The sequence below is a fragment of the Poecile atricapillus genome, chromosome 4, assembly GCF_030490865.1.
Source record: "Poecile atricapillus isolate bPoeAtr1 chromosome 4, bPoeAtr1.hap1, whole genome shotgun sequence".
Classification (NCBI taxonomy): Eukaryota; Metazoa; Chordata; class Aves; order Passeriformes; family Paridae; genus Poecile; species Poecile atricapillus.
In genome coordinates this window covers 58,024,055-58,168,233 of record NC_081252.1, presented here as the reverse complement: position 1 = coordinate 58,168,233, position 144,179 = coordinate 58,024,055, and the positions used below count along the sequence as shown (strand labels likewise).

General features: G+C 39.8%; 3 protein-coding genes and 2 long non-coding RNA genes across 10 annotated transcripts in view; 3 read left to right on the top strand and 2 right to left on the bottom strand.

The window, feature by feature from the left end:
* The window catches only part of SLC34A2 (solute carrier family 34 member 2), a 17,614-nt gene extending 6,296 nt beyond the window's left edge, over positions 1–11,318 (top strand). Inside the window, exons 5-14 of the mRNA XM_058838049.1 lie at positions 450–578; positions 1,482–1,625; positions 2,238–2,349; positions 3,197–3,392; positions 4,135–4,230; positions 6,603–6,723; positions 7,430–7,597; positions 8,954–9,070; positions 9,159–9,283; positions 10,332–11,318. Of these exons, the coding sequence (XP_058694032.1) occupies positions 450–578; positions 1,482–1,625; positions 2,238–2,349; positions 3,197–3,392; positions 4,135–4,230; positions 6,603–6,723; positions 7,430–7,597; positions 8,954–9,070; positions 9,159–9,283; positions 10,332–10,907 (1,784 nt within the window). The 3' untranslated portion in view covers positions 10,908–11,318. The remainder of the gene's footprint in view (positions 1–449; positions 579–1,481; positions 1,626–2,237; positions 2,350–3,196; positions 3,393–4,134; positions 4,231–6,602; positions 6,724–7,429; positions 7,598–8,953; positions 9,071–9,158; positions 9,284–10,331) is intronic.
* An 18,002-nt stretch (positions 11,319–29,320) lies between these two features.
* Positions 29,321–63,641, bottom strand: SEL1L3 (SEL1L family member 3). Of its 2 annotated transcripts, none has more exons than XM_058837787.1 (24): positions 63,459–63,641; positions 58,723–59,290; positions 56,877–57,003; positions 53,963–54,084; positions 52,505–52,620; positions 51,687–51,742; positions 50,530–50,662; positions 49,807–49,939; positions 48,953–49,099; positions 48,303–48,514; positions 46,602–46,781; positions 45,359–45,478; positions 44,573–44,713; positions 43,338–43,400; positions 41,688–41,864; positions 39,998–40,125; positions 39,276–39,359; positions 36,961–37,051; positions 36,765–36,849; positions 34,972–35,081; positions 33,585–33,712; positions 32,032–32,134; positions 31,865–31,937; positions 29,321–30,627 (listed from the first exon to the last, which is right to left on the bottom strand). In XM_058837787.1, the coding sequence occupies exons 1-24, from the start codon at positions 63,513–63,515 to the stop codon at positions 30,458–30,460; spliced, it is 3,324 nt and encodes a 1,107-aa protein (XP_058693770.1). In that variant the 5' UTR covers positions 63,516–63,641; the 3' UTR covers positions 29,321–30,457. The 2 variants fall into 2 exon arrangements, with proteins under 2 accessions (XP_058693770.1, XP_058693771.1); XM_058837788.1 differs by having other exon boundaries at positions 29,321–30,567.
* On the top strand, positions 63,615–69,684 carry SMIM20 (small integral membrane protein 20). Of its 4 annotated transcripts, none has more exons than XM_058837791.1 (3): positions 63,615–64,199; positions 67,901–67,957; positions 69,242–69,684. In XM_058837791.1, exons 1-3 carry the CDS (start codon positions 64,091–64,093, stop codon positions 69,277–69,279), a joined length of 204 nt encoding a protein of 67 aa, XP_058693774.1. In that variant the 5' UTR covers positions 63,615–64,090; the 3' UTR covers positions 69,280–69,684. The 4 variants fall into 4 exon arrangements, with proteins under 4 accessions (XP_058693774.1, XP_058693772.1, XP_058693773.1 ...); XM_058837789.1 differs by having other exon boundaries at positions 63,648–64,286; XM_058837790.1 differs by having other exon boundaries at positions 63,648–64,286; positions 69,200–69,684.
* Positions 69,685–72,561: 2,877 nt separating this feature from the next.
* Positions 72,562–132,778, top strand: LOC131579336 (uncharacterized). Of its 2 annotated transcripts, XR_009277674.1 has the most exons (7): positions 72,562–72,883; positions 73,759–73,999; positions 75,654–75,787; positions 76,220–78,571; positions 113,640–113,749; positions 130,294–130,380; positions 130,920–132,778. It is a non-coding gene; the product is annotated as an uncharacterized LOC131579336 (long non-coding RNA). The 2 variants fall into 2 exon arrangements; XR_009277673.1 differs by lacking the exons at positions 130,294–130,380; positions 130,920–132,778 and adding an exon at positions 113,884–114,956.
* Positions 126,628–142,258, bottom strand: LOC131579337 (uncharacterized). Its single transcript, XR_009277675.1, has 3 exons — positions 142,150–142,258; positions 129,324–129,485; positions 126,628–126,847 (listed from the first exon to the last, which is right to left on the bottom strand). It is a non-coding gene; the product is annotated as an uncharacterized LOC131579337 (long non-coding RNA).
* Between the last annotated feature and the right edge of the window lie 1,921 nt (positions 142,259–144,179).

The following is a 144,179-nucleotide window of genomic DNA, read 5'->3' as shown; positions in this document are numbered from 1 at the left end:
TACCCACATTGCTTTCCCATCACTTGTCTCATGTTCTTCAAGAGTTAATGGGTGTATTATATTCAGTCAGTTAAGAAAAATTCTGAAATCATGCTTCTTACCCTCATTAAAACACAAGGAAATATACGTAAAACAGTCCAGCACTGATATTGTTTTATATCCACGCTCCTGTTGGTCTTTTTTTACTCAATAGAATGACTATAAAACCAAGGGTCAATGTCAGATTTCATAAGGCTTTTGTCACATACCAAAAAGGGTTTTTGTGGTTAAAGTAGGTAAACAAAATACCTGCTTCTGCAGTTAAAATATGATTAAGAACATTCTTTTAGGTTTAATCACACACTGGAGCCATGTCACTGTCTTTGTCTTCACTGTCTCTGCCTGTGCACTAGAGTATCCCAGAGAAAAATTCAAACAATTCTTTTATATATAATGTATTTGTTTTTCAGAACTGGATAGAAAAGGAAAAATCATTCGTGTACTCTATGGGATAGGGAAGTTCATTATGCTACTTGGATTACTCTACATGTTCGTGTGTTCTCTGGATGTCCTGAGCTCTGCTTTTCAACTGGTAGGAGGTATGAAAATATCTAAAGTATCAAGAATAAACTATGAATAAGGCAGTAAATTTTGTCTAAGATGCTTAATTACAGCTACCAGTCTTCAAGAACATTCTTCATATGTGATGAGATGTGGGTTGAGAAGGAAGTAGCCCTGACTGAACACTGACCTTCATTTGTTTGAAAGGGTCCTCTGTCTCCAACTCCAAAGAGCTGTTGACATAAGGGTTCTTGGCCCCAGTTTCCCAGTAGCGTCCGGTTACTTTAGTGACAGTTTACAACAATATATCTGTGCATAAATCTGTTCCATGTAAAAGACATTTCAACAAGGTGAAATAGGAAAATTATGCTTTTGACCAAAGCATCTAGCATTGAAATGTCCCCCAAATCCTTCAAAGACGAAAACTATTGAAACGTATTTTTTACATTTACTTCAAAGTGTTGAATTCAGGTGATGGACTCAGGAGTAGTTGTCAGAGAAATATGTGCACTTCTGTGGACGTATTTTGCAAACACCGACAGGTACAGGAACAGAATTAATCAGTATTATTAAAAGCATTTTCCTTAATTCAGTATCCAAAAATACCAAGTAAAAGCATTGAAATCAAGGTATGTGTGGTTTTTTGTCCTACAGTCTTTCTGCTCATGGCTGTGACATTATGTGCTTCTCTGCAGAGTTCAGCAGGGCTCATAGTCACTGAAAAGAGAGAATATAAAGTATTCTCTAAAAACTGAGAAACTGAGAGTCCAGAACATGAATCTGGATCTCTGGGCTACATTGTACTTTTTTGGGATAACAAACATGGTTATATATGTATCAATTAAATGGCTGAATGATCTTTAATTAAACACTCTGATAATTTCTGTGAATTTTACCTTGTACTTCCATCACTCTGAGAATATGTTTGGTTTTTTTTATAGGTAAAGCAGCAGGGGACATATTTAAAGATGATTCAGTGCTCTCAAATCCTGTTGCGGGACTGGTGATTGGAGTTCTGGTGACTGTTATGGTACAGAGTTCCAGTACTTCCTCATCCATTATAGTCAGCATGGTGTCCTCCACGTGTAAGTCTGCCTACATTACCTTCCTAGAGATCACTCATAAACCTTGTCTCAGGTGCAAACGTTCCCACTTGTGTTCAAGTTGTAGAAGCTTTGGGTAAAGGAATAGAGACTGTAGGAAAAGATTTTCACAGCTATAAATGAAATTTTTAAAAGGAATAATAATGGTATTAATATTAGTAGTAATAACAATAGTAGTAGTACTACTATTAATAGTACTACTATTAATATTATTAATAGTAAAACCAGAACTGCAATGAAAATCATTGTAAGCTTTGGCACTGAATGACTTAATTTTGGAATTATCTGCATACTTTTCTCATGCTAGGCAGTTAAATATTTCATTTTTTCTATGGTATCATTTCAAAAATCTGTCCCTCTAAGATGTGGTGAAAATGGATACCCATGGGCCATAGTGTCTGTGGGGATCATGGAACCATGGAAGTGCCATGTTCCCAGGGGGCTTGGTAAAAGAAAATCTGTTTGGATTGGAGCAGCTAATCCCACTGACATCTGGGGAAGTCAAGGTTTCACTGATAGTAACAGAAGTTTTCATTGAAGCATAGAGCTGATGATCTGATTTTTTCATTCAGTGTTTCCTTTTCTGCTTTCCAGTGCTGACTGTTAGAGCAGCAATTCCTATCATCATGGGAGCAAACATTGGCACCTCAGTTACAAACACAATTGTGGCACTTATGCAAGCTGGGGACAGGAATGAATTTAGAAGGTATTGTGCTTAACTGTTCAAGAAGTTAATATTACCTGAATTTGGTCTGGTTTCCTTAAAAGAGATTTCAATGTTGAAAGCTTCTTAAATCTACAGAAAGCAAGAGCTGGTAACAGTAGAGAAATTAAGTGTTCTGGCTGTCAAATATGTACAAATGTATACAAATATATACAGTGACAACTTTTAGACTGACACTTGACATTGCCACTGAGAGAGCTCGTGGAGCTCATGAAGCACTTAGAGGCTTTCTGAAGATGGGCAGTAAACTTGGGAGGGATAGGAGCCTTTGGTACCTTGTCATTTATGGCCCACTGGGCATACTGAAATAGTCTTAGCCACAGCCTCTGAGGGAAGAGCTGTGGCTCCTTAGGCTTTGGAGGAGATGTAAGGGGCATCATCAGGTTGCAGAAACATGTGGGAGAGGTACAAAGCACTCTTGCCCCAGGAGACAGGGAGAACAGGTCCCGGAGGCAATGACTGGTTGAGGATTAAAAATGTACCAAAAATGAGTGAGAGGCAAAATGAATACAGGCTGTGCAGCCACTTCTTTCTTCAAACGAGCTCTCTTGGCAACCTCATGTTAAGGATCACTTTTGTCTTTTCAAGTTTTTCTTGCTGTTTTCTCGTTTTTCTTGTTTTACTCACCTGTCTGGATCTTAAATTGGTCATCAGTGTGGAGACAACACAGCACTCCATAACAAAGTAGCTGTCTCTTTTGACCCCAGAAATTAAATTATTCCCATCTTGAAATGGCCTTCATCTCTACTTTTATGATTTCATATCTAATTGATGTTGAACATGTTCTGTTTAATTAAAATCAGCTCTGATTTTTAATTTCTTCTTGCAGGGCCTTTGCTGGGGCAACAATCCATGATTTCTTTAACTGGCTAGCTGTGTTTGCGCTGTTGCCCGTTGAAGTTATTACTGGTTATCTCTACCATCTCACCAATGTTATAGTTGAGTCCTTTCATCTTGAAAGTGGTGAGGATGCCCCAGAGCTACTAAAAGTTATCACAGACCCCTTTACAAAGCTCATCATTGAGGTAAGCTCTTTCTCACTTCAAGGAAGCTGCTTACTTGGTTCAGTCACAACTAATCAAGATGCTCTGAGTATGAGAAGGTTTCCTGCTCCTTTCTCTGTGTCCTTGGGGTAAAGTTCATTAGCAGATGAATTCTTCTCTTTATTCACATTTCATAAAGCCCCATCTCTATTTTCCAGTTCCTATTTCCCCCACATTTCACCACAGCAATGGCAGATCTAGCTAGGAGGACTGGGAAGGCAGGTGAGGACAAATACAGCCATGTGGGATGGATGGGAAGGCAGCCTGTTGCCTGGACATTGGCAGACAGCACTAGCTGAGACAACCTGCCACAGCCAGAGGATCAGCATAGGACCTGATGATGACACTGAAATTATGGGATGTCATGTGCATACAATCATGTGCATCTAGAGGCTGGGGGATGCACACAGCTTCTGAAGTGACAGTAAATGCAGTCAGGCAGGTGTGTCAGAGCAGCTGATTAAACAGAAAGGGTGAGATGAGGTAGTGGATGATGTGGGGAGAATGAGACAAAGCGTTTGTGCATGTAGAGTTGTACCTTTTTTCTAGGAGTAGCTGCCCTCCTACCTGTTGGGTGGGAGTTCCAGCATTAGAGTCATGCAGATTTTATATGGTTGAGCTTCTAAAGGGGGTTATTTGAGTAGAGCTGAATAGAAGTGTTGATACAAGCTGGAATAATTTAAGTTTTTTAATTTTTAAAATTTTTTTTATTCTTCTTTTTAAGCTTGATAAATCAGTAATAAATGCAATTGCAACTAATGATGAATCAGCAAAAAACAAAAGCCTGGTAAAGATCTGGTGTGTCACTGAAACCAATGTGGTGAGTATCATGTTAAATTAATTGTCAGGTACCTCAGGAAATATGCTACTGGTCTGTAGCTGATGCTCCTTATCACAAGATTGTGAAATTAGAATTTTTAAATGAAGGTGGGGTTTTTATCAGCAGAAAAAGAATGCAAAAAATTTAATGTAGTTTTTGCTCCACTTAAACCAAGCATGGTCACCAGTGGTGACCTTGACCTGGCTGCTTCCAGTACGGTGCAGGCCCTTGCCTATCAGAACTTGGACTGGCACCAAGTCTTTTACTCCTTTCAAACCAAAATGCCTTTAAACTCTGATACTCCTACCAACTCCCTGAAAGTGGAAAAAATTGGCAACAGGCCAGAGAAAAGAACATTTCAACCGCTATTTATCTACTGATCTAATCTGCTTTAGTTTTACGTGCGTTGGGGTGATCTGGTGGCAGCTGGCTATTTCCAGCTTTCTTGGAAAACTGCCCTTGGAGAAAGCCTCTGCAGAGTTGTGTCCTGTTCCTCTTCACCCAAGCAGCCCTGCAGCTTGGAGGAATCTCTTGCCCAGATCAACACCAATGACTATTTTGGTAAACTATGGAACTGAGTGTTTGGTTTGCATTGTTCAGCTAACCAGTAATTACTGCATTAAATATCCTTTGATTCTCTAATTAGAGTATTCTACTTGTTGGCATGTATAGAAAAGTAATTCCTGAAGTCCTGAGGCAGAAGATACTTAAGGAACACACTGTGGAGGTTGAAATTAAGTGCTCAGCTCCTATTGAATGACAGTTTGGATGACCAGTGAAATGCTACCTGTGGAGATAGTGCTGGAGCAGTGTTCTCACTGAAACCCTGCTCAGGTTACGCCTCAGGGTCTCTGGGGGTTTCACCCCGGGAGCCGCTGCCAGAGCCTGGTCAGAGCCCCAGCCTGGTGCCCTCAGAGACCCTGCAGGTACAGCCTGACCCTCAGCTGGAGAGGTCCGAGCCCCTATGTCCTACACAAGACAAAAAACTACACAGAAAGTGCAGGCTGAGGGAAATGTGTATTTCTAGACACACACTTTATTCTGCGTTTGTCTGTATTTTGGCTGTATACCTACTGCTCAAGATTATAGACAAATTACAAAAACATGTGAAACCCCCAGAATTCTTACCTGATCTTGGTGGTGGAAAAGGAAAATCATTTAAATTACTTGCATTCCTACTGGGTTAAATGAATTTCTAGTAAAAATTATAAAACAGACTTATGGCAAAGATATATACATGCAGACCATATATGTTTAAAGCAAAACAAATATTTTGACCTAGTGTAGCTGCTTTGAAACTCAGATGTTTGAAAAAATTTCAGGAGGGTGAGAAACAAGATTGTGTTGTGTTTGTAAAGGTTTACAGGATGAGGGGCCTGGAGCCCAGGTGCTCCCTGGAGATGTGGGGGCACTAGATCCACTCCCAGTTTTGCCCACCTGCATCATCTGCAGGGAGGTACAAATGCAGGTGTCAGTAGGAAGTACCCAGCAAAAAACCATGATTTTTCTTCCCCCATTTCTGCAAAAGAAAATCAGTCAAGCACTTTGGAAAGATACCTCATGTTCAGGAGCACGGTTCAGAGTCCATTTGGCTGTTAGCTGCTCTCGTGTGGAAGTACAGCTCAGTCAGCAAACACTTCCTTAATCTGCGTAATGACTTATGGACCTGGTGTCAGAATGCAGTGTATCCGGTCTAGGAGGGCTTGTAAGGAAGGTTTTATTGTGGTAGACATAGAGATTCAGTAATTTAGTAATGCTAATCACAGTGCTTGTAATAAGCTCTTAGATAGCATTTGAACTTTGAAAATTCAAGTAGTGGCAGCACTTCTTTTTCTACAGACATGGAAACCGAGGCACAGAAAATCAGCTCAAGCACTTTGTGCTCATCCAGCAAGAGAGGCTGCACTAGTGTTATAGCATTCTGACTCACAGTCCTGTAGTACTTGGCAGACCACAAACTGCATGGAGATGTCAGTAAAGGAGTCTCTCTTTGACCAAGGAAGCTGTGACACTGGCTGGAAAAGGAAGGCCACTGTCCCACAACTGCAGCTAAACATGAAACTCACTCCACAAAAACTGTCATCAGTAGTTAAGTTCCTTAGCTATTAGTGCCTTGGTGCTGTGTTTATTACAATGTAGAAGATTTTGGGGATATTTTAATCTTTAAATGTTGTACTGATTGGCTTGGGTAACAGCATAATCTCTTATTTTAAGAATGCAAAATGCTACCATGTCATTAATGTGGTGCCAACATACAATTCTGACTTTTTAGCTGATGAATCTTGGTTGCAGTAAAATTTGAAAATTCTACATGAGCTCTTAATAAAGGATTGTAGATGACTGAACTATCTGCTTTGTCTGGCAATCTTTAGACAGAGCAGAATGTCACAATTCTATCTCCCGACAACTGCACATCTCCTGACTTCTGCTGGACTGAGGATAACGTGACATGGACCCTCCAGAATGTAACAGAAACAGAGTATATCACTAAATGTAAGTAGTAAAACTACTTCTCTGCAATATCCTTATGTAGCTTTCTAATGGTGCTAACAGCCTGCTTCAAAGGTGTACCCAGAAGCCCTCTCCTGCATATGGACACGTGGCACTGCAGGCGCTGCCTGAGGAGCTGTGCTCTGTTATAGCTGCACAGCTGCAGTTACCAGCACCATCGTGGTATCTGGCTGCAGATGGATCTCTTTCCATGCTGCCTGATACCAGTAATTGAGGTCTTCAGTATCATGTCACCCTCGATGTTCAGATGGCTTGGAGCTACGGTTACTTTGCTGTAATGGTTGCTAGGATATCTCCATCCCCATGCATGCCTTGCAGGACTTTCAACTGCCTTTCGCAGGCATGCAGACACCTGTGGGAAAAGCTGACTCACCATGCAGCTTGGAGCACCCCAAATTTTCTCCTGCCTTTGTACTCCTCTCCCTTGCACATGGTCACCTAGTTCCTGGCTGCCCCATAGTGCCTGCTGTGTATTTTATAAGCATTTCTATAGAAGCACCTCTCCTGCCTCACTCAGACATGGCTTTTGTGGAGGACAAAAGATGGCATTTTCCCTCTTTGCATCAACCCCTCAAATTTTGTGTGCTTTGGTCCAATTTTCTTAGGGCAGTGAATGAAAACCAGAGCTGGGCTTAGGATCACAGGCAAAAATGTGGGTAGGCTAATTAATTTTCCTTTTCTTTTTCAGGCAAACACATCTTTGTAAACTCAGACCTGCCTGATCTTGCCATCGGGCTCATCCTTCTGGCTTTGTCCCTGCTTGTTCTGTGCTCCTGTTTGATAATGATCGTGAAGCTATTAAACTCTGTGCTTAAAGGACAAGTGGCGAGTGTTATCAAGAAGACAATCAACACTGGTAACTATCTGCTTTTCCTGAGGATTGTTTCTAGGAATGACAAGGACACTGAGTGTGTTTATTGATGTCTCCTGTTCTGGAAGACACTATAGAATATTTTAAAGAAAATACTATTGGATGAAAATCATGCACACTGCCCAACATTTTTTCTCCCAAGCGTTTTTTTTTTTCCTTTCATTTAAAAATCTATTAGTGAACAGTTTGATTGAGAAATGCAGCAGATTAACAGCATTAGAGACCAAAGTCCAGGCTCTGTTTCTAGATGTATAATCATTAGCTGTTAGAAATGTAGTGTTCCTATCCTCAAAAGAGAGCACTGAAGTGCTGAGATTGTGATTGCCTATATATTCCTTCTAAAGTAAATTGAAAGAGTTTGTAGCAATGACCTTATCCTGTTCTGCTGCCTAAGCCTCTCTTCAGCAGGATAAGGCAGCCTTGAATGGTGGTGTTTTTCTGTCTTTCCCTTTGCTGTCCAGGCATTTTTTTCAGCCTGGATCCATTGAGTGCAAATGTTAGGTTTTTTTTTTCACCAGGCTGCTTTTGCATCATACTGTCTTTAATGGAGAGATTAGAAGCTGAATCAGAGAAAAGCAGTCCTGGCACAGATCTCAGGCTGTGGTTGAAGGGAGAGTTCACAGAAATACAGAAGGCAACAAAGTCCCCAAGCTGTCTTCTCCTGGGCAAAGAACATTGCCAGAATTAGAAGCAAGGTGTAGAAAGTAAACAGCTGACCACTACTGATTATTTAATTTGAGATCTGCTCTGTGTTCCTCTGTGTCTTTCCAACTGATTAAGTCCTCACTTCTCAGTTCTCCCCATTAATCTGCAGACTACAGGGGAGCATTTGTGCCCCATTTCTCTAGTCACTGTAATTAGCTGTTCTCTGCAAGAGTTAACAAGTGAATTTTTAGGAGATAATCTGCTTGGAACTAGTTAGAACAAAGAACTTGGTTCTGACAGGATGGTCTTCAGAGCTTTCTGAAGATCTGATCAATGCAGCGGGTGCCTGGTTGCAGAAACCAAGGCTCTCAAAACACCCACAAGGTTTTGTGTTGACCTCTGAGGAAACATTTCTGGTACCTAACTGTATCACAACATGCATGCTGCCCTGGGCCAGGACAGGTGTCTAGCTAGTCTGGTGTCCATCTCAAAGTGTATCCAGTGGTGCAAGGCTGTAGAAGGAGCACAGCAAACAGGATAAATCAAAGTTGTAGAACTGACCCCAAATTGTCATTTGAGACCCAATATCCAAACAAAATATCTACGTTTTAAGTGCTTAACAGTCTTCACTGTTGTGTTACTGTTGCATAGATCACTCTATTATGCTAACAGCAGTGCTTTCCTTTTAATTTTTAGATTTTCCATTTCCTTTTACTTGGCTTGCTGGATACCTGGCTATGCTCGCAGGGGCTGGTATGACCTTCGTTGTCCAAAGTAGTTCTGTTTTCACATCTGCTATTACACCCCTTGTTGGTAAGTTGTAAATTCTGTGCTCTTTATTACCATGTTTTATCTCCTCCATCACTCTGAAACCAACTCAGTTGTGTTTCTTTTCTTGTAGGCATTGGTGTTATAAGCATTGAGCGCTCTTACCCCCTTACTTTAGGAGCCAACATTGGCACAACCACAACAGCTATACTTGCAGCTTTAGCAAGTCCCGGGAGTACATTAAAATATTCATTACAGGTCAGTATGAAACAATGTTTTCTTGACTCCATTTATAAGTTGTAACTTTTCTGAAGAGAAACATGGCAGACAAAAGTGGCTGTGATGCAAATAAGCTGTTCATGTTGTGCCTGCTTTTGTGTGTGCTGTTAATGACAATGCATTCACTTCAACTGCTGGTGCGAAAAGGTTGCATTAAAAATTCTCAGAATATCAATGTACACCTAATCTTGTTTTCATAAATTGTCTTGATCTGTGTGAATTGATTCAGAGCTGAGACAGGGGAGGCCACTTGACCCCTGAGTGTGGGGTCTTTGCTGCATGGAGTTCAGTGCCCACACACTGAGAACCCTCTGAGGGTTACTGACTTCTGTAAGCTCTCTTCTCAGGACCATAATTCAGTTCATGAAGAGTACAAGGACTCCTGTAGCCTAAGTGAATGTTGCACAATCCTTGAGCTGGCAAGCTCTCTATCTATCTGACGTTGCAGTGAACATCATGGCATCTGTTTTTCTCATTGCAAATGCAATTTGAGTGGGTTTTATTGAATTTCTTTTTGTCTCACACTATTTTAAAAGTAGGAAGCCTGGCTTTGGCCTCCCTTTCTCCACCCAGTTAAGAACCTGGCAGAAAGTAACATTTGAATGAATGCTTTACATCAAAGAGTGAAAAGATAATGACGTTTCCTTGGTGAATACGATGAATGTCTTTACTAGCTAAAGTAAATCATGAAAATTACAGAAGTCATTTTATTGTCCTCAGGCAACAGATGTAATCATGAAAAGATGCTATCTTGATAAAGCTCAGATTTCATGATAACATGCTCGTTTTATAATGCCCTTTATAAATAAACCCCTGTACTTTCATATTTACTTTAGTCTGATAACAGACTTACAAAATTTAAATAGATTAGGTGAGCAGGGAATGTATTGTTTTGTTCAATATATGCTTATTCTAAGTTCCTCCTGTAAGCATTAAAAGACTCAGGCTTGCTAAAGCAATTATCATGTGGGTAGGAGCATTTAATGGTGTTTTAGCTAATGAACTTCTCAAATGTTTTTGCTTTCAGATTGCCTTGTGCCACTTTTTCTTCAATGTCTCTGGGATTATTCTGTTTTATCCGATACCTTATACCCGCCTGCCAATCCGCATGTCCAAGACCTTGGGAAATATAACAGCCCAGTACAGATGGTTTGCTATATTTTATCTTCTCCTCTGTTTCTTTCTTTTGCCTTTGTTTGTATTTGGTCTGTCACTGGCAGGCTGGGCAGTCCTTTTGGGTGTTTGCCTTCCCCTGTTTGCTCTTTTTATTGCTGTGGTTGTAATTAATGTTATGCAGAAAAGGCGACCACATTCGCTGCCTGAGAAGCTCCAAAACTGGGATTTCCTACCTGTCTGGATGCACTCCCTAGAGCCCTGGGACAATATAATTATGTCTTCACTTGCTTTTTGTGGGAAACACTGCTGTGGCTTCTGCAAGTGTTGCAAAGTCAATGATGAACAAGAGGGTGCCAAAGACAAGCAGCTAAAAACTATGGAAGTTTATGAAAACACCATGGCAATGGCTGATGAAGAAAGAGGTGGAAGAAGGGCACCAGCTGTAGCTTGTGTTGACAAATCAGGCACAAACAACACAGCCTTATAGTATTGGATGCATACATATTAGCAGAGATACAGCACAGGACAGCCAGGCTCATCAAAACCACCTTGGACCTTGCACTGAGGACAGAGTGAACATTTTGTTAGGTTTCTGAAGCCAGTGATACATCACTCATCAAGGAAGGGAGTCAGACAAGTTGACAGAGTCCCTAGAAAATCTATGCTCAGTTGCAAAGCTAATGACAGATTTGCTCACAGAGGATCTACTATGTGGTACCTTCCTCCAATGTTATCAGTAGCAAACAAAAGAAATCCTCATGTAGTCCCATGAAGAGAGGGATGAAGGAAGTGGCAGTCAGTTCAAACTTTAAAAACGAATAAAACGAATAAACAATGCACTTGTAGAACAGCCTTTCTGACCTACTGACTCAACAGAAATTACTTCATAATACCTAAAAAGCCCTTGAAGTAAAAAAACAGGGGGGGGGGGGTGGGAATAGGGGAAGAAAAGGAAAAAAAAAAAAAGGGGAATCCTCATGTTTTCATTGACCTGTCTGCAGTGGTCAAAATGGAAAACAGTAGCTTTCCTACAATACACGGAATCTATGTGTATAAAGGAAAATGAAATGCTGGGACACCCTTCAGAAGCTCTTGGAGTCCTACTCTGGCATAAGGGTGGACATAAGCCCATGTGGAGCCCTCTCTATCTCCTCTAATAGCGGGGACAGGAGCTATAATATTTTGTTATCTCAGGCTAAAGACTGTAAAAGTAATTGCTGCTCCCTCTGCCTGCTGAATGTTAAGAACTGTACATGGAGGCATCAGGTTGCTATCAAAGGTCTTGACTGACTGAGGATGTGATTGTGTGGCCACTCCTCTCTCTACATGGCTCTCTTCAGTCCTGTTCACCATGTAATCCCATGGCTAAGGACTGGTGCAGGAGGGAGGACAAGTGGCCACTGTAGGAGAGGAGAGGAGAAAGCTGTGCCAGCCTGGGCTGATGCCAGGAGATCTGTGTGCAGCTGTGGCTCCATTTGCCTGCACCACAAAAGGAGATAGCAGTGCAGACTGGCTTTAGACCTATAACAGAGGCAGCCTGCAGAGCAGATTATGGCTAGCACGGGGCATCTGGTAACGTTTACTGGAGAGAAAGGGGTTTTCACTACCCCTTTGCGCTCCAAACCACCCTACTTGGAAATAATGTGCATTTTACTAGCAATTTTATGTAGCAATCCAAATCCCAGATAAAATCCATTAGGAGTGTGGTCACTACAACGTCTAGCAAATCCATGGGTAGTGCAATACTTGGTAGGAAGCTGCTTGTGCTCAAATTTTACCTTACTGATGTTTTAGTAAATGTTTGTGAGACTGCTCTGAACCATGGGCTGACAGAAGACATAATTTCAAAGTCAGAAGAAGATAATTCCAAAGATGCACTCAGTACTTCTGCTGGTTTTCAACAGTTTAGATATTACTAAGTATGGGACATTATCCCATCACTTCATTATCCCATCAACATTCAGAAAAAAATTAGGTGGCTGAGTATAGTGTCATTGTTAAAGCCCATTTAAGTGGCTGAATTTTAAATTAAACATGTAATGAAATGCTGAGAAGACCCTTAGTGTAACAAAGCCACTCAGTGCTGCTAGAACACAATTACTTCTGAATAGTTGTTTTCTGCAGAGCTTGGAATTCAATAGGTTAAATTCACCAATTAAGTAAATACATACATTTTAGAAGTGAAAATTGTTTTCATTAACTTTTTTAAACTAACATTAAAACTGGCAAACTATGTGTTTGCAAATTGCATTCAAACTGAGATTTTAGCTGTTTCTGTAATTGTGAGCCAGTGACAAAATGCTTAGAATCAGAGTGAATTTCCAAGAACATCTAGTTTTGGTATAGTTCTGCTCTTTTGGAGTGTAGTAGCAAAAAGCAGAATTATGTCAAGTGTTCTTTTTAAAGTTATTTTCCCTATGCTTCATTTAGTTGAAACAAAATTTTGTCAGCACCTCATTTTTAAAGTGGAATTTTTATATTTTCAATAATTCTTCTTCAGTTTATTCTCACAATTCTGGATGCTTTTTGAATTTGTTTCTTTAAATGTCAGTGTGCATTTCCCATGCCCTGTTTCTTTGGGAAAAATATGAGAAAAATATCCAGAATTGTTTTCAAGTTATCTTACGTTTCCATTGACCACCCATTGAAGGAGGAAACATTTTAGTCTACTTTTACTTATTTCTTAAACAACATGCACCTTATTTTGCTTCTTGAAGTAAAGCCATCAAGAACAGTGATAATGATTGTGGGAAAGCAATTCTTCCAAAAGAATCAGGGTAATAATTGTCAGGCATATCAGTACTTTATGGTTCCTCTTTGTAACGTCTCCCCTATGATCTCCTCTCCTTGCTCCAGGCCATACCGTACCATTGTGTTAAGCAGATTCCAACAAATATTTCTGCTTAATACAACATGATATGTCCTGGTACACTTACTCCCACACTCTTACTAAAATATATTTACATTTTATTTATAATTGTTTGAGTGTACAGAATTTTTCATAACTTATAGAGAAAAAGGCTCGTGATTGTGTTATATATTGCATATTTGAAAACTATGCAATGTTTATCTATAAAAATGTAAAAAGAACTACTGTATATTTTGTAATATAACTTTTCAATTGTTTGTAACTGTGTATACTGTGTATTATGGAGACTGTTGGCTCCATCAATAGGTTACTTAAAGACTGTTAGTAATGCAGAGACAGATTTCTTAAAGACGAAAAGCAACTATAGACTTTCATAATATGGCTTAATACACAAGGATATTAAACACTATGTTTCTAAAAGATCTGAATTTTCTGTAATGATGAATTTTGGAAATACAATCTTTCTAAAATACTTTTTTAAACTCTTAAACACTTTATCTTTTAACTGTTTCAATGACAGTATATGTCTTTATATTTTGTTATGAATGTTCATCTTGTCTGTCCTCATGCATTGAATGTAAAAATAAAAAGAAGTTTAAAAAAATCTTTTCATAATATCTATTTATATTCATATCATAAAATCTTGCTGAAAATAAGTATTCAGACAAGTTCTAGCCTGAGCTGATGCAATGTGCAAGAAATGAGAAGGATTTTTTAGCACCGAGCACTGAAGAAAAGCACCTGTGTGTCCAATATTTTCATGTGAATAAGAGATTTTCATATGGAGAAAAATAAAAAGAATTGCCTGGTGCAACTGTGTGAGTCAATATATTTTCTGGCAGAGTGCTACAGATTATCCTGAGTGAAGGCAAGCATGTAAGAGCAAAGTCAATGCTATTGTGCCAACAGGATGCAGGACGAGTCACCACAAATTACCTGTGTCACTGTAGGAGCCTCAGACTCCTCCTGCATTCTCTGGCAGAGTGTCTCCACAGTGCTCTTTATGCCCTGTGACCCGAGTAATGTCTGGCTTATAACTGGCAAAAATATCCATCTTTCTCTTTTTTTTTCAATCACACATGACCTATGGAGCTTAAAATTAACCAGAGAGAGAGAAATAAAAAGTGGTCTTTAAATGTGTTAAAGAGTATTGAAAATGTTTTTAGACTTCCTAATCGTGAGCTCAAGAGTAGCTGAGGAACCAGCCCCAAAAGCGCCTTTCATTCCCAATTACACCATGTTTTGTTGAAATGAGGAAAACAGAACTATTTCTTATAACAGCAATATTTATGCTGTTATTTAAAGTGCAGACTGGCTTCTTCTGAAAGTGCAGTAAACACCCTCGGCCCATAACTTAGAGCTTCTTACACCCATGCATAAATACTGTAATTCATCACCTTCCATGACTCTGTCTGCTGGGAGTCAAAGCACATCCAGGACAGAGGCACAAGTAGTGCCACCCACCTTTCCATTTCCAAACTGCTGGGACAAAGTTCAGCAGTGCTTATCACTATTTAACCAATAGCAGTTAAGTAATGGAGCTCTGCACTCATCAGAAGCTTTCAAAATGTGCAAACAATGCTTCAGCTCATTGCCTGTTCTCTGTCCTCTTCCCTTCTGCTTGCAACTTAACCATGTTGTCTACAGATCCTGTTGGTGCTCCCGTGCCTTTTTAGTCTCTGCTGAAGTTCCACACTCACTTCCTCCAGTTTCAAAGTCTTTATAACACTGCATTGAACTGCACCAGGTCTACCACTGTGCAGCTCACTTCTGGTTAGTCTGAAATGTTGCTTGAATGCTCCATCATCTCTTCCTTCATCTCACCATGTGGTGGTAGGCACCCAGCCAGGCCCTTTGGCCACTCACTGTGCCATTGAGAAAGGCTATTCTCTGATTGTCAGCAAATTATCGGGGGTGCAGGCTGCTGTGGTACCACTGGCAGCAGCTGAACCAACACACAATCAAGAGTACACGATCTCATCAGGTCCTTTAAACATAAAAGGTGAGCAGTGTAAAGGAAAAATCCACTGTTTCAACAACTGCATAAGGAAGAATATTACACACACACACACCAGGGAACACCAGACCATGTTTCTGTTGCATCATCTCAGTGGGCTGTGCTTCATGTAAGCACTTCATCTGCATTCGGATGTTTTTTCACTATCTAATGGCCACTCCTGGTGTTGCCACATGCCAGAGGCATGACACTGGATGTGTAAACCCAATCATGATATTTTTACAGAATATTCTTTAGATCTTAATCCCTTTATGACAATTCTACTACAAAGAAAACGCGTGATCCATATGAGAGAACTGAGTGCTCACTTTTCATATTGGATGGTAATCTCACTGATTTAATGGAGTTGTCCCTAATCAGATTTCCCCTAACAACTGAGATCTGAGTGTTTCAACAAGACAACAAGAGAGGCAGAGCTAAGGCTAGAATTAAACTGTCACAAGCATTGTATCTTACCCAGCACCTGATGAAATTCCCTAATAGCCATTTACACTTTTGGTGTATCAATCTTTTTACATGGCTCAACATCTAAGGACACATTACCATGACATAAACAATCAGGGTAATTACAGGAGCAGATGTTTTGCAACAAACACCACAGCTGATAGACTGGGTTTTTTTTACACAATGCAAAATGCATAAATTATAGGACAGGCAAACAATTTGTGGACCAAATGCTGCCCTTGGTGAGGCAATACGTGGCCATAATTGACATTAGGAATTGACATTAGGAAATTGGTTCTCATGTGAGTGAGGAGAGCATTAAGCCCTATTTTAACTGACTAATGCAATGGCCTCAGGTATTGGATCTCAAATGGTTGCCAGCTTGAAGGCTGGCTCTGGTGTTGCTGCATAGTACAAACAAAAGATACTGACTCCTGTTACTTGCTTCCTGCTCTTTTATAATCTGAAAAGATACTCTTAAAGGTTCTTATCAGTGCAATTTCCTCATCTTCCTCAAAGACTGTGCTAGAACAGCTTCAAACACGCCCCAGCAGAATGGGATGCATATGGCTGCTCCCACCCACAAGGTGCAGAGCATCCTTTGGCCTGTGCTCGAGGACAGGTGTGACACAAGGAGCTTTTCTGAAGAAAATGACAGCATGATAGCTTAAATCACAGGCTTCAATGCTGGAAGTGGAAAGAAGCTGAGTCTGGGTATATCCTGGGGAAATCTGCTTAGCCTGGTTGCTGCCTTTGGCCAGGCTGGGCATGTCCTCACTGCCCTCAGAGCCGACACCTCTATCCATGGACAGGGGAAAGAAATCCCAAGCAGCTCATTGTGTCTCAGCTGGGACCCCATCTCTGCCTTCAGTTCTTTGTGCCTGTGACAGCTCTTCTTCCTTCCCCTCAAACAGAGCAATGCTGCTAAACCAAGGAATCCCCAATCTGATGTTCACCCAGCTTGGGAAAAGGAGGGGCAGGGAATGACATTTTGTTTTGTCCCTTCCCTCTGTCACATTGCAAGCTTGGATTGCTGAGGATTGAGGAATCACAGAGCAGGAGTGGGGCTGGAAGAACAGAGCTCCAAATCAGGTCAGGACTTCTGGGGGTGAGATGAGGTGGATTTGATACTGGGGCTGGGTGGCTGGCTGGACCTGATGGTTAGATAACTGCATGTACACGGCAGCAGGCAGAGAGCACTTTGCATTCATCAGCAGCAATTTCAACACTACCTTGAAACACAGGGAAAGGAATAAGTTTTACTTCCCTTGGAGTAAAACTAAGTGCCTGGTGAACCAAGCAAGGCACCCTAAGCTCAGATGCATGGAGCTGGCCATCTTCTCTAAGAATCTCATAGTTATGGATGTGATGGAGCAGCTCCAATCCACCCCTCCTAATCAGGTGACTACCAACCATGTATACACAATCTCAACAAAGTCCTAAATAAGATGGGCTCAAAGCATTCACTGAGGTGCTGTGATAAAGGAAGTCAGTGCTCAGGGGCACCCCACCCCAGGGCTTCATCTTGGACACTGCCAGGGGAGGGATGGAGGAGACCTCCCTCCCTCTGCAGGACAGCAGCCAGGCCACTTCACCTCAGGTATGCACACACATGGAGTGTTGTGGGCAAGCACTTCAGGTGGGTGCACTTAAGACAGATGTCTGCAGCTGGAAGAATGACCCATGAGGGAAAATAACCAGACACCAGTGGCTATAAGGCTGAGATACTACAGCTAGGAAAACAACACTGTTGAAACCAATAACTGAAAAAGAGTCCAAGAGATTAATTTGTGGGTCATTCGAGGTCATCATTAGTCCCTTCAGAGAATGAGAGGTCTGGTTCTTGGTGAATTTGGAGATTCTGATTAAGTGGTCTTCTACTGTTGCAATGAGCTGTCCTGTGATAGATACAAATATTGCCTAAGAGCACCACAAAGAGTCTTCCTCTATTAAACTAACTTCTTACCAAGTCATGTTCAGCTGCACCTCTGGGATGTGAGTCAGAGGTATAATACCTGAGAGGCAACTTTTAAAGCTGTTAAGATGTCTTGACAATGTGTAACAGGTGATTTGAATAAATTACATTAAGCCACAGCTTAGTGTAAAACTTTTGGGCTTTCTTACACCATGTGCAGCAATTCCTTGCCAGGGAAGGCTCGTCACACTGTTCTGGCAGGAGTGTTTGAAGCTACCTTTACTCAGCCTTTGTCACTTTTAATTAAAACCCAGTTTCAGGATACCCCATTGGGTAACTTTTTAGTAAGAGTAATTAACAGGATGTTCAGTCAATGAAAATGTTTCCACAGAGACACTGTAGATGTCATCCCGGAAGGTGTTTTGGGGGTCAAAAATCTCAAGCTGGTAAGAGCTGGAAGGACCACTCAGCCAGAGCATCCACAAAGGCAAAACATAACCCTTGGGTGCATTAGGGCATTTGTAGGGCAGAGATGCAGCAGGATACAGTATCCAGGTCTGCTTTTCAGAGGTCGTCCCCATACTCACCCCATCAATGTGGTGGAGCTGCAGGGTCTTGAGGACATCCTGGTTCTTGGAGCTTGGACACCAGGGCTTGGGGCTGACTCAGACACAGGGCAGAATGTAGGCAGAGATCAGTGGGGGCTCCTCCCTCTTTTGTTCAGTCCTAGACCTAAGCCAAAATGTCAAATACATGAGTTTTACAAAACGCTCTGTTCCTCACTAGATGGTGAACAATTCTTGCTTTCACATCAAATTTAGCTTTTAAAAGGTTTAGCATCCTTTTAAAATCAACAAGGCAGACTGGATGGCAGAATTCCTGTACACAGAGCATCTTCAACAAAGCCAACCCTGGTTAATGGAGAATATCACAGACCTGAAAACAGATTTCACACGTGACCAGTAGAAAGGGTCATTCCAGCACCATCTGTTGACACATCCTGGCAATTCTCCTAGTTGCAAATCCCAGAGGAATTTAAAATTTCCTCACCTGGACCAGGTGCCTTGCTCACCTCAGGAGGAGGCATTAACCTCAGCCTCTGTAGGGCACAATTTTCAAACCCTGCCTGTGCCTGAATGTGCATGCTGTATGATGGGCAGTTCTTAGTCTTAGGCCTGCAAATGACTAGTAGGATAACTGGTGCTGGGTAAAATATCACAAGCAGTCAAAATTGTTGTTTATTTTTAAACAATCACATGTATTTCCATGCATGGAAATAAGAAAATTAAAAATAAATTAATAATAAAGTAGCCCCCAAAATGTTACTTTATATTTTTTGGATTACAAACAAATGCCATTCAAGATGGGCTGGAAAACTTTTTTCCTATTTAAAATTTCAAGCAGCTTTTCAGTTCAAAAAGGATGAGAAAAATTGCTCTAGAAAAATGGAGTATCTGAAATAGCTAAATCAAGGTTCCTGGGGCACAGCTCGGGAGGCTTAAAAGTAAAATAAAACAGCTGAAAAGTGACTGAAGAAAAACAACTCTTGTTAGGGGCAGTCAGCTTTAGGCTTGCTGGTATGAATCAGAAACAGCTCTGTATTTGTGTATGTGAAGTTTTGTTCATGGTGGGCAGGGCTGCTCCTGGACACATGTAGTCTAAAAAGTGGTTGTTTAATGAAGAGGTAGGTGTTAAATTTTTTTTGTAATTTGGCACCTGTTACTTGGTCTGAATCCACAGTATTATAAGAGGAAGAAAAAAGGTTTCTATTCAGAATAGTTTCTTGAACCAGAGGAGATGTGGGGGAAGGACTTTTTTTTCTTGGTCATGTCAGCAATGTTCTGAAGGATGTACTCACTGAGGATTTTTTTATCGAGTTTTATTGCCAATGTTATTCTTTTCTTTCTCTTCCCCAGTCATGAGCTAACTTGTGTAGAGTTTTTAAACGTAGTCAAAATTTGCTCTGTTGGCTGTGTGGTGGCTGTGATGGGAAAATACCAGTTGATTATTTTTTATGTCTGTAAGGGAAAAAAAAAGTCTATTCTTTCTGCAAAATATCCCATTTCTATCAGAAGCTGTCCTGCTGGTTTTGTACGATATTTTATCTGAAGTCAAATGTTCGCAGGAACAATCTAATTCTTTGGTTTTTTTACTGGTGGCACACAAATGCTGTCCTCAGGATACTGTTATGTGTGCTTCTAGCAAACAGAGATCTTGAAGGATACTGAGAAAATGATTATACGTTCCAAGTGTAATGGAGGTAAAATAAATTTGTCTTGTGATGTAGATTATGTACCTTATGAATTTATGTTACTTGTGCCAATAAGTATAGATTGGGGTGGACTACTCTTCAGTGGTTGAGATATATGCTGGGGCTGGTGGCACAGAAGCTATGGCAAAAATATGGAAAATTTACAGGGTACGAGCAGCAGACCCCCGTCCAGCTATGTCCTGGACCAGTTATGGATGTTCAAAGTCTGAGATGCTTCGTGTGGGATTGCTGCTCAACATCAGCAATCTAATATGGCTTATGAACTCAAGCTGGGTTCAAAAGCTGTTATTGTCCGGACTTCACCCATTATTGTTGGGTGAAAGGGAACCATTATCTCCTCACTAAAGAGTAGAGGTCAGCTTTCTAATAGCATCTGGGATAGTCCATGCAATGATGAATCATTCTTGGACTACCTTGTCTTCTGCTACACAAAAACTTCCATCAGAATATTCTAAGCTCTTCTGTGCTGTTATAAACAAAGTCACTGTAATTATCGGAGAAATGCAATCAAGACTAAGTGACCTGCTCTTCTCTTTCTGTATAGAAGAGTGATGGAAACTGTAAAAGGCTTCAGAATGCTCTCAGGACTCCAGTGACTGGGGGGTTTGGGATTTTTTTGTGTGTCCTTTTTACTTTTGTTTTCCATTGATTCCATTTATTCACAGTCAAAAAAAATTGCTTTATTTTACAGCTACCCTCAATTTAAAGCATAAAGCTCTGGTTTTGTTTGTTGTGCTGGCTTTGGCTGAGTTAATTTTCTTTATAGTAGCTAGTATGGGGTCATGTTTTGGATTTTTTTCAGAAAACTGTTGACAATATGAAAATGTTTGCATTATTGCCAAGCAGCGCCTACATGGTGTAAAAGCTTTTTCTGGCCCTCACCCCATCCCAGCAGTGAGGAAGCTGGATGTGCACAATGAGTTGAGAGGTGACATAGGTGGGACAGCTGACCCCAACAGACCCAAGGGAGGTTCCAACATACTGAGCACATAGAGCACATACAGCTGGGGGAAGAAGGAGAGGGAGACATTTAGAGTGATGATGTTTGTCTTTCTGAGTCACTGTTATGTGTGATGAAGCTCTGTTCTCCTGGGTCTGTCTGAACACTTCCCTGCCCATGGGATGCACAAAAGAATTTCTTGTTTTACTTTACCTTTATGCATGGCTTTTGCTTTACCTGTTAAAACATCTTTATCTCAATACACAAATATCCTCACTTTTATTTTTCCAATTTTCTCCTCACATCCTGGAGGAGTGTGTGTGAATGAGTGGCTGCGTAGGGCTTAGTCACCTGCTGGGGTTAAACCATGTCATGTGTCAAGGAGATCAAGAGTGAGATAAGTATCTAAGATTTTTTAGATCAATTATTCTTTAGTGAAGTAGCATTAATTGTGTATCTTCAAAAACCACATCTTGAACATCTTTGTCCTAGGCATGTATTTGTTAACACTACCGTAACCATTTAAATGTTTCAAAGAAAATACTTTAATTGGATTAAGTGAAAGAATCAATTGCAGGTATTTTACATATTTGCAGAAGGGATCTTTATTAAACCCAGACTCTCATCATCACCCCTTCAAGTTGTTCTGGAATTATATGAGGCACACAAAGCGCAGGATAAATATCTAAATTTCTGCTTTCATCTGCAAGTGGCGGTGGGGTAGGTGGGTGCCTGGGTAATTCAAATGTTACGGTTTTTATAGGCAGACTTATGGTCATAAAAATTATTTCATCTGAAGGAAGGATTTTTTTTTATATGCATGTACCCCTAACAAGCATTTGCTGCATCACAGAATAATCTAAATATTCCTGGCATAATGGTTTTGGGACACAAGGTCAAGAGACAGGAGGTAGGGGTTTGCAAGCTAGTCTGGTTCCTTCTTGTTTTCTTTCTTTTGAATTGAATTATCACATGGGGTAACAAAGCTTTCTTGGAAGGGTGCATAGGTATTTTATTAATTGAAATGCTGAACAAGGTGGTTTCTATCTGACGTATCAGCAACAGAGTGTAACCAACCCTGTCATGCACTACCCCTCTGCAGGGCTGATAATATCCAAGTGCCAAGGATATCCTGTGCATTGGCACCAGATATTTGAGATATGAAAATGAAGCTTTTTATCTCCCTTTAACTTTGTAAAGGCACAGAGGGTATGTTTGCAGGTCACACTAATGTAGTGCCATGCAGGATAGAAGAATTTGCCCTAGGAGAGTCCGAAAAACAGGCTGGGCAGCAGCACTGCCTGACACCCTCTGGCCCCTGGCACTAAGGGGTCACACCTGCACTTGCCATGGTTATCTCTGCATGGCTGTCACTCCTCTGGTGGGTCTTGGCCTCTGTAAGGATGTGCTTTTAATCAGTGTAGATAACCACTATTAATCCTCTTAATTCAAATTGGTTATCTGAAGAATGTGGCAATTACTGTAGGCTTTGGAATATTTGGATTCATGTCTCTAATCCATGGCAGCTTTTCAGGTCCGAAAATTAACTCTTAAATATTGGCCTATTAGTGCTTCTGAAGGCTGCTGATGATATTATAAAAACTTATTGATTGGGGTCAGACAGAGCTGAGCAGAAAAGACTTAAATAGATCTACAGGAAAAATTTCTGATCATAAATAGGGTAAAGATGGAAGAGACCAGGACTGGTTGGTTATCTCGTCCAACCTCCCTGCTCAGGCGGGATCACCCTAGAGCACACAGCACAGGATTGTATCCAGACAGTTCTTGAATACCTCCAGTGACAGAGACCCCAAGACCTCTCTGGGCAACCCGTTCCAGTGTTCTGTCACTGACACAGTAGAGTTTTTCCTCATTCTCAGGTGGAACTTCCTGTGCGTCAGTTTCTGCCTGCTGCCTCTTGTCCTATTGCTTGGAACCACTGAGCAGAGCCTGGCTCCATCCTCCTGGCACCCTCCCTGCAGATACTGACAGACATTGGTGAGCTCCCCTCTCTGTCATCTCTTCTCAAGGCTGAACAGGCTCAGCTCCCTCAGCCTGTCCTTGTAACAGAGATGCTCCAGTCCCTTCATCATCTTTGTCATCCTCCACTGCACCTGCTCCAGGAGCTCCATGACTCTTTACTGAGGAGCCCAGAACTGGACACAGCACTCCAGATGCCCCTCACCAGGGCTGAGTAGAGGGGCAGGATCACCTCCCTTGACCTGCTGTCAGTGCTCTCCCTAATGCAGCCCAGGGTACCATTGGCTCTCTTGGCCACAAGGGCACTGCTGGCTCATGGACACTTGGTGTCCACCAGGACCCTGAGGTCCTTCTCCACAGAGCTGAGCTTTCCAGCAGGTCAGCCCCCAGCCTGTGCTGGTGTATGGGATTACTCTTCCTCAGGTGCAGGACCCTGTATTTGTCTTTGTTGAATTTTAGATGGCTTTTTTCTGCCTGTCTCTTCAACCTGTGGAGGTGAGGGACAGCATCAAAAGCCTTGCTGAAGTTGAGGTAGAAAATGTCTGCAGCTTTCTCCTCAACCATCTAGGTAGTTGTTTCACCACAGGAGGCAAGAAGGTTGGCCAAACGTGATTTTTCTTTAGTGAGTCCATGCTGACTATTCCTGATCACCTTCATTTCATCCATGTGGATAGAGATGGCCTCCAGAAAGAGGTGCTCCATCATTTCTCCAGGGACTGAGGTGAGGCTGACTGGCTGATAGTTCCTTGGGTCCTCTTCCCTGCCATTTTTGAAGACTGGGCAAATGAAGACATTTGCTTTCTTGCAGACCTCAGACACCTTTCCTGATCTCCATGACCTTTCAAACATGATCATGGGAGTCCTTGCTATGCCAGCTCTCCCAGCACTCATGGATAAATCCAGTCACAGCCCATGGACTTGTGGATATCAAGTTTACTTGGGTCTTCTCTAACCCAATTCTCCTTGTCCAAAGGAAATTCTTCTTTCCATCATTCCCTTACCTTGGTCTCCTGGGTCAGAGACTCCTGAGGGCTGCTCTTGTCAGTGAAGGCTGATGCAAAGAATGTGTTTGGTAACTCCTCTGCATCCTCTGTTATGAGAGTACCCCTCCATTTAGTGACAGGCCCACATCATCCTTTGTTTTCCTTCCATTATTGGTGTATTTGAAGAAGTCTTTCTTGTCCTTGACATCCTAGGCCATATTTAATATCAGATGGGCCTTGACCTTCCCAGTCTCAGTCCTATGTACTCTGAAAATACCCCATATTCATTCAGAGTGGCCCAACCCTGCTTCCGTCTCGAGTGTCTTTCCTGCTTACACCTGAGTAAGGACAGGAGGTCTTTAAACATCCACACAGGTCTCTTCACACCTTTGCCTGACTTCTTGCTTGTTGAGAGGCACTGTTCTTGAGTCTGGAGGAAGTGATCCTTGGCTTTCAACCAAAGCCCTTGAACCCCTTTTCCCTGCAGTGCCTGTTTCCATGGGATTCTTCCAAGAGCATCCCTGAAGAGGCTAAACTTAGGCTCTCCTGAAGACCATAGCTGCAATCTTGCTTCCTGCCCTGTTTCCTCCTTGCCTGATACTGAACTCCAAATCTCATAGTCCCTGAAGCCAAGGCTGCCCCCAGGCTTCACATCTCCAGCCTTGGAGGCCTTCCCCGTTTGTTAGCATGAGGCTGGGATGCACACTATTCCTTGTGGGAACTCCACTACCTGTGTCAGGAAGTTGTCATCAGTGCTTTCCAGGAACCTCCTGTATGGACTGTTTGTGCTTCACTCTGTTGCTTCTCCAGCTGATGTCAGTGTAGATAAATTCATTCACAAGAACCTAGTGCCTGTGATTTTGAGGCTACTTACAGCTGCCAGTAGAAGGCCTCACCCACTTCCTTCTCCTGATCAGGCTGCCTGATCCTCTACAACTTCTAATATCTGTTTAATGAACTAGCCTAGAGTTTTCTACATTAGAGTAGGTGCATCTGGGTTTCCCCTACTGATATTGTAACCAACTGAACTGCAAAGGTTAACTTATTTCCTGGGACTAGGGTACTGTGCTTAACTCAAAAATTAAATTGGAAAGGCTGTCCATGTGCAACGGGAGCTGGCTTGGAAGAGCAATGCAGCACTGATGAGAGATAGGAGTCTCTGAACCCTGTCACCTGGGTAGGACAGAAGACAGCGCTGACATGGGACAAGGAAGCAGGGACAATGCTATTGCCACTACTAACTCTCCAGAGCAGAAGGGGAAAAATACAATCTGGTCTTCATGAAACAAGATAAAACATGAGTAGAGACTTTAATTTTTAATTCCAGTTAGTCAGTACTGGTGTTTTTTGGAAAGGCTGTCCTGTGTTCTACAAACACAGGCTGAGCACACTTGTGTTAAGAAAGCAAGCCTTCAAGACAGCTCTGAACACACTGGGGCTGCTGGAAGGCTCACACTGATAAACAGGCTGGCAAAATTGGAAGGACTAATTTCAGTCATTGCTTGCAGGTGGAATGGAGGGGGAGCCTCATGGCCTGTAAAAGGCAAACAGTCTTGGTTCATCTGCACAACTAAAGTAAGCAAGGGCCTGGAGGCACTGGGTTGGGATTATCACAGCTGTTTGTGGGTATGCTGCTTGACCTAGCTCAAGCCCATTTGAGAAGAATCCTCCTAGACCATGGCTGGGCACCATTACGGGACTTTATGGGCCAAGACGGGTCCCAAGAAGCAGCAGATGAGGTAAATGGGTTCACAGGGAAAGGTTAATTTATCACAACCAGACAGCAGAGCCTGGCCTTGGTTAGTTTATTAATACAAATCTATCCAGGGAGATATGCTTATAACTTGCACAATTACTTGCTGTGTAAATCAATTTCTCAGGACATGCTGCAATGAACAGATAGATAATGCCAAGCAGGTATCTCAGTTCCTGCCTTGGCAGACTATCAAAAAAGGGTGCTAGGTTTGCTAACGGGCTTGTGCTTTTTCCTGATCACCTGGTATAACCGATAAGAGCAAATAGCAATGCTGAGCATTAGGAGCTATCTAGACAGTTCATGGGTGATCAAGGAGAGGTCAAAAGAAACAAACAAAAGACATAACAGAAATCAGAAAATGCGAACTGGGGAAGGAAGCAAGGTCAAGGAATACATTAGCAGAAAGATCACTGAACACAGTTATACAAAAAGCTGTTGCAGCCAGTTTTCTTCTAAGGGGTTATTAAGGTGCCCAAAGGTAGATGGGTATCTGATAGCACTTGTCAAATAACTCAAGTCCCTTAAGTCAACAGGCACTCAGCACTGTTGGTGCAATTTCAGTTTGGAACACCAGTGCCTCAGAATATCTGATTTGCTGCAGGTAATTTGGCTTCTGCTTGGTTGTGGTTTTTAGGTTTCTTTCTTGCTTACCTGTAACTATTACCTATGTATATACTGCAGTAATGCAAGTATCTTCTCCTTTCCATTTTGGTTACTCATTTCTACTGGTCTGATTTTGATGCTCACTTGTCTAAATGTGGCTGCTTTTATGCAGACACCTTCTACTTAGGTATAGGCTCGCCGTTACTTTCCTTATTGCAAATATAATGAAGTCTCCTGGCATAGGAATTAGGTATTTAGATAAATAATGAAGCTGTGATGCATTTCCAATTCACCTGTATTCCAGATGCTGTGTTTTATTTACAATTCTCTGTTGATTATTCAGTAATTGTTCCTGTTACCTACATCTTAGAAGACAGCATAGGAAATTGCTCCATGTTCAGATTCCCGTTGACATTCTTTCATTTTCTTACCCTTGGGCTTTTTCTTTTAAAAATCCAGCCTTTTATTTTTGTTCTTTCTACATCCCAGTCTTTTAATAGAGTTCACACATTTATGGAAGGAAGGACAGAGTGCATGGATGGAATTCCTCTGCCAAAGCTTATTCAACTTGTTTCATGCCTTTGTGCTATCTTTCATCCAAGGGTCAACAGCCAGTGTTAAATGTCATAGTCCATTAGTCAATGGGGACAGCTTACACAAACAAGAATCTGCTCTAAATCAATTCTCTTCATAGAAAATCCATGTTTCACGTGTGGTTTTCAAAGATCATCTGTATTTTCCCAGTAGCTCAAATGGGAATACAAAAATACCAGCAAGGGGTATGTTTATAATATGTAATCACCATACCAGGATTAATTCACAAGTGTCCCCTCTATCACTGAGTAACATTTGATACTGCAAGGTATTCTAGAACTTTAATTCTGTCCTCATGCCTATTTATTGGGATGCAAAGCTCCTCACTGTAGTCGGGGAAGCAGCATCATGCAGTCAGTGGCCAGTCACCCCCATAAGGGTGTCCCCCACATTTGGTGCTGTCCTGCTACCACCCTAGTATGTGATCCAGAGCTGAACAAACTTTTCAGAATAGCAGCAAATCTTTCATAACTGGTTTGAATTGATTTCTTCATAAAGCTGTAGTTGGTAACTACTCAACTGCTCAACATTGACTTCTTTTTTTTAGCTTATCTTTACCTACCTGATTCTCCCTTCTTCCCACAGTGTTTTGACATATTGCATGTAGCAACCTCTGTCCCCTTCATTTTCTTCCATTTACTCGGTGTAAATTGCATTCATTTTAGATAATTTGGCACCTGTTTTGTAAATAATTCTTCTGAAATTCTTTCTTGTCCACAATTTATTTGCTAGAGATGATTTGGAGCAGAACAGAGGGAGAAAGTAAAAGTCATCACTTACCCTGCCTTATGCATGACCTGTGTTGTTCAGATGGCTGGACTTCTAGCAAATGTGTATAAACAAACTACAGAGCAGCTCAGCCCTACATCAGAGATTTATTATTTCATTATTCCCACCCTGAACACTCAGCATGGGCTGCAGAAGCTATAAACTTCAGTGACCATGTTTCAATTTATGAAAAATAATTCTTAATGCAGCAACACTTTTTCCCTTCTCTCTCTGCTTTCCTTGTGGCTGTAGTAGAATTATGTAGCTGCTTTACATAACCATTCTCTTTCTCACTGGGAATTGGTTGATTCTCTAGGTTGTCAATAGCCCCCTGGATCTTATAAGAAGTGAAGGATAATAATTATTTTAGCCTTCAGGATTGCCAGTTTATTGTGAAGAGCTGCTTATCTTAAAATACTTTGGTAGAACCTCTGATGTAACAGGTAACAATAAACAAAGATGGAACTATTAACTGCTGGCGTCATGAAATACATTGCAGCTTCAACAATTGCCATCTGAATATAGATGTTGAATCCTGTTTCTGGCAGAACTCTTCAAATTAGTTAATTACCAGAGTTCAGAACATGATCTTTAGAGAGGAAAACAGAGTGAGCCAGAGTGCTAACACTTAACTCTGACGTGTATGTACACAATCTAAACCACTGCTGCTCAGAGCTCCCAGATTGCAACACATGGGCCGCAATCACACCACCACTGACAAACTCCCATGGGATTAGTATTTCACCAGGGGCTTCAGTTTTGCTACATGTGACATTTGTAGCAAAATACACATTTAATGTGTAGCTAACTATAAGCAAGATTTGTCTTATGCAAGCCTAAACAGTTTTTTGTGAACATCTGTGTGTGCCATTCAGTACCTAACCTAACACTGCCTATGTTGTGATATTTGTCTGCTTGTCCTCAAGGGCTACCCTTGGCTTTCTGCAATGCTTTTGGCTTTACCATCTAAACCTGCTCCAGTTTTAATAGATGCACAGTCCTCTTTTATTAGGTGACAAAAATACAGTTGAGAGGGCTCTTGAAATAGCTGTATCTTTGTGTTAAGGAATTTGATATAATCGAACTTAGCTGCACAAGTTTTTGCAACCCAAAACAGACTCAAAATAATGGCACCATTTGCAATGGATATGAAATAGGCATAATCTAACCCCAGTGAGTACAACAGCTTAGTATGTAAAAGTCAAGTTCCTTTCTAACACATGAAAATACCCACCTATACATAGAAAGAGCAAAATATGTATCTACAACTGTACTAAGAACAAAAAGTATTGTTTGCACAGTTCTTGATCAAATAAATTAAAAACTCAATAAAGGCACACAATTTACTTTCTCAGCGGGAGGGGCAGGAGTTTCAACATATTTTTATCCCAGAGCACTGTTGCCCCAAAGCATCAACTCTTCCCTCAACACTTCTGAATTTTCAGTTTTCTGCAAGTGAAATGCAGATGATAGGTGTGTACAGACATTTATATACAAATATAAAAATCACTCTTGAAAGTCAGAGCTTTTTGCCTTCAAAATCATTCCTTTCTTACTGAAACTTCCTAGGTCTTGCTTGAAAAACAAATATTCTGGGTTTGCTCTGTAAGGAAGCTGTTTTCCTCAAAAAAAAGTGAAAGCTGATTGTGTCATCTGAAGCTAAGAAAACAGACACATAAATAATGATCTTGAGAGATTGTAACAGCAAGATAGTATTTCATCCTAGAGGTGCCTTAAAAGAAATTCCTCCACATACAGGTTGAATTAAAAAAATATTTTTATTTACATGAGTAAATAATGTAGTGCAAGGCGAGTGGATTTAACCCTCAATAATGCATAGATTGATGCAATTTATAGTCTGTGATCTACATCATTTTGCAGAGGTGACTGCACATCTGCTGTAAAGGTTAGACTTTTCCTACAGCCACTTTACAGACAGCTTTAAATCAGATAGAAGGTATTTGCACTCCATACATGGTATTTATACATCCCAGCCAACATTTATCAAATAAACCGTCACTTAAGTGTCTTTTAGAGTCACTATAGAACATGAAATAAATCCTTGCCAGTGTTATCTACAGAAGAATCCAAAAATAAATTTTTGTTCACTTTGTGTCATCTGATCACACTTAAAACATTTTTATTTATTCATTGGGGAGCTCCTTTCTCTAATCAGTGGCTCCTGGCAGGAAGAGAAACATTTTCTTGTGTCCACCAGGGAATGTGGATTCTTGTAAAACTTTGAGTAAAACTTAGCAATCATAACTAATATGTTATAACCATATTGCAAATGTTCCTGGTCTGTTTTCTTTCAAAACAAAACACTTTTCACATTGAAAAATCAGCATGGAATATAGAATGCCAAAAAACTTATTGTTACCATTGCATGTACCAAAGTCCCGACTGGTTTCCATGGAACTTGGAAAGTATTGGTAACTGGGTTTCACTTTTACGTAATTTCCATGATTCAAATTTGGAAAACTTTGCTGATTTCAGCAATAAATAAGCTCAAATGCAGTAAAAGCAATTTAATAAGAGATTAGACATGTAAGTAAAACTTCATTAAAACCTGTTTTCTTATTTTTCAGTTAGGTGAAGACTTTGCAGGTTTCCTTCCAGGTCCTTCCATGACGTACAGTATGATTGTGTGCTGGGTATAGCAAGATAATCTGCATCATCACTGGAGTTAAATAAATCTGCATCATCATTGGACTTAAATAAATTATACAGATGCTTTTCCTCTATAGTGGAGAAGTCAGATCAGTGAACTTCCCTACACCTTCAGCTGTTGGACTGCATTATTAATGCCATGTACAGGGTTGGTTGCCAGTTCTTAGATTTGTAGTTTCTCATATCCTGTCTTCGCAATGGACGTAAATCTGAAGAAAACACCACTTCAGCTGGTAACAAGGGGATTCTGAGGGTTTGACTCCTGCTGTGATAAATCATTTGAAAGTGTAGGTTCATCTCGCTGTACTGGTCTGGTAACATCCTCGCTGTCATTCCCTGAGGAAGAAGGGATGTCATGTGACAATGGTTCTGATCTTCTTCCGGGAGAATTGCGAGCTTCAGAAGAATGTCAAAAGAAATCATTTAAGAAAACCCCACTTTGTCTAGGAAGTCTATTAATCAATATTTAAATATTATGTGGATGCAAAACTACACATAAAGATAATATTCAAAAGTATGGAAATAATGAAAGAAGAGTATCTAAAATTATATATTTTATACATTTGTTGCATGATTACCAAGTTATGTAAATTGATAGCTAGTAAGAAAGGAAAGCAGGATTTCAGAATTATTTCCACATTCAGCATATTCTTCAGAGTTACATGTCTTAATTCAAATAATCTTTTCAGATTTAATGGTGTTGGGTTTTTTAAAATACTACTTCCTATAGGTGTAGATTATCAACATAAAAGTAATTTTTTCAGTATTTTATTACAGAAATATATCAGAAAACATTATTTTCTGACATATACTTACTACTGGGGTTAAAAAACACCGTAAGAAAATGTATGTAGTGGAAGAAATTCTTTTTATAATTGGTAATATTCACAATTTCCTGATCAAGTCTTGAGATCTGAATTGAAACACTTGACTGAAGCAGGTAATGCTTTTTAAATGATGACTAATTATTTTTCATGTGATGTTAAGGGTTTTCTCCCTATACTCAGCAATGTGATTTTGTCTCTGATATCTTTTTCAGTGTGGTAGAAAACATGATAGCAGTTTTAATAGACTGAAGTCTAGCATTTCTGTGTGTTAATAGTTTTTGTCCCATCAAAAGACAGCATAGAGCAAAACCTTCTGTTTTAGGACAGGAGGAGTTTGCAACTCCTGACTAAATGCATTTGCTGATTCTGTAACTGATGTTAAGAGTCTGAACTGACTCTTACTAAGTTACTCTAATGTAGCACCAGCTCTTGGAACCTCACTTTTTCTCCCACCTTGCATCTGATCCAGCCCTATGAAACAGGAGACACACTTTGATTGCATATTGCAGAGATTACACAGGGAATCCAAGTCATATAATTACTGTAACAATACTGCATGTTGAGAGATGGAGAATAATCACCTGCAGTTAATGTTTTTACTAAGAATCTCCTTTATTAAGAGGAAAAAAAAGGTTTAAAGATGCTTTTACTTCATCTACCCCTTTTTAATGATCAAAAAAAATGACACGTTAAAGAAGCTATTGCTTAGAGGTTCTTCTATCAAATATAGAATTCTGACTTCATTTTTGAATGTTCTACTGACATAAAAAGACTATTCCTCTTTCTTCAGCTTTACACATACTTACCAGATAAAGATTGAAACGACTGCACTGCAAATGCAACAAGAATTGATAAAAGAAAGGTTCCCATGAAGTAGATCTGTGACAATAATTTTAAAAACATAGTTAGAGCAGTGCAAAGCCAAGGTAGAGTTCCAAATCAATTGTGCATGTGATAAAGGAGCAATACATACCAGAGTAGAGTGTAAAACATTGTTCCAGAGAACTCTCATGTAAAAATAAAGCAATGCTAATGAACATGGACTAATTGATTCCTGGTTACTATTATTCCAGCACCTATAACAAGAGGATTAAAACAACTAATTAGTCCTCCTCTACAATTTTGGGGCATTGATCATCTGGGACTCTCAAAATTTTGTTACCTACACAGAACATTGATGCCAAAACTCCTTTAGAGACAATGCTGTATAGCAGAATGAAGTCAGAGCTTATACAGTGTTTTAGCTGACTAGCACAAGGCACCTATCTCCTGTGAGGTGAGCTGAGCAGCTTTCTCCATTCTATCAAATAGGAGTTCACCTACTAGGGCAGTTTAGACAGCTAAATCACAGGCATCTATTTAAAGCTTCAATTGATTCTCTTCTACAAAGCTAAGGAGAGGGAGTGGTGACATATATGTAGATGTATACCTTTTCTCTACAAATTGTTATACATATAATTTAGTTATAAAGTCATAGACTGTGTGTATATATATATATAGAGAGAGAGAGAGACATAAATACATAACGGTATGTGCCCTTTTAGACAACTGTATGATGATGGGAAAGCCCTTCAGCACTGTCAAGTCTGGAATTACTCTCACAGCAAAGCAGAGGTGCATTCAGCCCAAGTGAAGGCAGAATTCAGACTCAAGCTTACAATCCCAGATGGTCCAGAAGCCCTATGTATCTGACTAATAATTTCACGTGCAGTGGAAGTAATTTAGGATACAAGTTCAGTCTAACTGCAGTGAAGAACAATTTCAGCAAATTGCTGGAGAAGAGACAAATGAGGTTTTAACGTTGGTATTATCTTCACTCTTCTGGGTTCACTCAGTAGCAAAACAGATGATAAACCACTCATCATTCACAGCCTCATGTATTAACCATTAGCTCCTCCTTCTTCAAATATTTGAAAGGCAATTCCACAAATTCACCAAATATTGTGTAAGCTTCAGATTCCCACTGTGCCTTCCAACACCTGTTGCTTTACCTGGGTAAAGGAAACCCAGGTTCTGTACTAGAACCAGAGTGTTCTGGGTGGTTTGTCAATGAATAGTGCTGGCACAGGTCATTCAGACAGCAGACCTGTAACATTCTCAGATACCTATTATTCTGTGCCAGCCTGGACATATTTGCAAAATCAATAGGAAGGGTTGCTATTATCCCAGTTACACATTTTCAAATTCTGTATTAAATTATGTTACATTTATGAAATATTGGTTTGGACTGTGCACAAATCACCAGTGCCTAACTTAGGAACTTACATATATTGAACTGGAAAAGACCACCTGGATTGTTGAATCCAGTCCCTGCTATTCCAGGTAACCACATATAATCACATCTCTTAAAGAGGCATAAACTGAAATATACTTAGGGAATTAAAGAATTTCAAGTATGTTGACCTTAACCTGCCTTAAATGATAAAAGCGAACAAAGTTAATAGTAACACGAGTTGTTGTCCTCCAGGGTAAATGTTACTCACAAGGAAAAACAGAAGATGCTGATTAAAGGTAAAAAAGACTCACCTGTAATACAGTTCTTGAAGAAGTGATGTATTACTAGAATGCAGTGCTTGATCAATTTCCAAGTGATCCAAAATATAGGAAGGTATGGAGTTGCCCTCTTCTATGACAAGGGCCAAATTGAAGAAACCCTAACAGTAAAAAAAATGCACAATTTTTAAACATTAAATTTTCATATCTGAATTTAAGCACCAGGTATCTAAATAATTATAACTGTCTTTCCTAAATTTGTTTAGCATAATGTGATATTCACCAAATAATTATGAGAGCCCTTTCTCCTAACCGTATGCTCAGGTGAATAGTGAAAATGCAAAAGAAGCATTCAGATGTTGTGACACTGTTTTCTTAGCTCATATCCTTTTCCAGATGGTTTCTTTCTTATTTTCAGTTGCTCATTAAGCACAGTTACCATATCAAAGTGTCATATTTTATCTCCTAGGGAAATACAGAGTGAAAACAGAAATGGATTTCTATTGTATTACTGTTCAATTCCCCTTCACACAGCTCTACAGATCAACAGAATCTGAATAGTGAAATTAAGAGCAGAAATTTCCTTCAGACAATCTGAGTCCTTAATCTTACAGTTTTGCTTATTTGGACAAGTCTTAGGCAATCCTGTGTCTCTTCAGAGTCAGGAAGATGAATACACATGAGACATTTTACAGGTTTCCCCACCACTTTGGCTTTCATGCTTTAAAGTAACCATGCATCTCTTCTTTCCTTTGCTAGCTTAGCAGTAATGTTATGTCCCAATAACCTCAAAACAGAACCCACCCATGCTACCTCTGATAAGTCACATACAAGACACTGCCTGATGATATTGCCATAGAGACAGGGAGAACAGAATATTCTACCCAGGAGGTGCAATAGGAGGGCCTGACAACAGGAAACTCAGTGGTGAAACACTGCATGTATTTGGTAATATACATGGTGTATTCTTTAATTATTAAGCATTTTAAGATGAAACCTTCATTAGCGAATAAAACTCACTCTGGGATTCATTTGGTATAATATACAAAGGGAAATGGGCCAGTCTTCTTTTTTTTAAATCATAAAATGGCAGAGGATAGGACTAGAATACAACCTAGCAGTCTATTAAATCTTCCTCTTGCAATAGCAAAAACACTGAGTCAATTGTGCCAAGGTAAGCACTAAATTAGGCCATTTACCTCTAGCTTACAAAGCAGCCTAATTCTAGGGACCATTCATCCAAGCTAAGTTTATCTTCTATTATGAAACAGCAACGACTGACTCACAAGGTATTTTGAAATAATTGTAACTTATTCTAGCAGGTTTCGTTGGTGCAGATGAGGCCAAGCAGAAGAACCAGTCACAGCTAAATTCTCAGGTTGTTCTACACTCTGATGTTTTGCCGTGACTACAGACCCACCTGTGAATCACCCTCCAAGGCGGCCTGGGCATACATCCGCATGGAGAGCTCAAGGTCTTTACTCTGGTTCTGGTAACCATAGTAGTAGAAATCACCCATCTTCAAATAAGCTGTGGAAGAAACAAAAAACCAGGAAGATCATTTAGACTATTTGTAGCAATAGAATTAATCAACTATTAATGTGATGGAGAAGTTAACAGTAATTCTATTTAAAGCACAATATTAAAAAACAAATGTACTCTCTCTCTAATTGTCTCTGTGGCTACTTTATATAAGCCTCCCACTGAAAAGAATTATCCTGGATGAAATCTCTCATTGTTTCTCTCTAATGAATTTAATTCTAATGAATGACATTGCTTTTACAAAAACAGAGGCTTGAGAGTCTTTATATAGCATTCCTTCTTCACTTGCTGAATCTGTCTTTGGACAGCCTGAAGCTTTATTTAGTCAGATTAGCCCTACTACATTGATGAGGCTTAAAACCATGCCATCTATGTGTTTTCTCTGTACCTGACACTATGGTGGCTGAATCTTTCCCAAAAGTTACAGAATGCTGCTGCTGGTAATTTTATTAGTTTCAAATCCAACTCAACCCAGGACAACGGTAGGGTTACAATTTTCCTGTCTGGAAGGAAGCAATGCCCAGCAAATACTTTACAAACATCTTTCTGTGACATTGGTCCATAATGAAATCCATCAAAAGAGAGGGCACTGACCCAGACAGGAGCAAGCATGATGTTGCACTAAGCTGTGCTATTGAATTTAAAAACTCCCATGAGTGTGTCTACACTTATCTGACCTAAGCTTTCCTCAAATGGTTTGAAACTCTTCTACACTTTGGCTTGTGCATCTATAGCAGCTCCCTAGAAATCCCGTGAGTTTTTACAGTGGACTGAAATGGAATGACAGTCCCATCCTATGAGTCTGACCTCCAGAAGTTTTTCTAATGTAAGCTTGTACCAGTGGATCCACCAAAGGGTCAGCCAAACTACACCTTGCTAAGGTGTCTACAAACTCCTCAGGAAAGCCAACAGTGTTTGTCAGCTCCTTTGGCTTCTGGCTATATCCATGTGGTATTCAGTTTCCACACATTTCCCACACTGTGCTTCTTACAAATCACTTAAATGCTGTTGTGAGACAATCAGATCAGTGTTTTTAAATATTCAGTAAAGCTTTCAGAGGCACCAAAATGACTAAGCTATGGAAGTCACAGATGTAGTAAAATTTAAGGCCTGAGGAATGTAATTTATTTGCAAATAGACCTTAGAGAATCCTTTAGTTCTCCAAGGTAAGCTCTGCCAATGTTGATAAACTCTGTACCCTAAGAGAAAAACTAGTAATAAATTAGATAAGGAATCCTTTAGCCTTTATTAGTTTCTCATGACTCAATTATGATATGGAAGTATATTTGCTTTTGGATTTTCCCTTTGATAAACCAAACAGCATGAGCTCCTAAGGTCTATTGCTTTTTTTCTTAAACTTTGAGTCAACTGCTCAGACTCCTAAATATCTAGCCCTTCCTCAGGGATTAGGTTTTTTATTTTATTTTATTAAATTTTTATCCATTTAATGCAATAAAAAGGAAATTTTCAGAAAACCTGTGCTGAAATACAACACTTAAATTACCTTTTTTCCCTTTATATTCATATCAAAATAAGAAAAAGCAAAAGTATGATTAGTAGGAATTAATCTTCCCTCAACCTGCTTACTCACATATAAGTCATAACAAACAGTTTTTGAAATTTAGAAAAAAAAAGTAAAATTAAAATTTAGAAAGAATTCTTTATACATACCAAATGATGGAGCATTGACTTGAGAAACAGAGAAATTGTAGTATCTCCAGACGCAATCAGTTGCTAGGTATTTTCTTGCTAGGTCCTATAAAGAAAATAATTGATGAATTCGTATCCCAGGTAAGAGAACAATGACACACATTATCATTAACAAAGCCTCCTTTCAGGATAAGGATTTGTGATTTCATTTACTCACTGGTCTTTCTTCACAGATGTGTGCTAAATTTGACTGTGACACTTCAATCCCAGTTTCAGCTGCTAAAATGTAATGCAGCAGAGCTTCATGCCTAATGTTAGATAAAATAAATTAATGAAAAACCTTACAAAAATAACATGCATTTTAGTTACAGTTAAAAAACAAAAATCAAAAACACTAAATAAACGTATAAAATTGTCTACAAGAAAAACTTTGGTACAAAGCTTAAGAGCAAGAGGCTGGGAAACCCATGCAACAGCGACATACACAGGCAATGTTTGGTGTAACCAGACATGCTGGATCTCAAGAATTTGCAGCCCTTGCCCTCTTGCATTGAGGCTACTGGCTCTAGTGTGCATTTACTCCAAGTGCCAGACTGATGGGAAAGAAGAATTGATACTAAGCCTAATTTTCTATTTATATATTTCAGATAAAACATTCTGAAAAGACTCGACTTAAAAAATAAACCCTATAATTAACTTAACTGTGTATATATCTGTCTAACATTCATCTGAGTATTTCTTTGGTATGCTTTACCTTTTATTTATGTGACCTTCTTGTCTTTTTATACAGAGCTTTTTGAAAAAGGATTTGTCTCTCCTTATATTTGAATGTATGAACAGATAAACAGTCTTGGTCCCTCTAAGGACTTTTTTCATCTCACTGACTAAATCAAGTTGTAAAATTTAATATTGCATTTGCAGTATAGCAATTCAGTATTCTGATACTAGACAAGAGCATCTCTCATATTCTCTGGCACCCATCTACTCTATATTATGAAGACTACGCATTTAAAATTAAGAGGAAGTCTTTAAAATCATGTGTGTAGTTTTAAAATCCCAAGAGAGTAAAAAATCCCGTTTGGTGTACTTTTTTCCTTCTGAAGTTTCCTATTAAAGAGTAGTGTTGCCAATGATTTTCTTCTCCACAACACAAAGGTAAAACCATGGCAAGTTTCAGGGTTCAATGGCTTGTTTAACTGGAAGCTAACTGGAAGATATGGTCAAATACACATTTGACTTCAATAGTAGCTGCTTAAGCAAAGCAACTTTAAATCAAATTGTGAAAGTAGTTGTTCTTACAAAACTAGCAGGTGTACCCTCCTGTTATCCAGCTACTTCTGCATTATTCCTTGTACTTGCCCTGTACAAATATCTAGTACAAGAGAGATCTAGACTACAGAAGGAATTCAGGGGAAAACTGGGAAATTGGTTGATCCTTAAATCTCAAAGGGCAACTAAGAAAAGAAATTACATTTACGACCTTTAAATCAGTCTTTGAAGGTCTACCTATCATGACAGACAGATGTGTTAAACACGTGTCTGCAAATAATGACTGAAGAACACATATTACTTGTACTTGGATGGATTAGCAGTGCAGCAATTTATACCTATGCAATTTACACCCAGGCATCTCAAGTAGGACTTCAGGAGATTTTCCCCCCCAGCTGCTGAGCCCAGACTTTCTGGAATCTTAATGCTCTATCTGTCATCTGCCTGTGGACGGCAGGATGAACTGGGCAGAGCCACAGGCTTGCACAACAGATGCTACAAAAATATCAACAGTTTTTCAGTATTCGAAAGCGGGCTCAAGTCTGAAAAGAAATGTCTGTGATGGACTCAGTAAAAAGACACTTCTAGGTATGAGTTATTCCAGAACAGTCCACTGACAGTTTCTTGTAGATCTCCTTATCCTGAAACACTAACTCAGTACTTACAGGGGAAAGCTGCAGGACTAAATGAGCCATTGTTTTAATCACGTATGACAGTCTGATGTTTGTACACACAATATCAGATGCTCATGCCTTGCTAAGATGGACCATTAACCTGGACACTATTTTAAAACCTCTAGGCTGGCTCATTGGATATTACAGCCCCCTATTATATTTACACAAAAGACAGTATTAGCCATACACAGAAAAAACAACAAATCTAATCCAGCAGCTGGTCTTTTCATGACACAGAAATATACAAAAGAGAGAAGGTAAAATACGAGATTTGTAACAGAGAGAACAGTAAAAGCAAAAGGTGTTCCTCTGGTTAATCCAGTGCACATTACACAAATATTATGGGATGAGAACCACAGTTGATACAACTATTTCACACTAAAATCCTCTTTGTTTTTCATTTGATTCTGTCAGAATTGTTGAATTATCAGATCAACTCCTCCTTCCCTTTATGTCAATGTATGTTTTGCAACTGATTTTTGTAGTACTATTACTTTTTTTTCCTTTGAGGAGATGGTCCATTATAAACTATTTTATCTTGCTATATGTAAGAGAAAAATAGCAAATAAAGAGAACAGAAGAAACATACCATGAAAGTTCCAGATATGCATTGAGAGCTTTTCTGATTACATGACCTAAGTAGCCATTCTTCTCTGCAATGTGTTTCGCCCATCTGTGGAATAGAAGAAACAAAAAATGAACAGTCATGCTCCACTAATGTTATTCCAACTCACACAGACTCAAAAAGCACAAAAGGATATGGGATCACCATCTGAATTCTTCTGTAAGACAAACTATGGGACTTAACAGTAGTCACTGCATCAATCCTGTAACAATTGACTGAGAATATGAAGTCCATTCATCTCTATGAGTGTATTAGAGACATTCTGTGTTTTTTTTCTCAGCAATGTTTTCTTAAAAAAACAAACAAATTCTTGATGCTATCAAGAATTATCTGCCTATTTTTTGATGCAAAATGCCAATTCTACCACGTCACCAATAATTCTTGAAAAAAACCAAAAATAATGCGAGGCTTAGTTAGATACAACCTTTCAGAGTTGTTTGATACAATCTCTCAGGGTTGCTCTGGAAAAAAAAAAGTAGTAGAAGTACTTAATATCTCTTAAAACCTACTGGTCATCTAAATAATACACATACTCATACAGATCAAATATTGCTGCAGAACCTTTTGCCATGGAGGTAAGTACTGTGAAGTACAAGGTGTCTAGGACACGGACTTAAAAATCACCAGTAAGGAAAATAACCACATTGGGAATATATTCTCCTTTAATAAATAGTCTCCTTACTTACATTACAGCTTTTTCTGGATCTCTAGGGAAGTCTTCCATATTTCCTGTGATGTAATACAGAGAGCATCTCAAAGTCCCCTCTATATGTCCTCCTTGGGCAGCTTTATAGAAATATCGTGCAGCAACTGTCTGTGAAGAAACAAGACACAATTAGCAACTGTGCATTATTAATCTTTATTGAGATTTCTTCCTCAGGACTCATATCATCAAAGGAATAAAAATAGGTAGCTGGATAATGAGGGTAAGATAGTTAAACTACTTTTAATGTACTTAAATGAAATGAATTCTTTCTTCTAAGTTTTTAATAGTTTAGGCTAGAAAAAGTTTTGAAGAACATATATTCAGGTAATATATGGAACATCAAACAGAAAAGCGTCTAAATGTTTACCTAACACTCACTAACACAAAAATCTTAGCATATAACAAGCATATGACAAAAATAAAATTAGTTATTCACTAGTAGGAAGATCATTAAGGCATTCTGGAGAACAGAACTTTTGCACTTGTGATGCCAAATGAAGGCTGTGGACCAGCAGCAATTCTCTGTATGTTCAGCAGACCACAACCACAATGCTCAAATCTTTGAAACTGGTTTATGAAAGATAAGACAGATTGAGTAAGCAGGGCCAGAGCTACAGAAGTGGGAAGGCTGTGTGACTCCACACTTTACCCTCAGGAACAGTAATCTGTAAAGTAAACCAAACCAGCATACAACCTGAAATAATTGATTTCAGGAAATTTTTAACCACCAATATATGCTTTCTGTTAGTGAGCATGGATTACACAGTCCTTCTTGCCATTGGCTCTGATGAATAAAGAAACCTGGACACTTTTAGGTGTTCTCTTATAATCAGTTCACTCTGAAATGTGTATTTTGGCCCTTGGGGAAGGAAAATGTTTGCCAGATGCACATGTTGTTGGGCACTGCTGCTGTTGGCAGCAGAAATGCTCATTGTCTGGAGTATATCCAGATCTCAGAACTCAAAGGCCACACTGGAAACATGTTTTAGCTCAAAGTATGAGGTCTGCTGGCATTTATTACAGTCTACCTCACTATACTTTTGCTGCTGTTCATACACTACCAAGTTAATTAAAAGAAATATAAATTAAGTAGACCATTCCTATTAAGGGAAAATCTATTTTGCACATATGTTAATGGGTTCTGTCACAGAAAAACAAAATAAAATACTGCTGTATACCAGGATATATCAAATAGCTACATTTTCAAGTCTGGATTGGAGGCCTCTCACTGCAGTTCTGAGACTCACAGAAGCTATGTGAACACAGCATAGCTATGAGTTCATGAGTTCAGGGACAAGGTTCTGCTGCCTTCAGTTATTGTGGAATCCCTTCCCTGTAAACTTTTCAATACAAAACTGAGAACCCAAAAGGTCACATGATGTGAGAGCACACACTATCCTTCCTGGCTGCTATCACTGGAAGGAGTAAAACCTGCACCTGGTTTGTTTCTAAATCAAAAGAATACAAACACATGCATATAATTTTGACTGAGATATTTGAGCAACATCTCTCTCCCTAAGCAACCTGACTGAATCCCCCAGTAAAATCCTTCCTTATGATAAAAGGTGACAAAATCCAACTTAGGATGATCAGAGCAATATCGAGAATGAGGCAAAAACTTCTGAATTGGGCCCTAATGTAAGAAATAGTTCCACTAAATATTTACTTACTTGATTTCTACCAGGTACTCCTGGGTAAATCCCATCCAAATACAGGACACCAAGGTTGTATGATGCATCTGGATTTCCCAATTCTTCAGCAATTAACCAGTGTTCGGCTGCTTTTCTATAGTCTCTTTTAAAATTGTGGTAATACCATCCTAATCCATTCACTGCCTGGGGCAAGCCCTTAGGGAAGAAGAGCAGTCTCAGGTCATACATTTGATTTTGCTTTTTGTTACTTCTGAGAATAGGGGTTATAAAGCCTTTTTTCCCCACTACTTTTGTCTGTGGCCTCATATATAAAGTGAGGAATAAGACTTCAGTGTCATCTTATTCTACAGAGTCTCAGCCATGTGCTGACTTTCACTTGTTGACAAGAACAAATTTTGACTATTTTTCTGCTTTCTCCTCTTCAAAGCCAAACAGGACACTCATTCTTGTGAACTCCCGGAAACCGGTTGAGAGGATTAGCAATCAAAAATCCCACTTCTTTTAAACTAGAACATTTCCTTGAGAATAAATAGAAAGCAATGAACACAGAATTACTTTGTAATGCTGCCTTCAAACTGCATTTCACCAACATTATACAGATCTGCTTAAGATATTGCTACTTGCTACTCTTCGCATCTTGCAAAAGCATAAAAAATATAATATGCACAAAAAATAGCATACTTGCTATACTTTGCATCTTGGCTCAAGAGGAGAAAATCTTGAGACAGTTTTTATTTTTCTTGCAATGAGTCATCGCTTCCTTGCATAAACTGGTGGATCATATGGGGCTGTAAGTATGCCAGCAGTGTTACTAACTTGCACATTAAAATGCAAAAGACGTTAAACTTTTCAATAATTATGATGTTGTTTTTGTATAGAAAATACGCATTTGAACATAAGAACCCAAGTATCTGAGTTCAAGGAGAGTAAGGAAATTGATGTCTCTAGGAGTCTTCCAGGAAGCTGTCCCTCAGATCCTGAATCAAGGGAATTTTGATCATATCATACAAGTCTTTCAGTTTATTTAAGCCTTTCCCAAACAGGCAGTAGAACAGATAGTCCCTCCTGTTTCAAAGGAATCACAGAACTGGCACAAATCTTTTCTGATGGTGGTCAGCTGTGAAATCCTACTGTCATAATCAGTAACTTAACTCATTCTGGTTCTAAGAGCTAGGAATGTGTTCAAGGTCTAGGTACTCTTTCATTTTTATTCCAAGGACCAGATCATGGCCTGGGTAACCTGCCTGTCCTAGAGCATTAAATGGGAGTGAGGCTCCTCTGCTCTGTGGTGCCTGTCAATGTTTCTCCCTACTATGGAAAAGAAACCAGGAGACTTTGGGACATCCAGGTCTTCTCCCTTAATGCTCAGGAATATAAGGCAAAAAAATTCTCCGGGATCAAATGTTCACTTTGTAAATCGCTTAAATAACACCAAGTTCCAAAAGATGTAAGTAGAGAGAATTCTTTCACAGAAATTTTGGCTGATTTTGAGTGGTCTAGTCTCCGAACTTGGGAAAACAAGGCTTTCACCACTCATGGTGATGACACTGAAAGAAGCAAGCAGTATTGACACAGAATTATGGCAAGAGGCATTTTATATAAGTCAGAGTTCATTGTTATTAGCACCTAGTACAGAACTACTACAATAAATTATTTATTGTATTTTACCTTGGCTGCTGCTTTCTTCATCAATTCCAATGCAAGTTTTATATTCTTTTTCACACCTTGACCCTAGGAAATGGATATGTGAAACAATCATTGTTTACAAATGCAGGGTGATAAAAATTCACTTACACACATCCAAAATGCCTTTTAATATTTATACTATTACCTACTGAGTGTCATTCAGCTGTAAACAGTTATAACAAAACAAGCAGCTTTGTGTTCATCCATCCTTCACAGCTTTACAAAATCTCAGTGATTCAGTCTAGAAACAATTATCTCATCGGTATATTCAAGTGATTTTTACGGGTAAATAATACCACAGATATTATTTTTAATTTACATTTAATATACATTTATATATATTATATATATTTTATATATATATATATATTACATTATTAGATATTTTAAATTTATATTTAATTTTGAGCAACTAAGGAAGAATGAATAGCATTCAAAGGGGCATAGGTTATGCACAGTTTGGCAGTGAGTAAGAGCTCTCAGCTCTCCTGAAAAAAGATGTTAAAGTGTCTCTAGAGGAAATACACAGATGTCATGCTTATGATGTCCACATAAAATAATTCCAGACACAGGTAAAACAGATTTTGTGTGCTCAAAATTAACACAAGCAACACTTAAGCAAGCATTTTCTAGAGAAAATGTCAAAGGAATGAGATGAAGACCTAACAGTTCCTCACCAGTATTTTGAAGCTTTAGTGCATGAATGTCTTATGGGTGACATCACTTAGCTGATACACCTTATTTGACTCAGGTGAGGTCATGCCTCAGTTTAACATCTTCTGTCTACTGCTTCTAGCAGGGAAAAATTAACTGCATGCAGCAATAATTTAATTCCAACTTAAAAAGCCATCCTAATAAAGGGTTCTATTCTACAAAAGGATCAAACTTTTATCTACAACTCTACACCAAAGCCTATGCCTACTAGCTGGTTGGATTCTTGAAGTGACAAGACACTAGGTAAAACTAGGAAAAATTTGGATCCACAATTTTGATCCTGAATATGGCTAGGAGGAAAGTAACTAGACTGTTTTTAACTTGCTCTTTTTAAAATTTTTGTGCCTTTTTGGTACAATATTAGCTTCATACCTATTGATTGCTTTTCAGAGTAAATCTAAAAGCACTTGTGTACACTCTTACCCTGTGTCACTGCAGATAACTTAGAAACATCATGTTATAAGAACAATTATTTTGAAGTGAAAACATGAAATATGACTTACCTTAAACAACACAATGGCGTAATCATATATTAACACTGGATCTTCTGTTTCTATTGCACCCTTTGCATACCACTCAATTGCGGCTTCAGGATTTTTTGCCACTCCTTGTTGACCCCAAAACAGCATCTGAGCCAAACGTTGCTAAAAGAAAACAACTTAAGCAGTAATGCTATAAATGCTAGTATTGAAACTGGAAATACAGGAGCAGACTTTTTCAGGCTTAAATGAATTTCAAATGTGAGAATAAACTAGTATAGACACTCAACAGTTTGAAAACAACTGTTTAACAGGAATATTCAGAGAGCTTTTCAGTGGTGGAATGTACTGATCCTAACTCGACAGCAGGGTTATTTTTACAGCTGTCAGCATCATAGAAGTCTGGATTGATTTAAGTGCAGAGATAAGGGATAGACAGATCTGATGCATATAAATGGCTTCGTATTACAGTATATTACTACTGGTCTCAGATCAGCAGCAGTAATTGCAATGTGTCAAATACAAAGCCAGGGAAAAGGATTAGAGACAGAGGTTGCCAAGACTTGAAAACTATTCCCTTCTGCCTTGCATCATTGTTATGGCCTTTGCATGGCTACTGGCTATTACTGAACAGGAGCATGAGAAATAGTCCAGGCTTGGAAAAAAGAAGCAGTTCTGGGTGGAAGGAGAAAATGTCTGTCCACTCTCCTCTGCAGTTTTCCTACATGGTCTAAGTACTAATACTAATGTACTCAGGTACATTCCCGAGTGTATTTAAAACCAAAAACGGGGAAATTTACTACTTTATACCTGTGCAGCAGCATTTCCTCTTGTTGCTTCATGTTTTAACCACATAAAGACATCACCATTTTCTTTTGTTTGAGCTTTTAGCAGTTCATCATCCATCAGTCTTATAGTTTCAACAAATGCCTGAAGAGCAGGTGAGCAGAAAAAAATTAACTTCCACATGAATTTCACAAAGAATTTCTACATCTGCAATCAGAATGAAAATGTTGTCCCTTTCCTGCTCATCCCTACAAATTCACCAGCAGTTCTGGATTTTAAAATTCTCATCACTCTTCTGATGCCCAGTGCATTAAGAACTATTCTTATATTCACTGTAAAAAACATTTACTGCTTTGTTCCAAAACTGCAAGTCCATTCTACACTGGAAAGATGTCAAGACACCAACAACTGAAAAGAACCTACAAACCATCTTCTAATGCACTTAAAAATGGGTTTTAAATGCACTTAAAAATGACGAAAGTGGTTTGAGTCTTTTAAGGCTTAAACATTTCTATAGAAATTGCTTTCAAAATATTAAAAAAACGGCTGGCAGAAAGCTTAATGAAGACCTGACCCACAGCACTCTTACCTAGGTAAATCTGCCAGTTTTTAGCTCTTCAGCAATTAAAATCTCTATTTTTTTGTACAATAATCATGCTTTCTGATAAGCCAGGATTCTAGCACTAACCTACTTTGACTATTCTTTACAAAAAAAGTTGTGTTACTTCCTGTTTAGCAGCCTATTCTAGAATAATTTTATTGTAACTTTATCAGATAACTAACAACTATGTCATTACATTTGATTATAGAAAAGGTTTAAGTATGGAGAGGACAATTCATCTTCTGCAGGAACTTCATGATGTCTGTTGAAATAGCAGATCAGCTGCTTAATAAACACATCCAATTATATTAATAATTAAAAAGCTGAGTGAGGATTTAGGGGCCAAGAATAAGGCTTGGACTTTAATAAAAGACAGGCTTGTGGACAATTCTGAGGACTTGAGACTGATTTTGATTTTCATTCCCCCTTCCTAAGAAACACAGTAATGATACCCACATATAATTTGGGGGATTTTGTAACAAACATTGGATCATAGAATGATTTGGGCTGGGACTGTTTAGTCCAACATGCCTGCCAAAGGGAGGGACACGAATCAGATAAGCAAATATTTGTAAATCAAGACAAAAATCTTCTGGCCCCATAAATATGGATATGAAAAATAACTTGCACAGAAAACAAATTCAGATACACTTAAAACTATTTTACCTGTTCCCCTTTTATATTGTGTTGATCCAGGGATGTCTTTATTGCAATATTGCTATAATAAGCATATGACAGCTCCAAATCAAGTGGATAGTTATTAATGCCTTGGTAATGTTTATAGCCAAGATTCATCACAGAAAGTCTCTCATTCCCCTGAGCACCAACCAAACTGTACAGCAGTCCCTGGCAAAAATCAACATACACAAGAGTAAATTTGCTGCACATCTCACAAGTTAAGCACTTTGCAGAAGATTTACAGGGAACAAAATGTTCATACTGGTAGCTGATATAATAGCTATATCATGTAAACACAGTTACAGAAGCAAACACAGCCATAAAGTGGTCAAAATGTCTTATGTTTGCATAGAAACACTTGAAAGAAAAACTAGGCTCTAAATACTTTTCAAATATTGCATTTATTCTGTCATCTCTAAGTGTGCAGCAATTTTTAATGTCATTTTACTATGGTATTATTTATACTCTGACGCTTTTTATACTCAGCAGTGACTTAAATAGTCCCACTGATGCCAGCTGCAGTTTTCACACTGAATTCTGTGGAAACATATGGCAGCTAACAAACAGCATTTGAGAATCTTACCCTAGGGATCTGACAGGACTAGTTGGATGGAATCTATGGCTGATAAGGTTTCAGCACAAATTTCCTTGAGGTACATGGTAATTGGTCTATGCACTACACATTTGCCAAAAAACATTTTCAGCACTACTATTATTTTTTACCTGCACTGTAAGAAAACCAGTGGAGTCCCGTCTGTGCTGGATATTAAATTGTTTCCTACACTACCTGAAGCAGATCCAATGATGAAATTACTTAGCCTCCATAATAAGAACTAAATACGCTATAATTAGGGTATAATAAAGGTTCCTGTCTAAGGTTTCTTGAGTTTGAAGAATTGCAGGTGAGCTTTGTCTCTGATTAGCTTGTTGTCAGGGGTTCTTCTGATTTAATGTCTGTAACCACAACAGACAGAGCTGCTATTCTTTATGAGTGTTTTCTATTATACTATTATATCACAATTAAATATCTGCTGGTAATTTTAGTGTTGCCTTCTTCCCCAGACATATAAACACATTCCCTTTATTTGACCTAGAACACATTGAAACATTTCAGTTATTTGCAACCTGACTAAGAGGTCAGGAGTTCTCAAACTCTGCAGTTGCTCAGTTGAAGCACAGTCACTTTTTTACAAAAGAAAACTGTTCTACTTTGGTTACCCTTGCTCATTTGACCATAATATACTCAGTGTCACATTTTTGCACACTCTAAAATCAGACTTCTTTCCTGACTGTGCTATGCAACCTTTCCACTTTAGATTTGCCTGATCCGAGACTTTTTTCCTACCTGTCTTCAAATGACTGTAGGTGACTCAAGGGCTCTTACTCATCCTGGCTCCACAGTGACTAGGCAAAGCAGTACTTTATGCTGTTCACTTTACCACCATCTTTACTATATCACTGATTTCATTGTTCTGCTTGAGCAGGATCAAGATTCCCACCATCAGGCCTTCATAAAGATATCTCTGCCATCAAGGTATTTATTAGTAGCTTTATTGAAGAATTCCTGCAACCACCACCTGGATCTGAGGGCCATTTCGCTTTCTTTAATTCAATGGATCATCCCATTTCTTAACTGTCTTTAAAGGTAATTAATTCCACAGACATAACAGAACATGTTAAATGTAGTACCTTTATACGATCCACAGACACACCAAACCCTGTTTCAAATATAACTGCAAGGAAATAGGAAGCCTTATGGTATCCACAACAACTGGAATCCACCAGGAGAGGGACAGAAGATCCCAAACTGCTGAGGCCATTGGCATTGGAGAGACCTTTTACGACCTTCTCAAATATCCTCCGGCCAACTTCTACAACTGTATCACTTCCATCTCCTAACACTAAAAATAAAATATAGGACACACAGTTATTGCAAGAGTTAAAATTAGGAACCAATTTCCCCAGAAACTGAGTAACAGACAGAACAATAGATTCTGTTATTTCTCAAGCTGAATGCTATTTTCAATGCAGATTAAATTCCTAGAGACACAAGTTATTAATGAATATGAAGGGTGAATAAAAATCCAAAAGACCATCTCAAAGTAACTAACTTTAGTAACTGACTTTAGTAACTAACACTAAAAACATAAGGTTATTTCTGTAATTCCTTCCACCTAATAAGCCATACTACCATCTGCAGCATATTGCAACATATACGCCACATAACACTCCTTTATTAAGTTAGCTAATATGAAAAAAAAAAGGTCAAAAGATACTAAACTAAGCAAAAAATACTGTTGAGTTATTTCAGAATAATTTGAAAAAAGAAACATTATTACCATCTGGACTACTGAAATCCATCTCTTGTAACAGTTGGAACAAAGTGTGGTACTTTTCCCTTAGCTCTTTTCCCCACATGAAAGCATCACATTTAGATTTTTCTCCATATTTGTGGATCAACTCCAAATAATAGTTTTCATAGTAACCTAGAGAAAACAACATATTTAAGACGTAAAAGCTGACTTTTTCGTCTTGAAAACAGGACCATTTTTCTGACAGAAAAAAAGAAATTTCTAGTAAACTAAAAATTTACAGACAAGATGAGCACACCCTTAACAAGAAGATAAAAACTCATCCAGCTAGCACTGGCCACTTAAACACATTTAGATTTCTTCTTCCATACACTGGTCACAATGCATTCAATTGAATTCAAATTAGAAACAACAAGCTAGTTTTCAGCACACATTTAAGCTATGTCCTTCTCCTTTCACCAAAGTGGACTCTTTCGTAGAAACCTGTTAATTACTGAATGTTAGGCAACTGTGGCAGAAACATTCTAGCAAATTCCACCCATTTTCCTTTAGGGTCATTTTGAAAATGAAATGGAAGAAAGGCAATTGCATAGTGTACATGAAAGCTGGAGAGTATTTCTTTGTCCCCTTATGCACCTGGATTATTAGAGAAGCCATATCAAGATAATTTAAGTTTTTACTCCATAACACAGAAGTATTTCCAGGGACAAAACCCCAGTACTAGCTACCATTAATGAGACAAAACCCTTCAAATTGCATTTTTTTCTTGTTATAGCTGAATTTAATTTTACTTTTGTTGATCAATATCCAGATTGTTAAAGGAAAGAAAACAGATCTCCAAAGATGTCAGTTTAAAATTCATGTCATAGACCAACACTTACAGCTTCTGTGCGTTTTTTCGCCTTGCCTTACAATGTATCTGTAATCAAAAACTATTTCTTGAATTTCCATACATCTCTCATAGTAAAGTTCAATTTGTTCCACTGTGTCTTTGTCATGAAGAGGATTAGAAATCTGTAAAAAGGCAAATGATGCATAAATGGAAGTCCCAATATCTGTTGTTGCGTATGCTCAACTAGAAAGATACATTGTACACAAATAACAAAAGGAAACAGTTTGTTCACTACAATCAGCTTATCTGGCACATCATATTAGTGTGTCAGACAACCTGATGCTGGCCACAGTAGACCATTGTCTATTTAAATGGTCAGCATAATCGAAAAATCACAAATGAATTTCCAAAACTGACCCAACCCATGTGACTTTTACCATCAGTTTTATCAAAACCATAGATGAATCAAATGTATTCAACACTGTATCATCAGAAATTCTGGGAAAAAAGCAATAATGAAAATATGTCCTTATTATAGATTTACAAACACTGCTTTACACACTCATTTCCCAAAATATTATCTTTTAGCATTTGAAATGGTGAGTAATAGTTCTAGATTTCAACAGAAAATTATCATGTATGACATATGTTCCCCGATACTATTGTGCTTCAAAGCTAGTTTATCACTTGATAAGCGCTCCATCCAAAAAATGAAATACAGTCAGAGTTGGCTGCTAATATTTCAGCATTTCCAAGCAGTGCTTTTGCTTACCTGTTCTGTTTCCAGCACATTGAGGCGATAGTACTTCACAGGTCCAAAGAATGCTTCAATACCATTTACATACCCACTCCCTCCAAGAACGAAGTATCCAGCAGTGTCATCATAATAGAAATCTTCCCTAAAACTTGAGAACATGAAAGAGAAGTAAGCTGACTATCTAGAGGTACTGTGAAAGAAGAAAGAGAAATTAGTATTTCTCAGAATTTTTGCAACTGGTAGTCTTAAGCTCATTTCAAGTATCTTTTTCTTTTGTTATTTGATCATTCTCAAAATCTACTCTGCAATTTAGTGTGATAAATTATAGAGTAAATTTAACAAATCCCTTGTCTACAAACATATTAAACCAGCAGGGTGTTTTATTTTTCTGACCTGTAAGTATGTTTTGACATTTTATCTATCATTACTCAAGCTCAATTTTTTTCAGTTTCACCTTTCTCTTTCCTAAAATCAGCATATGAAAATTTAAGTTATCCGTCTCCTGGAGTTATCATCTGCAACTTATCAATTTCTGGATTTAAAGCATTAGCAGAGAAGGAAAACTCCCGAAGTCAGGCATGCAGTTCACTGTTACATTGTTCACGTATTAACAGCGACATTTTTAAAATTATTTGTACAAGAAAGAGTCCATCTTAAATTATAGTGAGAGAAATTAACTAGAGAGAATTTAACTAAAAATCCATTTAAAAAATATTCACTTGCTTAGAATAAAGGACAGAGCATGAATACTTTTGGTAGCAATTTTGCTCTGTAACTAAGCAAAGCAAGTAACCATTTCCTTGTTGAAATACTACCCCTCACAGCAACAGTAAAACTAGACTTCTGTAAGGCCAAAAGTTCATTTGAAGACTGATCTTAATGCCACTGACCTGCCAATCAGTTATTAGTGAGGGTTATCAGACTCTAGTACTAGATCATGCACCACGTTAACTCACGGCATTAACAAAAATAGTCAGCTTGTGCTTAATGTAAGCACAGTAAAGCTTACATTTAATTAAAAAAACTGGTTTTGAAAGCAAAGTAGAAAAAGACCACAGACATTTTCAAAATCAATTAGAATCTCAGTTACAAAATTGTGCTGTTCTTCTCCCATTCTCTGTATCTGAACATACAAATACATATTACTCCACAAAGGGGAAAATGCTGCTTACGTAAAAGATTGATGATGATATCTTTTCAAATTCTTCCCAACACTGCTTACTTCGATCTAAAAGAGCACAAAATATTAATTACAATAAAAGAAATGCTACAGGGTACATCTATTACAGAATCCAGTTAGTCCAGGGGAGCTTTAAATTGGAAGTTAGGAAATATTTCTTCACTGAAAGGGTTGTCACGCACTGGAACAGGCTGCCCATGTTAATTGTGGAGTCACCATCCCTGGAAGTATTCAGGAAACAAGAGGATGTGGCACTCAGTGCTGTGGTATTAATTGATGGTGGTGTTTGGTCAAAGGTTGGACTTGATAATCTTTGAGGTCTTTTCCAGCCTTAATGATTCAATGATTCTTGTTGATCCACAGCCCAAAGTCCTTCTCCCCAGGGCTGTTCTCAATCTACTCTCTGCCCAGCTTGTGCTTGTCCTTGGGATTCCCCTGACCCAGGTACAACACTTTGCACTTGGACTTGTTGAACATCACAAGGTTCACATAGGCCCACCTCTCAAGCCTGTCCAGGTCCATCTGGATGGCATCCATCCCCTCCAGCATCTCGACACAGCTTGGTGTCATTAGAAAACTTGCTGAGGGTGCACTCAATCCAACTCAATCAATCAAAGTTGATTTCCCAAAGCTGGATGGTCTGAACACCCCCTCACAACTTCTAGTGTTAGATTTTTCATTCTTTTGCTATGTGAGCATGTACAATTTACAATATTTCTCTCAGCCTCAGCTATTAAGGAGTTTGTCAGAGCCATAATCAAATTATACGGATTTCAGCCTTGATCCTGTAATTCAAGGTAGCAAGAATACCTGTCCACCCTTAAAAGAGAGATCCAGTCGAAACCACTGCTTCAGAGGAAGGCTGAAGCTAGTTTTCACTGCAAGGTCATCCCCTCTCATGAGATGCATCTGAATATGCACATAACCTGAGAGCAATAAAGGAAGAAAAAGGAAATAAACACCACAGAAACGTTAAGAATGGGTGTACTAACATGCTGTTCACAGCAATTCTGTCCTCTTCGTCACTAACAACAAAAATCTGGGCCCTCACCAAGCCAAACATCAGCTCTCAGAGAGTTCCACAGACAGTGCTCCACATTTCAGTTACACATCTCAGATGCTGATGCCCAGGCTCCCACATGAAACCAGACTGAAAACCAGGGTTAGACTAAATAGACTAAACCTAAGACAAACAGGGAGGCTGTCACAGTTGATCTCAAATATCAGAAGGCAGTGTGACTTGCAGTAAACAGCAGAAGGGATCAGTAAACAATGGCATCCACTCAGCACTCAATTGGTGGCACATGACTGCAATGGTCAAGTACAAGGTGACTCAGATGACTCTACCCTCCACTTCTTGGACCTGCAGAAGCTACACTCATGGTCTGAGCTTCTAGGACCAGAACAGGCTATTATGATAATCTAGTCTAACACTGAGAATAAAACTTGCCCTAAAGCCTTGCCACGCAGATCTTGTATTAAGCTGATAACTTCCATATTTTTTGTTCTTCAAAGAAAAGCATCCAGTTTATAATGGAAAAATTAATTATTGAAATTGGCTACATGACAGAGAAAATGCAAATGACAAAAATAACAGAGAAGAAGTCAGTTGTCAAACTTGCAAAGGAGGAAAAAAATTGTATTATGAGAATGCCAGGTATGCACTTTTAAAACTCTGCACGCTCATTTCCTCTGTGAACCTGCTAGCCAGCTCCCAGCCCTCTTCTGACAAGAACAGACTCCTGCTGCAAGTGTTCCAAGACTAAGTCAGTGCTTTAGAGCCTCTTAACTTTCTTCTGGATCAGGGAAATAGACTGGTTCTTGAACATTGCAATGAAGGCAAGACATTGAATGACTTTGACTTTTTCTAAGGCTACTTCAAATTATCAAAAATTTTCATGTTGTATATATATAGGAATTAAGATAAATTTAAAATAACACTTCAGTAATGAAGAAAGCTTGTTCACTGAGGTAAGACCATTTAGTCTCACTGTATGTTCCTGGCTGCAAGATTCAGGCTGTTCTCCTGACAAAGCAGACATTTCCTGAAGTTAGCCAAGACTAGATGCTATGCAACTACTCAGTTTTCTCCTGTTAACTTAGTAGCTGCTTTCCTACTGAGACACTACAGCAAAAAACAAGCATTTTGCAATGGATCACTTTCACAAAATAGGTATGATAATATATTTTTATAAATGTTATTCCTAGGCACAGATCAATGAAGACTGTATTAGACCTCTTCTGAAAGCCATCAATAATATTCCTTACCTTCCTCATTTAGAAATACAGCAGGAGTACCATACATTTCTTTTGAATCAATAAAATAGAGTATACCACACAGATCCTCTTCACAGTGATTGAGTAGATATAGCCAGATTGAAACGGTGAACCTGTACGAGCAAAAATAAACAAAAAATCCACTCCTGATGAGAAAGCTCTCTGTATATATAATTTTGAAAAGCATGCATTTCACTTTAATTTAGCAAACCTGCATCACACATGTAATCTTCAGAATAGAACACATCCTCTGCAGTAAAAACCTTTGGAAAAACCACACTTAAGACTCTTGGATCTTTTGATCGCTAACTGCAGACTTTTGTGGTAACAACAGAAGAGAATAAGGAAGCATTATCTGAATCAATTCCAGAATGCCAAGTCAGAGCTACTTCCAGATCCTACATCACCAAGGAACTGAAAACACAACTGAGACAAACTGGAGCCAAGCTCCAACATACGGACTAAAGTACCAAATCCCAGATGCATGGTCTTGTCATCTTGACTGTCGAAGCCAGTAAAAACTATAAGCTCTCTCTTCTATACTAAAAGTGAACTGTGAAAATATGCTTGGGAGAAGCAGTTAAAAATGAATCCATCCTCTGGACTGTACAGATAGGTGTGAATAGCTGTCACAGAAGTATCACAGGATAAATAAATATGGAAGCTCTGCAAACTATGGAACAGTGCAAAATAAAAAAAACCAAACACCAGCAGCACTATGTACTTAGAAATCTCTGTTCTAACTTCGCTGAGGCACTAAAAGCTCAATTTATACCACAATATCTAATTTTAAGGAGTTCCTCTGTGCCAGACTAAATCTGCTTCCGTGCTCTTAACAGAAATTTGATCACTTATTCCTGTAACATTGCCACAGCAGTTAGGTCAGTGTTGAATAACTTTGAAAATCATACCTCCAATGTACAATTTAGCAAAACATTACAATTATTATAATATCTGATGAAATAGTTCACTTTTCTTAGTGACTTTTAGAAAGAGATTGTTTTGCATTTCTATAATTAATAAAAATGGTCAATATTTGTTTATAATACTTGACGATTAGGTCAGTTTGCCTTGCTTCTCTCTCAAAAAATTGGTTAACATAAGTACATTGCATCTTTTCCTAAATTAAACCACTGTAGGTCTGAAAGCCTAACACCTGCTCTCCTGCTTTAAAAAAAAAATGCAAGGGTGATTAGGTTTTCCCTAATGGAAACTATGCCTTAAACAGCTAATAACACCATTTTCTCCAGAGATGGTACATGAGTAGAAAGGTTTGTAAATGACAATCACTTGTATATTGACTGTTAGGACCTACAGGCCAACACTGTGCTTCTAAAAATACTGCTCATGTGTTCATGCTTATATATTGTTCTTTTCAACTTTCATCTCTGCCAATACAGCAAACTCAAATGCCTCAGTCTCCATTTAATCCTTGATTGCCAGTCTGAGACCATGTTTGCTCTGGACACATTTCTTGGGACAGAGTTTGGGACAATGCTGACTCATTTCATATCCCCATTGATGCAGAATGCCAAACAGCATGAGCAGTTTCTTACAGACCCACCCTGTCCTTGCTGCAGGCTCTCCAGTGGTAGCCACCTCAAACCACAGTTATGTATCTCGGGCTCTCTTTCTTTACAAATCCCTGACTGAAGCCAAAAAAGTAATCTCAGTTAGATCCATCTACTCCTGTTGACCTTTTGTACAGTGGGGAACCACTGCTCACATACACAGAACAGAAAAAGAACTGAAAAACTCTCCCTCCTCCTAACAGAACTACCCCAGGCTGTCACATAAACACAAGGTACACTGAAGACATCACCTGAAGGCAAGAACTATGTGGAGCAGATAAAAAGATGCATAAATTCATGCCATATACTCTAAACCAGAGTTTCAGTGCCTCAGTGCCAGAAGCAGAATGCAACGGTGTTGGTGAGCCAAGAGCTGCTGCTCTGCTATCACCCATTCAGAAGAAACCAGGAGTTAACAACTGCTCTGTATTTATGGCTTCAGTTATGGTTTGAGAGCTAGTAATTTGCATGCAACCTGTGCTCTCTGGCAAATCTTCCTGGCACTCTTCTTGGGGCCACTGGCCAAATGCAAACCAGCAGGCAAGTTCCAGTTCCTGCAATAATCTCCTACTTCTGTAATAATGTTGCCAGGGTGAGAGCATCTGGTGGAAGGGAGGTGTATTTATATATCTCTTTTCCCCTGAAGTTGCAAAATATGACTGGAGAGTTGTGACAGTTTTGGGAAGGGGGACCAGAGCAGAGCATGATGACCTTACAATAGTGATTCCTCTGTAACTGAGCAGTGTGCAAGGGCTAAGGAGTTGTACTCCTGTCTAAATAGGAGAGTTTATACAGCAGTGATAAAGGAAATGGACTGAGCTCAAGCTGAAAAACTTGTCTAGGCAGAGGATTCTATCACTAAGTGCTTGTAAGATGCAAAATAGACTAGAGTGTGATTTTTTAGTGATAAAGCTGCTTCATGCTGCTTGCTCTTGCAGGAAATCCTACTCTGCTCTTGGTCTGCAAACAATGCTGGAAATGCAGATCTATTTGCAATGCAGAAAACCCAGGCTAGTTAGTTATGAGACAGCAGTCTGATCATGACAGCAGGTAACAGCTACCTCACCCTCCTAACTGTACCTAACCCATTCACTTATACCTTCTAGTGGCATCTCTAACACAGCATTGCACTAACATACATATTGTACCTTCCTGAAGTTCAGCTTAGGCAAAACTGGAATCAGATGGAACTGCTAACTAGGCTCCTTTTATACCTCTTCTCAAATCTGTAGGCAGTATTCCTTTAATTTGTGGTACAGCCCAAGAGTTTAAGTATATTCTATAGCCTTCAAAAAAAAAAATACAGCCCTGTTCAGTTACTTGCCTATACTTACATGGGATAATCAATCTGATGTTGTCTGACTGTCTCAAGTTCTCTGTTTTCAAACTGTTCAAATTTCTTCACAATTCCTGTTTTTTCCCCACTGGAAGCATATATAAATTCAAGAACCTGGACACCATCTGCAAAATACAGTCTTTTAATCTGACAGACATAGAAACTAATTAATTAGCTCACATTCCTACAGATAAACATTTAAATCACACAACAGATTAAAAGTTAACACAAATACTCAATAAGTCCTTAAACACAAGTTCACCTGCTGCTGTTAAATACATTACAGTCTTGGACCAAATAACCCACAAAAAGTGAAATTGAGCCTGTTTCCAGATGGAATTAGAAGCAGGGAAAGAACAGACTTATTTAAATCTAAGATACTTAAAGAATCAGTTAGTAAACAATGATGGTCTAAGATAGTGACTTACACGTCACACTATTTAAACGTGCTCCTAGGATCAGGCCAAGGGAGTGTACATGAAAATGTACTGGCATATATTCATTGTGTATCATTGTTTGCTAGGATTGCCACAGCCTCGTGTTTCTGCATCTTCTTAAAAAGTCTTAATTTATGTCATTTACTTAAATCTCATCCTATCTTTGGTTATGCCTAAGTCATATTTCTCCACATCTCTTGGACATGTCTCCACTTGTGCCGCTCTGTATTACACACATGCACAGATACCAATTCTGTTCTTAACTAATATGGATAATCCTGAAATAAAACTAATTTAGCTGCCCCTCCTAAGAAGCAGGAGAAAAATCTTCAAGACCATGATATATCATCAGCTTGCTTAGGGAAACCCAAATACCAAACAAAAAAACATCAAAGAAACAACAAAATAAACCAAATCCTGAGCAATTCATTACAGTATTATTTTAAGAAACAAAATTTGAATATTATTTCCTCCTACTGTCTATTAAAGTGATTTAATCTGTAATAGAAATATATAATATAGACAATAAGATGCTTCACAGTGTTGTCAGATAGCACATGCTGTCTCCAACAAGTATTTCAGAAAGCCCTTAAAGGAAGTGAAATGTTCCCTGTTCTTCTTCAGAGCCTTTACATGCCAATAGTGAAAATAAATGACATAAATATCATTATGAGATTATCTTGGAGAGAACCATTTAGAAACAAATGTTCTTTTTCCTTCTAGGTTCTGCTTTGGCCATGCATTGAGAGCAAAAGAATTGTCAGCAAGTGTAAAGCTAGAGATAGGCAGGCAGAAAAAAAAGAACTCAAAAAATCTAGAATGCAAAGTTGTTTCAGTAATCTATACAGTTGGCAAGACATGATTTTTTATTTAAAATTACTACTTTTTAAACTACTACTTTCGCTTGTTCATGATGATTCTAGGGAAAAAAAAAAAGAGGTGTTGTAAAGTTTAGCTCACTACAAAGACTTGAAAATATGTTTCTGAGCGTGAGGCCATCATCTTAAGCAGAAAGAGATTACTTGTGTAAAAATTATGTGTGCACGAACTGCAGAACTGATTCTGAAGTAATGCAATAAGGGACTGAACAACCCTCTCTGAAGATAAAGGTATGATGTCCACTGACTCTGGTGGGTTTTGACTAAAATTGTTTGAATACGCCTAGAAAATAGAGGGCCAGGCTGCTACCAACTTCCAGGTGGGCTGTGATGAAACAATTTGAAGAGCAAGATGGATTCAGCAACTTGCAACTCCAACCTCACAGTCATGGAGATTACATGTTCAACAATGCCTCCCAAGTAAACTACTATATGTAACATTTACTATTTATTACCAGTAGGCCCTTTTTAACAGTGTACCAGAGGTGTTATTTGTTTCCTTGGGGGAAAAAAGTGACATTGCACCTACCACTTTCATGAGGGCACTGAGGTATCCTATTGGCCTGAAGCATCCATAAGTAGTCAGCACCCCACTGAAGACAAACTTTGTGGTCTTTATATGGCCGTTCAAAAGGCGGAACTGCCTCTAAAAATGTGTAATTCTTGGCAACTGCAGCCTGGTAGTCTTCATTCTGCTCACCATCATAGTTGCTAGCTGATTTGTGACTAATCCATGCATACAGTATCACACTGTGCACTATTATTGAGTTTCTGATGATATAATCATCTCTGTAAACCATGATGCTTGGAAATTTCAAGTGTACTTGTCGAGTTCTGCTAACATAAAGGTTCTTCTCATCCTTCCATCTCCTTCTATATACTGGTACACCAGTCCTGAACTCCGAGGAAGCTACTGCTTCCAAACTGACAATACAAGGCTTAGAACATAAATACTGAACTGACACCTCAGAATTGTTAAGAACTTTCTTTTCTAAAATGTTTAAATAGATAAAATCTGCATAATCCATATTCTTCTGGAACTGTGGAGTAACTGCCGTTGTCTGTAATGTCTCCTTTCCAAAGGACAGCACAAAATTCTGGAAGAAAATCCAAAACACAAACATGTTAACCAGAGAATCTAAGTTTATGTGATTACTCATATGCTCATGGTAATAACAGAACACTGCATAATCACATTTATATACCATACTTTAACTTCAAAATATGAGGTTTATTTTACCCAGCAAGTAGACACGGATTACTGGAGAGCCACCATCAAGACTTTAATGGTAACAACTTCCCTATATCAAGTTCTCGAAGTTACACATACTTCTACAAACAAACTGTATTTACAGGGTGTATCCTTCAGCCCTTATGCAAGTGGAATCCGGTCTAAGATAGTGACTTACACGTCACACTATTTAAACGTGCTCCTAGGATCAGGCCAAGGGAGTGTACAAGAAAATGTACTGGCATATATTCATTGTGTATCATTGTTTGCTAGGATTGCCACAGCCTCGTGTTTCTGCATCTTCTTAAAAAGTTAGCTAATTTTGTTACCTGTCATGAGGTCCTGAAGGACAAAATAACAACAAAGGTTTCCTGAGACTGAATTAATAGTCGTGAAGTGTTTCATTTTTGACATATGCCTATCCTGAAGATGGACTTGGAAATCAGAGCAACAGGACCAGCAGGCTGAATTTTCTCCGCTTTTGCTCTCCACAGAGAGCAAAATACATTAAATTAATAATAAATAAATACATATCTCTATTATATATATTTTGAGAGTGAGCGCCTGGACATACAACAGGACTATCTTCTATGCTGAAGTTCTTGTCTCTAAGGCTTCAGCTTCTTTTCTTTCTGCCCTGCAGTCAGCATCCAGCTTGATGCACTGCCAAGGATAGTGGGGACTGCTCAGGTCTGAGGGCAGGTCACCAGCACAGCAGCTCCACCAGACTCGCTGGTCTAAAATATTCAGAATTGTTAGTTAGGATTATCAGGGAAGATTGTCATTAGGTTTGCTCAAAACAAGGAATGTCTTTAACTTTGCTAAGATTAAACAAACTGGAATAAAATTTATCTTGGATACCTATCTTGGATTGATGGCTTTTTCACTGTGTTTTTCAAAACATTAAAAAGGTTCGGCCTAGTCATTACTACATTGCTAATCACAGAAATTATATGCTGTGCACCTGGAGAACTAGACCTTGCCCAGAATCCAATATGGGGATCAGTAAAAGTCCCCAGTGATAAACTATTTTGCTTTTTATTTCTTAAGAATATGTTGACACTCCTTGAGAGCTACACTGAAAAAGCATCAAGCCAGTAAGACCTGTAAAGGTGTAAATATTAGGAAAAGTCAGAACTAAGTCCTATACTACTTCCTTGTTCCTAGAAATGAGGATTTTTGGATTTTTTGATGAAATGTGTGATCAAATGCTATTTTTCCCCAGCTCCCTGCCTCCTTAGAGGTGCAAAAGAGCTCAAAGGTTATTAGTGGAACGCAATTATGCACAGAAGTGCTGCTTACTTCAAGACCTTGACTTTATTAAGGGCAGTTCCTGGAAGATGTAACTGAATGAGGGAACTTTTGGATGAAAAATCTACATATCATTGTGAGCAGATGGGTAGTTCTAGACAACTAGATCTGTTTCATATTCCTAGGGAACATGTAACTTAAACTGCTTTCCATAACTGCAACAAAATGCTCTTTATCTTCTCGTATCCGACATGAGACATTGCAAGTGAGATGTGCAGTGATGTTGAACACCAATAAACACATCTAAGCACCAAGATATACACCCTGAACAAATAAAACCCTAAAAACCCACAAAACAGTATGCAACTCAGTATTTCGGCTTTCTACAATAGGCAATCTCATCAGAGTGACAGCCTTCCTCTCTGCCTTATTTCCCACTCCACAAAATATATATCTGTTAGAGCATGGTGCTAATAATGCCAAGGTTGTGGATATGATTCCTTTTATGGGCCGTTCACGTAAAGACTTGGACTCAATGATCCTTATGGGTCCCTTCCCACTCAGAATATTCTGTGATTTTATGATACTGTAAAAACTATGCAAACTGAAGGGGCTAAAAAAGGAATAGCAATAGGAGGTTGGTGTCCATTGGAACACATATTATGGTGTCCACCATATGCTGGAATAACACACATACACAAATATTGAGATAAAAGTTGATGAGAGAGACTTGATTTTAATACTAATTTGAGTACCTTTCTGAGCTTGACTTGACAAAAGATACTATTCTTTTACATTTCCAACACAATTCTTCTTTGGTTTGAATACTTCCAAAAACATTAAAAGCCCACAGCAGCAACAAATTATCCTAAACCTCCTGCACTTGATGGTTAGCATTCGTATCTCTTGATCTTACAATAAAGAGTACTTGTAAATAGTTTAATCTTTGTGATATGGGGCTGAGTCATGAGGAAGATGGTAATATACTAGGAACACAATGCCATGTAGTTTTCATGAGAAGAAAAATCTACCAGGTAGATACTACAAAGCATAGGGGTACTAATGTGTGCTTACCACACACATGCACTCACTGTCAAAACACACACAGCCAGCTCTCAATTTTCTCAGTGGTTATCCCGAGAGGTGGGAACTAAACTCCAGGAAAGACAGCTTGGGTCTGGCACAGTTCATTAACAAAGATGCAGCAGTGTATGAATATGTTCATCTGACTTCCAGTGAATGCCAGAAATTTTGTGGTGGGAATTCCAAAGCAGTAAGCTCTGAAACCCAAACCCAGTTCTTTGTAGAACAATTTCTATGATGTTCCTAGAGCACTTAAGCACAATGCAACATGCCTGCTGATGCCTAAGTTTAGCTTCAGCTCTGTTGATCTAGTGCCTTCTCTGTAGTACCTGACCTGCTAAACGGCTCCTCATTTTACTTTGTATTCTTTAGTCCCTGGGTATTACTTGAGGCCTGTGCTGCCAAAATGCATGTAGTAGTTTTGAATCTGCTGTTACATCCCTCCTAACAAACACCCCTTCTGGAGGCTCATTCAGTAAACAGCATAGAGCAAAGAACCCTGAGCAGCCCCACATTGATGGAGGCCTGGCAGAAACTGCAGAACATAAACTTCCAGACCATGGCTGAGCCTCTGTTACCACTTGGTAGAGTGTGTATCACCTAAATGCTCCTACTTGGTGAGGAAGCCTCTTATATCAGACAAGGCAGAGTTAAATGTACATCACCTCTTACACAGAACAAGGATGAAAAGATTGCACATTGAATGTGATTAGGAGACTTAAAAATTAACGTTTCCCAGCACACTAAAGAGGCCAGCTACGCTGATTCAAAATATTATCATGAACTAGGCAAACAAGACAGACATAAAGGCTTCGTTGTGGGAGGGGCAACTTAGCCATTAAAGCTGCAAATGTTTTTTTTCTCTTTTCTTAAATCCTGATGAATCTGAGTGAATTAGCCCGACATCCCATCAGATCTTGGGATAAAAATCCATGTGGGAGGCAAACACTGCAAGCGTTAGGAAAGTGAGCATTTTCAGTAGTGTAATAATACAGAAATCATTGTGCAAGTATTCTTTAGTTTGCAGGAGATTTCTACAGGACCCTCCATGAGTTCAGCCCTGTAAAAATTCCACATAACCCTGTGAAACCTGCACCTATTTGCACAAAACCTGATGATAACCGCACTCCTTGACCTGCAAATGTCCAACACATCATGCTACACTTTAAGATGCTTTCACTTTAAGGTGAAAAGAAGACATGACACAAAAGGGGTGCTAATCTGCTGCTCTCCATCAGCACCAATATGGTACCGCCACACAAAGACTTTGACCAAAGCTTATGCTTAGCAACAAAAAGGATGAAAAAGTAGTTTAGTAAATGGCCCTAAACCACGGTTGTTTCCGTAAGCCAGTGCAGCACTATGCTCACTGTCGTGCATCTGTAAGCAGATGCCAAAGGCCTCCCATTCTTTCCACTCTGGAAGTTTATCGTCTCCCAGGGCAGAAAGCTTAACCCCTGGATGTGACGACGACAGCGTGACGCTGGGGGCTGGAGGGGGCGCAGAGCCAGGCCGGACAGCGGGGGGCTGGCTCCGAGAGGCGGCCCCGGCCCCGAGCCCCCCGCGCACCGCCGGACTCCGGCTCCCTGCGGGTACGGCCCCTGTCCCCGCACGGGCCGGTCCCCGCACGGGCCGGCCCCCGCCGCGACGCCCGGGTTGGGTCGGGACGCGCGGGCAGGTGCGGGACCGGCGGCACTCACCGTGAGGAGGGCGAGGAGCAGCGGACGGAGGCAGCGGGGCTCGGGCGGGAGCCGCATGCTGCTGCTGTGACGATGTCCAGCGCGGCAGGGACAGCGCGGCCGGCCCGGCGACAAGGATGCGGCAGATCCGGCTTCCTGGAGGAGGGGCCGCCGCCCAGGGCAGGGCCCGCTCCGCCGCCGCAGGTGCGGAGGGGCTGGGCCAGAAGACGCCGAGCCCCGGCCGTGCTGCGCAGCTCTTTGGAGGCTCCTCGCAGCTCCGTACAGCAGGCGCCGGGCGGCGTCCCGGGAGCGGCGCGCCCGGGAGGGATCCCCGCGCAGGGCCGCGCTTGCCCGCTCCCTTGGCGGCTCCTTGGAGGCTTCCGCCCTCCCGCCTCGGCGCTGCGCTACCGGCGCAGTCCCGGGCCCGGCCGGCGCCCGCTGTCGGGCGAGGCGCTTTAGGGCGGGGCGGCGGGACCGGGGCGCATCCTCTCGGGCTGCCCGGGCCGGGCTGACAGCGCGGCCGCGCCGGCCCCGTGCCGCACTGCGCCCCGCCGGCCGCGCGGGGGCGCCCGTTCGCCGGGCCGGGCGGGCCCGCGCCGCTCGTGCGTGTCCCGGAAGGCCCCGCGCAGGCCCCGCGCCGCGACCGCCGGGCCATGGCCGGGCTGTCCCGCACGCTCGGCATCTTCGGCGCCTTCGTGGCCGTGGTGGGAGCCGCCTTTTACCCCATTTATTTCCGGCCGCTGCTGCTGCCGGAGGAGTACAGTGAGTCCCTGCGCGGGGGGAGCTGGCTGGGCTCGCCTATGGCGCGGTCTGTGCCCGGGCTTGAGGGAAGGCTGGGGCTGCTGCTCGGTGAGTAACTCCCGAGCGGCTTTCTGCTTCTCTAGGATATACCGGAAAACCGAAATAATACAGCTCGCCGTACTCTTATTTCAAGTTGTTGGCCAGCACATGATTAAGAACATCCTTCAGCTGCTCCTTAGAGGATTGAGATGCAGTTGAAGAGATTGAGGTCAGAGAGATGGAGCACCTCTCCTATACAGAAAGGCTGAGAGAGTTGGGGTTCTTCAGCCGGGAGAAGAAAGGGCTTTGGGAAAACCTTGCAGAACACTTGAGGAGAGCTTGTAAGAAATCTGGGGCAGACTTCTTAGTAGGGCCTGTTGCAGTAGGACTAGAGGTAATAGTTTTAAGCTAGACAGAGTAAATTCAGAGTAGATAGAAGAAAGACATTTTTTTATGATGGTGGTGGTGAACCACTAGAACAGATTGCCCAGAGGAGTGGTGGGTGTCCCATCCTTGGAAACATTCAAGATCAGGTTCGGCAGGACTCTGATCAACTTGATCTAGCTGAAGATGTCCCTGATCAGTGCAGGAGAGGTGGGCTAGATGATTTTTAAAGGTCCTTTCCAGCCCAGATTATTCACTGATGCAGTTCAAGTTCAATGATGAGCAGTTCAAGTCCTGTTTTCCAGCTGCAACTGAACATCTAACTTAAAATTTGGCAACCAGTTGTGTTGATTTGCTAAAGCTGGTCTCAGTCTGCATTGTCTCTGAAGCTGACTCCTGAGGAAAACCCTGCTTTCCTACCAGAAGTGCCTGCCAGAAAAACCTGCAAAAGCCTACAAGTGACTCTGTCCAGGAAGCCCTCGGAGGCACCTGCAGCTTCAGGTGTGAAGCCTCAGCAGTTCTAGGTGGGTGCTCCGTAGGGGGAGCACCCATTACTCCTCAACTTCTGGGAAATACTGCTGAGGGAAAGTTCTGGTGCAACCAGGCTTGACCCCTCTAATTTTTATGAAACTAAGCAAGCTAATAACATGAAGATATATGTGGTTAACCTGCCAAGAAAAGTGAAGATTTCTGGGAAGGAAAAAGAAAAAAGGATAACAAACTTAGTGACCTTATTGAAGGGGCTTTGGCTTTGCATTAGAGCTTAAGTAAAATTTAACTTGCAAGCAAGGTTTTATTCAAGGATGTGAAACTTCCCACAATTATGGTTCCTACTCTGTGTTCCCTTTGAAAACTTTATTACTAAATCTTTTTTGTTTATGCTATACTTACCAAAAATGCTGTGTTAGAAATGTGGCTTGGCAGTAGTGGAGCATGTCCTCCTTTGTACATGTGAATTATGTGAGTAGATGTTTCCTGTCAGTTGAGGGATTTTTAATCTCTATTTAGGATATAAAATGATTGATGCATACTTAGCAAGTGCACATACTTGTGCTTTGATACCTGATTCTAAACTTTACCTATTACCTGCAGCTGAATCTCCATCTGATATCACCTTTATTCATTTCCAGTGAGCTTTTCTTGATGTTCATCACTGCAGTATGAGAGGGACAAGCATTTGTTATCACAATACTTGAGGCAAGGTTGTGGACTTGTACAGTTGTGGTTTTTGAACCAAAGTATTAAACTTTTGGGGTACAAAGGATTTTCTGACTACAGTCTAGTAAGCTGTATGACAACTTCTGTAGAAATTCCCAACCTCTAGTGGCTTGAGCTGTGGGTCAATACTCAATATTTCTGTCTTTGGGGATGCTGTGTCCCAAAAGTTGGGTGTTTTGATTAGCATCACATAGTAATCATGCAAAAGGCAAGAATGAGTTTTAGTTACCTGGATTGACATTGAACTATGAAATGCAATCTGAATCATGAAATGCAATCTTTTCATCCTTCACTCTTGTTTTTCCTGTGTATCTCCCAAATTCTACACAAGTGAAGTAGATCAGGAAGAAGACTTTACTGCACAATTCTCAAACATCTTCAGAGGAATTCCTAGCAATTTAACAAATAAGTTGAAAGCTACTTGGAAAAACTGTATGTAATCAAATTGTTGATATGAACTGTAAATAGTGCACAGAAGAGTTTGACTTAATTTCATACAGAAATTATATAATTTCATAGGTTTTTAATACTTGTTTGTGCCTTTGCTGTTTCTAATATTTTCTTGCCTGTATCTAGCTGTAAAAAAGACTGTTTCCTCATATGAAACACGCAGTTTAGTGGCAATGATGAAACTATGAGGCCCTCAGCACAGACTTTCCACATGGATTAACTAAAACAGTGGCTTGACAGTTGGTCTTTGTGACATTTTCACAGATTTCCTGGTTTTCTGAATTGTGAGACTGTTCCTTCCCCATCCTGTGATGTGGCTCTCCTGTCACCAAGACTAAATCTTCCTTGTTGTCCTCTCTTTGTCTTACGTGTCTTCCAAGTTGATTGCAGGCCCCACAGCAGCCTCCCTATTGACTGTTCTGTGTCCTATCTGTGTTTATCATCTCTTGCATTTTTGCACTGGTTTCTTTGCCTGACCAGTTAACAGCTCCTGCTGCTAACACAACCCAAGTGTGTCCCCAGAACTCTCAGATTAGTTCCTGTTTTTGTCCCTGCCTCTCTTCTAATCTAAGTTTCCCTCAAGAGTGAATATCCTTCTCCTTCATGTCCTACAGGAAGTCTCCTTGCCCAAATCTGTTCTGTTCTTCCTTTTTGGGTTTTGTACCTTTTCCTTTGATTCTTGAGATTTTGTCTGCTGAAATGGAAGAAATGGAATTACCATGCTCAGTGAACAGTGGAGAACCTGGATGTGCCTCTAGTGCCTGTCCCCTTGCAAGGAGAATCAATTACTGTGATACTTCTGCTAGTCTCCAGTAGCATTAGGCTTGTACCTAGACAGCCTGATAGCATGTAGTGCCAGTGCATTTCCAGTGGGATATGATAATGAAGAATTTCAGTTTCAAGCTGAGCTTAGTTCTGAGCTTCCTTTGCAAATGTGCATCCTGCAGGTTTTTAAAGGCCTCAAAAGTTCAAAGTGCAAAAGGTTAATTCACCTGAGCTTTGACTTCCTGCTTCAGAGTACTGCTGTGGTGGTAAAGTGTGTAACTGGAAGTGGAAGAAAAGGAGGGGTATTTAGTAAGGGAAAATAGTGTAGTTTTCTCCATTTCTCTTTGTGGAAGCGGTGGAATCTCTAAAAGGAAAAAGACAAGCCTGAGACAGGCCCAGTGTATGGGAAAATATCCCTCAGATGCTGTATTTCACAAAGTTTACAAGCAGTAATTTTGTAGGTGCTGTCACGAAATCTGGTTGCAAGATCTTTCAGGGCCTGAAAATGGGAATTGCCCAAAAGAAGAAAATCTTTTGACTAGTTTTATGATGAGCATGTGTATGACAGCTTCTAAAAGTACTAGTCAATCCTTAAGTGCTGGGACCATGGCAGGTGTTTTGGCACCTTTATCAAGCAGTAGGCAGTGTTTTAAGATGACTATCTTACTGTTTGTAGTCTCCCAAAACGGACCTGTTTCTCAGTGAAGAAGGAATACTACATTCACATTCAGTAGGTAGATACTCAACAGAATTTTACTGTGTAGCATCTAGAATTAATAAAATTTTCAATATTATTTTACTGGGTGCAATCAAGACATCTGGTATTTTCTTTTTTTTAGTAGTGTCTCTTCTGTTCTGTTTTCCAGAGAAAGAACAGTCAATAAACCGAGCTGGTATTGTTCAAGAGGATATTCAGCCTGCAGGTACACTTGATTTATGTGTTTGCGTTGATTGTTTTAAGGACTCTCTTGAAGTAAGACCTGAATATTTATATGGATTTAAATAATACAGTGAAGAATACATTTAGTGAAAACATATTTAATAAACTTGCCATTAAGTTATTTTTTTCAGGCTAATTGCTCACTGAAAAATTACGGTTTTAATGCAACTCATCTTAAAGTGACTTAATTGGCCAAAGAAGTTGCAGAGTTTCTGTTGTCTTCACACTTTCTTAAATAGAGGCCAGTTTCCACTTCTGAACCAGCTCAGAGCAAACAAGAACCATGGATAGGCTGAGCTGTAGCTATAAAGAACAAAGTTGTGCCCCAGTTTTGTGGAATACTGAACTCCGCTGAAACACAGCTCATCAGCACTTTGGCAGGGCCTTCTGGCCTCATGGATGGATGGGCCATGCAGAAATCCACTACACATGAAGGAAAATTTGGCATGCAGTGCTAATAGCTTTTGGATTCTTGCTGTTGACAGTAGAAAGCTTAGAAAAGCATATGAGGGAAGTAAAATTCAAGTATAGCAGGCTATCCTTGATATTTCATTTTTTCATAATGCTAAATGGAGTGGCTGTTCATTACGCAAGGCTGGCATTTCTTGATTAAAGATGTGAGAATGCCTGTCTTGATGAAACATGTAATATCTGAATATGGTAAACGGTAATGTATTTTTGTTTTTGAAAAAGCCTAACATCAGCAGCAGGTGAAAATCAAGTAGGATTAAAGCTGATTACATGCATTGGTTAGACTGTTAATGCAGGACTTGCTTTCCAGGGAAGTGGGTGAAATGCTGAAGAGAAGTAGGAAGGGTATTGTGAAGTAGAGGTCTTGTAAACCTGTCTTTTTTACTAAATATTCAAGAGGACTGAACTGGCTCATTTATCTGAGATGCAGGTACTTCTGCATTCTGAGATGCAGTTCTTCTTAGTGTAAGTTCTTTGCATCTGAGTTTAGCTGCTGGTAAGTTACGAGATCCATTAGTTAAAAAGGAAACCTAGACAAATTGAAGTGTAAGGTGCAGTTCTAAATGATTGATCCAACAATATTAGAATACCTTACCTAGGTGAATATCTAAGAATGTGATAGATGTTTCCACTATCTGAAGTTTAAGATCAAGATGAGGTTGTCTTTCTGTATATTTTTGCAAGTTAAGCAGAGTTGCAAATTCAGTGCAGAAAAGCTGGAATAGCAGACCTGTTTTTTTTTTTTCTCCAACAGTCTAAATTTTCAACTGCTGGTATTCTGATATTTGATTTGTAGGGTTAAAAGTGTGGTCGAATCCATTCGGAAGAAAGTAATTGGTGGCTGGGTGTATTGCAAAACTGAAGATGGACGCCTTCAGCTGCTGCTTCTTTCACTGAAGTGTGTATTTGGATGTCACTGGAGGAGAATTCTGAATATGCTGTGTGGTCACACAAGGAGCAACAAAGGCTACTGGTTGGAATCCCAAGAGATAAAACCAGGCTAGTTTTGAGAGAGAATGCTGGTGCATAGCTCACAGACTGTTAGAAAGCTGAATGATTATTGAGTATAGAAATGAAATACTTATTTCCTTGAGAAAAGGAAAAAGGATTTGCTTCTAATCTGTAGACGTTGAGTGAATTATGGATAGAATAAATCGTGCAGACTGCTGCAATTTCCTCTCTAGTTTGAAAGTTACAACATGGTGAGTGTAAATTTGTACATTAAAATTTTTAAACCAATGTGCTCTATTTTTCGTTGTTTTGCAAGTGTGTGTGGAAGCTACCTTGGCCGCCTGCCAGGTGTCCCCCTGGCCATTCTTACTCCTGCTCCTCCACAGGACAAGGGCAGTAAATAGAATGACAGAGCTTGTGGGTCTGGATAAACACAAGGAGGTTTCTTACCAGTTACTCTTGCAGGCAAACAGACTCAACTTGGAGAAAATTTATGTAGTTAAGTAAGTAGAATTATGACACATAACATTTTAAAGATCATTGCAGAATCCAATATGTTTTGAAAAATGTACGCTCAGAGTGTTACTCCTGACATTACCTGGTGTTTGTCATCTTTTTGGATGTCACACACTTTTATTGGAACAACACATGAAAGACTCCATGTTTACAGTTTTATTTTCCAAACTGCCATTCTACTACTTGATATTCTATTTCTGCCTTTGTCATTACACTCCCACTCAGACACACCTCTCCTCCTCTAAGTTAGTTTTTATTTAGTCTTCTATTATCGCTCTAAGCATTAGAATATTTTCTGTTTGCTCACTGGGAAAATGTGGCCATGTTTGATTCCTTTGAGTTCTCAGGTCATTTTGCATTATGGTTGGAGCCAGAGTAAGTGTACTCATTAAGTGTAGGGATCATAGATTGGTTTGAGTTGGAAGGCACCTTAAAGGTCACCTAGTTCCAACCCTGCTGCCATGATTTGGGACACATTCCACTAGACCAGGCTGCTCAGAGCCCCATCCAGCTTGGCTTAGAGCACTTCCAGACATCCACAGCTTCTCAGAGCTACCTGTTCCAGTGCCTCATCACCCTCATAGTGAAGAGCTGCTTCCTCATAGCTCATCTAAACCCACCCTCTGTCAGTCTGTGTTTTCACTGCATGGAACAGAGCAACACTGTCAAAAAGTTAATTTAGTGTTTGCTGCAAAAAGATGAGTAGAGCTGAAAAAGGGTTTTTTTTATTATTTAAACCTTTCTTCAGTGAGACTGCAGAAATGAGGGAGCCTTGTTTTTTTTGTTTTCTTGAACAAAACATTCATACATCAGACTACTTCAGCAAAGTTTTTTCATCTGAAACACCTCCTCAGTAAAAATAAAACATTGCTGAAATGCAGATACTCCATCTATAACTGACAAGCTGCAAACCAAAGAGTTTTCAGAGAATGGGAATTTTTTTCTATTATGCAGCTTCTGTCACCTGGTGACACAAACGCTTAAAAATCATATATCATGGAAGTGTGGAACAATCAGTATAAATGATGTGACAGAGATTAATTTGGGGTTAAGAGATAAGACAATCTCTTCTTCTTGTTTACTTTGTGAAGCTGAGCAATTTGCTGAGTCTGGATCTTTCCTAGAAAAATGTTAGATGGCTTCTGAACAGTGGCTGCTGGTGGCAAGTGCTGAGCCTTTTGCCTTCATATTACTTAAATGTTGCAAAACATTTGAGTACCTGAACTCAGTTATTTAGCATTTATAGAATTATACATGTCTGCTGGTCATGAACATAAATTCCTTCTGATGTAGGAAAGCTCAGTAAGTTTTGTGATTGCCAATTTGTACGGAATTTAGAGCCGTTTATATGAGTTGAATACTACTGAAGTGACAGTGTACATTGGTATTAACAAGCATCACTTCCCACTCATGTTCCACCTAATAAAGTGGGCTGATGGAGCATGTCAAAAGCGTTAGGATAGTGAATGTGTTTTTCAGATTTTTGCTATTCTGTCTGAGTAAAACTATAAAGTCAACAAGGTACATACTGCAATAATTTTCCAGCATTTACACTGAAATTTTCTGATTGCTCTGGTATGTGCCACTTGCCTGGAGACTTGCCCAGTTCTCATGTGTTAGGTTCTAGTTCTGCAGCTGACTTTGAGACAATGCTTTGTTCTGCTCATGGATGCTTGACATAAGCCTCTTATTCCAGGTACCCAGTGACAAGTGAAGTTCAATGTAGTGAACTGTACCCTCCAGGACTCTTATCTTGCTCTGGAAGTAGTTCTTCACTACTTTCATAATCTCCAATTGCTGTTAATTTGGCGATTGGGAGGGACTAGGCCTGGGTTCTGCAGAGCAACTAGATTTGCTAGTTTTTTGGTCAAGTTGCTCTGATTGTTTTGATAAAAATGCCTTCTTAAAATATTTTTAAAACAGTTATCTCTATCCTATTACATGAATGTGTTTTGCTTATTTATTATAGCTGGATTGTGGAGAGCAAATATACCTTCAGCCCTTGAAGGACTGAAGAAAAGTCTTAAACAGTTGTTTGACATCCTAACAGAAACTGGTTGTACTAGGTTTTGGCCTACTATATGCTGATGTTCTGAAATTATTAAAACTTGTTCCATAAAGAGCAAATCAAGCATTTAGGTCTAAACACAGCTTAGTTTTGAAGCACTGCAGATTGTTGATGATGCAATGAAACCTTCAAGTACAAACACTTAAGAAGGAGTTAATATAGCAAAATACATGGGCAAATTGCCAGATTATACACATGTGCAAGAAGGAACAATCTCAATAAATGAGTATAATATTCAGCAAGAAAAATCCCACAGGATTTTGAAAAAATCAAATGGCATTCTTCTTGCTGAATATTGTAATTATTTACTGAAATTGTTCCAAATGATGAGAAGGGATTTTTTTTATCTGTGATGCTCAAAGCACATCAAATATCCTCCAGTTATTGTGAATTTTAGTCTATGTATGTCCTCCTATGAAAAAACAGCCCAGAAGAAGCAGTTCTCATGATTTGCTTTTTTCTAAACCAAATTAAAGCGTGTGTTTTTCCTTCTTGCAGTCTAGCAATAATTAACTACTCATTTTCTCTGTATTGTGTACACTCCTACTGACCTTCATGTTAACATGCAGATGCAGCAGTAAATGAAAAGCTGTATTGGCTTTTTCTGTTGTTCCACACAACCCAAAAAAGTGTGTTTGTTAGTGGAAGGAAATTATTCTCCAGCTTCTGAGAAAGTGCTGTGGAATATGCACCATTTCTGTGTGGACAACGTACAGCAGATGAGAGCAAAACACAAAGTTCAGGTCAAAGCTTAGGTCGGACCTGTGATCCGAGGTCTCTTTCTCCATAGTGCAGACTGTGTGGGCCTTGCAAGAAAAATGGTGCAGTGTTTAAGACACTGTCTTGGAAAATAGGACTGTTGTAGTCAGTTCCATATTCTACCCCGCTTTTGTCTGGCAGCAGGTAAGTAATTTAGCCTTTGACCTTCAGTTCCATCTGTAAAATAGCCATAAGCAGTGTTCCCTTTATTTGCAATTGAAGGTAAATATAGGAGTGTGGGGTTTTTTGATGCTCTAGAAAACACTTTTTTTCTTGTGTGAGAAGTTTTCTTCAAAGTTAGGAAAAATTGGTCTGAATTTGTGTGAGAATCAGATATTTTTGTTCAGGAATTCATTCAGGTATTCAGGAATTTAAAATATTTTGAGGAATCTTCCAAACGAAAAGAACAATGAAATTTCCTAGATCTTTATACTGCTGAAATACTATGTTATGAAAATGAAAATTTTATATTTTGGGAGGCAAACAGAAAACTCATCTGTTTTTCACAAAGCTATTTTTTTGGAAGACCTGTAAATATGAGTAAGTTTAAATTCAACCCAATGTGAATGTTTTGTAGAGCTGTACAAAAAAGCAGAAAATTGGTCAGCTGTTTTTAGTGGTCCAGGTGCCTCAGCAATTTTTGTGACTCAGCAATTTTCAATATTTCAAGTTGCTATTTCCCTTATTTTCTGTAACAATGGGTCCTCCCTTCTGACCTTGGCATGCCAAAAAAGCAACTGAAAGCCTTCTAAGAGTTACAGGTACTGAGGATAGGAGGTTGGGGCACAGTGAAAGGAGGTGAGAAAGAACTTGAGATACTGCTGGGAAGAGTGTTTCTCCTGTAGCCCTGGAGGAGCACTTGGAAGTGGAGTGGTGGATATGAAGAGGAGACAGCATTCAGTTGAATGGGAGCTTGAGGAACTCAGGACATAAATCCATTGGCATACAGCCTTTGTAGGCAAGCAGATTGGGCAGAGCAAATTGGTTACCTCTTGACCTCTTTTTTGTTTCCTCCCCAGCAGGTTGGAAGAGTTGGAAGTAAACCTTTCTAAAGAAAGTTCCTAGGCAAGACAAGGTTAACATGAGAAGAGAGTATCTGAGGAAGAATTATATAGCTCTCCTTTGCTCTAGTCTACCTTAAGAGGCCAAACATCACAGAATCATTTGTGCTGGAAAGGACCTCGTGCTAAAAAGTGTCTGTCAGGCCCCAGGTCACAGGGGAAGGTGCCTCCTATCAGCTTCTTTCCATAATTCAGAAGGGTGAGTATCAGCAATGCCAGTCAAGGCAGGGGAGGAAGGTGTTCCCTTTGCTTCAGAAATTCCTGTAAGAAGACTTCTCAGTGCCCCACAAGTGGATGGCTCAGGCACAGTCTAGGAACGTATTCTTCCACTCTGGATGAAGAGAAACCACTATGGATGTTAACCAGAAGTATTTGCTCCCTTATCTATTCTATATGAATTTTCAGGCGCCAGTGATTGTGGCAGGCCAGCTCTAGAACCATAACTCCTCACATATACAGGTACGAGGAAGGTTCATACAAGAACTGTAACTTGTAACATTTCTGGCTGAACAGTACTGTTAGGAGTCCTCTGAAGCCTGGAAAGCAGCTAATCTTAAACTCTTCACTGCCTGCTTTTGTCTTCCTCTGATTCTTACAGTTATCCTGTGAGTGGCTGACGTGGGCTTGCTGGATGTTCCATATAACAAAGAATTTCTTACCCAAAATCCCACGTCCCACCTAAGAACCTTGGGGAGACATTTCTACTCCTTGCATTTTCTGTATGTTTTTAATAAGGGTTGTGTGATTTTGTGACCTCTGCTGCCTGCCTGCCTACCTCTCTCTGTTTCTGGATCAAAGCAGCAATGCCAGCATCACCACTAAATGAAGGAGCCTGCAAGGAACTGTGAGGGTCTGAGGGACACATTGCCATACATGAAATCTGGCAATCCTAGCAATGTTTCAGAGTTCCTCCTGGTTGCTTCCAGTTAACAAGCTTTTGGTGGAGTGCAAAAACTTGATATTCTTTATTGCACTTAGCAGTTAAATTTTGACCCATAGCTACCATTCCAGCTATTTTTTTGCTCTGACATTGCCTCTCAAGTTGTTTAATCAGAAAATTTCATTAATATACTTTGACTTTTATGCCAAAAAATTACGTTAAATTTGTCCTGGGAAAGTGTTTTGAGGAATGCCACCAGTAAAATCCATCCAGGCCAATGACTTCCCGTTTGTCATTTCCTCTTTTAGCTACTTTCATTCTTGGCTTACAGTTCTTGCAGCTACTAATTGTTTCCCATGTGACATCATTCCAAATGCTTTGCTAAAGTCCAGAGGGAATATATCCCCCGGATTTTTGTCAGGTTGACAAGCTGGTTTACCTGATTAGATAGTACAATTAATACTCTGACATGTTCTACTTTGGGACTTTTCACTGTCCCCACTTTTCTTTATGTCACAGTTTGCTATGATTCTTGTGTGCTTTTCTGGAAGAAAGAACAGGTAGACAGATGTTTTCCAAAGAAGTACCTGGATATTCTCATACTCCATCTGTCTGGATGCATCATGATGCACATAAAATTAACCATTCTGTTAGAAGTACCTAAACATCGGAGAATGACCTGCCTCCCCGGTCCAGGCGGGAAGGAGAAATGTTCACTGCAATCAATTTATTTAAAAAGCTCAGAAGTTAATAATCATCCTGTCTTTTGTCACTGATTAGTGACTTTCAAGAACCAGGCTTGGCTAATAGAAAATTGCCATAAATAGTATAAGAACACAAGGATGGATTTATTTAGACAGAAAAACTATCACTCATCAGACTTGGAGAAGAGGTGAATTGTCACATCTACATTCATTAGCAATATTGTTTAGGGGGGTGCAAAGGTGTTCTCACCCAGTTCTGGTTTCCACAGGTCATTGGGTGCCTGTTGCTTAGAAAGGCTCCTGACAAGGCAGGCATGACAACCAGGTAATGAATGCTTTGAAGAACACAAGAAGTTTCACTTTGTTTCAATCCTTTGGGATCACAGAAGAGATGCAGATAAAGGTAAAAATAAAATTTTTTCAATTGTGCCACCAGTTTTAGATGAATGACACTGATGGCACTTTGTGATTCATTCATGAAGTGTCACATCCTTTGGGAAGTACTTGGATTATGATCTGTATGCCCTGTTGGATCCTAGAAACTCTAAGGATATCTTTATCTCATTTCATGCCCTATTTACCATCAGTCACTCTGCCCATCCTTTTTCAGGAATCTTCCTGTGATGGCATGGTCTAGCTAAAGTTCTGATTGTCTCTATGTCTCAGAAGAGCAAAAGATGTTTTGTTGCTATTATTTTCTGTCTTCTAAGATAATAAGTTGGCATGCAACTCTGTTGAAACTACCATTAATCTTCACAACCAGGTTCTAATTCTAGCCCTGAATCTATCGAAAATTTCTCATCTTCTAGATTATTTTTTCTACCTATGTTTGCAGGCAGACAGTTCCAGTATCAGAAGTGTCCATATTAAGTGTTCTGCTGGTAGTACAGAAATGGATAACCACAAAACCAGTTTTGTTCCAAAGAGACATTTAGGACTGCCTTGCTTGGGAACATGGCTCTTAGGGCAGATGTCTCCAACAGAGGTATGGAGGCTTCAACCACTTAATTCTTTCCAGATTCAGGAATTTTTTCTCCTCTGCAGTTTTTGTGATAAATCAAGGAAAAAATTATAGTTCCAACTTATAGTATGGCAATCTTCTTTACTCTGTCCTGAAAAAATTCCCAAGCAGGGCTTTCAAGATTGTGTTCTGAGTAAATAGCCTCATTTGTGTATGAAATGCTTATGAAATCGTACCTCTCCTGTATACCAGAGGGATGATAATATTTATGTCTGCTTTGCTAATTTTACCTGGACATAGGAGTCATACCTTCTGTTCCCTTAGTATTAGTTAATGTGTTGACTATCCTGTTACCATTAAATTTCTCTTCCTGGCACACAGCAGGGGACAGCCCTTAAAATCATCTGCATATTCCAAGTGTGTATTCTTTATGAACAACTTCTTATGAATATTTCAGTGTTGAATGCTAGCTGTTACGTTGAAAGTCTTCCTCATCACGCTAATGGCTTTACCATCTTGTATCATTGTAGTAAACATGACAGTGATACTTCATATACAATAAAGAATAGATACACTTATATTTGCTGGTTCTGGATATCCAGGAAAATACTACGTTTAGTACAATATTGCTGTATATTTTCTGTTCTAGAAAGTGACAGGGAGTTTCTGAAGAGGAATTATGCACAGGAAAGGATATCCTTGCCTCAAACAAAGTGAAAGCATAATCCCAGAAGTCTTCTCTGAGTGTTAGGCATCTGTCCAGTGTTTTTCTACTGTGCATTTAATTGATCGCAAGGGTCATCAAGAATCTTTGCCAGGATTACATTAATTCTAATTGAACTCCCAGTCCCAAATCTGAGATCTTTCCATTGTTTATTCACAGATGTGCTGTCTTAAAAGCAGTCGTGTCACAAAATCACAGACTATACACTGGAAATGACACTTGGAGAAGGAAAGAATATAATCTAATTCCCTGCTCTAAGAAGGGCTAACTCTGGAGTTAGATCAAGGTACTAAGGGTTATTTGATGTCTCAGGATTATGTGCTGTCTTGTACCTAGTTCCTCAAGCTTAGATAAGTCAGTACACAAGATCATTATCTCCGGGAACACTGCAGAATCGGTACGTACTTATCTAAGTGTAGGTGGAAGTATCATCATATGTGTTGGAGCAAAGCTTGTTAGAATATACCAGGGACCGTGGTATTGATATCTCTGGACTTGACATGCATGCCCTAGAGAAAAAATATCCTTACAGTGATTCAAGGATTCACCTTTGTCCGTTTTCTGTTCATTACTTAGATAACAATAAATGAATGTTAGAATAAGTCTCTATTCTCACTTGAGGGCACCAACATTGGGATCTGCATGCCACTGACTGGATTCATCTGTCTTGCCAGGAGGCTCTATTCAGCCTGCAGTATTTTTAAGGAAGTGGAAGGTCATGGTGAAGTCTCAGTCTTTACCTGAGCAGGGCCTGTTCAATGAATACTCTCATTCAAAGCAAAGAAAATCTTGAGAGCTCTATTTGCTTTTCCTACCGCAGATGAAGGAATGGGCTCCTAGTGAAAGTATGGATGGAACAGGATTTCCAAGAGGTATTTGAAGAGGAGAGGTGAGAAGCTATTTCTGGGTTGACTGGTCAACCATACCCCCTTTTGAAGCCTCACTGACAGAAGGGCTTTGGCATTGAGAAGGCAACCATGCAGTGGGGCATGAGTGATAGCCACATCTCTTTCCACCCAGAAAAACAAGAGCCACAGTCATGCTTGTGCAAACTCACCAGCAAAGGAACGGGCTGGTTCCGAGCCCAGTCCAGTCCACAACAAGAGAACCAGCCCTCCAGTGCACCTCAAACAGTCCACACCATTATTGGTTTTCAGCCTCATCAGTATTTCTAATTAAAGAAGGGCTACTAACATTTGGAAAGTCTCTACACACAAGGTCTTTCCAAACACTCGATTCTCATTTCCCTTGGTCTGGAAATCATTTTAGATGTGCCAGCTGGGACTGAGCCCCTGGACTGATTCCAGCACCTGCACCAATTCCAGCACCTATGCCTTGTTCTATGTCAAAGCGAGCTAGCTGAGCCTGTGGGACACTATAGTGTGCCCTGATGCAGGTGGTGCTTGGAAAGGTGCTGCTGGACTTCTGCAAGGAGCTGGAAAGCAACGGTGTCAGAGCTGAGTGGTTTCCAGTCCTTCGGATGTTTATTTCCTGGTGAGTGAGTGACACATTTAAGAATATTTTTAATGTTTTTTTTTTTGTGGTAGTTCCAAGAAGTGATACACCAGTTGATTTGCATGTTTCTTTTGCCTTGAATTTTAGTATGTCTTCTGCTAAAGGTATAGTTACCCCTGCACTCCAGAAGAATCCCCAAAACAGGGACTAGTCTGCTGGATAACTGCCTACTCCTAGGTGCCTAGATGTAGAGTGAAGCTTCTCATTTAGCATTTTCTGGACTGCTTATTTTCCAGTGATACAAATTTTCTTTTGATACAAAATATGTGGTTCACTCTCTAGAGAACCCTATCTTTGTATAGGGTTTATTGTGCTTTATTCTTTTTACTAAGAAAACAAACAAGCAAACAAAAATAAACAAAACCCCCAAAACAAAGCAGTAATCTAAGTTCACAGCTGAAGAATGTAGACTTTCTTCCCAGGAAAAAATTGAAGACAAATTGTATTTTAGTTCTGTTATGTAACCAAGAAAATTCTTTCAGAGAACAGTGCAACACTTTCTCCTTAAAAGGTAATGTGTAATTTATTATGCTGTTATTCACAATGAGGAACAACAATGTTTCATTCACCTTGTTTTACGAAAAGGAGAAAAAAGGGTCATCAATCTGTCAAGTGCAATGCAAATAAGAATTGAGAATTGTTTCTGAGCACTGAAAATGGGGCAGAGATAGGAAGTTGTGGGTTAAGGATTGTCTCATGTACATCGATGGCAACAGTGAAAGAAGGAATAAAAGGTTTATTTGCAGTCTTCGTAGTAGCTTTCAGTTAGAGCCTGGTTTATATTCAAAGCTATTGCCAAACATTTGCTTTTGCCAGTTTCAGGGTTATTTATCAGCTTGGATTGACAAAATAAGCTTTGGGCCCATGATGTAAGTCAGATGTCTAAATCAGGTTTTGCATAGGGAACAGAGTGGGTTTTCCCAGCCTAATAAGCCAGAACTTGATCTGTCAAAGGTGTCTGCCATGAGGGACTAGAGAATTAGTGAAGTCTGACTCTTGTCTGTGGAGGCTGTTTTTGAGAGCAGTACTACTCTGTGGCCGTTAAAAATTGTCTGGCATCCTTTCTGTGTCTTTCTTCATCAGGGTTGCCTCTTTCACGGCTGTCTGCTATGGCTCCTTTTCTAGCAGCTTCCACACGACCAGCTGCTCTCAGGGGGTCCTCCCAGCACAACAGACTTGAAGCTCAGGGAGTAGAATGTTGTGCATCGTCTCAGGAGAGATGAATCCTGAGCTATTGGGTGTTATATTTCTCTGGGTGGGTCTTCATGTACAGAGACTTGTGCATGAATTCACAAGCCCAGGCAGAGTTGGCACCTGTTTTCTCAGGTGTAAATACTGGCCTTTATTCTACTACTCAGTGTTTTATAGGCTGAAGAATTGAAGTACTCTTAAGTGGTGCTACTTGTCCCATGCAGATGAGGAATTATTGAGGAAGTCAATATTGAGGAAGTCAGGTGAGCTTAGATACAGGACTCCCAAAACACCTGCTCTTGAGGAAATGAACTTGCACTGCAAGCAGTTCTCGGCACTGCCTGTAGTCCTCATTTCTGTGCACTGTTCCAAGTGACACCTTAGCTGTCAGCTGTTTTCTTCCCCTGATGTCTAGTGCAAGCATGCCTGCAAGGAACCTCTCAGCAAGCTCATGATGCTCGGAGAACTCAAAGAAGTAGCCCTCAAGACCTGTCTTCAGTGGGTTTTCCTTGGAGATACTTCTGGACACTGACAGTATTTCTTTTACCTCAGTCCCTAGAAAACTAGTGTTAAATGTTACGTGCTTCAGCTGAAAAATCTCTTGGCCCTTTTTGTGACCTCTAGGGATGTCATCTAGAAATGCTGGATCCCAACTTACAGTGTAATTGTGTGCAGTGGCTGTACAAGCATTTGCACCAAGGCACTGTTGTCCTTTTTTTTTTTTTTTGCATTGTAGGGTTTGGACTTGAGTGATTTCTGAAACATTTGACCATCCCCTTAAGGCAAAACTCATCCTGAAAAATACTTCTGGGAGGAGACTAAGTAGACCTCTTGTGATGATCCTCAGAGCAGTGCATGCAGTTTATGAAATTTCATCACTTGGTTTACCAGCAGGTCTAGATCTACTGCAAATGATTTCTTTCCCTGTCTGCTATAGAAGTGAGATATTTAAATGTAGTCATAATTGCTTCTCAGATTTATCCTCTGAGTTGAATATGGCTCAGTGGAGCTGCAATGCTGTTCCCTCTCCTCCTTTACAGTCTATTGCCTGCTGTGGCCAGTTTATTCTTACAGTTTCCTGGGTAACAAGAGTCACAGCTCCTCAAAACAGAGGGTCTTGCCTGTACTTCCTGAAGACTATGTTGAGCTCTGCTTGCTGAAGAAGGTTGTTCATCCTTCTCTGTTGTGCTGTGACACTAATGACTCTCTGAACTTTCATGCGTGGCCTAGATACACATGCTGATAGTCCTGTTTCTGCTTAGAATCTACTAAACCCAGAAGTCCTTTGAGGGGGAGGCTTGTGTGCCTTGCAGGAAATACAGTTGCATACTGAGTATCTGCCTAAGCAGACTGTCAGAGGCTTGCTGGGGTCGCATGGAGACAGGATGGCTGTGTGTAAGATGTCATGGTGAGTCAGCTTGCAGGTGTATCAGCAATGCCAGTCAAGGTGGGAAGCTTGCTGCCAGGGTATTTGATGCTCTTTCCCTTGGCTGCAGCTCCATTCTGGGCACATTTAATTGAATTTGCAACCAGCATGGGAGGTCATGGAACAGAAGGATGTTACATTACCAGTGCAAGCACTGCCCTTGAAGAACATGATGAGAGTGAGGCATGTGCTGAAAGAGAGAAATCCAGCAAGTCTTCCTTCTAGCGTAGTGTAAAAGGTCTCATCAAGTCAATTCAAACTTTGTTTTCCCTTTAGACATCAGCCTGTTCCTCAGAGGAATAGACCCACTTCAGAAGGATGGATTCACTGCATGCAGAGAAGAAAAATAGAAGGTCAACAGGCCTTTAGGGAACCTAACTTGCTATGTAACTATTTATTAAACAAATGTGTATTTTAAAAATCCATAAGGTGGCATGGTAACCTTGTGATGATCTTACTGAGCTGCAGTATATATGGCTGCTTTGTGACAAGGGTTCTGCAGGCTGCTATCTTATAGCATTAATTTACCTTGGCCCACTTCAGAACAAAAGAAGGCATATTTATTTAATTTTTCAAGGTTAACAAACTAGCGTTACTGAATAGACTGCCCTAGTATTTCCTTTGAAAATAATACATTTTTCTCTTTGTTTGTTATTTCTATTTCTCCCATGCTAAATAATTTACCTCAGGCTCCAGTTTGGTAGAGCACTTACGTGTTTAGTAGCACTTATGCATGTGTTTAAATTTAGAATTGATAACCTGAGAATTGACTGAATTGTTGCCCTGGTGATGATGCTTTTAATTGCAATGTAAATCCAGTCTCCCCAATGGCCAGTAGATGGGGCAAGTAGGCCTCCATATAATTATGGTCAATTTTTTTTTTTTGTTTTGTTTTGTTTTGTTTTTGAATGAAAGGTTAAAATGTAGCTGTTGTTGGCTCTTAGTTCAACAGTCTAGTTTGAAGGCGCTTTTACCTTTGTACTGTAAGGGTAAATTACGAACTTTGACGTAACTGCACTATTTTCTTTACAAACATGTGTCGTAAACAATCGTTCTGTTCCTTGAATTTCTGAGATTTAAAATTATGTTCCTTTCTTTACACAGGGATGAAAACAAATCTTTTGAAGGTTTTGTTGTGCAAAGATATGGAAATGTGTGTTCCCTCCCCAAAAGTAGCCAATAGTTAGGTGTTTACAACACTCACAAGATGCAAGGGGTCCAAGTTTTAGTCCCTGGTAGTCTTCCATGTGCCTGTAGAGTGTACCAATGACAAGATCACCTTACTTGCCATTGGGTAATCAATTCTCTCCTGCAAAAGCTGTTGTCACTTTTACACATTTATTGATGCACCAGACTTGTACTGACATGAGTGGCCATGGTTGCTGGCTACATTTGCTCTCTGCCCACACTCCTTGTTTCCTGTTAACACTTCATGTTATGTACTTATCTAAAGAGAGGGTGATCCTCAAGTCACTGAATACTGACTGTTAAGAGGAGTCTAGTCAGTCACTGAATACTGCCTGTTAAAAGGAATAAGAGATTTTTCTTGAACACATAGGTACACATAGGAATAGAGAGTCCTCAGTTTCCCTTTAGCCACAATCACACATCTGTTTGTTCGTGACATCAGCTCCTTAAGTGTGCTCTGCTTTGTCCCCACTTCTTGGAGCTCAGCTTGGTTGTGTGAGTCCTGGAGCAGGCTGTGATCTTAGTGTGGTGCAGGTGCAAGAACTGTTTTCTGCATTACACTGAGGCAAGCAACTCCTGAGGTGCAGAGCCCAGGGATGATGGGGAGCTTCTGCTTGTCACAAAGACCAGATATGGTTTGCCTAGTTGAGCGTATCCTGCCCTTGTGAAAGCACCTCTTACTGTTCAGCCTTGAATAAAAGGTAGTGATATTTCTATTCTGTTTTATTTTAGAGTGGGGCAAGCTTCCTGAGGTAGTTTGGCAGAGGGGTGAGGAAACCTCTATCTATACTAAACTGGCCAGGCAAATACAGCATGTTAAAATAAAACAGTTTGGCTAAAGACTAAAAAAACAAAAAATCATCAACCCGCAGCTCTTTCGCCTCAAACTTTCAAAAGCTGAAATGGAGGAATAGATTTGAGCCTACCTTCTCAGATGTACAGGGAGACCCTCAGCTGCTGGGCTTTGGTTTAGCACAGGGGTCTGTATGTCCCACCATCTGTCATTAACTGTATGTGATATCCAAAACTTCTCTGAGTGGGATGGAGCACAGAGGAATTCCTGTCTGGATTGGCATGACTTTCTGCTCTGTCTTGAAGCTGTTACATGGTTAAATCTAAGATGGGTAATAGTGAGTTCAGAGGGGGGTACAAGGCTTAAGCTGGTGTAAACTGAGAGGAGCTCTTTCGCAGACAGTTAAAGTAACCAAACTCTACAGATGTCTAAACCAGTAAGAGTCTGGCTCACCTTGTCCAAAAGCACATTATACAGAATCTAGGCATTACCTTAACCTGTTCCATATTTTGGAGTAGCAATGTGTGTTGTCTATTTAAAAGGTTGTTCCAGCTTCTCTCTTTTGCAGCTTCATGATGCCCTCAGACCTCATCTCTAACACTGCCCCCTATGTGGTGAGCAGCAAGATTCAGACAGGACTTCTTGCAGCCAAATTCCTGCAGCCTGTGGCAGTCTTGCTTTCTTTAATTTCTGTTCAGTCCTCTGACAGTCCTGCAGCAAAAATTCCTTTGGCTCCTGCCGTATCTACTTTTGCTTTTGAATATTTTTATTCACTTACTGTGTTTTGAATGTAATGTAAATTCCTCAGTGCTTTTCCAGCCAGTGTTTGCATTTTGTTCATTGTGTATGTCTTGACTGTCCAGCACCCTTTGACTTCCTTGTGGTCTTCTTCTATTTATAATTTTCTTCATATCCTTCCCTGTTACCAAAGAGAAGTTCTCCTCATAAGATGAGCAGTGTTATGAACTCTCTCTGCTTCCCCCCTACTTCGGGCCTTCCCTGAAGAGCTGGTCATTTCCCTCTAAATTTTCTCATTTGCGATATGGAAGAACTGTTTTAAAATAAATATATTGCTCCTGGGGCAGGTATAAAACATGGTTCAGACTGCACAGGCTCCTCAGGAACATGGGTTTTTATACAAATACCTCATGAGGCAGCTGGAAACACCTACAGCATGCAGTGTTTCAGAGTAAACCAACTGTTCAGTGACATGCTAGCCTCTGAGGAAAGCTATGCATGCTGTTAGCCAGAGGTATCTCAGGAGGACTGAGAGTCCGTCTGCTATTTGGCTCCTTGCAGATAGCAGCTGTTCCACAAGAAGGTGAAACATGCAATAAATGACTGCATTTACTTGAAGCAAATCAGAGCTCAAGCAAAGGCACTGGTCCAGCCAAGTATGTTTACTGCTCTGGGAATGCTTTTGTGCTGATGCAGCATCTTTCACCCAGAACTTCCGAACATTTTGAAAACATTAAGAAAGATAGGCTAATGCTTGTGTTTGCAGACGTATTTGAGCCAGGTTTTGGATGCTTCCATCCATATAACCTACACTGAGTTTGGTACTGCTGTGGTTGCTTGGCCAAACATTTCCTTAAGTGCATAGATGGTTTCTGTAGCTGGTGCCAAGCTCATGCTGATGCAGTTACATTGGTAACAGGACCTGTGCAGGCCACTGCATGGCTGGCTCAGGTAGGTACACATGTGCTGTGGTCACTTGAGTATAAAAATACATTTGTCTTATTTTTAGGAGGCAAGAAGATCTGTGACCTGGACTGAAGACAAAAGATCAGTCCCAAAGATACATTTCTCTTTTCTACTGCTGCTTTTTAGGGGAGAGAAATGGGAAAAGTGAAATGTTTTGTAGACTGTCACTAGTGAGAACAGATTCAGGCTAGGTTATGTGATGTCCGTCTGCTGAGTGTATGTTCAGATAATGTCTAATACAGGAAAATGTCCAGTGACCCAGAAGCAAGAGAAGTAGTCTCTTCATGTGTGTGCATATTTTCCTCATAGACCAGCAGATAGGTCTTTGGATGCTTCTTTTGAGATGCAGAGGTCACTTGTTAATGTGCAATGGCATACAGAAAAGGGCTGTATCTTTAGCCAACAGGAGGCTGTTCATGCAAGGATTACATGTTGTTTTTCTAGAAAACAAGATGCTGCCAAATAAATATCACCTGCTTCCAAGCATGTGCAAGGGGTTTGGTGATGAGTTGAGGGCCAGAAGAACTGCACTGCCCTGAACTATTTCCAGCAGAGCCCTGGAGGCTGATAGCTCCAGAATGATTGGAGGATGGCTCTTCCTTGCCAAACTATCCCCAGACAACTGGGGTGAGTGGCTCCTCCCTGATGGTCTAGTGGTCCTCTACTAATTTTTCCTCAACATATAAAAGGGGGAAAATTCTTGGAATAAACAGTTGCTTCCAACTTACACACATTTGACTGAGAAACTTGCCTTGTTCCCTTATTGTTTACTTAGCTCACCCCTGGTGTTTTTCTGAAGATATTTCCCCCAGATGACCTTGCTAGAACCACAGTGAAACCGAAGGCACTACCCATGTTCTGCTCGGAGTCCCTTAACTACAAAATGTTTTCAATCTGTGGAGAGGGTTTTTTTCCTCTCTCTTTTATTCTCTCTGCTCCTTGGCTTCCCACAGTGACAGCCGTATCTGTTTGATTTGAGAGAAGCTTTGCATGTACTCTGAGTGGCTCCTTTTGCTAACAATTTGTCCTCTGGAGTTTGTTGCTGCACAATATAAATAAATTTCACTGTTTAGTACTTTCCCATTTTGTTCCCCTGCTGCTGGCAGTGAGTTGACCTACCCTGTTTTGTTTTTCAAATTTATCTTTCTTTGCCCTTCTTATATGAGACAAAGTCACAAGATTAAATTAACAAGGATGCATTATTGATGCATAATTTTTTTTGTTGTTTCATGCTGCACTAAAATTTCTGCATAAAATAGGAATTAAAATGTAGATTTACATTCTGGAATTGTAAAAATAGGAATTAAAATGTAGATTTACATTCTGGAATTGTATTCAATTTAGTCTTAGGACGAGGAATAAAACTTTATCCCACTTCAAAAAGTCTAATGGTGTGTGCTGAATAGACGCAGTCTCCATATAAAAAGCATTTTTCAGTCATTCTGCCATATAAAATCAGTGTTTCTATAAACAGTCTTCATTTGGCCATGCATGTATGCTGCTAGAATGACCAGGATGTTTAGCACGTCAGTCCCTGCTGTGCAGTGGTGAATGTAGGTACTGGAAGTTCTCCAGTTGTGGTACTATGCATGCCCCTGCAACCTCCAGCTCAGAATACGGTAAATATTTAGAGTGTCTGAGCCCAGTTTGGGTTCTGTGCTGTTTTAACTAGATTGTTTCTGCCTGCTTTAAAGCTGGCTTAGGCATTTATCCACTGCACCAGAATCACTGCAGAGTACATGTACCCCTAATTGGGTATGATGAAGGCCACAGTCATGTTTTCCATGGTTCTGAGCCTGAAGCTTAGAGCGCCTGAGGTTGTTTTTACTGCAAGAATGTGACTGCATGTGGATTTTAATACAGAGAAAAACATACTGTGCCCAGCTAATGAAGTCAGTAAAGTGGTTACATTTGCCTACTTTCTCGGAAATTATCATAATTCCTGTCTTTCTTGGGATGAATAAAAGAAATCCATCAACCTAGACAATATTATTTTTGTCTATTTTTGTATCTTATTATAGCATAAATAGATTTTGAATAATATAAGTCAAGTGTTTTTTGTTTTCTCTCCCACTAAGTGAAGAAGGACATCACCATGCACAGTGTAAAAAAGGCAAAGAGGAACAAACCCATTACCATTTGCATTTTAAAAACCAGATTTAAAAAAAAAAAAATACTTGAAGGAGGGGAAATTTGTCACCTTAACGTTGCAAGTTATGTGAAACCAGTATGTCCTCCCACCACAGCATATGTTTGTGGTGGGTAGGCGGGGGAGATGCGGGGAAGAGGTGGTGGTATAAAAATACCTTGTAAAAACAAATGTTTGGCTAGGGGATAGAGTTTGTCACTTCAGCTAGACTAGAGGGGGAAACCAGACAGACAGGGGGCGGATGGGGGCGTGGGGGGAGGAACTTAAGTCACTTCAGCGAGGTAAATAACTTGACAGTGTCTCAGAAATAGCAGTCAACTAATTAGCTGGAAAAGATCAGATATTAAACAAGAAGGTAGCCTAGAAAGTTAAGGAGTAAAAGGTACTTAAATGAAAAATTAAAACCTGTGGGGCGTTAAGCATGTGCCAAATACAAAGCAGAAGGATGACAGGTAGAAGCCCCAAGATAAAGCTCATAGTCTTGCTAGCAGCCACCTTACTGTACTTTCATGAACTGAGAAATAGGATTTTTCTCATTTATTCTTCTAATAGGCATGCGAAGACAAATACAGACTAGGGGTCTATGTGGTAACATAAATGCAGCTTTGTAATGCACTGCTAGCATGGCTCTCTCCTTTCAAATGCCATATGGGACAGTTTGTACACTCCACGGCATCCAGTACCGTGCAAATGCAGGCAGACACCAACATGACCACCCACAGTGGCAGCCAGGGTAGAAAATGACAGTTGCCTTGTCATGCCCGTGGGCAGTTTGTGTTCTGTGGTGGGAGACTGACATCCCCTCATTGTGGGACTTGGAGGATGCAGGAGCCGGAGGGAGGGAGGGCCAGAAGGGACAACACTCAGTGCCCCTGTGCAGTTCCAGATGGAAGTAGTAGCTGTGAGAGTCTCCTTCCTATCTGTGATAATTATAGTTTAATTTGGTTTTAATTGACTTGCCTCAGTGGACAAGCAGGTGCCCAGCCCAAGGAAGAGTGGGTGTGTGCAAAAAGAGATGTGAGGAGAGAGCGGGCTGGTGAGGTGCCCTTTACATCCGCTGATCTGTTACCCACATGTATCCTGTTTTATGGACAGCTTCAGATACTGCTTTCCTTTCTACTTATTCCCTGTTGCTTTAATCCAGGGAAATTTGAAAGTGATTTGAATGGACATCTCCATGAAAAGAAGGTGTTTTGCTAAATCAGACAAAACCTTCTCACCTGCTTCCTCTCCTCTTTCACTTGGAGGTATGTCTTTCTCCTGCTTCGGTGGGTGACTTTTGGGGGTAGGTCAGCCTCATCCCCCATGCTGGGGGGCCTGCAGGGTATTTTAGCTGAGTAAGCAAGGAAGGCTCTGTTGCTGTGAGTGCTTATGCCAACTGACCCTGTGCTGATAGACTGGCCGTGGGGCTTCTGAGCAACAAGTTGTTACAAGTGCAGGCCAAGTTTCAAGAGTGGCATATGCTGTGGAAGCTCCTTGGTTCTCAATTTCAGTCAAGGACAGAAGATTCAGCTCTCTTCTCCTTCTCTGACCTAAAACATATTTCTGAGGTCTGTTCCTCAGGGTGAAACTTTCCACCCGTAGGTGTTCACACAAGTTTGGCTATATCTGGCTATCTTCATATATTGGTATACAGTCATTTCATACTTAGATTCCTCTGAAAAATAATGTGTATTTTCCCCCTTCAACAAATTTCAAAGAAAATACGCCAACAAAACATCAATAGAGAAATTTTGCATACTTCAGTCAGGAAACTGAAACCTAGAATACCTTCTGAGCCCCCGTCTGTGCAGCTGCACTGTTACTTTGTCCTTCAGGGCTGATTTAGGGTAGCTGTGGGGATTAGTAGTCTGAGTTCCCTGACTTAGATGCATGTAATATTAATGAAATATTTTGGTGGAAATCTAGCTTTTACATTTCAGATTTGTTTCATTGCAGCAGTTGGTGGATTGAAGCTGCCATCTCAGCAGCTGCCTGAATATCATATAACACAACATCCCTTGATGCCTTGTCATATTTCAGTGTTTGCTTGTAGCACGAACAGTCCTAAGCATTGTGTTGTTTTTTTATGAAGGTCCAGAGTTAGTGAAATAGAGAGGATCCTTTTTCCTTCACTTTCTCACAACCCCCCAATTTCTCATGCCTTTCCACTATCCCTTTCACTGATTTAGGGATCCACCCTTTACTGTGCAAGTGCTCGGGGGTGCTTACACTGTGGTAAGCAATGCAGTACAGAAAACCTTCGCAGATGCTTCTGCATGTGGCTTCCTGAATATGCTGAGGTCTTCCTGCATATAGTGAGCAGGTAACACTAATAGCTGAAGAGTGGATAGTATAACAGGCAAAGCTACGAGGTTTACAATTAGTAAAGAACTTTTTTTTGCTGGGGATCTTAACACCAAGCCCTAAAACTTTGCATGGAAATTCAGTACTTGTGATGCAACTCTTTGGAGAATGCAATTTCTGATAAAAAGGAGAGAAAGAGACCTATATTGTAGGGTGTTCAGTGACCTGATCATTAGGTGATCACTGAGATGTACAAGACACAGTTGTAAGTTCTCTGGATGAATAAGAAGAAACAGAAATATCAATTAATTTCTCCAGTACTGTAGATAAGCGTCTTAACTGTCAGACTTTTGAGGAGGATGAATGAGTCTGATTTCTGTGGCTTCTTTGTGTGAAAACTCTCAGAGTCTTTATCCAGTTCTAAAATTCCTTTTTTTCTTTTTTGCTGGTACTAAAAATTTATGGTTTTGCGAAATGAAAACCTTGTTGTCCAGCCAGATAGACTAATAAAAGTTGTAGGTGTCTTGTGAACGTGAAGCAAAGAGGAAGAAAATGTGTTAATATATTGGCTCTCTATGAGAGGAAAGTCTGGGCTTCATTTTAAAGTCAAATGTAAATACCTTTTTTCTAACTTTGGCTTGTGACAGATCAAGATTTGACATATTCTCATTTTTCCTAGCAAGCTACTAAGGATTCAGACCAACTTGATGGAAATATACCTTTGACAGATGACAGCAGGATTTCATGAGTGATTGCTATCTCAAGGTGACTGCCCCTTCTCCACAGCCAGCAAGTAGCATTTTAAAAGAAGGATGTCAGAGAGCAGCTTGGTTTTCTCAGCTGTCATCATTATTTGTTTCTCTCCTGGCCAAACCACCAGAAGCAGGTTAAGGATGACACAAACTAGCAACAAATCACAGGGTGGAGGACAGAGCATGTGACAATGCCCTGGCTATGGTGCAAACATTTGAGCTACGTTTCGAAAGCCTGGATTTGTGTTCAGCAGAGTTCATGAGTGAAAAAAAAAAAAAAGTCTCTGACAATAACAATCAACAACCTCAATCTCATTAGTGTCTACTCTTCAGAGAAGGGGCTGGAGTGGATCCCATCAAGCTGTGATTTGGTTCAGTGCACTGAGGAAGGTTCCTAGAAGCATTACCCCAGCTTCTTTACACTGTGCACTGAAGGGAAAAAAACAACATTTGGCAATTTGTTGTCAATATTTGTATAACTCCTGATGCCACTAAAACTGCATATGTAGGCTTTAAACTAACAAAAACAAAGCCGTGGCCAAGCTGGAGAGCTGGATTTGTTTCCATGCACAATTAGGTTTATTTGTTTAGGTCTCATTTTATTTGCTTTCAGATGACTCAGATAGGAGTATTGCAATCCTTTCAAAGTGAAGTAGTGTTCTGTGTATTTTGGGCATTGGGCTTGGCCAAATGTGGAAAGAATTGGCTGCTCAGTGGTATTTTCCTATCCAGAGGTTTTTTCAGACTTTTGAGAGGAACTGAAGGAATGTCCCTTCCATGCCAGGCTTTCCCCCCCTTTCCCTTCACAGCGTCTCTCTGCATTATAGTTAAAGAGCACAGGAATTTTAAAACACTTCTTCATTGTGCAACTGTTAGCAATTGCTCTTATAAATTGCTTTGCCATTATGCTGCATATTTAAATTTTTGCTGGTGTCATCCACTACATGCTGCTGTGAGTGTCTTTTAACCCATAATTCCAATAGAATATATCAGTGAGGCCTTGCTCAGGATCTCCCATCCTGCTAGGCCAGCTCTGGGTTTGCTGAAAATGATTTCCTGCATACATGAAGGGATATGTACATTTTGGCAAGTAGCCAAGTTTTCTGTTGGGAATTAGTCACTAAGGGCAGATTATTTTCCAGTGGACATGCTGGCACGCTATCAGTGTTAAGAGAATTGTCTTCATCTTAGCACAATGATGTTTCTTTTATCCCCCAGCCCCCCAGAAAACCAAAAAAACCAAAAATATTGTGGTTTTTTTGTCTGTTCTGTCTTATATGCATAGGAAGCAATGGCCTTTAATTAGTGCTTTAGGCACCACTGTATTTTTGGGGGGATTTTTTTCCTTTGTTTTCTTCTGATAATTTTGCTTCTAGAAATACTAGCTCAGATGATGTTTAAAATGGAGACAATATGAATAGATCCACATTTATTTCTATTTCTATGAAACATAAAGGATTTCCTGCACTCACCAGAAGTATGCATTTGATTTATAGCCTTCCTTAATGTTCTTCCTACTCACACTCGTAAAAGAAATACAGTAACAAAGGCTAATAGATGATCTATTTCGAAGTTTGCCCTGATAAAACCAAACTGGAACTTTATTCAGTCTTAAATGTCAATTCTACAATTTGGGATGTTTTTCTAATCAAGAACAATAAACGTGGAAAGTGTCTCAGTGGAGTGGAGCCACGGCTCAGCACGCTGCTGGCCCAGTGCTGCACGCGCAGATGGGGTCTGCACATCAGAGTCCTCCCCATGCAATCACTTGCCCTGTGAGACTGCTTTACCCTGGGAGGGACTGAACTATGCTTATGATATGGGATTTGTTGGTTTTTTGTTGGTGGTTTTTTGGTGGTTTTTTTGCTTTTTAGATGATAGGAACCCAAAATATATCTATGACAAATGACCACATTGAAGAAGAATGTAAATCTTCAGCTATGATAACGAAGAAAGAAATAATATAAATTTCCAAGCCTGTGTTAAAGAAACAAAAAACAGAAGAAATAATAAGGTGAGTAAACTGGATTGTGCCTAGAGATCTGTTCCATATGCCACTTTGTTTCTCTCCCTCTAGCTGTGGAGAACTGAGACTGTCAGAAAAATCAAACCCATTTAGTGGCCTTACTTACATGGTATCACTTTATAACACCTTCAGGGCATTTCAGCATTGTGCCTGGAAAGCTGTCAGACAACACAGTCCGGTGTGCTGGCTGCAGCTCTCCTGCCCTTTCCCCACACACACTGTTTTGCTGTGTGCAGTTCTTCAAGTCTAATCCAAGGCTGCATGAGACTGTGGATTTTACTGGAAGCTGAGAGAGGAGGCTGGATCAAGACCTGTCAGAAACTGTGTTCTATGGGCTAGTGTTAAATATGTAATTTGACATTTTGTATGCTTTTGATGCAGGACACTGAATTAGTTTGACTTCTATTGCCTAGCAAATATACAATTAGTTTTTATACAGTGAAAATATGTAACCATTCCAGATGCATATCCTTCAAGTGCATAGGAAAATACAAAGATGGTACACTGTATTATAGGTCCCTCATCCCGTAAGAGACTTCCTATATTAAAGTGATTTTTAGTGTTTGGGCTCCCTTAGTTGCCATGTACAATTAAGTGGTAAGACAGAGACTTTTTTGGCAAGTTATATGTTTGCATTTTTGCTTACAACACACAGTCAGCTACAGCCAGGCAGGTTGTGATTTCAATCTAAAGTGGTTTCACCCCTTCCTTCCTGCAGATATCTAGTTGTGTGTAGGCAGATACTTGCTGATGCCTGGCTAGTAATTCAAGTATTGAGACTTGTGGTATTACCACCACTTCTTGATATGCTTTACAGGTAAGCCTGAAAGAGGAAAGAGACTCTGGGGAGGAAAATTAGAAGAAAAGAAGTTAAAGATTTAAAGCACCAGCCTTGAAGCTACAAGGTAGTCAGGACATGGAAGGAATCACAGAGAGCAGACTGTACTTCCTCTTCCATGTGATGAGGGACCCGAACAGTTTAAGAATAGTAAAAACTTATGTCTGTGCCAAGCACAAGTAAGATAATGCACATGTTAATCCTATGTTATTCTATCCCTCTCTTCCCTAAGACAGAACGAAGTAAGTCTGTGTCTAAAATCCTGCTCCTGTTTAACTTCAAGATAAAGTAAAATACCTCACCCTAAAACATCTCTGGGGGGTGTAAGTAAATCATAGTCCAGACAAGATATTCATGCTTTTCATCTGTTGAGAGGTATTACATCTTAGCTGAGGGTGGGAAGGAGGTGGCTATCAGCCATGAAGGAGTAATTTAAATCACCTGAACATTAAACATATCCGAATCACTAATGACAGTACCAAATGCTGGGAAGCATGAGGAGAAAGAAGGCATTAGATGAACCACCAATGAAGCTTTGAGATCTGAGCATGACAGAATAGGAAGGCTCCAAAGGCTCAGGGGATACTTTGGCTGGTATCCTCTGAAACTGGATTTTTTCTCCATACCTGAGGCTTGGTACACATAGTCGGATTTAATCTAATAAAAGAGAGGATAAACTGTGGTCTGCTTTGATCTACAGGTGCTACTTGTCAAAAAACACTTTTCTCCCCCAGTAATGCAGATCAAGCTGTCACTGAAAAATCAGTTATTTTGATAACCCAGCTTTTTTGTGATGTTTCACTTTCCACTGATAGTCTTTATTACCTTAACCTGTTCATTTTAAACAGGACCTTCAGTCTTCCATGATTAATAACCTTATCACAGCAATGAGGAAATAACATGTTTATTTCGTCATTGCTGGATTTCATAATGTTGAATTTCCCATCTTTGAACTTCATCAAAGTGAAACATACCAGGGATATTCATTCCAGCAAATTTTTGTATGTTGCTTTTTTTATTGTTACTTCCTTTTACTGTATCTATAGCTGTGTGGTTACTCACTAGCACATGGGAGCTTCTTCTGTATGTGCTCTCAGCTGTGCCTGTAATTAGCAGGTTGCAAAGACCAACTCATAAACTTGCAGCTGTGGCTTAACACTTCTCTGAAAGGGCCACGTAGCTTCCAGTTGGCCCTGAGTGCTGAAACATCTGTCTGCAATGGACCTTATAATAAATCCTGTGAGTCAGTGTGGTGGCTTCCTAGACAGACGAGTGCTGATGTGCAGCCTATTTATGCCCAGATGGCATGGGCTTGAGTTAGGAGATCAGTGGAGCTAAATGTCATGTAGGCAGGTGGAGCAAACAAGGTAGTATATGCAGAACTGAACAGTAACACACAAGCGAAGGTAAAACTGCAGGTTGTGAGATCATAGGATTGCAGCTTGGGACAAACCTACAGATATGAATCTGAGAATGGAGAAAATGGCACAGTGTAGGAGAGGAAATCCTTTTCTAACTTGTCCAAACTTACATGCAAAGCAGAATTGCTGAAGACTCTGATTCATGGTATTTGCCCTTTCTTCTCTCTACTATCACTCAAAAAAGTAGGGGACTAAACCACTGTGAAAGTACCCATTATGCCATTATGATGTCTGCCAGCTATGTGAAGAAAAGTCAATGTGCCAGAGAGCATCACAGGTCTGTGGTATAAAACAAGCTTGTATGAGTGGGTGAATGTGGGGGATATGAAACTCCATGACAATATTTGACCATGCATGACCAAGCTCTCACTTCCATATGAAAGGAGGAAACCTCTGTGTTTGTACATCAAGACAAAAATCCATCTTTTCACCCTGCTTTCATTCACCCCTTGTTAAGCTTTATGACTGAGAGTCTGTTGTGCCTTGTGCTTTGTTTCTTCTGCCCAAGCATGCTACTGAGGAATCATGCAGGGTCTGCACAGTGCAGCCAGAAGCTGTAGCGTTCCTTGGGAGTGAGTGCTGTGTCTCTTGCTTGCTCTGTGCAAATACTGTCCAAGCCCAATCTTGCACCTTGTTTAAATGCCTGTGTGCTTGTTAAGGGCACAGCTTTCCAGAGGATCACATGTGACAGCTTTTTGTTGCTTTTGGGAGTCAGACATTCTCTCGCTATGTCTCAAGGGGACAGTCATCCCAAGAAGGGTTATTCCCAAACTGAAACTTTGCTGCAGGGTTTCTACAGGGATGACATCTGCTGATTTCATGCAGGGGTGCTGGCCCAGGCACCATGGACCATAACCACTAGAATGGCCATTTTCAGCAAATCCTAGTTAACCAGACCCTCTGAAATATCCAAGAAGTTTCCAGCTAAAAGAAAAACTGAGCTGTTTGCAATGAAATGTACCCCTTGCATAGTAATGGCTGCATGTAAGGACATTCTCAGAAATAAATGAAAGCCATGCTGGTAGCTGTCGGCGCTTTACCGCAGCTCCAAGAACTCTTTCTGTTTTCCTCCCCTAAAATGGTGCCAGGATGCTTTTGTTGCCTGACGGGCTGCTGGCAGGAGCCCCCCTTTTGGACAGTGCTGATGGTAGTGTTGCTTACTGCTGGAGAGCCCGGCAGCCAGGCTCTGTCTCACTGCCTCTGCCAGGAGCAGGCGGCCTGGGGGGCACCAGCCCTGGGCACCAGGCACTCCCAGGGACAGGCTGAGGCTGGACCAGGACATGGTGCCTGTGGCTTGGCAGGGCTGGGGGGAGCTGGAGACTGGTCCTGCTGTGGTGCTGCTGGGGCAGAGACCAGTGACCCCAGGGGATAATGAAATGGGGTCCTGGACAGGGTGAAATGTGGGAGCCCTGGGGGTGGCAATGCCCTCAGGGCCGCTTTGGCTCTCCAGCTCCAGCCTGTGCAGGGGTCCCGCTGGCAGCTGCTGTCTGGCTGTGGGCCTGGGGACCGACACACCTGCCTGCTCCATACTCAGGCCTCCCCGAGGGCCTTCTCTGGGTTATAAACCTGGAATTTAATTGAATACTGGATTGTAATGCTTCTGCCAGAAGAGGGTGACTGCTGGAGTCTGGCTGTGTTCCTGGACAGCTAGAGATGCCTCAGGAATGCTGATGTCCCTTGGGTGCAGCCAGACAAAATTATCATCTGGCTAGGCAGCAAACAGAGCCATTTGTTAAAGGTGAGTGCAAATCCTCAGCATCAGCCCAGCCTTCTGGATATATCAAAATGCTTGTTGTAATTTGAATTGAGATCTCCCTGCAAACCCAGACTGAGTTTGCCCCTCAGCAGAGCACATTTAAATGGAAAACCAAGGAGAATGTCAAGCACCCAGTATGTGAAAAGTGATCTCACATAGAGCTAAACATCTGTAGACAGGTAAAAGGATCCTAACGCCATGGTTAGGTAAGTAGGACCTGAGAATAAGAACAACTGCTAAGGAAAAGATGGCAGGATGGGAGAGGCCTCAATCTGTTTCAGAGGCCTGACTTTCACCTCTGTGCTCATGGCAGTATTCTTCATTTCTGCAATATTTTTCACCCAAGAAACAATGCTGTTAAAGATGAAATGATACTGCTGATGAACTATTTGGTGTTAGCTTTCCAGTCAGAAAAGTGAAAGGGTGATGCATTTGTCATACTGAAATGATGTCACTTTGGGAAGGGAATAATGTTTTTGTACTACGAGATAATTAATGTCTTCTATCCCTGAGGGTTTGATTAAACGATCAAGTACCAAGTGACATCTTTGTCATATGACACTTCTTTGGAAACTGTAAATGCCAGAACAGCATTTCAGTGTATACTTTGGCTAACGTAGAGCCACTGCTCCTCCCCAGGGCTGAATTTGTCATGACTCCTGGGCAGTGAGGAATCTTTGGTCTCTTGAAATAGGTTGTTTCCTTTTTTGGAGAGAAATAAGAAGAATGAAGCAAGGGATTAATAAATTTTTAGGTAGAATTCCTGCAGCAAGGAATTTTGATCAATATGAAAAAGCAATAGTACGAGACCTTGGGCTGTGTTGCTCTGGAGAAATACTTTTTATTTCACAATAGTCACAAAGGGAGATACTGTTAATATTATTTTTCTGTAGATGTTTAAAATACAATTAACTAATGCTGGCACCAGTAAAGTTACTTGTATCGAAGGCATTTCACTGATAAAATGTGAGGAACGCCCATCTGAGACCAAAGAGGTAAAGAAAAGGGAGCAAAAAGGAGAGGGACATGCAGATGACAGAAATAAAAATGACACAAATATGAGACAAAGTAATTGTTAGGAAATTAATCTGGGAATTACCCCAACACACTGGAAATCTTTGGGCCCTGGTGGTCTGGTAGATTGCACTGTCCTAGCTGCTTCCACTTCACTTTTAAAATGTAAAATCTGTCCTGATCCTCAAATGTCTTCAGCCATTTGAACTTCAGTTCAAGTTCTTGCAAGTGCTGTGCAAGAAGAATTCATGCACATTAGATCTGAAAGCAGTGAATACAGCAGGTAAAAAAATAGCTAATTAAAACTAAATCTTAAAGGCCTGTTGCAATTCCATCATGGGACTTGACATTAAATGAATTTTCATATAAAAATAAGGGGAAAATATTTGGTTTTGTATTCTTATTTCTTTCCTTTTTTTAAGAAAGTGTACCATGAGATTTTATAATGTCCAGTTATCATCATATACAAAGAGCTAATTTCCTGTTCTATAACTTCATGGCTGTCAAGAGCACCACAGTCATGATGTTTTGTTGCGCCCTAGGTTTCCCAATTGGAAGGAAGTTTGTTGAGTAAGTTAAACAATAGACATGAAAAAAGTAAAGGAAGAAACATCCCCATAACTCTACTAAATTTCTTAAATTCTATAGCAGGATGAAATGAGCAAAAACCCAAATGAAATTCAACTTGAAATCTTTTGTTGGCTTTTGTTTTAAACATTTCTGTGAAAAGATTCAAGAGATAGTTTATCTCAATCACTAAACTTCTTTTGGATGAACCTCAGTTTTGAAGATCCAGACATTTTACTGGCAGTAATGTTGGGCTGGTGTTAGAAGGCTTCACTCTTGTATTCCTCAGATTATTTCATTCACCTATGTCAGCCAAAATGCCCATGAAACAATTTAGGCATTCAGGACTGAAATGGGAAGATTTTGAATTGTTGCCCCATCATTCAGAAACTGAAGTTCAGGATATATTTCCTTCTTTTTCACACGCAGCAGTAGAAATAGTCTCCAGTTTCAGTGATCTTGAATAAAAATTATTTTGCCGTCACGTGGTGGAAAGCAGAGAAAATGTGAAGCAAAAGGTGTTGAGTCCAAACACATAGTTAACTGACCAATCTACTAGAAAACTCTCCCTAAGAATCTCAGATACATTTAAGTGTTTTATTAAAGAATTATGTAACTTGATGTCACTTGTTTTATTTGTTCTAAGGATTTGTGTTTCTTAGCTTGCAAGGGCATGGGACTGGAATCTCTCATGGCTTCAAGAAAGGAAGTAATTTTTTTCTGGGATAATTTTCTTACTTAAGTGAACTTATTTGTGTTGAAGAAGAAACCACTTAACTATTGTGGCTTCAGCTAGAGATACGAACTCATACTATCAGACAAGGAACAAGAGCCATCTTTATTCGGTTGTCCCTGTAATTTTTGTCCCTGCCTAGGTCACTTTGTCACTATATTGCATTATTCTTTAAGAGCCTGGTTCACAATCCTTCAAACAGCTCCCTGAAACTGCAATTTATGGTGGGTCCCAGAAGATTTCAGAAAATCTAAGAACAAAGTCCCATCATTTTCTGGAGGTAGACTAAAGGTAGCATATTCCACTAAACAAAGGCTAAATCTTTAGTGTTGACAGAAGTTGAATTTCTTGCAAGATAGCTGTGATTGAAGCAAGTTTTTATGCAGTACCTGTTGAGACTCAGTAACACATAGGAGAAAGGGATGATGCCACTTTGGTGGCACTGGTGTCATCATTCTAAGAACAAGAAGACCCTTGTGCACCTATGGAAGGAAAAAATAAAGCTCACCTGCCAAGCAGCTTTTGACTTTCTCTTATGACTGTCATTAGATAGGGCTGAATTGTTTTGGGGGGTTGAAAGAGTAACTCAGATGTGAGGCATCAAAAAGAATGAGGAATTGTTTATTTACTTATGTGGTGAACTAGTCCTGTTGTTGCTGTGGGTGAGTTATCTTTTCATAAGGAAAAGAGAATGATAATTTGGATTTTTTTTTGAGATTGATTTACTTTTCAAAGTTAAAGAACTAAGAGACTAAGAACTAAGAGTTTTTACCTCAGGGTATCTTAGGTTGTGACAATATGCAAAGTTTTGTAGGAGTCTTCATGATTGTCTCTAGGCAGCCTGTTGGAGATCAGTGAAACATTTTGAATTATCTGAGTTATTGAAATAGGAAAGAATTATTTGAAGTAGTGAGATGTCACTTTTGCACTTTGCTGGCTTACCTTAGTAAAGCAGAAGTGAAATGTACATTGCCAGAATTTTTAAGAGCTTTGAACTTTTCAGAATCAACCAGGTATTTGTTCTACACATATGGTAGACCTGAGGTGTGTCTGTGTCTGCTTTTGCACTATTGAAAGCATTGCCAGACTTCACAGAGACAATCACCTGGTCTGTAATATTCTCAGCAGAGGGCAGACAGTGGGATCTGATGTTGCACAGTCTATTTGCTACGATCTGTTACTGCTGGCAGCTGTATGTGGGATTTATAGGTGATGTCCTACTCAGAGCTTTGGGAATTCAGTCTTCTCATGCTTTCTTTAATAAATTGTCTTTTGCTGAAAAAATTTATAGCAGTATGGATTCTTATTGTTGGTATATTGAAGAGCACTCAGACTTTTGAAAAGGACACACATATTTTATTAAGTGATGAAGAAGAGAGTATATGGAGAGCTGGGATGGAAACTGAGGCTAAAATTATACCACATTTGAATTTATTTTTTTTTATTTTTTTTTTCTGTGTGGCTTCTTGTGCCCTCTGCTGAAATCTTTCCTGCTGGACACATAAATGGAAGTATTCTGGCCTAAATGGACCTTGTTTCTAAATGAGTCTGGCAATTCCTATATTAAACCATTTCAAGAATATACAAATAAAGGAGCTAACAGTTTATAGAATTCTATTTAACTTATATCCATTTCTTTCCATAATTCTTTTAACATGTGGAAATGAAGATACAAGTATTTACAGAGTTCATAGTTTATTTAATTTTGATTCATTATTATATTGAAAAGACAAGTTACTGAGTCACTGTTATAATATTTTTTTTTCCTTAGCTGCAGATAATTTCTTGATCATGTTAGTTTTGGAAATTTTTATTCTTCAATTTATTCTCACAATTTGAGAATTTTTCTCCTGTTCCAATTTTTGATCTCAGGCCATCTTTTTTCTGTAAAGTGTTGCCTTGCTTTATTTTGTTTCTCAGAATGATGGGTGATGTTGAAGTTCTCCTTGTGGGGCATCTCACCATTGCCCTGGTGTATCCATATTCTTGGACCACCACACTGGAATATAAGAAATGGTAGAACCATAACTGAAATACTTATGAGTTGCTAATTGATACATGAAATAATATGCTGAAGAAAGAATTTTGGCCCCTGTTTTAAAGGTCTGGGATTCTAGCCAGCCATACCACTACCACTAAAATTAGATAGGATCATAAGGTATCATAACACCAGATTTTTCAGTTGACTGGATGCAGGAAAATAGGAAAGGGGCAGCAAGTCATACATATCTTCACAAGGCCTTGAATCTATAGGATGCAACTCTCTCAGAAGGGTGGCTTTTTTGCTATTCTGAATCTCCAAAAGGCACAGAAAGCATGAATCTGAAACATGAGACCAGGCCTGAGGTCCTAAGCCACAATGAAATAACAGAGTTGTTTCTTTTTCCAGATAAGTAATTACTCTTTGGAGCCAGGGAGGAGGGGCTTGGAATATCACTTGAAATTACTTCCCCCACACACACCTCCACATTTTTTTAAAAGACTTTCCATGCAGTGAAGTCAGTGCTTAATTCTTAGGAGCACAGAAATGGTGATTCGTACACAGTGCAAGAGGAGTACCTCTTGAGAATTGCTGGGGGACTGTTTAAAAAAATAGAAGGAAAAGGGGAAAGGTCAGTTTAGATTCCAGTCTGTTAAATCATGGACACACATTCAAGACCCATTCCAGCCATTCTGAATTACCAGAATGGCAGAAACTCTGCCGCAGATACACAGGCTGTTGCTCTTCTATTTTTATTGTTAGGATGGTCCATGTTAAAAGTGATACGAACTATCCAAGTTTCCTAGTGGAAACATTAAATTTCATTATATCTGCCACAAAATTGAGCAGTATTTAGGACACTCAGCTGAGAAACCCATCCTCATAAGCTTGTTCTTCTGCCTTTCTGTTCCCGACCACCTTCTTTCCACAAGAGTAAAAAAAGCTTTCCTTTTCCTTCAGCTTCCCCCATGTTTATTCTGCTGTTCTTGTTAGCATGACTCTTTTGCCTGACTGCCTACATTCCTGTTTTTATTCCTCTTCAATACTGAGCTTGGCTATTTATGGGATCAGTATCACTGTCTATTACCATGATGTGCAAATGCTATCTCTAAACATTATCAAAGTGCCTAGAAAATGTCATGGTAGATTGCTATACTCATTAGAAAACCGTAAGTGCTCAGGGTGCTTCTTTGCAGGGCTGGAAATTCATTTGGGTTTTATTTAAGACAAGATCCATGATGGGGAGGAAGGTTTTAATGCATTGATTGCATTGGCCAAGAGGATAAAGCAGCTGCAGAGGCTTGTTGGTCAGAATTACTTTTAGTTTCTGGAGTACAGTCCATCATCTGCTTTAGAAATTAGGAAAAAGTTTTCAAACCAGCTTCCAGTTTTCAAACCAGTTTCCACAGCTTTTGGAAGGACATCCTGACACAGGGTTCTGAGTCCATGAGAAAGAGGACAGAGGAAGTGTGTCAGGGCCTAAACATTGTATTTATTTTGCTACAGCAAATGGAGCTGCCTGATTTTTGATCTGACCAAGGTATGAGTTGATCTTCACTAAGCAGGTAAGGAACAAGTTTTCCAGCAGACTAAAGGAGGGAAGAGATGCTTTCCAGCCATCCACACCTATGAGGACATCAGTCAGTACCCTATTGTACTGTATGGCTGTGATAGCTCTTAAAGTCTCAGGAGTATTTTCAGGCCCTTAAAGCATTTTTCCCAGTCTCACCAAGTCTGACTTGTTGGAGTTCAGCTTGAGCCAGTCATCCACACTTTACCAAAGAGCTGAATTCCTGTTGGTGTTTTGTCTTTTCAAGAATAGTAATAGCTGTAACTGTTGAGAATGAGTGTCTTTGCAATGTCATCAGCAATGCCTCTGTCACCTTGGAGTATCCACCAGAGATTAACAAAAAGGATATGTGTGACCTTGCAGATGAAGGCCTGGACAGAAGGTACAATTACATACCATTCTGAGCTCTGCTTTAAACAAGACATTGCAGGTACCGCAAGCAGGGTCACCTCTTTCTGAATCCAGCATTTTCATGGCTTGTTGCACTCCTACATATTGCTCTATACGGGAGTATCAGGGTTTTTTCTACATTAGTGATGGCCAGAGAGGCAAAATAGACAGTCTCCATTCTGTGTCCTGATGTGAACCCTGACTGTGAGGCCTCCAGAAAGCTGGCACTTGTATGCTGCTGGCATTTTCTGATTACTGTGTTTTTAATCATTTTGCCCAGAAATGAGATGGCAATTGCAGACATCTACAAGGATAATGTTTCCTTCCTGAGAAGTGGAAAAACTACTTACTTTTCAAGGAGCTTGATAGGTGAATCTCTCTGACTGAGGCACTATTTTCATCTTTGGCAGGCAAACCTTCTGCATTGTTACCAATACAGAAAGCCACAAAACTGATTCATATTTTATGGGTCTAATTTTTTAGCGCTTTTTTTAAGCTTTGCCATGAGGATATGAGGTGGAATGAAACAGATAATGGTATCTGTTGAAAGATGAAGAATAAATTCCCTATGTGGATTTACTTGATCTTACCAGTCCTGTATCTTGATGATTCTTCACAGGTTTCGGGGCTTCAGTCTAACACTGTAATTAAACTGCCTGGCTTGATGAGCTGTTTTGTGTAGTGAACTTCTGATTCTGGTTTTAACTGTGTAACACTTTTAAAAGAGTGATTTCTGTCTGTCTGATTCATTGGTCTTGAGCTACCTCTGAACTATGGTGAATTTCCTATCAGTGTATGCAGGTGGGAATTTACATGTTGATGACAATTAACATCAAGTCATTGGGCTACTGGTTAAGGCATTATTTGTACTCTGTTCATGAGTGAACTTTTCAGTGACGAGATTCTTTGCCGAAGCAGACCTGTTTGGTGAGAAAATTCCAAAGCACTGAGGAAGCAGTGATTAAACTTTGGCTTGGTAGCATCCTAATCAAACCAGAAAAGTGGTATGTTGGTTTCACTCCCATCAGAAATTCCAAAGTGTTCAGTCCTGTGCATAAGATCTGTAGGGCGTGGACCTTGTTCAGCCAGTGTGCTTTCTCTGTTTGACCACTTTCAGTGAAAACCTTACAGATACTACTTTACTATTGGTCTCTGGTCCATGGAAGATTCTGGTTTTAAATAGCTATGCAGCTACCCTCTATGGGTTCATTCTGTGATTTGTTCTCAGAGACTAAGAGTTGCGTCGACTCAAAAATGATCAGAACTTGTCCTGGATAGGGCCATCTAGTCCTTACCACTCAAGCTCCCTACGTATCTAAGACAACTGCTAGTGTAATAATAAGGAATCAGGTCTTGTGCTTCATATACTACAATTTAGCTTTAGGGTTGGGGAAATGGGTTGCTTTATTTGTTGAGTGGGTTTTTTTGTTTTGTTTTGAATGGCTCTCTTTCTGGAACGTCTGAAACTCATTTCTCTTTGTCGTCATTCATAATCAATTCCAGAGCTATCAAGTATTTAATAAAATGGTAGCTGCAGATTTCTTTCCTACATCAACCACTGGGACTGAAAAATAAATGCACATAATAGGGCCAGATTCTCAAGGCACATGTGACACTTTATTAAGCCTGTGTATATCATAGTTTACAGCCTCAGAAAGTTCTTGTTCTTTTCTCTGATTATATTCTCAACTACTGTTCCATTCAAGTGTAGCCAAAGACATGTCATTCTTGTTCTAATTCCTATGAACAAAGCACACAGCTTTTAGTTTTCATTCTTGGCCTCATTAATAATGATAACACAAAATTACAAAACAAATGTAAACAGCAAAGAACCTCTAGGTGATTGTCAAGTTCCACTTGAGGATACATTTCAGGAGCCCCATGTATTCAGCTTATCTGACAACCAGCCAGTTCTTTCATGATTCATTTCAGACTGCTGGAAAAGGTAATGAGAAGCATTTCCCAAATGAAGTGAGAAAAATAATGTTTTACCTACTAAAAATCTCCAAACACTTGTTACTCAGTACCCACATGCAGAAGAACATGGCTGTACATCTGTCTCTAAAATACATGTGCCTGAGAAAGGAACCCAGTGGTATTCTGGGCCAGCAAAGGCTACTTAAGACTCTATGGGTGCACTTTTTTGGCCATTCCAGAAGAAGTTCAAGACATACTGGTTCCGAAGCCTACGGCCTTTCTTCCTTTCCCTTATTCCACTGCTTTTTTGTGTATATGAATGCAAAATGCTGTTAAGTACTGCTTCCAGAGACAGCTTTTAGGTTAGTGAAAGAATGCCCAGTACAAACTAGTTTGCTGACCTCCAGAGTGAGCTCATAGGTGTGGGGAAAAGATATAAATGGAAAATGCCATCCTGACTATTATATATATACATATATATATATTTATTTTTTTAATTGTATTTTGAAATATTTACATATGAGCCTTTAACATAATTATTGTGAGTAATGGAGCCTGAGAGTTGTTCCTTCTTATGGCATTAATTCTCATTGTCACTACTGTACGTATTACCTTCTAAAACTGGACTTAATCTGTGGTTTGGATTTGTGGGAGCTGCTTTTTTTGGCTTTGTTATGTAACCACACTTAGAACTGTGCCAAACAGCTTGCTTGTTTCAGTAGGATGATAATTTGTTAAAGCAGGAGGGAGGAGAGAGGGACTAAAGTGCCACGTCTGCTTGGTTTTGCAAATATGGTACCTCATACCCACAAAGCATTTGCAAACATATAGCCAGCAGTGTAGGTGGAAGCTGTGTAGCATACTTTAGGAATTACCTCTTTTCAAAGTCTCAGAAATCTTGTGGGCTCAAAATATTCATCAGCATACTGATGTTTAATAAGTTGCCATCTGTCAGCTGAAATGTGGTAAATCCAGCGTGAATGCTTTTAGCCCACGGAAAATGTAAGGAAATTTGATGTAGCTTTGCCTGCAGGAAAAGATGGCTAAACTAAGCCATACTATCCTGCATTTGGCCAAACTAAAAGTGTGCAGCCAGGTATTTCCAGGGCCTCAGCTGATTTACAATAACTCGACCCATGACTGAGAGTCCTTCTGCACCTCCATCTGCAGCCAGATGATACTCAGAAACTGAGATCTGGAGGGATGGCTAAATTTAGCTATTTTTAAATTTAATTCAACTGCTTTGGCACCAGAAAGCCTTTTAAAATTTTCTCTGGCCAGGATGCATGGAAAGTACGTGCTCTGACAATGTAACACTGATTATTTTATGGATTTCTACAGTTCAATATTGTGAGCATCCAGGAGCTAACCCCCTCTTCCTGCCCCTGCCAAAATCTTTCAAATGATTTTGTGGAGAAAGGTTTCAGAGAAAAAGTCAGGAGAAAGGAGCCATGTGCTTGGGTTTTGCTACCTATCACTGACTATTCTTGAAAAATTTCAGGGGAATTTGTGGGTTACGAGTATTCAACTCATACTACACAGTGTTACTAAGCACAGTACTGTCTTGCAGGAAGTAAGGTTTGAATGTCACTCCTGGGCTTTGTGTACATTGTAGTGGGAAATGAACAGGAATTACCATTTCATCATGCATCAACTGGCAGTTTCCTTTGAAAATTCAACTTCTGCTTGACTGCCATATTCTTAAGGCTGAAAGAGACATTATAATCTCCTTTGTTTGTCCTTCCATGTGACACAGCTTGCAAAATCTACATTAACAGTTTCCAACTGAACCAAGCCTAGATCTCAAGCAGGCTCAGTTGCAAGTATTTAAATGTCCATTTTAAAGAAGAGTCAGCTGGAAACCTCAAACTGCAACACATTCTATCTTTAGAGGAAAATGAATTTGATTTAGATATGAACTTTGTGCCTTGGCCATGACTCAGTTTTTTTCTAAATAAAATTAGTATCTGGCAAAAATACTCCAACCCCCTTGCTTATTGGGTAATATAGTTCATCGGTCATTTAAAGAAGTGTAAAATGATATACCTGGGAGACTGCATTCCTTTGGAAGGATGCAGAGTACCTCAAATGCACAATAGCCCTCGCTGGGGTATGAAGGGCAGAAAAAAGCTACTGATTACAAACATTTCTGATCAAAATCAAGATGCAAATCATCCTCATCTATTCAATCTGCACTGAAGTAATGACCCATTTGGAAAAAAAAGTTTTGATTTCACTTCTTTTTTTATTTAATGACTAAGTGTAGACACTAAAGAAGGGAATTGACTGATTTTACGAGCTGATTCCCTTTCCTTCCTCCTTGGCTCATGTGTCTCTCTGGTGACTAATGGGGAGGTTGCTTCTCTGGAACACAAGGGGAAAGTTTCAGTAAATTGCAAAAGCATGTTTGTTACTTGGAAGTCTTCTGGCACATTTTTGAGCAAAGTTCATGGAAACCATAAAACTATTCTGGAAAAAGACATAGAGGCCACATTATCAAAAAATGCACCTATGCACAGGGACCTGCTTGTGAAAAGTTCATTGCAGTGATCAGATCAAGAATCTGAGCTGTTGTGCAAACAGGTGTGCATAAAATCCATGACTGCATCTGCAGATGAGGCAGTTTCCCTGACATGGAAATACACAACTCTCAGATTTGCATGGTTGTCTATGTGTTTTATAAGGGTGAATTAAGTATCTAATTTTATCTGAAAATTAAACTCTTTCCTTACCTCTTTCCTTGACCCTTCTGTTTTCCACATGGAGAAGATAAAAGTTTGCCCTACAGAACAATCTAATGCTTCTAAAATGTTCTGCCCTCAGAGAAAGCAAAATTACTAATAACATAATATTGGAGATTGGTTTGTTCTCACAGAAACTTGATTTCAGTAAGACTTCTAAGTCTTCCTAGCAGTAACTTGAGTTTAACTTTCTTATGAGAGGAGAGGATATCCTCTGACAGACTGAGTTCTAGAAGAATAAGCTCACACTAGTCTTTTGGCTGCCTGGGTTACATCTGCAGCTGTTCATGTGCTTTCTTTTTTATATGTCTGCTTGCTGGCTTTAGTAGTCATATTCCAAAAACCAATAGATTTTTCTTTTCTTAAAATGTGCATTAAAAATGGATATTGCAGTCATGAAAGCTGCTAAGTAAGCATGCTGAGACACCTGGGAGACATACGTAGGACAGGAATATTTTTTGTGTTTCACTACCAATATCTTTCCAGCTCAACTTGAAGCAAACAACTCTAATAGGAAAAGGAAGCTTCATTTTCCATAGTCCCTTAGGTCTTGGCTTCCCCAACAAGGAAGTCATATTAACATCTTCTCTGATGATGACTTAGGTGATGCAAATAGGCCTTTGCTGAGAATGGAACTGAAACTACATCTTCATTTCATACAATCCATAAAAGCATTATATACGTCATCATTGGTGACGTTTTAATTGGACGCCAACATAATTTTCCTGAGCTCCTCATAGTTCTTTCAACTTGCACTTTTTTACCAGTCCTGTACCCATCTTGGAGCAGTCTGCAGTGTGCCCAACAGGAATGTGTTTGCATGTTTGCAACTGCCTTTAAAATACCTTGCTGATACGGCTGTTGGCAGCTGCTTGCTCTACCTTCCTTTGTCCTTTTCTTGTATATTCAGGTAACCTGAGACACGCTGGGAGGTTTTCAGTTTCATTTGTGATTTACCTAAAATTCTTTCCTTTGGTTGTTACAAGTCATGTCAGATGTATCAACACGGGGTTTCTCTTCTGCAATACACTCTCCTAAAGGTGAGTGGGTAGGCACACGCGCACACACACACACACACACACACACACACACACACACAAAGAAGCTGCTGAAAATCAATAGATGTAATTTAAATACTGGGAGTGTGTAAAAACATAAGCCACAATTCATCATTCAAAATGTATTAGCAAATGAGAGCCATGGAGAGAGCTGACATAAGCAATCTGCCCAACATACAAAGTGTTCATTTTCTGGAAATGCCCCATATGTGCTGACTATAACTATCTAACCCTAAAAACATTCATAGACAAGATTTGAAACAACTATTCATAAGAGTAACAACTCTGACACTGGGTGTTGTCTGAGAATTAATGGCTGCCCACAATTAATGGCCCTCAACTGCGTTTGAGCCATTAGCTCCTCTCAGCTATTCAATTAGTGCCTATACACAGTTCTCAAACTCCTGTTGTCTACTCAGTATTGGACCAGATGAAAATATATTGTCTCCAAACACTGAAAAAGCTTGTAGCAATGTAAACTTTCAGCAACTCTACTGCTTGTTTGACAAGGTTTGCACTAGGGAAATTTCTATGTTGAGTTTGGTCCTAAATTATATCTTTTACATATCTTTTGATTCCCACAATTAATCACTGCACATCATCATAGGGAAAGAAGACTTCCATATGCTGTAGTAATGAGAAGCCTCCAAGAAATGTGACTAATAGAGGAAATGTGCAGCTTGAACTGTGAATTAATAATTTATGTGAATTGCAAACAAGAGTTTGCATATGGTGCAAGTATGATTATAGATGAAGCTGTTCATGCAAATAAAAGGATCTGAGAAATAGTTCCACAGCTCAGGACCCAACTCCCTTTAATACCAGGTCATAATAACTCTTATGACTTGGAAAATGCAGGGCTTGGTTACACAGAATATAAAATCTGGGGCTGTGACTTTGGCTTTAGAGTGTGATTCTGATCTGAAGAGAGACACCTCCAAAAATATGGCTTGCTCATTTTATGAAATCTTCCTAATCCTGTACTTGGAATCATACTTGCTAACCTTGGAGACACAAATCCTGTGCTGAAAAGCAACAGTAAGTAATGCAGGAGGTGGCACTGGGGCTAGGAGTGAGATGGAAGGAGTCACCCACACAGTTTCTTGCTTTGGGACAGAAATTAGTTAAAAGCTGGGATTTCCCTGTCATGGAAAATATTGTCACTTTGCAAATTGCTGTCCTTCAGAATGAAAACAGTTTGAAACTTCCTGTGGAATGGAAATTCTGTTGAAATACTCCGTAAAAAATGTGTCACAGTACAAACAGAAGGCTTCCCGATCTGTAAAGGGCTTCTCCCTTGACTTGGACACAGCTGTCCGCTTATAAAATAAAACATGAGAATCAGCTCATAGAATATTGACAGCGTTGTACATTACACATCCTTTTAGACAGCATTGCTACACTGCTGCACAAAATGTCAATAACAATATGTTTAAACCCTTAAAAATAAATTTATTTTTATAAATTTTCATAACAGATTTCATTTGCAAATGTTTGTAGATTGCCTGGATTTGGTTTCAGGGCAATTTGAAGTCTTGTCAAAATTTTGGCTTCAGATTAAAAAAACTTCTTTTTTAATCTCTTAAAGACCAGTGCTTAGAAAAGATAAAGCCATGTCAATCCCGTTCAGAGTTGCTGCACTGGTACCTCACACAAACCAGCGCACCCACATTACCGAGCAAAGCGCCCTGTATCTGTTTTGAATTGGGTCCTGTCAGGACGTCCATCATAATGGTGTCTGTAAGTCTGAGAATGTAAAGCTACTTGCTTTGTGGCCAACCTCTAACTACTAATAAGGGTTAGGGAGAAAGTTTCCTTGGAGGCGGTTCATCCCCTAATTGCTTGCACAGATTTTCTAAAGCCCTTCTCAGATGAAGTTGGCATTAAGTCCTGTCAGAGCCAAAGGTTTAGCCCACAAGGACAGCAGCAGCAGCTCCTGCACTCCCACAGCCACGGCTGCCAGTGCTCCAGGGCCCACACTCCAGTGAAAGCTGGGGGATGTTGGAGACAGCATTGTTTGCAGAGGGCTTCAGTCAGGGCCAGGTGCCAGCACAGGCAAAGCTGAGCCTTGTCAAGGGTGGCAGATGTCTAGTGACAATAAAAGAGGCTCTGCAGCTTCCTCAGTCTGTTGGAGGTCTTGCTCCTTGGCTTGTCACTATGGTCTCTGGCAAGGATGAGCAAGAGAGCAGAGTAGTTGAGCTCAGGGCCTCTTCCAATGTCAGGATGAGAAATGAGGGCCCTGAGTCTTTGTCATACCTCTGCTTTTTGCCCTCCCCTCCAACAGTCTGACCTCTCATCCAAAGGGAGGTAAAATGCATTTTTGTCCTCTCTGTTGAGAATCCATGAGACCTACATCTCCTTTTACTGAAGAACTAGGACTGTGGGGAAGTGAATTTGTGAATAAGGAAAAATAGGGACGTATTTTTGTGAGATGCAAAATTATTATACTGAGTGGTTTAACAATAACCATACTTGCCTGGAGATGGGGAATATACTGAAGATATGAGGAGTGGATGATGTCACTTGATCTGTTCAGCCTGGAGAAGAAGAGACTGAGGGGAGACATAGCAGTCTACAACTTCCTCACAAGGAGAAGCTTAGGGGCAGGCACTGATCTCTTCTCTCTAGTGACCAGTGACAGGACCCAAGGGAGTGGCCTGAAACTGTGTCAGGGGAAGTTTATGTTACATATCAGGAAAAGAGTCCTCACCCAGGGGGAGGTTGGGCACTGGAACAGGCTCCCCAGGGAAATGGTCACAGAACCAGCCTGCCAGACTCCAAGAAGCATTTGGACAATGCTCACAGGCCTATGGTGTAATTCCTGGGGCTGTCCTCTACAGGGCTAAGAGTTGGACACAATGATCCTTGTTGGGTCCCTTCCAACTCAGAATATTCCATGATTCTATGTTTCCATTAATATTTCCAGATTGTGCTGCTTTAGACAGCTCAAGGGTCCTTTGATCTAACTGAAATGGCCAGGCTTCTACCTGAAAGCCCTGGCCCATGCTAACACAGGGTATCTCAGCTGGGAAATGGTTGCCTGGCTTGCAGACCACAGTTCCCCCACAGCTGGCCAGGTTGGAATATGAACAGGATGGGCTCAACCTGAGTTCAGCTACCCTGAGTTCAGCTACCCTGGGCATGAGTCTATCAGATCTCTGGGACAGCTAAACAAAATCCCAGTGAATGCCAGGTGGCAAGCCTGCAGTAGATATCTTTTTCACACAGTCTTTTACCATGCCTACTGTCTTGATTTTTTTGTTCCCCTGTCATCAGACCCCTTAAAGCTGGACCTGCTGCTTACATAGATCCTAGGTAAGGCACAGTCAAACAAATGAAGGTCTTTACTGCGGGGTTTTCTAGTGTCTTCTAAACCCAGTATTTCAAGGCTTTTCACAAATATGAAGTGTCATTTCACAAATGATAAAACTGAAGGATGAAGAGGATTTGAAGATTGGTCCAAGATAGCACAGTAGAAATGAGTGTGAGAATACAGATGTAATTGCCACAGTGTTTGGATCCTCACCAGAGGATCATAGCGAGATGCTGTAATCCCTTTAGACTGTGATTTAAATTTATTTCTGTTTGCATATCAGAAAGGTTACTATCATAATACACACTGGGACTACTGCAGTAGTACTGTAGTAGTAACTTTTATATTACAGTCAATTAATAAAAAAGGCAGCATTCTAGAGATCTGAATGGCAGCCTTTGTTGTCACACAGTTTGGGTGACAGTGGTTGAGAATTGGCAGGATCAGACCAAGAAGGTTTTTAAAGCTGAATGCCTGAACTGGCAGTAAGTGTACATAACAAGAAGAAACAAGAAGAAATCCTTTTAATATGAGAGAATGTAATTATTCCTGTGAGGTCTTTTTAAAAAAAATCTCACTGTGAGCACAGTGAATGAAGTAACTGGCAGCAACATTCAGTATAAAGTCATTCACTGTTTATTAACAAATTAAATAATTAAATTAAATAATTTCAATAATAATTAAATTTAAAATTAAATTAAATTAAATTATTAAATTAAATAATTTTAATTTAATAATAAAAAATTATTTGCAATCAATCTTCAAAGTATTCTGGAGAATCTGGTAGACTTTCCCTTCTGAAATACTCATATTTGATTATGAGGCTAGAATTAGTTGTGAGCTCCCCAAAACAAAATGTTTTCCATAATGACAGACCAATATGCATAGAAACTTACAAGATGACATGAGAAGACTGCAAAGCAGTATGAAATATTTCCTTTCTGAACTCTGCTATGTAATCAATAAATCCAGGCAAATGTAAAAGAGGTGCAAGAGGGGTGAAATGGTCTCTTTATGGTGATTCTCTGTATAAGGAGAGTGTAGGCTCAAGCAGCCTCAGTGAGGTGGGGTTAGTGGGCTGGGATTCCATGAGCCTGGGGACATGATTCTACTCTCTGGGAAGTCAGAAGTAACTGGAAGCACTAGTGCTGGAAGTGGTTTCATTCACGTTCAACTGGCCTATGAATGTGCAATAAGGAAGATGTATCAGAAGTATTTCAACCTAAGAATTTATTTCCAGTGGAGAAAGAAAGCTCTTACCTAGGTATTGTAGAAATGGCTGGGTGGAAAAACCTTGGACCTCAAACTGCCCAACACTGATGCAGGATCATGTATCCATATGCATTTCTGACAGGTAATTTTAAACTTGTCATTATAGACCTCATGTGAAGGAGATTTTATATTTTTTCAAGGATCTTACTGCAATCTTTCACATCTTCAACTGAAAGCTGCATTAACACCTTCAACCCAACAGCATGAAAATGCAGAACTGCTTTGGGGATCCAAAGTAGTAACTGCCCAGACCAGCCCGCACTAGCTCAACTCCTCCCTGGACCATGCTGCGCTGCTCCCTGTGTTGTAGACATACAGCCCAGGAAAGGCAGAGGAAAAGGCAGGATCTGGCCTGCTAGCCTTTCCCCAGAGGCCAGAGGGAGCGGATCTCTGACAGCAGAGCAGATCTCAAACAGCTGCACACTCAGGGTGCCTGTGAACCCTGCGCAGTGAGTCAGAACTGCAGGGTTTGTGCTGCCAGTGGGAAGGGCAGGATGGGAAGGTGCCTCTCTGCATGTGCCTGGCATGGTGCCATAGGCACACAGCCCTGCACAGGAGAGCAAAACTAGGACCCACCCCTGCTACTGCACAGGATACCAGTGCCTTGGGTGAAAGCAAGGTCAGTTAGCCAAATTAAGTTTTCCAAAATATTTGAAAGTTCAAAAAAGCTTATTTTATTACAATGAAGTCCATTCAGCTCTGGAATTATCTCAGTGTGCTAGTTTAAAAAACAGTGGAAAATTAAAACCCACTTAAGATGGTCTCTTCCCCCACCCTCTCCTGTGAGAGGGGCACTAAAAGCAGAAATCCTGAGTTGAGATAAGAACCATTTACTTGAAAAAACTGGGCCCTGCAGTACTTGGGAAGCTGCTTATTCTGGACAGGAGTCGTGCTGCCAGGAAACAGTGGCTTTGCCAGCTGCAGTGGTAGTCCTGATGTAGGGGGTTCTCTTCCCCAGGGCAGCAGCAGCAGCAGCAGCAGCAGCAGCAGCAGCAGTAGCAGTCACCCCTCCATGCTTTCAGCAGCAGTTACAGCTCGTGTGTGTTCAAGGGACCAGTCTATCTTTCCCCACCACCGAGGTAAGACTGACTCCTCTTCCCACTTCCAGCAGCTCAGCATTTTCAGCTGAAACCGCACTCCCCTGCCATGACATGGGTGGTATGGAATTTAACAGTGCTAGAAAACTCCACCTCTCTTTTTCTTCTGTACCCAGGGCACTCAGTTTTCTTCTGCAAATGATCCCAGAATGCACTAATCTGGAAGGCAGGAGACTGAGAGGATACCATATGTTATGTGAACAAAATTGTGACTCTTAGACAAGGTTGATGTTGGCCAATGCATCTTTCTCAGAAAGCAAGAAATATATACAGTTCTTCCTCCACTTGACCAATTATGAGGAGGTTTATTGTAAAACTGCTACTGGAGAGAGACCAGTGAAGGACCATGTATTTGATGTAGGGCCTGGAGTATTTACCCTGTGAGGAAAAGCTGAGAGAGCTGGGACTATTCAGCCTGAAGACAAGGCATGTTGGGGTCCTTCTCATCAGTGTATATAAATATATGATGGGAGGGTGCTAACAGTATGACACCAGGCTCTTTTTCAATGCTGCCTACTAACAGGACTAGAGACAGCTGGCACAAACCTTCTGAATGTCAGGAAATACTGTTTCACTGGCAGTTTGCCCTGAGGTTGTGGAGTTTTGATCCTTGGGGATATTCAAATGCCATCTGGACATGGTCCTGCACAACTGGCCCAGTCTTGAGCAGGCAGGTTGGACCAGATGATCTCTGGAGATTCTTTCTAACCTCAAACATTCCGTGATCGTGTGACCTTGACAAATACATAAAGTCTGTATTTGATACATCACTGAGACAAGGCATGACAATATTTTTTGTTGTTTGACATGCTATCTTGTACCTTTACTCCCTTTGACTTAGGAACTGATCAAACAACTGCACTGACTCCTTACAATGAAAACCTCAAATCCCAGTGTCATGTCAGGGTGTAAGCCTTGGCATCACATCTCAGTTTAAATCAAAATTTAAAACCCCAAAGCCACTACGTAATCTTGCATGGCTACTCAGAACTGACTCAGCATCCTACATGTGGGACTGCCACCCTCTGGAAAGGGCCTTCTGAACCATTTTGAAATAGGGGCTGGCATGAAGTGACATAAAGGCCTTTAGACTTAATTGAGATAGATCACCCTGAGAATCTCTTTTGTTTTCATTCTGTCATTTGACTGTCTCCTAAAGCATTTTATCAAAATCATATGGTAGCTGTGATTGTGATAGCTCCATGTCCACTTCCTCTCTTTTTAAGAAACTTGGTAGAAAGAGACCTTTAGTAAAGTTACTGCCTTTAGCTGCATGGCTTTCTTTGTTATTTCTTTGTCATAGAAAAATCTCCTGCCCTGCCTAAATGAAATATTTTCTTAAGTGGAAACTTATTGTGCTAGAATACTATATTACTCCTGACTATGACCTATTTATACTCATGATGCATAAGCCCACACAAATCTTTTTTTCTGTAAATAATGATTTTCCCTGTTCTCTGTTTTTCCTGTTATTTCATTTTCCGTGGAATTAACAATAAATATTTTCTGTCACTGTGCATCACTACAGAGGATACTTCAGCTAGATGATAACTACATAGAGTCTTGCCTTTGGGAACTCCTTCTTACCTAGAACTGAGAGGAACGTGGAAGTTAAGGACATGATTTATGCCACAGATGGCTCCTAGACCTCCGTGTGCAAGCATGCTTATTTTAAAGGACTTGTGTAGAAAGTTTACTGCACTCAAAAACAACAAAGATGGGCCACAGTGTATTTTTCCAACGCTATTTTAAACATGTGGTTATGGCTCTGAGAGACAGGGTTTCACCAGCCACACCCTTCTCCATTTCCCAGCTTCCTCAAATGGTTCCTCAGTGCTAGGGCAGATTCGCTCCACGTGGAGCAATTGTGCAATCTTACATCATTCCTCACTCTTCGCCTCTCCATTTTCCCTATCTGTGTTGCTCCAGTACACTCAAGACTTAATCAGAGGATTTTTAATGAAAGGTCCTGAAGTAGGAGTTGCTGTAATCCATTTACATGTTTCCTATTTATTAAGTGACGGACAGTTTCATGTCTAACATATCTGAATTTCACATTGGACAAATCAAATTTTCAGCAATACATTTATCACTGGCAAAGATTGTTGAAGGATACAAAGTTTTGTGGGATTATTTCCTTATATGATACTTAATTTCTTATATAAATAGTCTTTGATGAGCCTATATTTTGATATATTTTTTTCATTTCATTTATATCAACATGTTGAAAGAAATAGTAAAAAAAATATTCTGATAAAAGACTATCTAGACAAATACAGTGGTTTTGCAATGTTCTCTTGGGAATTAAGCAGAAAATGAAAAAGTTTACCAATGGGGTATTAGCACAGGCCTACAGAAAATGTGGAGGGTCCTGAAGTTAGGAATAAATTACAAGTATGAATACAGAGAGCTTTCACTCTGACATTTTCCTAATGGCCATTTTACAGTTTTTATTGCCATTGAACCTACTCATTAATACATGTGTTTTAATAGACATTTCTGTGCTACAAGGAAATAATCCTGTTTCATGGATTTAAGTTGGAGGAGTTAAGAAACAGATCAAGCAATTTATAAGAAGTCACACAGGAAGCATGTGGCTATCATTGCAAAAAAAAAAAAAAAAATCAGTATGAGTTGTGCTACAGTCCTACATTTGATATTGTATAAGATCAAGATGATTATTAACTTTTAATGTATTATTGATACAATGCATTACCCTTTATCTAGTATCTATGAATCCTGACCCTTATGTTCTACCATTTATTACAAAAATTGCTGCTGCTCAGAACACAGGATTTTACAACAAGGTCTATGAACACTGACACATCAATTTGGGAAGAAATGAATAAATGGTACTTGTTCTACTTATGTGATTAAAATTATTTCCTTCCTACCATTGTAAGATGCAATCCGGTAGAAAATTGCTTAACTCTAACTTAACTCCAGCCCCCAGCTGTGGTTAACCTGTGTTTGTGAACTTCCAGCGGTGCACAGAGTCCAGATTACCTCTACCCGCAATACCTCATGTTTCTCTTACACCTTTGAATGTGTTTCAGAAATATGCTCATAGAACATAAAATGATTGCTATTAAAAGATAATTTTTGATGGCTTTGTGTTGCTAAATTCTGTTGAGAAAATACAGTTGCTCATATAGCTTTTTTAGATTTAGCATGTATCTTTTATATTATTTATATTATTTTCTATAACAACACAGGCTACTTTGGATTTTGTGCAGGTCCCCTGACACATCCTTTCTGTGGCAGCTGGAAGACCACAATGTTCAAGCCTATTGAGTTCTCCAGGTGGCAGTCCCCCCTAAAGTTCCTTCAAAACATTTTAATCAGGTTCAGTTTTCTCCTTGTCTTTTTATTTCCATGCCTCAACCCAAGATAATTTAGTTTTAGGACACCTTGCCATCAGTTTCCATGGCTATGTTTCCGTTGCTCTGTCACTGCCTCAGGAGGGGATGCTTGATGGGGATACTGTGCACCTGAGAGAACCTACACCTGCATTCTAAGTGGAAGAAGTAGAACAGCAAAGACAGAACTAGAAGTTAATTTTTCTTTTTCTCTTTTGTCTAAGTTCTTAAAATTTACTGACGGAAGAATCCAAAGACTAGGAACCTCTTGACTAAGAAGAAAGAGACAAAAGTCTGGTCCCTGACTAAAATCCTTTGGATGTTGGAGTAATTAGAATTTTTCATTACCTGTGACTGGGCTGAGGTAAACTGGTTGAGGTTTAATTTGGCACAAAGGAGCAGGAGTGGTAAACTGACGGGCCTTGATTTGTCCATTTGTTTAATAAAATGCTAAATAGGCATTGCAAAGGTACACCAGACCCAGGACCTGTTGATTCTTATTTTCTGCTGGAAGAGTCTTTACTTTGGAGACTATTCTTATGGAGCTGCGAGCCCAGAATCATCCTGCATCTAATGGAGGAGGAATGAGAAGAGCTAAAATGGATAGCTGAAGCAAAGGCATGTAGAAATAAGTTTGATACTGTAGACTAAGTTTTAATATTTTTTGTGCAACACAAGAATACATTTTAAATAGTGAGAGTTCTATGAAGTTCTCTGGAAAATAGATGAAAGAGTTGGGAGGCTAATCATACATGTTGTAAGAAGGAAATTCTGCAGTTTACCAAAACCTCAGGAGGCTCTGGGAAATTTACTTGTTTCTTGCTTCTACAAGACCAAATAAAACTACAGTCTGTTGTCAAGTCCTTGAAATCTGTCTTTTCCACTGAAAATGGAAATTAGCCCTAAGTAAAAGCCTAGTCATTAGTTAAGGACTTAAAATATGTTTTCTCAGATTGGCTGGGTCAAGTAGGTTCTCTATTTCATCACAGGGGCAGGACACAGCTGAGAAAAAAGGTTGCTCTTGAAGTACTGCAAGCATGACTGAGCAACAGTAGTAAATGAATATACAACATGATAAGGAATGCTAAGCTGTATTTACATTTTCCACTCTAAAAAATGGAGGAAGAAAAAGAAGGGTGGTGGCTGGAGAAAGCAATTCAGTGTTTATAAAATTTGTCCATGTGATCAAAACATGTAGCTAGTATTTCAGCTGCTATAATAATTGATGACTTTAAGTGGGGCTACATTATTATATAGCTCATTTCTAAATTACCTAGTTTATTCAAACAAATCTTTCAAAAATCTATCAATTAGATTAGCTCAACGCATCAATCAGCAGCATTCAAAACTGTGCTGACTTCAGTTTTTGTGGTGTCTTCTTTACAGTACTGTTGCCCTTATAAAAATTGTGTCTGTGGTCCTTTCAGATTTCCAAAGTTGGCTGCCTCCAAATTCTTTTAGCAGTGGACATTTTGGGTAGTGAGGGATAACTATTTCCAAAACCACATTTAATTTATTTATTACCTCATCTCAGAACTTATTTTACCCTAGGGCGCAACCAAACATATGTAACTAATTATCCTGAGAATGTCCACAGCTCCAGTAAGTATGATTTTATTTTTTTTTAATCCTGCTATTTTTCATTCTTCCTGGTGACTGTAAAGTCCTACTGAGACATTTCTGCTAAATAAATTCAGCTTTGCGTTCATGTGCAAATTTGTTTGTATTTCAGAATACTCTGTTACATTTTTGCTGTTCAAGTACTCATCTAAATTTTGGCCCACAAATTTTTAAGTCTGTCAAACACTTCGGGGATATCAAAAAAGAAAGGTACAAAATGAAGGCATCAGGGCCCAGATTTATCCAGTTAAATTCAACTAACATCTCCATGGCTGGCGATTCCTCTTGGCTACACACAGTTGAAGATGCAGGGCTAGCCAGAAGGAAACATCAAGCAAGATAAATAAATTTTAATTTAGCCAATACAAATCAGGTATATCTGATTTTGATTTAAAAAAAATAACCCAAACCATGAAAACTCTGAATTCTTCAGCATACAAAGCTGTCTTATGAGCCTGAAGTTTGTTTAAATGCAGATTTTTTTCACTATCTTTCTTCCAAAAGAGGGAAAGAATAAATACAAAAATAATTATTGAACTGCAGTGGAGTCATAGGAGGAATACATTCAGGCCATTCTGATTAGGACTATGATACAAAGTGTTTAAAAAATAAAAAAAACAAACCCAAAACTCTATAGTAGGGTTTGGAAAAACTTTCAGGCAGATGGCTGCTAAATCTCTCTCAGGTATTCAGATTTTCTGCATTGCCACAGAACAGACTCTTCCAACCTGTTCATGGGATTCAGGAGAGTTGCACATTAAAACTGTGCTGGCCCCAGTTCAATGCAGTGTAAAAGACCAAACCTGTTCAGTCTAAATATTAGGAAGCATCTTAATTCTCACAGAGAGGAATTCCACCTATGCTAATTCATCTTACCAGGAAGCCTGGTAAATTAGCCTGAAGTAGCCATCTCACACTGTCTAAAAGTTGAATGTGCATAATAATGTAGAGGAGGTACTTTTGGGTATCATTTTCTTTGCTGAAGATATGGGAGCTCAACACATTTAATATTCAGGCTCTTGACTAAAGGTAAAATTCCTGCATCGGTGAAGGCAACAGCAGACTTCCCCTCAGTTCATTGAGGCAAGATTAGCCTGATTGGGCTAATAAAGGACAGGTACTTCTTCAACACAGGAGCTGTTTGACTGCAGCACTTGGTGTACCTGACAACAGGATGTGACTCTACAGCAAACCACATGGAGTTTCCTGGTAGCCTCGCCATGTGGGAGCGAGTTCTCATTGGAAATGTTTGGTTTTAATCCTAAAAGCAAGGGGATTTAATATCTGCTTCTCTACATTTATAAACGCTGTCACAGTTTGGTTTTTTAATTACTATTATAAGAAATAATGTAGATGCCTGCTTTACTTAATTAATCAAATTGCAACAGTATGCCTGGTTACATGGAAGACTTACAAGTCAGTGTTCTCCCAGAAATATTAATCTTCCAGAGAAATATAGTGGAAGCAGGTTTAATGGAAGACACAGAAAAATAAGAACTGCTCCACATTTCGTAACTTTTGATGCTGAGATTTTATTTATTGTGTTTGCTGGACTTTTGAGGGACAATTTTCTTTGGAATGCAAACTACATTTGAGAGATTTTATAAAGAACCATGTCCTGCATGGTCTTATTCTGCCCGTGCATGTGTCATGCATTTTTCTTGTTGCCCCTTGAAGCTAATGAGCCTATCCACAAGAGTAAACATAAGATGATAAAAATTTCCCCATTCAGACCCTAATTCACGTCTCAAGATGTGTGACCAAATGTTGGACATTCCACTCAGAAGTCCAGATGAGCTCATCTCAGATAACTCACTGTGTTTCCATCTGGTTCAAATTTGAAGAAAACTATTTAGTTGGAAGAAGAAAAATACATTTTGTATCATTTTAATGCTGAACAGATTTAGTGACATACTTGCTTATTTAATCTACGGCTTTGGAGAGTCTAATGAACTGAGTAAGATACATATCTTGGCTCCAGTTCTGTTCTAGGATACACCAGAGAAGCTCCAATTGACTTAAATGGAATAGCATCTTTGTTAACGAGTGCAAAATATATTCCAGTGAAAAAATAGTCTACAAGCATGGTATGAATATAAGTATTTCAAACCATTGCAAATTACTTAACAGTTCATCTGCATTTATATCTTTATTTATGTCTTGTGTGGGTTTTTTTAGAGGAACAATACTGTTTAGTATAAACAGTAATAAAATACTCAATTTTTTTTAATCTGAGGAATTTAAGCATGTAAATTCCATTCCAAATAGGTGAAGAAATAATAGGTATGTGGATTTTACAAATTCTGATGGGAAAGTGAAATCCAGTGTTGTGCTGGGCTGTACATCCCATTCTGTGGTGTGTGTGCCAGAGGTTACCTTTGATATAGTACAGCCCAGCCTGGGGGGTGCCAAGCATCTATTAAAAAGTTCAAGGCCATCTGCTCCATTTCAGAAAGATGTGTGTTCTCAGGATGATCCAAATGTGCTTCCTTTTTTTTGTAGTGAAAACACAGAGAGGTAATTGGCATAAAAAACAGATCTTTCCATAACCCAGATTTTATGGGGAAATTCGTGGCTGCTGGTGATCTTACCTGGAGAAACTACCAGGTAGCAGCAAATGCTGTAATTCCGCTTAAAATGGCATCACCATTGTAATAAAAAGTATTGTTCTACCCATCTCCAGCTGCTTATTCATTCCTGGTTCTAATCTATCCATTTTTCCTATCATGCGTGATGAAAAAGATCAAGGGAGAAGAACAGCCAAAGCTATCCTGTCCCTTTGTGGGAAGGGGTCATACAGAAAAGAGAAGGTGGGAAAGAGAAGGATACAGTGCATCAAGTGTGAGATCTATGTTTTCAGTGGCAGTTCCATTTTATGCTGATTAAAGCATGTCACAGTATACTTGAGGGTACATTTTCTGCTCTCAGAGGTGGATAGGCCAGTTCAACAACAAGATCTCATTTTACTATCTCTGCCCCAAGCATCACCTATGGCTCCATTGTTCACATTTTTTTCCATGCTAAATTATGCATATGAAACCCAAGTATTCTGCAAGTATTACTGCAGAAAAATGTATAAAAAAGGATTCAGAAAAAAAATGAGTCTAAGTTTTGTTTATGAGTTGGGCTTGTTGTAGAGTTCAGTTTTCTTAAATGTTATGATGACAGTTTATTTTTCTACATTTGTGTAGTCATTGAAGTTGTGGCATAAAGGACTTGATTCTTATGCATCAAGACTGGAGTGCTGTTTTCAGTGCAACTGATAAGAGAGAAGTTTAGAGGGCTCTTTCTTTTCTCAAAAGATTATACAGTAATGAATGGTAGAGAGAATGCTTTTTGGCCACTCAACTATAAAACATTATGAGTCTTTTGACAGTTGTTTTTTTGTCCAAAAATGTCATTTTGTTGCAGCAGTCAAACATTGAAATGTCAGTTCACCAAAATTTGGCAAAATAGTTTCTCCAGATGATATATGGAGGGAAGGAGAGACAAGCTAAGAGAAAGGCCTTGGCTTTCTCCCAGCTATGGAAAACCAAGTTTCCAACCCCAGTCTGGTTAGTGAGAGCTCTCCAGAGAAGTCTCGTCCTTTCCTGGGGAGTGCAGCCACTGTGAACCTTCTCTGGGGGCTTTGTTACAGAGTAGGGCTTTGTTTTCAGTGGAAAGGTCGCGGATTGCATTCACATGAATACAGAAACAAATTTTGAAACTAGAAGCAGTTTAATGAAATGGAATTCCAATTTTCCAGTCAGCCTTCCTTGCTTCATTTTGTCATCAGCAGAACTCGATGAAAAAGTAAGTAAAATGAAGTGTTCACTAAAAGGAAAAAGACTCAAGGGAACATATTTGAAACAGGTATAAATGCCAAATTTCCATTGCCATAAAATGCCACTTAGTGGCTGAGAAGTTCTGTCCTCTTCATCATGGACAGTCTGAGAGTGAGAAATTTTCTTATGAAGATGCCAGAGCATTTAACTGCCTTTTAAAATATCATATTGAGGCAGAAGCATGCATTCTGCTATGTGCAATGGTTGCAGCAATAACAGGCAGTCAATTAAGAAGGCAGAAGCAGAGGAGGGACACTTACTCTGAGTTCTTTTCAGTGAAGCACTTGGGCATAGAGATTCACAGGTGTTAATATGATCTTCTCTTTTATGACATGATAACAAACAGTACCACTAATAATCACTTGGACATTTTTGGAGACCTGGGCAAAGAAGGAAACTGAGTTAACCCTCCTTCTTTTTTCTTTTCCATTTAGCTGCAGCAGATTCTTGTGAACATTCCTTTACTCTCTTGTTGTGAATTTTTATGGTGTCAACTGTCCCTTTGGTAAAATAGAAAAGAGATCATTTTGACTTTGAGTCAAAAAATGATCTCTTACTTAAAACTAACTCCTAGTTTTTTAAGGACAACACAAGACAAAAAAAATCCTATGAAGAGGGAGAGAATAGGGCAGCAACAGAGTGATTTTCTTACTCTGCTTCCTCCAAGCTTGCTGCTAGACAAAGAAAAAAATGTAGCAGAAAGCTTTATCAGCCACTCTGAGATTTGGCAAATTTACACTAGTGTTGAGCTGCCAAAGGCAGCTCTTGGTTATCTTTTTGGTTGCAGGATTGCAGCAGTGCTGCAAAAGAAACAGTTTAGGACACACTAACTAAACAGATGGCAAGAATGGAGAAAGATTAACTGAATTAAAGAAGGAAAAAGAGATAGCAGGGAGAGCCTGGGAACAGTAACTTGAGCCTGACATGCTGGATATCATTCAGAAGTGAACAGAAACTAGTAGAAATGGGGTTATCTTTTGGATCCTTCCCATCAACTCTGTCTGCCCGCATCATCTCTTAGCATTAAGAGAATTAAGGTTCAATAATGTCATAAAGAACCCTCAAGTCCCTGCATATAGTAGGCATTTTGTGCTACAAAGGTACATCTCACTCCTTTCAGCCTTCTTGGAATCAAATTATGGACACAAAAGTGCAATAAGCAAAATAGGATTATTCTTTTGTTGTTTGCCAAATAAGCCAAATTTTCTGCTCATCAGTTTTGAAACATTTCTTCATTTTTAAAAAATGTAATCTCATCAGCATTTCACTCAGCAAGCGCTTTTCTCTGAACTTTTACAGTCCTTTTGTCTATAATTTTTCCTGACTGTAAAAAGTCATTCATATAACAGGGAGAGGGAGACTTTTGTTACTTGGACATTGATATGTCCATGCAATATATCTTGTCAGTTTTGGATTAGTGGTTTTGGTTCAATGACTTAGTCACTATTAGTTTCCCTGAAAAAGAAATAAACTATTATTTTACAATGAGTTTTTCATTGTCTTCTAAAACATCTAATATTGTCAGCTATCAGGATGGGCCACTGAATGCTGATATGCCAGCAACCCTACAGCTTCTGGGAGAGTGGTCTGTCGTTTTTAAAGGCTATTTCTCCCTCTAATATGCCTTGCAAACTATCTTAAGGCCATCTGATGGAAGTGATGTCACTGTGGAAGTGCCCCTGTGCTATGTGCCTATCTCCTTAAAGATTTGTGGTAAGCAGAAATAACTTGATATATTCAGACAGTAGTCTCAACAGAATCAGTTTCAAGACACTACCTATGTCCTTGGCAGTGTATCCAGTACTCACAAAAGTGAATATGTGGTACAACAGGGCTCATCCTGGGCACTAGGAACTACCTGGAACCTTGGCTAAAAACTGTGCAGTCGTGTCCTCAGCCTCCATGTTGCTCTTCTCTCTGCAGGAAAGCAAGCATGGGCACACCAAGGCTTGCAGCAACCAGCTCTTTCTGCCATCATGTAAAAAAAGGAGTAAGAAATGAGAACGTTATGCAAAGAACACTACAGGGAACACTAAGCAAAAATTTTTCTTCAGTTGGAAAAATGTCATCAGCAGATTTCCTCTTTTTGCTTCTGTAAATTGCAGCATTAGGAGAAGAAGGGGAGGGAGAAGGAGGGAAGCAGGCTTATGGCCAAAATTATATTGGCCATTTAAATGGTAGTCCAAACATATACTAGGAAGTCTTCTGTTAAGAAACTATTTTTTTCAGAGTTGTCTCAAGTTTATCAAAGTTTAATGCTGGTTTTATTACACTATTTGCCTCAATAACAAAATTCTGAAATTAAAATAGCCACCCTCTTGTGCATATTACCCCTTCATGGTGCAAAGGACAACCCTGACACAAGAAAACATCTATTTGGTAGTATTAAGAAGAAAAAGAAAAAAAACCTTGTGTGACTTGAATTTGGATTTGCAAGGTATCTAATACTGAACTCTAAAGAGAATCTAAAAGTAAGAACCAGCTTTTAAAACAGAAAGCTTTGCCCCCAGGAGGGGTGCCTTGAAATAGTAGCTCTATTTTAAATCTTACGGAGGAAGAGAAAGGCTCTATGACTTTCTTACCTTATGCAATCAGAATAGTGCATGAAATGATTAAAGGGAAAGAGTGAGCTTGTTCTCTAAACCCTAAGGAACTAGACATAGTTACTTAGGAACAGAAACTTGAGAACTGTTTTAATAAAAATTGGGAACTCTTCAAGGACCTACTGCTGCTTTGTCTACACACAGCATAAAGGAGAAGTAAATGGAAACAAGACTAAGTTACAGTTCAACATTTACAGGTGACAAATGCAAGTCAGAAGAATAAAGAGTCCATTTAGAGACAAGTCTGTTCTGTTTGAGGCGGAGCAGGAATGCATTCTTTTGGCTGGGCAGCAAATAATGTCACACTGTACCATCAGCTGCCTGTGCACAGATGTGTGAGGGCCTTCAGCACGGCATGTCAGTCACAGGGACTGAGTCTGGCATGTGCTGGGTTTATGGGAGGAAATCTGAAAACTACATTTCAGTTCAACAGGCCTGATTAACTTAAGTCATATATACAGCCCTGTCACTGCAAGATACCTACCTATGCATCTAGCTAGCTAGATTATTTGCCACCTTTGTACTCTCTTCTCTAGCACTAGTAAAGGTGAAATGGAAGGAGAGCAAGGGAATAAAATACTAAACCAGAAAAAAACTTGAGAATCTGAAAGCTGTTGCAAAAGAGAGATTATTTTGAAATGTTTTCTATGAAAATATCAACACTTTTCCCTGGCTCTAGTGAGTGCATGAAACAGAACTGCTGTGTTCTGGTGCTTCCTACTCCATTCAGCTTGCAGCCAAGGACAAGTATAGGTGGCTTTTTCTGCTTATGGATTTTTTGACAGGTTCTGTCTTCATCTTTTTATTTCCATTAGAAATCCACACAGAGCAAACCTTAAAATTTCCAAGCATCTCCTTAGTAACTGAAATTTAAAACACAAAAAGCTCAACACTGAACTCATTACTTGCTCTCTGCCCTCCCAAACTCCCAGTGATACAGAGGATTCTAAGAAAAGGAAGTGGAATGTGCTAGTTATGGCCCAAGAGAAGAATCAGCTCCATAAAGACCTAAATCTAGGAAAGAAGCTGAACAAATGATGGTCTAGCAGAGGAGCTGTCTCTCATCTGCTGTATCCATGCTGTTGTGAGCGCCACTTTTTCTCTCACTGCAACAAAGCTCTAATAACAGTACTATCTAACTTCCACTTTTTGTGTTTTCATTGGAGAAAAGAAAATGCCAAAAGGAAATTCTTTTTGCCTTTGGCCAAGTACTGTTATACAAAAAATCTTGTGTTAGAAGAGGGTTGCTAAAATCCCTTTGGAATCTCCCTTGTGTAGTGTTTCTGTATGAACACAGCATGGCATTATGTTAAATCACCACGGCTGAATGATCTCTGCAATCCATAGGAAGGACAGGAGGAAAATAGATTGATCATATGGGTTGAATCACAATAGATAGGAAAGACTAATAGAGAATATATATTTTTTTAATTAGGAAATCTTTCTGTCTCAGGTACTCAAAAAGTCAAGTTAATTCATGTAAACATTTAACATCTGGGCACACTTAAAAATGTATCAGTACAGAATATTTTAAAGTTGCAACTTCCTAGGGGAAATTCAATAATTTTTAAAGGCCAAAACACTAAAGCCAGTAGGATTTTCCTCTGTAGAATCAGAATCAAACAAAAGAGCCCCCAACTCTCCCCTTGACTATTGATGACAGGCACCAGAGCTCTGCAAAGGAAAATAAAAAAGAGCACTAATGAATTTTGTAGTGAACTTGCCAAGTTGCAATACTGTCTTCATTTAAGTCTCTTCTAAGAATTTTTCCAAAGTATTAACAGGAAATAAATAGCTTATGAAAACAGTAGTATAATTTCAGTGGAGCCATTGACATACCCAGGAGCCCAAGTCAAAGCTTTTTCATGTGAGTGAGAGTCTCCATATCCACTGGCAGAACAGCAGACATTTCATGGGTTTAGGGGTTAGTTTGACAAACACATGTGGCTACAGTTACTTTCTCTGCCTCTGCTTCCTCTGAAAGTCTTCACTACTTTTTTGGATGATCCTTTCAGTTCCTTTGGGTACCTTTCCATTCAGAGATGACCAAGCCAGCACTAAACCTTTTCATACCAAGACAATTTCTAAAGCCAAATTTCAGATACTGAAAGAGTCCCTTAATGAGAAATCCTGGTTTCTGGAAGCAGGATAATCTCATTTGCAAGGCATAGGCTGCTTTCCAGCAGGGCTGACTAGCTAAGAAAGCATGGCTGTTCTATTCCCAGTGCCTGTTTTGCTGCTACATGATTGAACTGTGCTGATTTGTGTGTCCCTGCACTGGGCTGCTTAGTTACAAGCACTGGCTCTCAGTTCTTCATGTGTAAAATGAAAGCAGTAATAGCTTCCTCCTGCCATACACATACGTAAAGGAGAAAACTTTAGAAGATGGAAGAGCATGTGGGTGTTTCTTGTAAAAGTTACTAGACCTGTCTAATATCTCAGATCTCTCTTTCTGACAACTTCGTGATTTTTGAACCTGATCAGTGCCAAATGGCCATGTGATTTCATAATTTTATCCCCAGTCCTGCTTTTATCCTGTTTCTCTCCTATTAGTCACATCCCTGCTTGGAAAGCACAACAGCTCTGAGGGATGATGAGAAATGGGAGAGACAGGTTATCACAGAGCTGGTGCTGGGGCTCTGTGAGTTACAGAACGCCTCAAATGCAGTGGAAAGCTGACTGGGTCAGAAGCTTTCCACCACTTCCTTTTTCTGCTTCTACCACAGCATGGTGTGATGTGGAGAATGTTAAGACCTATCCTGAAACTCAGATGAACTTGACCATTTCATATGTCTCTACTTCTAGATTGTACTGGCAGTGCCACTCAAAGTAGTGACACTAGACAGGAGGATGTAATTGAGTTGTTTGCTAAGTTGGGAGGTTGGATACACATAATGACTGGTTCTGTATATGAACAAAGCAACATGCAGTCCTGCAAATCAAGGGGAAAAAAGCTTTTGAAGGCTGTTGCAAGTGCAGGCAAAACTCTTCTCTGTATCCCCTCTCCCCTTGCTTAGGTGAGACGTCTCACACATAATACATGTTCCACATGCTACTGACTCATTTTCCTTCTCTTAATGAGATCACTTTTAAAGCAAAATTTCAGTCTTTGAAAGCAAGTCCCTGCCCTTTTATATTTAGCTAAAGTAAACTACTTCTCTAAAATATGTCTGAACTTCTCTGCAGTGGGTTTGTAGAGTTATATGACAGACCTGACAGTCATAGCGAAAGAGGAATATGACCTGCTCCATACATGAACCAGGAAGTCTGCTCTTTAGGTAGCTAGTGAATTTCAGATGAAAGAGCTGAATAAGTTCCTTTTTCCACTTTGAGCTAAACAAACAAAGTTTAGCCCAAAAGCCAGAGCAGTAAAGAGGAATGGGGATAGAGTGGGAGACTGTCGGTTCTGTGACTCAGGAGGTCAAAGCGCTTGCAAGATCATTGCAAGTTGATACAGTAAACCAGATCCAGCAAAAGTCTAGCAAGTGCTTATCATACTATTTAAACTGCTTTAATGGTTTTTACTCACTCTGTTTCTGACCCACTTTGCAATAGCTTTTTTAGCAATACATTTCCTAAAGAAGAGGCCTTCATATAAGAATTGTTAATTTAACAACCTGGTGCTATAAAAAGGCAGAACTATGTAATTTTACATTTTCCCTGCCCTTCATGCCTAGTTTTGAGAAATCTCATATCAGAAGGTAAAAGGACTGTATTTACTCTCTATCTCTAGCTTTATTCACTCTGTGAGTCATATGTCTACAGTTTTGGGCCTCTAAAGAGAGCCTGAATGTCTCTGTGGATATATTTACATTGTATGAGAGGTACATGCTGTGAAGCACCTCAAGGTAGCTGTTTTCTAGCTCTTCACTTCCAGCATGAGGCTGAAGTGCCTGTTGGTTCCCACCTGCCCATGAGCCTCTTCAAGGAGCTGGGTGGGGAGGCAATGAGCATCTGAATCTCTCTGAACTGTGACCTGGCATGTGTGTGTGCTGGTCAACGTGTCTTTAGCATGGCTGGGGAAACAATGTCTCATATTTGTGGGCCTTTGATGAAGATCTTAAGTTTGAATGATAATCTCATTGATTATTTTGGCATTTTAGCAGGAGGATGGAGCTAAGTGGTGGAATTCAATATGTAAAACACCAACCTGAGAAGCCAAGTAATTGAGTTGGCTGGGGTTTCTGTAGCTGGCATTGCTTCAACAGCTTCTACTTGCTGTTCTTGGGCAGTTCTGGTTTTTACCTTCCAAGACTGATCTCAAAAAAAATTGGAGGGAACTCAAAGAGGATCCAAAGCAATGGTTGAAGACCTGGAGGATATACAAAGAGTGAAAGGAGCTCAACCTACTTATTAGGCATGTAATAAAGTTAGGAGAGAGTCTGCAAGTTGTGCTCATTGCAGAAGAAAGTATTTAATGATAAAGGGCTTTCTGACCCAATAGACACAAGCACAATACCTAGATGTGATCCAAGGCCGCCCCTAGAAGTCCAACAGAAAATAAAGTTTTTCCCACCACTTTGGTCCAACGGAGATCATAGAGGGAACTGTTGATTCTGCTGAATGCAGTTCAGGTACTGCCTCCAGCAAGATGGGCCCTGGCCAAAGCCCTGCTCTGGCCTCGGTGCCAGGGACACTATTGCATCAAATGCACTGTGCATTAGAGAAGGAGCCAGACAAGATACTACACAGCTGACAAGTCACCTGGAAATTCCTGGGGGATTCTTAGGAAGTCTGGATTGATTTTAGTACCAAGAACCGGGCCTGGTAAATAATTTTTTTAACATGCATTAGGATTGAGCAAACAGGGGCTAAAGAAGAAAGGTCTGAAAAGGGAAACATTTCATTTTTGCCCTTGGAGAAAGAACTTATTTTTTCTTTCCACTTTTGGGTGCTCTGATAGTTGAATTTGGCAACTTAGAGTCAGAGACTCAGAAATCCCATGGTACAGCTTGTTTCTACAGGTGCCTGCCAATTCTGGAGCAATAAGGAGATTATTTCTGTTCTCATCACAATTTAGAAGCACCGTTTCAGGCAAAAACAGTTAGAGAATTTCATCTCTCTGGCCAAACTTCGAATAAAATGCTAAAGAATCTTCTATCACTTTCCACTTCAAACAGATGACAGATCCTGCCATTAAAACTAGCACTGATCAAACTTCAGACAGAAGACTCTGAATGACTTCAGCAACAGCTGGACTTACAAAGGTCTGAAATGACTTAAATTTTCTTGTAAAATGAAAAAAATGAGCCACTTGCTTGTAGAATATTTTCTCTCTTTTTCTTGATATTATTAGATTTGGCAGTGAATAAGATACATTTAACTGAATGTACTCTATAAAGGATTTCTGGAATAATGAAGGAACTTACAGGAAAATGCTATCACAAAATCCTTAAAGGAACTCAATAACAACAGCTCTAGTGATGCATAATTTTACTCCGCTTATCCTAATGTATGTCAACACAGAGTTTTGTCTTTTTTGTATTACCTTAAGAAATAATTAATTTGGATGCTAAAAATTAAGGAAATATCCGTGGTTTTGGGGAGGTGGGAGTAAGGGATGGTTCCCAGAAAATGCAGATACATTCATTATAATTTTTAATATATATAAAATCAAGAACCAAAAGTAATGACACCAGAAAGAACCGCAGACAATGTATTTAATCATTATTAGATGAAAATGAGAAATAAGGAAATAATTCAGAAAATCTAGAAATGTTAAGTAAGTGGTTTAGTTCTTTTCTAGGGGCTGGGGAATGCAACACTGTATTCACATAATCTCTGGATGAAATACTATGCAGTATAGCAGTTCTCAAGGCATTTGTATTCAACACATAGAAATAGGAGCTTTTTACTGCTCATTTATCCCACCAGTCTTGGACTCCTCTCAGGACAGACTAAATCATCTTCCAAAAGTCCCTAAAGACAGAGGAGCTGAACTCCATCCTCTGGTCAAAGAACATAAATTTCTGTTGTAAAGTGGCATTCCTCATGAGGGCACAGTAAAAACCCCACAAATAAAAAGGCTAGTCACAGCCACAGGATGCAGTCAGAGGAACAAAGGGACCTGAATGCAAAAAGGGACAAGTAATCTCAGGATGAATCAGGTGAGGAAAGTTTTGTCTTAAAATTGGGAAAATATTAGTACTATTTTTCAAGAGTATTGGTAAGATACTCTCTGGAAAATTTGTTCACTCATGTTGGAGAATTCATACTTGTGCATTAGCAAAGCAGGCACCTGGATGAAATGGAGAAAATTGCTCTGGTAGAGCAGACATGAAGGAGCTTGTCTTGTTTATCATAGAAAAAAAAAAAAAAAGCCTGGGATGTGATATGATTGCTTTTTGGAAATACATCAGAGGGCTGAGCACCATGAGAGGAGAAAGATATGTGAACTAACAGCATCTACAGGAAATGGAAGATCATTAGGTAGATGGATAGATGTATAAATAGATAGTCACTTTCAACGTGACTCTTTCCTGTAGCACTGGTATCAGAGGCTCAAAGAGTTGGAAGCTGAAACTAGAAAAACTGAATTCAAAACCAGACGGAAATTTCAGCTGTGATGATAATTGTAGCAACTTATCAGTTTACAGTGGATTCTGTCTCAGTGGAAACTTTGAAATGAAAATGGCACATTTTCTCTAACAGATACATTTTTATTCATTCCTGGTGCTGCCCTTGAATCAGGACTAGTTTGTGTGCATCCTATGGCTCTTATTTTGCTGTGCGTCAACTAGGTAATTCTCAGAGTGCCTGAAGTCTTGCTGCTATTACTCTGTATTTTCACTTTAGAGCTCTTTTTAAATTGCAAGAACAATGTAGATCAGATTCATTGGAAATAAAAATGGGGTCCTATGCTTTAGAACTTCTGTGAAACAGAAATACATTTTTTTAATCTGTCTTTAATCTGCTTTCTTGAATGGTTTTATTTCATACATGCTGATAGCTCAGCAGAAGGCTGTTGTTAGCTCACAATAATAGATAGCCACTAGGTTAACTTCTGGAAGTAACTTTGGAAACTATTTTTCAGGCAGTGCTCCAAGAAAAAGAGGCACATGTTGAGGAACTGACATAACTTTTTAACACCACAACCAGCATATTTCTTCATGCAAACCCAGCCAAAACAAGTTGCCAAAATCAATATTGACCTAGTCCTTCATCCAATCAACAAATGCCATTGTTTATAAGATATAACTTTTCTTGGTTAAAGTTCAAAGCAAAATGCCAAGGATTTGCAAAACTATTAAAATGAGAGGATTTAGGTTTCCAGAAACTCTGGCTTGCTTTCAGTCTCAGTGGGTATTCTGAGCCATCAGAAACTATCCAAAGAACCTCTGCAGTTTTTATACAGAACCTAATGGTGAAATGACAGCAAAGAGAACGTGAGTGCATGCACATGTGTATATGTGTGTGATACATATACACAAAAAGGTACTTTACAAATTATATTCTAAAAAATGGTACTTTGAATTTTTCTGCATCACTGAAATTTAGTTTGAGACTAAGGAAAAATGATTATGCAGTATGATTTAAAGAAATTTGGAGGTTCTCCTGTTTGTTGGTAAAATATCTGCTCTTCCAATCTATCAAAATAAAAACTGTGCTGGGTTCAGAATTCCATGAATGTGGGTTTTATAATTATAAATGCATTGAAACATTGCATAGGCATAGGGTTTATTAATTAGCCTTTTCCTTAAGATGTTTCTTTTACAGAGTCTGTTATTCCTATTCCTGAATTTTCCATGGTAATAATATGTCCAGAACTACACAAACCCAGAACAGGAAATGAAAATGTTTATCTCTTTTAAGAAAAGATTTTAACAATTTCAGTTGAGGGTTATATTCCAGAATCTAGGCTTCATTTTTTGAGACACCCTATAACATCTTTAGATAATTGACAGGTAGGCCATAGGGCAAAAAGCCAAGTTTTCAACTAAGCTTCAGTAACCTCGGCAAATGAGCCCTTCATATTTCAAAGTTTTCATTAATAATCTGTGCTCTAATGGCATTGTCAAGGTGTTATTTAAATATTACTGCATACTGTTATCTAGCTTTGGCCAGCCATTAGGTAATGGTGAAGCCTCTTGCTTAGATATTGAATAGTAAAATTTGTTGATTTTCATAGTCTTTAAATTCTTGGAGACATGGTATAGGCTGATTTTTAACAGGTTTATATGATACTCTGAGGCTGCTACTTTGCTTTTTCCTTTAGGATTTTTGGTTTCCTAGCTTGCGGGTGAAGTGATTGGAGCCAATGTTGGATTATAATTTCCAGTGTTAACTCCTAAAAACACCACATGTGCCTATTTGCTAAGAATTCCAGTGTTCATTGCACCAGGTGGAGCTAGTGCTGCCATCTCCCCATTTTGCCATTTCTGTATCTGAAGACGGTCTCCAAAGCACTCTAGCAGTTCCTCTTTGTGCCTCCAGATACTTTATCTTGTGGCACAACAGAGAGCAGTGGCTTGAATCTCCTTTTGTGCCATTTTCTTACTGTTTTCTTAAAACTCATGGTTTTGTAAACAGGCATGGTTCTGATCATGACAAAACTGATGCAAATTGTTTCACTTAGGGGTTTTTTGAAGTAACCTCCCTAAAAAATATCATGGTGGATATAATCCAGTATCTGGTAATCAGGTTGTAAGATTAAAAACTCTGTTTACTAGAGAGTGGAAATTTGGTACTAAAATACAGAAAGGCTACTGTTTTACTTTAAGTATTCTGAGAGTCCTTCAGGTCTTCTTCTATGCAGAAAAAATATGAATTCATTCTATTTACTGATGAACACTCTGAGAAAGATAGGTCTAGTTCTTCCAGACATTGTGCCTCCTTGTGGTCATGGTTTTGGGTCTCATCACAATTCCAGCATAGACTCTGTGGTAGGATATACATTTCAGACTGTACCACAATTTACAAAATACCTCAAACATTTCCTCAAAGAAACATCTTTGTCAACCTAGCTATTTTTGTGTATCTCCAAAATGCGCATTCCACTCAGACCCTGGTAAGCAGAAAAATACCTACTTACCCCTACTCTTTACCTGCAGGCCCATCATCTTTTCTTTATTAGATGCAGCTTGTGTTGGGTTTAGAGCAAGCAAAGGAAGATCCTTTCCTCCATCCTGCCAGGAAAGCCAAACCTCTGTCCAGCATCATACGAGCTTCCCACCAACCTCAGCCCAGAACTCTGTCTGATCCTACAAAGGAGTAGTGTGTAGTACCATGAAGAGCCCCCAGGAGCACCTTGGACACAGCAGCACCACCAAGCTTTCAGAGGGAAGGGACAGAGTGGAGCACGAGTTTCCTCTCTGGACTGATCAGAAGGGGAGTTTCACAGCAGGAGGGGCTCCTATAGCCAGATGGGCTGGTAGGGGTCAATCAGCCTTCTGCTGTGGCTGCCTCAGCTGCCTTGCAGACTGGCTGGTTTGCACTGTGGGGGCCTCATCTGAAAGTTCTGCCTGCTTGAAGGAGATGAGCTGCTGCTGTCATTTTCCAGCCCCTACAGATGCAAGGTGCTATAAGCCACTTGGAGCTGTGGGGCCTGGGAACCAGTGCTGGACTGGGTACATACCAGAGCATTGCTACACTCACAGGGGAGGAATTTCATGTTTATCTGCTAATAGCCTCTTATGAGTTTGGCCACCTGTTCTTGATTCACTTTTTTAAGTGAACCCTATATAAATGTTTCACTGTCATGATTGTCGCTGTGACTTACAAGACTGCATCGGGTTCATTTTTTCGGCATTTTAGGTTCAACTATGTCCATGCAACAAAACCAGAAAACCCTACTCAGTCATTGATTTTTATGAAAATCTTTTCGGATATTGCTTAAAAGTAGCTGTTATTGTTCACACTTTTTCTTCTCTTAGATACAGAAGACCGTTCTGGAGTGGAAAACCAATGATATATTTTGTTTTCAGGGATATGCTTAAAAATATTTGAAATGAATTGCCAGTAAATATTCACTCTATTCCCTGCAGAAAAACTTGTTCCCAGAAGTTGCCATAGGTGACATGGAAGTTCAGGAATGATAAATGTTTCTTTTTGCTGATGATTTCACATTTTCTTCTTGCCGCTGACATTTAGACAAAAGTTTTCTGCTGACATTAGAAAAAAATTATTTTCCTTTTCCAGACATTCCTGGCCAAAACATCACTTTTGTGCTTGCTTTTACATTCTTAAGTTCCCAGTTGTCCTAAACAAATTCCTTTTTATTGATCTAATGATTACTAGGTTCAAATTCTCCCTGATTATTCTTTCACTTTATGTCTTATATCTGTAGCTGTAATAGGAAAGCTGAATTGCTTCATGTTAATGCTTTTAGTAATCTTCCTTTTTTTCTGCCTAGCTGTACAATTACTTTCACTTGACTTTAGGCAGGTGGCTGCACAAATTCATATGGGTTTTTTTCCAGCTGCTTGTGCAAGCCAAATGAGCAATATTTTCTTCATGCACAATTCTCAAAAGTACACCAACCCCATCCTTTTGGTGCTTTTGTTTACGTGTTGTTTTATAGCAATGTGGTTACACTGCTCTTACATTATCAGGCATCTCTATTTCCCTCACCACATCTAACATTGTCCATCCTCTTGAGTTCTGGGCTTGGTTTCTCTCTTAATATCATACATAATTTCTTCAGTTCTGTACAAAGTCAATTCAGGCCAAACTCAAGGCTACAGTGGCCACAAATGAATGTATTTTGACATGGCCTTAACTTTCTAGAACAAACATTAAGTATACGCCTTATGAGTTCCAGATTTGCACAGATTTTTAAACACTGCTAATTCAAAACTTTTGAATTTACTTTTATAACACTCAGACAATTAAAAGCAGGCTGGACATCAATGAACAAATCTGAGACCAGTTATGACACCATTGTTGTTAAAACAGCTCTGGCTGTTTGTATTTTGAAGCGAGAAAATGGAAAGTTATTCTGAACAAAACCAATGCTTATGAATGCTAAACTTTTAAACTCAATTTCACTGCCTTTGGTTTTTCTACCATGGAAAAAACATTCCTAAAAAAACATGGCAAAAAAGTCTTATTGAGTGTCATTATCTGGCTGCCAATCAATAAGTAAGCAAGAAGGGAACATTCTGCAATAACACAGGAAAAGGAAAACAAAACATGCAGGCCAAATCCTAGCAGATTTGAAAAATTAAACCACTTTTACCTCAAAAGCCAAAACAGTTGGGGAGGGGCAACGAAAACTTTCAGCAGAAAAGCCTACTGCACCTTGGTAACTTGGAAAGATTTGTTCCATCAATTGGTGCCAAGGAAGAGAAGGAAGGACACAGTTTAGCAGGAAACACACAATTGTGCAAGACTTTTAATACTCTTCTTCTTCTAAATCATGTAAATTGATAAGAACTTATACACAGCTGTCCCCAGTGAGCAAATCTCTTATGGTGGTAATACAGACAAAGAAAAATATCTTGGTTTGTGTTCGTACTTTTACTCCCCAAATAAAAACTGCAGATCAGATACCTGCTAGTTGCTGTTTTCTGGAGTTCTGGATTCCTTTGATCTGCACCAGTAAAATAACAGTTTGACTGTGGAGCCAGACTGCCCATTCCCATGCCTGTACCTTTGCACATATAGATGCAGGAAAAATTGTTTGCAGCAATAGAACCTACACTGAACTTTCTGTTCTGCTACTCCAAACACTGTCTAATAGCCTTTATCCTACTAACAATACAGGGATGGACACACTTGCCAAGAAAATTAAAATAATAAAGAATTACACAGTCTCCTAATTTTCAGCCCCACTGTCTCACAGTGCCACATACCATTCTGCCATACCACACTGTTTTTTTCTACCTTAACAATCAAAAGCAATAATACAATAATACTCTACTACATCTTGTTTAAAGCCTTGAAGCTTCAAATAGTTGCAAGGTTAAAGGCCCTATTCCTGAGTGCTTGGCTGGAGGCAATATAGACAGCTGAAAGCACATGCAGTGTGATGAAGGTATACCACAGAAGAGACTCTCTCCCTTCCTCCACTCAAAAATTCATTTTACTATAAGAACAAGAATTTCAAGCAGGAAACAGTCATCCAAAAAGTTCCTCATTTTGTTTTTCTGTTCATGCCACTCTTAGTACTCATGAGAACGAAGCAATGGAAATGAGAATTTGCTCAACTTCATGGAGGTATTATACTTCACACACTTTGTTTCATTTAAATACATTTCATTTAACACCTTGCCTTAGGGGACAGAGAGGACTATATAAATAACAGGAAGTTTCCTGGTAAAGCAGGAAGCTATTTTTAATTATTTTCAGAAGCCCTGCAGAGAGATATGGTAGCAGTGATGCTGTGCTCTGTTTTTTCTACTCATATGACCCAGCACAATGGCTGCAGGGGCTTCCTTGTTTGGTAACCATAGCAGCGCAGAATCATCTAAACCTATACACTGCTAACTGCAGAAGGTAGAGAAACCAGCACTGAAACCAAGGCGATGCTAGATGCTCAGGCAAATGTCAGCTTTGGAGCCTTCTAAAACTGGATTGAGGTGTATCTTTAAATAGTGGTGTAATCCTTGCAGCTCCATGGACTGGGAGCCTGGAAACCCTCAGCCCAGGTCAACCTCAATTAGCAGTGCAGCCCCCCCTAGGACGCCTGGCAGGCAGGTGAATTTTGGCTTGACCTGGGGTTGCAAGCTGACTGCTATAAAGATAGAGGCCAAAATAAAGTTCAAAGTCAGAGCTTCCAAGGCTTCCTTGCTCTTGGCTGGAGTAGGATCCCAAATACCACCTGGCCCCAGAGACAGCTTGCACAGTGGGCTATTTTGGAACTGTGGGCTCTAGGATCTCACAGACAGAAACCTCACAGCAATGCCTCTGCAGCCCACCAAAACCAGGAAAAGAGCACTTCAGGTCTGACAGATTTCAGAGAATCACAGAATGGTTTGACTTAGAAGGGACCTTAAAGATCATCAAGTTCCAACCCCTCTGCCATTGGCACGGACACCTTCCCCTACAGCAGGGTTGCTCCGAGCCCCATCCAATCTGGCCTTGAACACTTCCAGGGATGGGGCATCCACAACTTTTCCAGGCAACCTGGTCCAGTGCTCACTTACTCCTCTCATGGTATCAAATTTCTTCCAGATAGCCAATCTAAACCTACCTCTTTCAGTATAAAGGCATTACCCTTGACCTACCATTACATGCCCTTGCAGGGAGACCCCTCCAGATTTCTTGTAAGCCCTCTTCAGTTACCGGAAGGTGCTATGAAGTGTCTCCAGAGCCTTCACTTCTCCAGGCTGAACAACCCCAGCTCTCTCAGTCTGTCTTCTTAGGAGAGGTGCTCCAGACCTCCTCTGATCATCTTCATGGCCTCCTCTGGGCTTGTTCCAACTGGACCATGTCCTTATGTTAGGGTTCCAGAGGTGGATGCAGTACTCCAGACTGGGTTTCACAAGAGCAGAGTAGAAAAAATTATAGAAAAGTTTTCTAACTTTCTTTTTTTAAAAACTGACTAGCTGACCTCTAAATCAATTCTTCCATTCTGGCCATAGGAATGCATTATGTAAGAGGAAAATATAAATGCTTCAGACTGTATCATAATTTCATAGAGTTAGTAAATGTGTCTCTAAAATTCCAGAAAAGTAATTTGCTGTGATGCTATCAATCCTATGATTGATGCTACAAAACTGATTTTAAAAAAAATTTGATTGAATACTACAAAATAAGATAAAAACTCTTCCTACTCATCTTAATTATCTTGCTATGGCCAAGATTTTCTTTCTAATCACACATTACCCACTACTTCTATATCATGTGTCAGCTGGAAGTGAACTAATAGAAGGACAACAGTATAAGAACTTGCCTGAACCAGAATCTTCAAAGGGTCATTTTGCCTTTGACTTTACTACAACTACATTTAATTATTTTTCCACGTCACTGTTCAAAGGACCCAAGTAAAGCAGTACATCATGGGAACTGAATGCAAACTGAGAGCGCTCCTACTCCTGAAACTAAACTGCAAAGTCAGTTGAAGCACAAAGTGTCTAGTTTTTCAAGAAGATACAGTTGTATCCATACACTGAGACAATAAAATATGTGTATCAAAAACATTACAAAACATGACACTGAAACACAGTGATTCAATTTAAGACCCAGATTGGCAGAAAAAGAAAGCAGTCGTTAAAACTGCATTCTTGTGCATGTTGCTCGAAGGCCAAGACAGTACCCTTATCTATGAAAGTAGCCAGTGTAAGTTTCTCTGAAGGTATAATACTCTGCTGCTTCTAATTTCCTACCTCTGTAAATTCTGTCCTCACCATGCTAGTGATCAGCCTGTGAAGAATGACTGAGGCTTCTAGAGTCTCTCCCCAGCTGGTAATGTAGAAGTGGAAGCAGATGCAAAGACATTATAGAATGTAGCATCCATCCATTTAGAGGCTCGTTTTTATTCCTTTGATGCTACATATGAACAGCTATTCAAGCAACATTACCCTAACAAATAGAACAAATAATCAATAGACAGGAGAAAAGCTGAAGTTCACATGCAACCATAGTTCTTTTCTCTTTCCACAAGATACTTTTTTTAAAACATGGACCAAGCTCATCATTCACATGCATCATGAACCCCACACTTCCCCTTCCCCCATCTGCCTATAAAGCAGGAAAGTGGTGGGAAAATACTATGACTGCTTCTTACTGATTACAGTACATTTTTGTGATAAAATGGTTTGGGAGACTATCAGGATGAACTCCAGCTGACTGCCTTCAGTCCAGCAATATTCCATGTAGTCAGGAACTAACCCTTGAAGCACTTCCTTCTTTCCTTTAGCTCTGTAGGGAGGAACACTGCCTAGTTATCTGTACATCTTGAGTGCTTCTCTGTGTTTCTTTAAAGCAAGACAAACAGGCATTCAACAGGAATTTGCCTTTATTATATAGCTTCTACTTCTGTTTCTGCCATTACCATGTATCAGCTATTTTTTGTTCCCCCGCCAATTCTTTTCATATTTTCCAGACCATTCAAGTGCCTGTGCCCAGTGCCATAATGAAGTTTAATGAGTAAGTCAGTATTACTTCTTAAGCAAGCAATTAGTTTTGATTAATCTCTTTTTAGATCTGTAAGGGAAATGGTCAAAAGAAACCAGTGGAAAGAAGTTGTTGCTGCCGCTATCATATGCTGGCTCTGAGCACAGTCTATATGACATTTGCAGGAGTCATGAGTGTGAAATCAAGGTGGATGAAGGCTTTTCTGTAAAAACAGTGCTGGTTTACTTTCACTCTTCTGCTGAAAAGAAGTCAGACAGTTCTATCAAAAGAGCTAAACCCAAAAATATTCCAAGTTGGACTGCCTTGGAGAACCAGAGTAACCTCAATCTGAATTAACTCATCCAACCCTTCACCCTACTCCCAAACCTGTAAAAAGTTCACAATGTTTGGGAGTCTGGCACCATTGACTGCTGCTATCTGAAGTAGCTCAGACCAGAATTAGGTATTTTGGACAGAGATTTGGATATGAAAGCCCATTTACTTCAAGGTTGTTTTCTTTTCCAGTTCTGTTGGTCTGGAGTACAAAAGTTTTGCACACCAATGTCCTACCACGGCCAGCCTTTGTCACTCTCACAAGGAAAACAGAGCAGAAGATGATAATTTCCACCAATTCTGACTATACAGCATCTTTTTTTTTCCTTTTCAGCTGTAGGTTTCCTTTCATATCTCAGCTGACAAGTATTATTTTATTTTTCCTTATATCATTGACACTTTCTTATGCCTTGCATTTTTGTATTGAGTATGAGACCTAACAGCCAGAACCCCTGATATGATCCTATGACATATGATTTCCAAGTGGAGGGCAGAGGGAAGGAGTGTATATTGTAATCTGTAGACTACTTCAGCATCTGATAGGTGCTATTTGGTCCTCCCTTCTCTAGGGAAGAGAAAGTAAAACCTAGTAAAACTAGGGTGCTAATTTTAGTCCTCAGTGTGTCTCATTTAGAGGTCAAAAGCAGATAGCTTTTGTCACTTTTCTACATGTGTACAGAAAATAATCCTTCTGCTTTGGTTTTACACCTGGAATCTGATGCTGGATGTCATTTTATCACCGCCCTCCTTTCTCTGGAGCATTCATTGCCATCTTTGTGCTTCTGAGGACTAAAATGTCAGAAGAAATGCTGATGCCAGTAACACTGCATCTTCTCACATGGACTTTGTACTAGAGCTCCTTATCTCTGTGATTGCTTGCATTTGAACTTCCTTCTTTTTCTCTCTGGATTATGCTAATATGAATATCTAATATTTATCTAGTCTAACATTTATGCTAATATTAAAGCTTACGTTTTATTTTTGTTCATGTCGTATGTCTTCAGGCAGAGACAATATTAAGACCATTATTGAAAAAGGAGTCAGCATTTTCAAAAACTGCCATCTTCAGTCCCCAGATTCATAACCCTATGAGAACAATTTTGTGTTAATAGTATAGGACTCCCAAGGCTTGGGTCTGGACTAGCTAGAATTACAGTACTTGAGATGCTGATGTAAGTTTGCGACTTCTGTTTCACCTTAAAAAAGTTTCCAGTATCACATGAACATGTGAATGGGTGCAGAATAGTTGAGAGAAGACAGATTTAAACACACTAACTTAGTTAGACATTAATTAAACCTGCTTAGGCATCTTTTCCCTCTAGCATTTTGTTTCAGAGAAGCAGTGAGCTCTTCTGGGTTAGCAGGCTAAGGAATCATTCTCTCCTACAGGCAAATCCTAGACACAGGCAGCTGGAGTTCCAGTCTTCCAGTGCTCATGTTTTTTAGTCACATTAATGAGCTTGACCTGAAGATGAGAAATATGCCCAGGTTCCAAACTTTATGTTCTTTTGCCATTAATTTCTATTTGCATCACAAGTCCCTGACTTCACTACCATTAAAAGACCTTTGTCATACAGAACCATAATCACAGCTCCAATTTGTGGTACATATTTTGAACTTGTATAAAGCACATTCTCTTACCACACCTTCCACCTTCTCTCTGGAAACATCTCCTGATGTTGCCTGCTTTGGTTGTAAGGACTGGAGCCATTGCAGGTATTCATCTAGACTGACTGTAGCAGAGTAAAAAGAACAGTGCAGCAACTTTCTAGGAAGGGTTCTTTTTAAAAATGAAAACAAAGTCTATTGACTGGAAATGATCTAAATGTGATTATAGCTACTGCCAGGTCTCTTGGCAGTATAAGCTGCCAGCTTTCCTTTCCTGCTTTTTTTTCCCTCTGATAACATATGTAAACAATCAGTAGTACACATCAGAAGGTTTCTCTTAGGCTTGCGTAGGACCTGCACACACACAATACGGGATGGCGAAATCTCCATCAGACATAGAACTCATTCTGTCATAGGGCAAATTTGCATTTGCAGGACATAAAACAGCATGATGGTAATGGAACTATTTGCAATTCGGGGAAACAGATGCTGAGGACGGGGTCAGATGACTGGAAGCTTCTGCCCAAGGCACAGCGTGACATGAAAATTGCGTGGTCCTGGCTTCTCACACCCATCCCATGGTTCATTCCCTTTTGCCCCTCATAGGCTGACAGAGGCAAAGAGACCATTACTGCAAAAGCCAAGGTTTTGGAGAGTTTAAAAAAGTCTTCATATTTTTCTCATCCTGCTACATGGGGTCATTTGATAAAGTTGTCAGGGAGCACTGTAGCTACCGAACACTGTTGAACTTCATGATGCACATCAGGGATTGTTTCACATTGTGCACTCAGACACCAGGAGGGGAATCAGTATCTCTTCAGAGGGAGTTATTTTAAAATGAAAACCGAGATTGTGATGCAGTCAAATGAATCTCAGGGTGGGGGGGGGGGGTGGTGTGGATCTAAAATATTTTTTAAAATTTATATGTATACTTCCAGGTAAGCCTTTCCCACTTTAAGTCTCCCATCGGTTCTACATGTGTTTTTAACTTGGTTGAAGCCCTTTAAATGCCTTTGTGCTCACCAAACTACCTATTTGGAGCAGGGACAGAACATGACATAAAAAGGCAGAAGAGACAAGAAATTACTGGCGAAAAACAAAACAAACAAACAAAGTTAAAAATATGGGCAAAAGTGCACCCCAAATCTTCTGAAATGAAATCTCAGGAACAATGAAACTTGAGCTGGGTAACTAAACTTTTTGCCTTGTAACCTCAGATATGGGACACTCGGGGGTAGTTCTGAAACTTAGCAGGTTTGATCAGTGAAAGACTTCACAGCCACTGGAGAGAGTGACCAAAAATATGTAGTGTTGCCTTTTTTTGTTGTCTTCACCAATATAAGCAACACAGAATTATATCTGTCAAAGTATCCTTAGAGACATTGACCTTATGAATACCCTGGATTTTAAAGGAAATGTGAATGATGACATTGAATGAATCCCTGGCTCAAACAGTTGATCCTTTGTTATCTTGAGCTTTATTTAAGTAGAAGTGAACAATACCATTTAGGCACAGCAGAAAGCTTATCAATATTCCAGATAATTCTCACTGAACTATTAAGCAGGAAAATATGTTTCATTATTAAATGTAATTCACCAGAATATTTGAAACTGTGATGCCGGACAGAGAGCAAGGCAAGTCCATGGTAAAATGATATGGCAAAGTGATAATACAGCCACCCCTGTACCAAGAAAGTAATTATAAGTCATCCATTGCTTCATCCTCACAGCACCTCTGTATTGCAGACTGGAAAGGAGAGATATAAAAAAGAGGCTTGAGCATCCAAAAGGACATGTAATGTGTGCTCTCCTCACTACAGAGAGTTTTGAAAATATTTCACCCATAGCTGTAGAGCACACTGACTTTGCAGTTGACTGTAAGCAGCAAGAGATGGGATATCCACAACACCACATTGCCCCATATTCCAGTCCACTTTTCTTGGTCACTGTATCTTGTCACAAACCAGAAAGCCAAGCTACCCACAAGTGCACCTTCACTCCTATTTTAAAACCTGTGAGGCAGTCAGATTTCTGTTGCTAATACTTGATGGCCTGCTCTTCTCCAGAA

Coding starts and splice junctions, on each gene's coding strand:
- SEL1L3 (XM_058837787.1), bottom strand. CDS start 63,515: ATGCGGCTCCCGCCCGAGCCCCGCTGCCTCCGTCCGCTGCTCCTCGCC. Junction 59,291..63,458: donor TGCTCCTCGCCCTCCTCACG/GTGAGTGCCGCC, acceptor ATTTTCTTCCAG/AATTTTGTGCTGTCCTTTGG. Junction 30,628..31,864: donor GTCGTTTCAATCTTTATCTG/GTAAGTATGTGT, acceptor ATTCTTCTGAAG/CTCGCAATTCTCCCGGAAGA.
- SMIM20 (XM_058837789.1), top strand. CDS start 64,091: ATGGCCGGGCTGTCCCGCACGCTCGGCATCTTCGGCGCCTTCGTGGCC. Junction 64,287..67,900: donor AAGGCTGGGGCTGCTGCTCG/GTGAGTAACTCC, acceptor TCTGTTTTCCAG/AGAAAGAACAGTCAATAAAC. Junction 67,958..69,241: donor AGAGGATATTCAGCCTGCAG/GTACACTTGATT, acceptor TTTGATTTGTAG/GGTTAAAAGTGTGGTCGAAT.